At 42.0% G+C, this 142721-nt stretch overlaps 8 protein-coding genes across 14 annotated transcripts; 3 read left to right on the plus strand and 5 right to left on the minus strand.

The window, feature by feature from the left end:
• The first annotated feature begins 2292 nt into the window (after positions 1–2292).
• On the plus strand, positions 2293–60797 carry fbn1 (fibrillin 1). Its single transcript, XM_070902138.1, has 65 exons — positions 2293–2483; positions 4377–4459; positions 6060–6158; positions 7050–7145; positions 8006–8101; positions 13766–13963; positions 14832–14957; positions 16313–16438; positions 17627–17779; positions 17875–18126; positions 18905–19057; positions 19155–19274; positions 19367–19492; positions 20592–20714; positions 21724–21846; positions 22810–22962; positions 23511–23564; positions 23715–23840; positions 23934–24059; positions 24191–24310; positions 24881–25018; positions 25116–25166; positions 25274–25399; positions 25581–25808; positions 25895–26020; positions 26916–27044; positions 28323–28448; positions 30239–30364; positions 30466–30588; positions 31241–31366; positions 31956–32081; positions 35938–36060; positions 36892–37014; positions 37120–37245; positions 38837–38959; positions 39229–39351; positions 39486–39653; positions 40840–40908; positions 41035–41160; positions 42350–42472; positions 42570–42728; positions 42820–42891; positions 42980–43105; positions 43267–43389; positions 44698–44823; positions 44925–45041; positions 45136–45261; positions 45351–45470; positions 46208–46333; positions 50173–50325; positions 50468–50530; positions 50626–50745; positions 50840–50959; positions 51043–51165; positions 51721–51852; positions 52417–52542; positions 53287–53493; positions 54407–54532; positions 54778–54900; positions 55583–55699; positions 57028–57156; positions 57251–57370; positions 58087–58318; positions 58396–58579; positions 59139–60797. The coding sequence occupies exons 1-65, from the start codon at positions 2293–2295 to the stop codon at positions 59523–59525; spliced, it is 8730 nt and encodes a 2909-aa protein (XP_070758239.1). The 3' UTR covers positions 59526–60797.
• Positions 60798–61168: 371 nt separating this feature from the next.
• Positions 61169–64296, minus strand: dut (deoxyuridine triphosphatase). 4 transcript variants are annotated; one of them, XM_070905676.1, is made up of 7 exons: positions 64168–64296; positions 63321–63477; positions 62978–63069; positions 62765–62809; positions 62564–62638; positions 61797–61867; positions 61169–61301 (listed from the first exon to the last, which is right to left on the minus strand). In XM_070905676.1, exons 1-7 carry the CDS (start codon positions 64283–64285, stop codon positions 61245–61247), a joined length of 615 nt encoding a protein of 204 aa, XP_070761777.1. In that variant the 5' UTR covers positions 64286–64296; the 3' UTR covers positions 61169–61244. The 4 variants fall into 4 exon arrangements, with proteins under 4 accessions (XP_070761777.1, XP_070761785.1, XP_070761802.1 ...); XM_070905684.1 differs by having other exon boundaries at positions 63321–63468; positions 64168–64292; XM_070905701.1 differs by lacking the exon at positions 64168–64296 and adding an exon at positions 63988–64145.
• A 2355-nt stretch (positions 64297–66651) lies between these two features.
• On the minus strand, positions 66652–77869 carry slc12a1 (solute carrier family 12 member 1). 2 transcript variants are annotated; one of them, XM_070929885.1, is made up of 26 exons: positions 77612–77869; positions 76319–76459; positions 75844–75919; positions 74877–74972; positions 74376–74515; positions 74150–74260; positions 73925–74036; positions 73641–73768; positions 73262–73346; positions 72855–73012; positions 72660–72767; positions 72437–72560; positions 72174–72275; positions 71725–71880; positions 71532–71631; positions 71258–71369; positions 70773–70913; positions 70093–70199; positions 69903–69985; positions 69111–69236; positions 68294–68422; positions 67653–67764; positions 67360–67446; positions 67071–67206; positions 66877–66944; positions 66652–66787 (listed from the first exon to the last, which is right to left on the minus strand). In XM_070929885.1, exons 1-26 carry the CDS (start codon positions 77867–77869, stop codon positions 66652–66654), a joined length of 3132 nt encoding a protein of 1043 aa, XP_070785986.1. The 2 variants fall into 2 exon arrangements, with proteins under 2 accessions (XP_070785986.1, XP_070785919.1); XM_070929818.1 differs by having other exon boundaries at positions 77606–77869.
• Positions 77870–83603: 5734 nt separating this feature from the next.
• ctxn2 (cortexin 2) lies at positions 83604–83849 on the minus strand. Its single transcript, XM_070910042.1, has one exon. The coding sequence runs from the start codon at positions 83847–83849 to the stop codon at positions 83604–83606; it is 246 nt and encodes an 81-aa protein (XP_070766143.1).
• A 5737-nt stretch (positions 83850–89586) lies between these two features.
• On the plus strand, positions 89587–98223 carry myef2 (myelin expression factor 2). The gene is made up of 17 exons (XM_070902877.1): positions 89587–89704; positions 90740–90942; positions 91685–91737; positions 92712–92719; positions 92816–92909; positions 93400–93591; positions 93689–93842; positions 93941–93990; positions 94073–94133; positions 95209–95313; positions 95761–95805; positions 95901–95996; positions 96127–96222; positions 96420–96479; positions 97050–97234; positions 97715–97766; positions 97877–98223. Exons 1-17 carry the CDS (start codon positions 89595–89597, stop codon positions 98038–98040), a joined length of 1728 nt encoding a protein of 575 aa, XP_070758978.1. The 5' UTR covers positions 89587–89594; the 3' UTR covers positions 98041–98223.
• Positions 98224–99232: 1009 nt separating this feature from the next.
• Positions 99233–105057, minus strand: slc24a5 (solute carrier family 24 member 5). The gene is made up of 9 exons (XM_070923085.1): positions 104895–105057; positions 104376–104555; positions 103447–103530; positions 103081–103184; positions 102837–102937; positions 101628–101911; positions 101277–101483; positions 99917–100018; positions 99233–99555 (listed from the first exon to the last, which is right to left on the minus strand). Exons 1-9 carry the CDS (start codon positions 105055–105057, stop codon positions 99233–99235), a joined length of 1548 nt encoding a protein of 515 aa, XP_070779186.1.
• Positions 105058–108071: 3014 nt separating this feature from the next.
• On the plus strand, positions 108072–110866 carry LOC139300160 (E3 ubiquitin-protein ligase RNF128-like). Its single transcript, XM_070923204.1, has one exon. It carries the CDS (start codon positions 108366–108368, stop codon positions 109452–109454), a length of 1089 nt encoding a protein of 362 aa, XP_070779305.1. The 5' UTR covers positions 108072–108365; the 3' UTR covers positions 109455–110866.
• A 19161-nt stretch (positions 110867–130027) lies between these two features.
• sema6d (semaphorin 6D) lies at positions 130028–141161 on the minus strand. Of its 3 annotated transcripts, XM_070908599.1 has the most exons (19): positions 141021–141161; positions 140377–140488; positions 139194–139254; positions 138915–138977; positions 138682–138783; positions 138303–138393; positions 137956–138075; positions 137535–137623; positions 136508–136725; positions 136274–136405; positions 135489–135644; positions 134883–135056; positions 134385–134525; positions 134077–134154; positions 133889–133947; positions 133238–133294; positions 132509–132691; positions 131264–131505; positions 130028–131149 (listed from the first exon to the last, which is right to left on the minus strand). In XM_070908599.1, exons 1-19 carry the CDS (start codon positions 141142–141144, stop codon positions 130028–130030), a joined length of 3324 nt encoding a protein of 1107 aa, XP_070764700.1. In that variant the 5' UTR covers positions 141145–141161. The 3 variants fall into 3 exon arrangements, with proteins under 3 accessions (XP_070764700.1, XP_070764785.1, XP_070764871.1); XM_070908684.1 differs by lacking the exon at positions 132509–132691; XM_070908770.1 differs by lacking the exons at positions 132509–132691; positions 133238–133294.
• Between the last annotated feature and the right edge of the window lie 1560 nt (positions 141162–142721).

Genomic DNA, 142721 nt, shown 5'->3' on the forward strand with positions numbered 1-142721 from the left:
GTTCAAGAGTAAACGTGGTCTTGTCAGCAGTGATGGAGAGGCCTTGCAGAGGGCAGGACTTTCCAGGGGGAAAAAAGCAGCGCGGTATTGTTGAGACTAAGTTTGAGGTGGTGGGCAGACATCCAACTGGAGATGTCAGCAAGGCTAGCGGAGATGCGTGCCTCAACCTGAGTGTCAGAGGATGGAAAAGAAAAGTTGTGGAAGTTGAGTTAATGATATATACACTATCATGTACACCAGATGAAATACTACATAAGGCGAGACGCCTGTTGGAGCAGCTTCGGCAGGTCACCGCTGTTTTCTTTTTTTGTCTCAACCTTGCACACAAGACGATCTTTCACATAACTATTACCTTGACCAAAGTCTAATCTGCAAAATCAACACATAATCTATGAATAAGTGCAGGTTGAGGCTGTGTTCGGACACGTGTGAGAGGAGAATGTGGATAATAATGAAGAGAAGAAAGGCGGAAAAAAAGCTGATAGTGGAAACCAACGTAGTGGAATACACAGTGTCAGGAGGTTTCTCTTGGTTTTAGAGTGATAGCATACTTGAGAGAGGAGCCAGGCTGACTCTATATTTGCTGGGTGTGGCTGCAGGCATGAATCAGTATGTGTGTGAAAACTATCACTGCACTGGACAAAATTCCTCAAAACATAGTGTATGCACAGTGTAAATATGTATAGAACATAATTCAATACTACATGAAGAGGAATACAGCGGTTTTCATATTTCGTTCAATGGGACAAAATTGTGATTTTGTGTCTGTTTAGAAGCCACTGACTGAAAACTGGGACTCCTAACAAGCTGAGTGTAAATCAGCTATCTTTACTCTGTCATTACTCTCTGGCTTGGATCAAGGTTAACTGCTTTAAACTACATTTTGGTTACACTTTCTGCAGTAAGGGACCATTTAAAAAGTTTTATGAATTGTAAAAATAATGGTTTATAGATCAACAGCTTTTTGATTCTCAGATTATGAAGAATCCCTTTTGCAGTTGTTACTTCTCCTCCAGCAAGATGCAACATGCTTGCTTTGACTTTTTGTCTTTTTAGTTCATTAGGAAGACTACCTTCTGGAAAAGGGCAGCTGGGAATCTGGACCAAACTGATGTTTGCAGCTGCAGATTCAATGTCTTACTAAGATTTATACCTGCAGACTTGATGAATGATTAAAGTGAGAACCCCATGAGCATCTATTAAAGGGCTACCAACATTTATAATGATTGATATGAAATACAAAGAATAAATATCAGCCACAATTATTTAAGTTATTTTAGCATTTAGTAAGGGTTTGTAACAGAAAAACGTAATAAATTATTTACTAACATTAATAAAACCATTAGCAAGTTATTAACCATTTGCTGTATAAAGCGTGACCTGTTAGGAAGTGACACATGCCACATTTTACAGTAAAGCGTGAACAGGTGCATTGTTTAAAAATGATCTAATATCAGATCAAACTTTGACACAGATTGAAGAGTGTATTAGAAGCTCTGTCGTCTTCTTCCAAGCTTTTCTGGGTTGACTACAGTATTACTGTAACAGCTGAAAGTCCAAGCTGAAGGTCCAGAGCTTAACTTGTGCATTTTTCATGCACTCAAGCTTTTGTATCGCGAGAGCAGGGGAAGAAAGGAAAAAACTGTTTTGGGGAAAGTTGAGCAGAGCAGGGATGAGGAAAGAGCTCTGCTGTGAGGGAGAGACACAGTGAGTTTTACCATTCTCATCCTCTGGAATGCATCAGCTCCTCTAACTTATCTGTGCAAAGTCAACACACAACTGGATGCGCACGAGCAGACTCCAAAAGTTACGATGCGCATCTATTTATAGCAGCTCAGCGAAAGATTTGAGTGACTTTTCTTCTTCTCCGCAGTTTTCTTCCAAACGTTTATTCAGCAATACCTGCAAGTCAGAGTGAAGTAGTCCTCTGTCGGGTCTGAGGCGAATCTCCTGTTCGGGAGACAAGGTAAAGTACCGACTCGCTGCTGCGCAATTTTGCACATTATCATTTTCACACTGCATGCTTTTGCGACTCTGAGCTGGATGATTTTTTCTAACTTAATAGTGGCAGAAGTCATATTACACCAACAACTCCTCAGGGTGCAGCAGAGTTGTTTTTCTTTTGTGTGCAGCATCTTTTGCACACTCCTCTGCGTCTTTTTCTAATGTTTTTTTATTATTATTATTGTTTTGCAGCTTTGACTCCAGACTGCAGAGGTCGACGGGACTGGGAAACTAGTTTAGGAGACTTTTATTCTACCGAGAACTGGAGTTGTACACTTGAGAGTGGATATGCCGGACAGTAAGTGTAGAGGACGGCTGCTGCAGTTGGCCGTGGCTCTGGTTGCCTTGCTGTCGCTCTGCGCCGAGTTTGGAGACGCTGCAGAGGTGGTGGACACCGGGGACAGCGAGCTGATGACCAAGCAGACCGACTCCAGAGCCAGCAGGGCCAAGAGGAGGGGAGGGACGGACGTCCTCAGAGGGTAATGTGACCATGATAATCCTCATTAGTCCAATTTGGGAACAATTTCTTTTCTTTTCCTCCACTCTTCCTTTCTATGCCAGTCCCCCCCCCCCCCCCCCCCCTCTTTCATCTTTCTGTGAGTATGTTTTTGGGCTGAGAGCAGGTGTCTTTTCTTCTCACTATAACCTGTTGGTCATTCATGGTCATTGAAGGTCAGAAAACACTATGTGTGTGTGTGTGTGTGTGTGTGTGTTTTTTTAATAAGGCAGACTGAGAGGCATGAGTGACATTGTCTATGATGGGAAGTTTGGAGCAAAGTTTAGTAATTAAATACTGGCAAGAATATCACATTCCTGCTGACTGCAATAATAAATTACATCCAAACAAAGGAGGCCATTGGTCGTGTGTGGCTGTGGCAGAGAGAGAGAGAGAGAGAGAGAGAGAGAGAGAGAGACTAACAGCCTAATCCTCTTTCTGGCCAAAAACACCACACCCCAGTTGTGGATAAATCACATCTGCAGCTGTACACAGTGGGTCACTGCCGGAGAGGTTGTGTGTGTGTGTGTGTGTGTGTGCATGTGAATAAGAGAGAGAGAGAAAAAGAAAGACAGACAGAAGGAAAGCAAGAAAGAAAAGAAAAGAAAGTCTGTGTCCAGTGATGACAGCAAACAGCTGATGAAGGTCACACAGTAGACAGCTCAATGAGCGTTCTCCGCTGGCATTTTTATTTGACATGCTTTAAATTAATTTATCAGAACATCTGGGTTCAGAGGCAGGAAGTGCATACAGGCTGCACACTGTGTCATGCTGACTTACCACTATAAGAATGTTTCAGAGATCCAACAGGCTTCATTATTCACCTCGTGGATCTGTTTGGAGTTACACTGTATGGTTTGTACACTGACCCCTGGGTCAATACAAGCCCAGCAGGTGATTACAAATACATGTAGGCCTGTCACAGACCTGTAGGTGGCAGGATGGCCCAGGCGTTCACCTCCATGTCAGATGAAATGTTTTTCACAGGTGCCTCAAACACCTTGTGCAGCATAATATTTTCCTCACCAACAATATTTTGCATTGGGAAGTGCCAAACGCTGCATGCTAGGGTGCGCCCTGACAGTAGCAAGTAGCACACAGTGTAGCCCATAGTCCAGTGGTATGAGACCTCCACTCACAAGATGAATCTAAGGGGTCACTAGATAATAGATAGAGATAATTGCAGGGGTAAGAAATAATAACCTATATTTTGTCTTTAAACTTTTTTCTTGTGAAATGCTTTATATTTTGACCTATTCAGGACTAAACTGAACTGCTCACTTCTCATGACGCCCATGATGAGGGTTCATAAGTTGGCTTTGCTTCATAGTTTGGAGTCACAAGCAAAAAATGTTGGGAACCACTGGCATAGTCAGTGACAAATGTATACTGTATTGTAGTTGCACAAGATGATTTTAAAAATATGATGGACATTTTATGCTTTTCTGGGGGGCTGTGAAAACATAATGTCAGTATTTTGGGAGGGGCTGTGTGTTTGCTTATCCTAGGAACGTCACTGTAATTCTGACTGACGTGGAGGTGAACATGTGATGACTGAATTTTGATCCTTTGCCTGGACAACTGGGTCAGGCAGCACATTTTCATCCTGCTGAAGTGTCCTTGAGCAATGTGGCAATGTGGGTGTGTGAAGAAACGGGAGATTTGTTCCTGCTGTATGTGGATGAGTGATCACTGAGCTTCCATCAATAGAAAGATATAGAGCGTCTAGGACAGAATGTGTTTTATGTTGTACAGACCGTAAAGCAAAAAGACAGATCTGTGATTATGGTCTATATAAAAAAAATGGACTTGACTTGAGAGTGATCTGAACTGTGTGACATGAATTATTGACCTTCTGATGCTGCGTCTTCCACAGACCAAATGTGTGTGGCTCAAGGAACAACGCCTACTGCTGCCCAGGCTGGAAGACTCTGACGGGAGGAAACCAGTGCATTGTTCGTGAGTATCACCTCCATTATTCCACCACAGTTACCGTAAATTCAGGTCAGGTAGAACTTTGAGCTCCTCATCGCCATCCAGCACCTTGCTGTTTTTTATTGTTTATACAACTGGGGTACAACGTGAATGCATGTTACATTACCTGAAATGTTATACTTTATTGGAAAACCCCCCAACAGGAATGTAACTCCTGCAGACCAGGTTTGAATATTCGTTGATTTGCAGCACATGAGAAATTAATTCATCCTCTTTCTTGAACAGAATCTAATTGATGGCAGGAATAAAATGCACTGTTATTGTATGTAACTTAATTTACTTGATTTATTGCACTTGTTCAGTGAGTCTTTCATATGCAACCTATAGATCACACCAGCAAGGGAGTGTAGTTTTCACATAATGAAATGAACATTAATAATACTGACAGCCAACACTTTCAGAAGTTTTGTTGCTTTCAGATTGTTCAGAGTTTGCACAGGAGAAAAAGTAAGCTAACACTCACAGTATGGTCCCCTTGTTCAAAGATAGATTACAGCCTCAATATCAAAATTTCGATAACTCAAAAACCTCAGTACATACGCAAAATAAATAACACTATTTAATGAAAAATGTTAAAAATTGGTATAGATGCTTTCGAGATAGCTATAACAGATTTGTTTTTGATTTATGCAGGTCTTTTCTATACAGGTGTGCAAAAACAATTTTTTGATTTTGATGCCTGATATTTCTCTTTTTGCCCAACTAATGGGACTAATTTACTCAGGTGCAAACCAACATATTGCCATTTAACTGTATAAAAGTGTTTGATCACCCAGTAATTTTACATTAACAGTGGGTTAGTGTTGCTAATGGTGGTGATGAGCCGACCACATGACCTAAAACAAGTGGGAATTGGCCATTCATTTTGGTCCATCTACTCAGGTATTCTGGCAGTGGTTTCTTTTTCTGGTTTCTTTTCTCTTTCTTTGTATTTAGTCCCCACCTTTCCCTCCCTCTCCCCCTCAGTAGACAGGAAGGTCTGAGAGGCTGTAGAGCTGTGTGATTGCAGTCTGGCTGGTCGGCTGGCCGGATGCCTGTCGCGGCTCTAATGACATTGTTTAGCAGTGGGGTTCAGGGAGTAGGGGTCAGTGGCTGGACTCTACCTGATGGGAGCTGGGGCAGGGGACCATGCCAACAACAGTCTGTGGGAAAGAGAAAAAAATTAAACGAAAATCAGCCAGCACCAACTGAAAACACACACTGGTACACATTTACGGCAACAAAACTCAAAGAAGAAAATAGCTCGACGCTGTTGCCAAGCGGGCTTCAATAACTTAACCATGATGAAGGCTAAAAGGAAGATTTGGTCTGTTTGAGTTTTGAAATATTAAAGATGAGAGCCTCAATATGAGATTTAGATCATGGCCTAAGTTGCACCAAATGAAATTCTAACCTGAAACTCAAAACCTGCAGCAGACAGGCTGACAAGCAACAGATACATAACATGACTTTTCTGTGAAGCACAATCGAGACAAATCTTGGCGCCATTTGGTGAGCATTGGACTGTTGTGTTATCTTGCATGTTTTCTTGTTGTTTGACTGAGTGTCATGTTCCTCTTTGCAGCAATCTGCCGGAGTACATGTGGAGATGGTTTCTGCTCCAGACCCAACATGTGCACCTGCCCCAACGGCCAGATCGCCCCATCCTGTGGATCCAAGTCAGGTCGTTAAACAACACCTCTCCTTTCCCGAGGAGTGAACTCCTTTGGTGCTCGCTATCAGCTTGATGGGTTTTATTATACAGTGTGCATAGATGGGGGGGTTAACTGGTACTTGGCCAACAGATAAACATGTTAATGGTATGAGTTATAGGAGTGTATGTTGAAAACTTGAGTGTTTTTTGGAGCACGGCCCAGACCACACCCCTGTCTTTGCATTTTTTTAATAAAGAGCTGTAATCTTAAAAAACAAACATTTCACCACGCAGTAACAATAATGACAAGCTGTGACAGATGATAGATGACAGAAAATATGCAGCCTTGCATATTTTTTCCTCTGTAGGATATAAATGAAAGAGATTGTAATTGGCTCAGATCTTTTTGGAGTTTAGACCACACTGTGCCGTTTGCATCTTTTTTCTTAAGTTTTCTTCTCCTCATCATGAGTAATGAGCACTAACTAGCATGGCACAAAGAAAATATGAGATACTAAGCCAAAGAACCTCCTGAAAACATGAAACTGCCCCAAGCAATTGATATATGTTGCAATCACGGTCTTGCAAATAGCGGTCAATCTTGCGGGTTATGTGTGTGTGAGTCGAATGGGTGTGTGGGTGTTTTGGAAGAAGTCCACAGTCAACATCTCTTCCATGTTGCTCTCTTGCAGCTCACAGCGCTTCAACCCAATGCGCTCATCTGTTTGCACATCATAAATTTCGAGGAAATTATATCTGAGCGTGACTTTCAAGAAACATGGTTCAGAGTGCATTTTGTTGATGTTGTAAATCTAATCTGCAGTGTGTGTTTGTATACTCTGAATTTAACTCCATTGCTCTGTGTGTGTGTGTGTGTGTGTGTGTGTGTGTGTGTGTGTGTTTGTATTGTTCTGCCCACAGTCCAGCACTGTAATATTCGGTGTATGAACGGAGGATCATGTGCTGAGGACCACTGCCTGTGTCAGAAAGGCTACGTGGGAAACCACTGTGGTCAACGTAAGGATCATCCTGAAAATACCACAAGACCACTGTGACACACTTCAACAATAAATTTTAACTTAATTTAAGACAAAGATATGCTATATAACCTCTATTTCCCAACATTTATCCTTTTCAGCTTGTGTTTAGTGCTAATTAGCAAATGTTATTATTGTATTGAGTATTGTGTATGCCATGCTAGCGGTAGCATTTAGCTCAAAGCCCTGCTGTGCCCAAGTACTGTCTCACAAAGCCGCTAGCTTTTTGTAGTTTTGGCCATCCTTCTTATTGGTAATAATAACTCTGTCCTTAGCTAGTTGTGATCATGGCAACATTTCTAAAAAGAAGTGCGACGGTTATAGAAACATGAGCAGTCAGATGGTCAGATACCCCTTAATGCCAGAGGTTGGTCAAACTTATTTGGAAGAGAAAACAAAGGTGAAGTGGAAAAGTATTAATCAAACTCTTTTAAACATCTTTCACAGTGTACAGACTTCCTGGTACAACTTTGACCGTGCTTACTTACTATAGTTGTGTGTGTGCACTGTTTTCCCGTGTAATGGAGGATCTTTGCCAGCATTTCGGGTGTGCTCACTTTTGGTTTAACCTCCAAATAAAGTGGTTTAAAGATAATGTGGTTAAACTGTGAGCTTGTGTGTAGCTGGTCTGATCGATGGCTGCTCGTTTCTTGTCCCATCTGACTTCTTTTTTTAGCGATGTCACGCCAGTGTTTCCAGATCTCTGCAATGTTATCATAACCAATATAAACGGCGGCCAAACCTACAAACACAAGACCCAAGTTGTATAAACCAATATCCTTTGTTTTCTTTCTTTCAGAGTTGTGTCATTGTTTGTTTTTCCTCTCTGTTCGTCTGCAGCGGTTTGTGAAAATGGCTGTCTCAATGGAGGACGGTGTGTGGCTCCCAACAGATGTGTGTGTACCTACGGCTTCACCGGGGCTCAGTGCGAGAGAGGTAAAGTAATGAGCGCCACACTGCAATACTCAACATTTCTCCTCACTCATCTTACACCACGCTGTCTCTGTGCTCTACATTCGCTACTCACGTCTGCTGAGGTAGTTCTCAACGTGCTGCCTTTGTGACTCGATGTTGAATGGCGGTTGTTGAAGATGATTCCTGCTTAGTCATGCCTACGGCTCTAGGAATGCGGTTTGTTGTGGAACATTTGCATGTCAAGCTTGAGCTCAGAAATGACCATTATTTTCCACATCTGCTCTCAAACGACGCTCTGGGGAATGTAATTTCTTTCTAAATGTGCGCTGTTTGTTAACTGAAGACCTCCCAACCTCCTGTGGTTGCTCTCTGGCACATGTGAGCAAAGCCTCCAAAGTATACAAGCACACGCAAACCGAGGGCGACCTGCACTGTGTTTGTAAGTGAAACGTGTGCGTGTGCAGGTGTGTGTGTGTGTGCTGGGGGTCTTTGGCAGTGATGACCTGTAGAGGTCAAAGTGGTGACCTTGTAAAGCTAATATTTGGATTGGCAGCAGAGCCTCTAATTAGTAACGTCCCTTTTTAATGAGGCCATGCTGCAGAGGCCTATCAGTGAGTTCTGGCTTAGGATTTGTCCTTCGGTTTACTTTAGTGTTTACTTCAGCCCTGCAACTAATAAGACACTATCTGGTTGCCTGGTGGGTTAACGCCGGGCCTTATCTGCTGAAGCACACTTCTACATGTTGTAACTTTGGTTTCCACTCTTTCCTGTGGAAGCTTGGCCCAAATGGTTTGTGAGACTTTTCAGCACACAGTATCATCTAGATGTTCATACTTTTCAGGGAACAAAATGAGTCTCCGAAACTGTCTGTGCTGTCTCTAGTGTAATGATTTCTGATGTAGAAATAATGTACAGGTAAAGAATTTGACCACAACTGGTTTTAAAACTTGGATTTGTCATATAAGGTGACAAGCAGGCAAACTGGCCACTCACTGTCTGCTGCTTTATGAATGGTAGTTTCTTGTCTGCTATGAAACAGGCAGACTTTTTGTTGTGTGTGTGTTTGTGTTTGTCTGGGAACAGCTGCTTGGAGACCAACTTCCAACTTCAGTCATTCATCTTAACACAGTATATTGTGCTGAACTGAGGTGAGGTATCCATTTGTGTCATCGTGTGTTCAAGGAAAAATCCAACATTCAGATGTGCCTGAACTGGTGACTTAATCAAAATACAACAGATCAATCAAAAATGAAAGATATTCAGTATTTGCAGCCCTAAATGTATCAGTTATTTGGTCCTTCATCTTGCATGTGGTTACACCAAGAGAGGTAGAGAAAGTAGGCCAACGGATAAAGTGGCGTTTTGGGTTAAGTTACTTTCACTGGAATTTCCTTGGCTAGGATCCATCACCTCCCAAGGGAAAACCATTGTGCTCTCCCACAAACACAAGCACATGCATAAAGTACATGTGTACACACATCCATGCGCACATGCACAACCCCACACTGTTTTTAATGCAATTTACAGAACCGTGCCCCATTATGGCTTGATCTTATCACATTAGCAAGACCACGAGGTTTTTCCGCAAACACGTGACCTGACCAGGGGAGAAGTAGCTGCACTCAGGACTCAGAGGTTTTCTTGGATGTGGAAAGATCCTGGTGCTACAGGGCTCAACATGTACACATCACTACAGTAGAGCTGCTGTGTGACTTTGAGCGGTATGCTGCCAAAGTGACTGGTGATCTGCTGACCAGTGGTCCCACCACCAGGCACAGCTGACTGCAGTGAAAATGCAGCCTGGTACATCAACGTGTTCTTTGTTGGTTGCAAATGTGATTTAGGTTGGAATGTGGGATTGGTGAGATCCAGCCACACTGCTGCTGATCGCACGCAGGGCTCTTTGCTCCTGCTGCAGAGTCGTTTAGCTACGGAGCAATAAAGTCGAGCTTTCGGTGTGACGCCATTGAGTTCACTTGGGATGGTGGTGAAAGACTGGCCTGAACACGTGAGTCACACAGTCAACAAGTCAGCAGCCAGAGCACAACAGGGAAGTCGGTCAGTCAGCTGAGGGGCTCTCTTGTCTCTTAATGCCTCACTGACTTTCCCCTATCAGGCTCTGTTCTAGCCCAATGCAGACCTCAGTAGATAGATAACCAAGTGTGTGTGTCTCTGTGTGCGTGTGAGCGTGTGCTCGACTTGTTAGTCCTGGGAGGATGGAGAAATCTGCTGACGGGCCAATAGGGAAGACCCCACCCAGATATAAGACCCCGTAACACATGCATGGAAACACACACAAACATACGCATACACGGATGCAGGCGCACAAATTACACATGTGTTAAGGCATGTAGGGATGCTGTGAGCACCATCTGCAAGGGGCAGATTAAGGAAGGCTGAATGTGGAAAAGGTGGACAGGTTTTGTGTGTGTGTGTGTGTGTGTGTGTGTACAAACATTTTGGAGTTAATCCAGGAAACTCTTTTGACCCACTTCCCGGCGGGCTTCCCTCCTGTTCACACAGAGGCTGTTGTTGTGCATAAACTCACCGGTCATTGAGGAAGCCAACATTTCTATTGTGTTCCAAAAGTAACTGCACCTCTGCACTGACATGAAATGGCTTTCTAATGAGAGTCAAAACAAACTACCCGCTCCCATATTAAGATGCAAGTTTACTGAAGCAGCTTCGATAATTGCGGTGTTTCCAAAAGTAGAATAGTAACGCAAAAAGAAGAGCAACATTTTTCTAAGTTTTGGTCTGTTTTGAGATCATCTCTGGCTAGACTGCGGATGAGGGGTTGGGACATTGGCTGAGATTGTGTGTGTGTGTGAGTGTGTTTGAGTGCGTTTTGTGTGTGAACACGTGCGATTGCTCCCAGATGTACAGGACATGGGTGGATCCCCCAGCTGTATGCAGTTCACAGAGAGGCAGTAAGATGACAGATGAAATGACACCACTTTCACCCTACAGCTGTCCGCCTCTCCCTGTTTACCTCAGCTGACTGTTCAAGTGCTGCGCTTGTATTTGCTTTATTTTCATGCTCAGATCTTTGTGTTTTTAGTGCTTGCTCTCCTCCACTAACAGCTGTAATAAGCAGGTATTATGTCAGATGGATTACGTGTGGCAGCCCGACCGTAATAACACATAAACCTTAATCTGATGAAAAGAGAAACTTGACTTCTTTACAGTCTGCTGTACTCAGTTTATATGGGCGCCATGCAAAAAACTTTCCATTGCTCCTGTAATTGCTTTTCCTATATACGTTGTATTCCTTTGTTGTTGTAGGTAAGGCACATAATGTAGGCTTTAAGTAGATACAGCAGATACCTGCCCACCGGTTGGGTTCGTTGTCTCAAAGTTGTTGAGACAATTGTTGAAAGCAGGGGTAGAAGAATTATTCAGATCACTTACTTTATTAAAAGTAAAAATTACAGCAGTGTTCAAATATTCCACTCTCTCAATCCTGCATTGAAAAATTTAAAGTAGAAGTGCAGAAAAACCTTTGTGAAGTATCACAGGGCAAAGTGCATTTTGCAGAGGGTGTTACAAATGACCGATACATTGACAGTTTGACATTTTGGGAAATATAATCAATACGATTAGTTTTTTTGCAGAGAGTCAGTTAAGTAGAATGATACCACTCTCATATCTGTCCGTTAAATATGAAGCTGGAGCCAGAAGATGGTTAGCTTAGTTTAGCATATAGACCGGACACAGGGAGCTCGCTAGGCTCTGTCTGAAGGTAATAAAATCTGCCTACCTGCAAAGCTAAAGTTCATTAATTAGCTTAAGTTATATCTCGTTTGTTGAACTGAAGTGTAAAAACAGCAGGTTGTGGTTTTAGGGGGGGTTATGTGGGGGACCTAAATAGTCTGACCTTTAGACAGAGCCAGGCTAGCTGCATGCTAACCTCACCGGCTTCATTTACAGAGAGTGATATCAATCTTCTCATCTAACTCTGCGAATAAGCGCATTTCCCAAAATGTTAACTATTCTTAAATATTATTTTTTAGCTAGATATGTTACAATTGTTATATTATATGATCTGAGTTTAGCATCCAACTTTTTCTTCAAAGTAGTAAGTAGTAACTTTCTGGTAGTTCTCAAATTAATGTAGTGCATTAAGAAGTGCAACATTCCCCTCTAAAATATTGTGGTGTAGAAGTCGCCCAAAATAAATGGAAATACTCAAGTGAAGTACCTCAAAACTGTACTTGAGTAAATGTACTTAGTTATTTTAGAAGTAGACTAAGAATCAAAAGCATTTGGTCTCCAGTAGAGCCCGAGCAGGAGGGAGTGAGAAGGAGAAGGAGAGATGACCCAGTTCTGTTTCACACAGCGCTGGTGCCAGAGGCAGAGAGACCGTGGAGGCTGTGGTGCACGTGACGGGTCTGGGCTGGGCCCCGGTCCACACGGGAAACGCACAATGTCTCGTTTGTTTTAAACGACTGCGCTGTTGGAACTGGTCTCCCTCTTTCCTCTCGCTGTCTGTTGTCTGCCGTGAAATGTGGAAATGATTTTTGCCTTTGGATCTCGGCCAGATTCTTTTTGGGAGGGATGAGTTTCCCCCTCTCTCTTTCCCGCTGTCCCTATCTCTGTTTCGCCATCTTCCAGTCCTTCACCTGATAAGATTCAGTGATTTTGTTAAATCTGTGGGGAGTTTGCAACTAAGGAGTGGTGTTTGGAGGGAAGATGAGGTGAGGGGATAGATGCATGCAAGCAGCGGGATCAAGGAAATTAGGTTTAAACCAGTTTGAAGCGGAGGAGAGATGAAGAATCTCGATCGAGGGACTTTCTTCACACTCTTGAGCTCATATTTATTATAAGCTATTTAGTTTTAATTCTAGGCTGCTGTAGCTAGTGTGGAAATCACCTACTGTTCTCCATAGACACGCCCTGTCAGTCAGCCTTTGCCGGCCTTTGGGATGATGACCTATTCCCTAGATTGTGTAGTACTAGAAAAATAATAAAAAGCAGCTCACCACATGGTAAATGGGCCATTTTTGCCTTAAAAACACAATACAGGTAACTAAAGAACTGATGATCGCATAATATGTGCAGCAGACAGATTTTTCATTGTCTGGGTGTGCTTGCTTATTCTAGCTTGTGCCTATTACTCTCCACAGCCGCCCACACAACTTTAAAAGGTTTTCCAGACCTCTTCCATATCTCTGCTTTCCTCTATCACACACACACACACACACACACACACACACACACACACACACACACGCACGTACAATGCACCTGAGAGCCAGACCGATTAAAATGCCAGGAACAGACAATGCATTCTTTATGGAGTGTGTTACTGTCCGCTCTGCAGTACTTTCATCACATATAATGTGAGTGAGTTGTAGATGTCATGCAAAATTACATTCAGTTTGAGCGTTTCTCTTTGTGTATGCCAGACAGTTAATCACTCACAGAATCAAGTTCAGGTTCTAGGTTCTTCAGCATTGGCTTTAACTTCCTTTATCACAGTTTTAGTTGAAATGTTTCACTAATCAACTGTTTGGCATTTTTTAAATCTAACATTCTTCAACCAATAGAATTTTTGTCAAATTTCTCTCTCTGTTAACATGTTCGAGCTACCAATCCTTGCTGTTTTGCATTGGGTTTGTACTGAAAATAAAGAGACAAAGTAAACTTTTTCACAAAAGCGAATTCCTGCCTTTGCCTCTACAGACTACCGCACCGGGCCGTGCTTCGCCTCGGTGAATAACCAGATGTGTCAAGGCCAGCTCACAGGCATTGTGTGCACAAAGACTTTGTGCTGCGCCACAGTGGGACGGGCGTGGGGTCACCCGTGTGAGATGTGCCCAGCCCAGCCTCACCCCTGCCGAAGAGGGTTCATACCAAACCACCGCACCGGGGCGTGCCAAGGTAAAGTCTGTTCCTCAGCGTCTCTGTCTCTTTTTCTGTTTTTGTCTCTTTTTTTCTTCCCCCTCTGTCACCCTCCCTCCCCTCTCCTTCGAGTAAAGTGCTGCTTCTATTCTCTCTGCCCGTTTTAACTCCTTCTCCCTCCTTGTCTGCCTTCACCCCTCTCCCTCTGTCATCCCCTCATCTCTACCCATCATCCCCTCTCCAGAGGATTAATTCTAATTGGGTTAAATTGGGGTGGGTGGCAGTGCCTCCCACATGTGTATGGAATGCCCGCAGACACCCGCTGTGGCGGGACTGTCAGAGTCAGTAACACGGGTCAGTGGCGGTGCCACGTGGGAGAGCTCATTTCTGGTAAGAAGGCCCTCTGCCTGCCTGCTCCAGACCCAACAACATCAGAACCTCTGCAGGGGAGGCGGACCTGAGCCAGGACCCAGAGGAACATGGAGTACTCTGAGACTGCATCAGGTCACAGCCTCCTGGAGGTTTTCAGTCTGAGACCTACGTTTTAATCTGTCAAATTCATTAAATGAATTTAATTTAATCACCAATGTAACTCACAAAGTCACAGACTTCAACTATAACCTTGTGTTTGACTGTAGACCTGTCCTTTCATTTCTCCCCCTCTTTCTATCTCTTCCTTGGTCGGCTTGGCTTCAGTTTCTGTTCCTCCTGCAGGAGACATTCCTCTCTCTCTTTCTTTTTTCCCTTGTCACTCTGTTGATCGCAGGAAAGTCAGAGCCAGACTGTTAAAACAGACCCAATTTAAATCCATGCACATCCAGGCGTGTGCAGATTTATGTGTGTGTGTGTGTGTGTGTGTGTGTGTGTGTGTTAGGGTGTGTATTAATTGTACGCTTTCTATGTACAGATGTGGATGAGTGCCAGGCCATCCCTGGCATCTGTCAAGGAGGAAACTGTATCAACACAGTGGGATCCTTTGAATGTAAATGCCCCGCTGGGCACAAGTTCAACGAGGTCTCACAGAAATGTGAAGGTAAGAATCAAGCTAGCAGCCATCACATTAAAACTGTGAAATGTCTGACTTTTAGTGTTAGCTTGAATGACAGAGAAGGCTGAAAGAAATTATTTTAAAGGTTCCTAATTAACAATGTGAAAGTAGAGTCAAAAGCCACATCCGTCTAGTTGTGGTTAACTTCACCTCAGTCGTGGTATTCTGATTATTACTTTGTGGGGAGAGACCACACATACGCCACTTTGCCCTTCCTTTCAAATATGTTTAATTAAACCTTAGCAACACTCAGCTTTCTCTCAGTAATCCTGTTTAACACAACAAGAAGGTTTTTTCCCCCTAGACTTGCGTTAAAGTGAGACGATGTAAGTTTTAACGTTGAATTCAATTAACTGAGAGGTTTTGCTGCTACAACCTCACTTGGTCTGGTATGACCAGTAGCTTTTGGGGGCTAATCTTAGTAAATTCTGTGTAAATATTGAGTCACTTTGCTGACTTCTGACTCTTCTCCACTCGCAATACTGTTAGTTTAGAATTTTATCTAAATGCTAACTAGTAGTTTAGCATGTAGTATAACTGTCACTTGCAGCCACAGTGGCTGCTGTTCAGCAAAAGTTTGATAGTCTCGCTTTAAAACAGTTTCCAAAACCATGTTTGTCAATACTCAGTATGAGTAGTCAGTGAACATTATGTCCACATGTAGTTTTGAAAAGACATTTTTCTCTCGGCTGTTGATGCTAATTATCAACTTCTGGCTCACTGAATTGTTGGATCACAATCTTTTCGTGCTTTATAAATGTGGCCACTGAGAGAATATATTTTTTTTCTGGCTGAAAAATCTTGAATAAAATCCTTCTCTCTGCATCACTTCTGTTCTCCCGCAAATAAAGACCTACAGTTAGCCTGTGAAAAATATTGGCTCATTAAGACATGAATATGACAATTTCCAGACCAAGTTTAACTCTGGTGAAACAGACTGAGCAGAGTAAAATATGTGCTATTTTATGCCCAGAAATAATTGCCGGAAAACCTCTGGACTGTGTAAAAGACATTTCAAATGTGTCTAAGTTACAGCGTATTTCTTAACAGACTTTGTGCATGATGATGTGCACTTGGTGGTTAACGGTGCTAACAGAAGAGCAGCTACAGAGGCCCCTGGATCTAATATCCTGTGACAATGCCTTATTTCCATTGTCATTGCCAACATGTGCTTGAGTCAAAGACATTCACATTTCGAGTTACTTTTCAGTTCAATCGCTTTCATCGACAGTTATGATTACGATTCAGTTTTTAGCAACAAAGAACAAACAAAGGAAGTAATCTAAAAAGTTTTGAGACATGCTTGATAGTTTTTTTGTCCTCTCCTCTCCTCCCTGTAGATCTGGACGAGTGTTCAAACATCCAAGGTCTCTGTGGTTTGGGTGAATGCTCTAATACAGTTGGCAGCTACTTCTGCAAGTGTCCCCAGGGATATTACACCTCTGTGGACGGATCCAGGTGTATAGGTGAGTCCTCTGTCCTACTGGCTGTCGCCCCTCTTCAAAAGGACAATCGACTGCATTGCGTTTGCTTTGGTTCATTGTTACTCGGATAGATAAAATATGAGACAAAGCAGTTGAGCAAAAAAGGTGCTGCCTCATTCTCTTTCCTTTTTCCACCCCATTTTGCTTCTTCTCCCTTTATGCTTGGCTCTGGGAGCAGAAAGTACTGAAATCTGTCCAACGTTCCAGCTGGTAGAATTTAGGTCAGTAGTCACTTGCTTGTTTCTAGTTCCACAACAATGAGCTATATTCCCTTTAAACTGAGGAGGGGACGTGATGAGAGAAGTAAAGTGAACTCCTCTTGTGCTCAAGTGACTTTGTTTTTGTGACTTCATGGTTGGAAGAAGTGAAGCGTGCGTGTGTGTATGTGTGTGTCTGTCGGTCTGCATGAACAGTGAAGTCTGTGCGTGTGTGTCACTGAACAGTCCATATCCTGGGAGGATGATAACAGTGTGCATATTCACACACACACACAATCACCAGAAAAGACTGTAAAGCTCGCAAGTTCAGCTCAGTTTGACCCAAAACAGACTAGGGAGGAATTTGGGTCAGAATAGTACATTAGACGTACATGCACATACACACACACATGCATTCACACACAAACATACGCAAACACACACTCACATTACCCCCCCAGGAGAGGATGTTTGTGAGGAAGGAATGTCTGCGTCTTTTGCTCCAGAAAACTATTGCGCCAGACATTTGAGTCTGTTTCCCATGCAGCCACTCTCGAGCATTAACATCTACGCCGGCCCCTTAACGGCCCAACTGTATTTCCTCCAACCAACTATATGCTTGCCTGACATCTTGTCGAGCTTAACCAAGCAATCACTAGTGTAGCCTGTCAGTTTCTCCATGTGAATACGCTGGATGGGCTGGGTGTGAAACAAGACATGATATATTTATGTTAATAGGGAACCTGAGTGTTAGTCATGCTGGTGCACGGTGCCAGAAACTGCAGGATGTAGGAAAGGTTCTCATAAATAGGAAGTGATGACTATTGGAAGTGGCTTCCATCTTCCAAATGATGGAAAATCTGAAGCAACAACGACTTTTTGATTGTACTCCTGCCAACATGCAGACAACACATGCCATATTGCATACAGCACGGTTAGTTTAACTGACTTCATGCTGTGTTGTTTCCCACAGATGCTCGTGGTGGGTACTGCTACGCTAGCCTGCTGAGCGGGCGCTGCGCCAACCAAAACTCGCAGCTGTTGACCAAAGTGCAGTGCTGCTGTGATAGTGGACGCTGCTGGTCTGATGGGTCCACTCCTGAAATGTGCCCAATTCGTGGAACAGGTGGGGTTCACTCACCAACACGTGTCTTTAAATTCCTTGCTCTCGTCTATGTGCCTCAACACAGAGCTCACCTCCTGTTGTTTTGGTCATTTTAGAAGAGTACCAGAAACTGTGCATCCAGATACCTGATGGGAACGGTGGAGTGCTGATACCTGGTCATGTCCCGGGGAGCCCCGACCTACCCGGCATATACCCAGTTCCATATCCTGGTCAGGCTCCAGGGCAACCTCCTGGGTTGGTTCCTGGTCAAATTCCCATCCCTGGCCCAGGAACAGGTCTGATTCCAGGCCAAATCCCAGGACAATTTCCAGGACCATTTCCGCATCTACCTATACAGCCTGCACCAGGTATGGTCCTGCTCTCTGCTTGTGTTTGGTTCACGTTTACACTCTTCAAAGTTGACCAGCGCCATAATAGCTCATTATTAGTATTATAACTCATACTTTCTGGTGTGACTCAGTGGATGTGCAATGCTCGACTTCCCACTGGTCTTGTGTTGTCATGTTTAAAATCCCAGTTTTGAGCAATCACAACCCACACCCTCCAGCTAACAAGCAACATGTTAATGATGGAAAACTTCGACCAAGACTTGGCTGCTCATCTGGATATTGCTGTAAAGATGTCCAAAGTATATGTGAAGAAAATGTCCTATCTGAAAGAAAATGCCGCATGTTTGCAGACCAGACCATGTCAAGTGTTTAATTGGCCATTTGCAAAATCTTCCGCCATAACATTTCCTCTGGAACTATTTTGCAGGGGGAGCTTGGCAGAGTTTAAGTTTCTCTTGAGAAATTCAAACAACTCAGAGCATTTTTATGCTCTAATGAGAATGATAGTGAGTCCTGCCAGACCTCAGAACAGTGCAAATATAGTGTGTAGATAGGTCTGGCAATGCAAGACTACGTGCTCATGAAATGCCATTTTACTTTTGCAGGCAGTTGAGATGTTACATTGCTTTACTACTACATTTGATCATATGTACTTTTTCCGTTGACCAATATCTTACAAATTAAGATGACAGAAGAACAAAACAACAGAAAAGGAAACGAAGCAGATGCTGTGGATTTTTTTGTTATGGCATTTTATGATCCATAGATGATATGTTTGTGTGAATGTTCCTGTCAGGTCCTGTTATTATCCAAAGCCAGAATATCACCAACATGTGCCAGGCCTACCGCAACCTCTGCCTGAATGGCAGGTGTATCCCCATGCCAGGCATTGGATATCGCTGTGAGTGCAACATGGGCTTCAGGTTGGATGGAAGAGGAGAGTGCATTGGTAAGTTTCCGACAGAGTGAGGATCAAGTCTCTCGAGCACTGAACTGTAGGCACATGAAGGTGAAGAAGGTTCATGAGCTGTCTGTTTGTTCTCCAGATGCTGATGAATGTGAGAGAAACCCGTGTGCACACGGAGAGTGCGTGAACACCCCTGGGTCTTACATCTGTCAATGTCCTATTGGATTCCAGACTACTGCAACCAGGACAGAGTGCCGAGGTCACACATACACACATGAACTCAGACATGTACACACACTTTAAGAGGATGTGCTGTATGTGTTTACTGTGTCTTCTGTTTGGTTCTGCCAGATCTGGATGAATGTGTGGCCAACGGTCGTATCTGCAACAACGGCCGCTGTGTGAACACTGAGGGCAGCTTCCACTGTGTCTGCAACGCTGGATTTGAGATTTCAGCAGATGGCAAAAACTGTCAAGGTCTGTCAAGTTCTGACATCTGCATTCATGGAGTAGAAACATATTTAAAGGGTAGTTTTTTATGTAATAGCCGCAGTATGGGTAATGTTTGTGTTTAATGGACCGTGGATTTGTTGGAGGTGGTAATTTAATACCAATGCCTGTTGGAGGCCGTAATAGGCCCATTAACTACAAAATATGTGCATTTTATATTACTACCAACCTTTTTCAAAAGCACTCCATATTATTAATTCTTAATTCTTACCTTGCAGGCATCCATTTGTTTCCATTCATTTTAGTTTGCTATAAAGTCTTGCAAACTTGCTTTAGATAGGTAGTCCATTAAGGGCCCGTATACTCCATCAGAACTGTTTGTCTGACGGCCGAATAGCTTTTGTAACTTTCTGAAACTGACGAGTGGACATTCAAACCCACCTCACATAGTGATTGGCCAGGTGTGGGAAGGTGAGAAAGGACGATATTTCCCCTTTTTATGACGACCGGCATTTCACCCGCCTTCCAGAGTGGCCGTTCAGAACAGCTATAAACACTAGTTCTAAGCATGCTCTGGCCCTTTTATTTTCTCTTGTCAAATTATATTATTGACACATGGGTTTTAGGCATGGTTTATATTGAAAATATTGCCTGTTGTTCTGTTCAAGCATGCTCCAAGGTCCAAAATTGAAGATTTGGCTGCTCAAAAGCAACATCTTTAGTCCAAAATTTCCCATGTTTGCTTAGTGTTTGTCTTCTGGACTTGATTTTCTGACAGCATATGTATTTGGCAGTGAATTGTCAATCCTCCAGTGTGTGAGTGTCCTTGAGTGTACCAAGAAGGGTTTTGAAAATAGTCTTTGCTTGCCTCTGGATTGTTTAACAGTAACAATATAACTTTGGTTAAAGCAAGCAAGTTCTATGACAATCTGACTGTCAGAAGACCGAATGAAGTGAACTAAAACGTAGTTTAGCCAGTGGCAACACTGACGAGAGATAAATTACATTTTAGTTGTGTGTAAAGTATGTTGGACTAAACCATGGCAAACTGCCAGTTTGTGCTACTATATCTTCATACCTAAATGCACTGCTATCAACCTATTGATTTGTTTCTGTTCATCCACAGACCAGGACGAGTGTCTCATCAGGAACATGTGCCTCAATGGACTTTGTATCAACGAAGATGGCAGCTTCAAATGCATCTGTAAACCTGGATTCCTGCTGGACACCAGTGGACGCATGTGTGTAGGTGTGTTTGTCAGAGAGCCCGCAGATTGCCAGATTATTAAAGTCACATCTTTACATCACCTGAATATATTTTTGAGCCAATTGTTCTTTTGACCTGCATTTCCGGCCAGCTTGGAAGGTGGCTACCTCTCTGTCATGTTAGTAGTTCTATTATGTGAGTCTTAGCACACAAGCCAGAAATCCCCCTAAAAGCCTTGGAAAAATCCCCCAGCATCCTGGCAGGCCAGCTGGACATGTGGATAGTCGGGGCCCGCCTGTTTTGAGATTCTAGCAGACAGTCTTCCCTAAACTTGTTCAGTGCAAAGAGAAAAGAGATTTGGCCTTCTCCTGAAATTGACAAAACATGCCACAATAGAGACACAAACTTGTGAGTCACGTAGCAGTTGATCAACCATTTTGTGGTGTATGACACTGTCAGATGCTGTATGGAATCTTAGATGCATCAAGCAGAGTTTAAATTCATGTAATGTTTAAAACATACTTCCAACGGTCTTTACAGTGTCTAACCTGCCGCCATTTTGCTCCACGTGGCTTCAGATACAGACGTTTGATCTCAGCGACACTGACCTGGTTAAGTCATAGCAGAATAAATAAATAGGAGAGCAGGGTGTGGGTGAAGTGCGTTGATGTATGCGGTCATTAATGAAATGTGTAGTCTAAAGGGGCCCTGGGGCCTCATCATCTCCTCGATCTACAGTCTGTCTGTCCCCTGTCCAGACAGAGCACACACACATAAACACACACTTATCATTGTTTATGCTCATTATGATAATTATTGTAATACGCTGATGGGATCAAGGGGAAGGAAAAGAATGTTTTCTCCGTTGAGGTCATAAAACTGAAACTGTGCAGCAGTTTTGGCTGCATTTTTTAATGAATCAAGCACCTGAGGGCTTTAATAACCACAGCTTCAGCAGGAAATTGCTTTGTTTTAATAGATTCTAGCCTCTTACCATTCATTTTGTGAAGAGAAGTGTATGAATAAATTACTTTGCTGTATCTGTTTCTAGACATTGATGAATGTGAGACTCCAGGCATGTGTATGAACGGCCACTGCGTCAACACGGAGGGATCCTTCCGCTGTGAGTGTATGGCTGGGATGGCAGTGGGTCTGGATGGACGGGTCTGTGTCGGTGAGTAAATGTTTTGTTTCCAGGAATGGTTCAAGTGTTTATTTTGGATACCAAAACAGTAATCTCACACCAATCTCAGTTCAAAAGCAACAGCCTCTCAAGGTGAAGATAGCTGGATAGCCATGCATTCTTTGCTTCAGGAGTTACTGAAGGCAACACTTTTGGCATGTTTCCCCCTGTTTCTGTCTGGTTGCAACTTCTCTGAAAGTTCTCTGTTCATGCACAGAGAGGATAAAGTTAACTTTTTCAGTTTTAATTTTTACAATGTCGTTGTTCAAGAAGTTCATTGACTACTTTGGGAAAGAATTGGTTCTTCCAGTGGTTTCCTACGAGCAGATATGCTTGAGTTTCGGACAAATCTTTTGTCAAAATGTAGGTCGCAGTTTTCTAAGAACCTGAACGCTCAGAGTGAGCATGCTTTTAAGGATTAATCTCACATCTGTCTACACATTTTAACCAGAATAACCACAACACAAATATTTTCCAGTTCAGTGATAGAATACGCAAAACTATAGTCACGTCGAAATAAACTTTACCAACAGCTCATCCTGTTAACCTGTGGCAACCACATGCTCATCATTGTGTTGATCAGTACTGATTAATGTTTTCCTGCCTCCTTGTGCTCCAATCCCCTGGACTGGCACACGGCGAGCAGATCTGTTTATGCCTTTATTTTCAACATTCCTACATTCCCCCGAAAGACATTTCTTTGTGTATTGTGTGGGAAGTGTTGAAGTGCTGTTTTTCGGTCTGGGTGAGTTTTCGTCAGGATGATATCAGTGCAGGAGAATGCCTCAAATCCCTGGATATTATGGAGAGAGAACAACCGTTTGTTTTGCCAGTGTTGTTGTTTATTGGAGCTACGGACTCTCGCCTCTCTCTCTCTTTCGTCTCCAGCCTCTTTCCAGATCTCTTGCCTCATCCAATTTTCTCACACACTCTGTCTTGCTTTGTCCAAAACAGACACACATATGCGCAGTTCGTGTTATGGTGGCTACAAGCGAGGGCAGTGTGTTAGGCCTTTATTTGGAGCTGTGACCAAGTCGGAGTGCTGCTGTGCCAGCACAGAGTACGCCTACGGAGAGCCCTGCCAACCCTGCCCACCACAAAGCTCTGGTACGGATATTCAAATCACTCCACCCTTTACACATGAGGAGCCACCTCCTGCCGTCTGACACACACACACACACATACATAGACATACACACAGACAGCTTGTGTTTAATTCAAAACACACCTGTCAGTGTCAGGATGAGCGGATCAAATACTTTGTCTTCTCTAACATACCAGCTTGGGTTTCATAAATGACAGAATAGCGGTGATGAACTCGAGGCTAAGAAGTTTGACAGAGTCGCCCCACAGTTAGGAGACATTGACAGCCTCCACACACACACATGCACAAACACACACATCATCCAGTCACTTCTCATTAGTCCTGCCAATTAAAGTTTCTATATCAAAAGACGCCAGAGCTGCACCACATTAAGGAGACAGTTTTATATACATCTTGGCTAAATGAGAAAGCATGGAAATGGATAATGATATGGTATTAAATGTTTTGCTTTGAGATTTCTTGGATTTTGGCAAATGGGATATTTTCCCAAAAGCTGTTATTTCTTTTCTTTTTATCAACCAAACTGTGCTATTTGTATGTTTTGCTGCAGCGGAGTTCCTGGCTCTTTGCCCCAATGGCATTGGCATAACCGGCGATGGAAGAGGTAATGAACGCAAGCTCTTCGTAGCGTGTTTCATTGATAATAAAACAGAGAGTTTGCAGAAACCAAACGGAGCCATATAAATTATATGTTGTTGTTACTTAGAGTTTCTTCCTGCTGTGATGTTCAACATGTTTTTCTTTGCTTTCTCAGATATTAACGAGTGTGCCCTCGACCCTGACATCTGCCAGAATGGGGTGTGTGAGAATATGTTGAGGACATACAAATGCACCTGCAATGAAGGCTTTGAGGTCGACCTGACGGGCAAAAACTGTGTTGGTAGGTTAACTGCTCTGTAATTTCCTGTTCCTCGTTAAAGAACACAGCCCTCATCATGTCTGTGTGTGTGTGTGTGTGTGTGTTTTTCCTCAGATATTGACGAGTGTCTGATGAACAGGCTGCTGTGTGAAAACGGTCTGTGCAGGAACACACCTGGCAGTTTCACCTGTCAGTGTCCCAAAGGATACATCTTTGATCCTGAGACAGACGTCTGCGAGGGTCAGAGACTCATTCATTCTGTTGTACAGTGCGATGTCACTCCATCACTGCATGCACCATGTCTGCTATATCAGACTGACAAGAGATGGCCAATTTGAGAAAAAGAAATCCAGTGTTTTTGTCTCCCACAGACGTGGACGAGTGTCAGTCTAGCCCCTGTGTTAATGGAGAGTGTAAGAACAGCCAAGGGTCCTTTATATGTTTGTGTTCATTGGGCAGTTCGCTGGACAGCACTGGGCTGGAGTGTATAGGTAAGTGAGCATCGTGTTGTTTGAATTTAATATTACCGAAACAGTACATAAATTAGCAAGATGTTTATTTATTCAACATATAAATAACAGAGAAAAAACTGAAAGAAAACCACACTTAGTTCAATATGGTTTGAAAAAAGTGCATTTTTTTCTCATTTTTAACACAAAAAAGCTGTCTAGCCTCAAGTTTAACATTGCAGCTGCTCAGTAATTAAATACATTAAACAATGTGAGAAGAATGTGGTCCAAAATGCTGCATCTGACCCCATTAATGTTTTGGCAAAATATAAAGAAAACTTGCAACACATGAATGAAATGAGCGCTTACTTTGAAAGAACTGAGAGATGAAACTAGTGAAGCCTGGAGAAACTGGTTTTCCTGCCAAGGGAAAGTTGACTACTAGTAAGCCAGTTAGCACTTTAGAACAGCTATGGAGATCAATTAAATGTAAGATTTACTGATTAAATGCAGAATTTTGGCATCAAATAATACGTACCACCCGTGTTGACCCACATGTTCATTATGTTCAACTGAATGTCTAGTAAATATGAGGCTTGTTTCATAAAACAGAGACTACGAAGAGCACCTGCTGGCTGAAGATAGTCAATAATCGCTGTGAGGTCAACATCAACGGGGCTACACTGAAGTCCCACTGCTGCGCCACGCTGGGAGAGGCCTGGAACAGTCCGTGTGCCAAATGTGAAAAAGGTGAGATGATCAAACTGCACATTTTTGGGAAACCACATTCTAATTTTATCATATAACTGCATTAACTGACTTTGTATTGTGTGCCCTCCTTTTTAAGATCCAATCTGTGGTAAAGGCTTTGCTAGAGTCAGAGGAAACGTCTGTGAAGGTAAGGTCTGCTTTGATGCCGCCCTAGACCCGGAAATTCAGACTTGCATTTCATTCGAGCAAAGTGAAACACTGGACGTATTGTTTTTTTTCTCTGTCGACTGTCAGATGTGGATGAGTGTCAAGTGTTTCCCGGAGTGTGTATCAATGGCAAGTGCATCAACACACCAGGCTCCTTTTTCTGCCAGTGCCCTCCAGGAATGACTGTTGATGTCAGCGGCAGGACGTGCATTGGTGGGTACTGCATATGTGTGTCCACATGTGTGTAGCGGCGCTGATGTCGTCTTACTGTCGAAAATGACGTGTGTGCTGGTGTTTTATTCTTTCTGCCTGATTGGACTTGTGCATTAAATATTCATACCACTTTATATTCTTATATCAAACGCGTGTAAAATATTGTGTCTGTGACTTCCAGACCTGCGTACGGAGCAGTGTTACCTCACCCACGAGGATGAGCGCTGTGGGGCTCCCATCTCAGGGAAGCACCGGGTGGATGCCTGCTGCTGCTCCGTGGGTGTAGCCTGGGGCCCTGAATGTGACGAATGTCCGGAGAAGGGCACTCCAGAATATGCTCAGCTCTGTCCTCGTGGCCCAGGCTTCTCGCATAGGGGGGATTTCATCAACGGCAGACCCTTCCTCAAAGGTACTGTGCCGTGCACAGACTTCATAGACTGCCTTGTTTCATAAATGGTCTCTCACCTGTCTTCATCCCTCTGCTCTATACTTTAGATATCAATGAATGCAGGATGATAAACACCCTGTGCTCAAATGGAAGGTGCAGAAACACCATCGGCAGCTTCCGTTGTCGTTGTGATAATGGCTACGCTCTGGACTCTGATGAGAGGAATTGCACCGGTGAGTAGTACAGAAGAAATTAGCAATGGTTGCTTAAATGACTGGAAAGATTGCTCTCTTCAGGAATCAGCTGTCCACATTTTGCCAATAATGTAATAGCTGATGTACATGTAGCTGCTATCTTTCGGCAGGAATGTTTGCTCAGCATCAGCCATGACAATATCTCAGCTCCATTGTATCTTTACCATTCTTCATCAGTCCCCCCTTTCTGAATCCCTCTGCCAACACTAATTACAGTAAAGTGGTGTAAAGCCTTTGCCTACATTCAGCTCATTCAGTCTAATGGGAGTCTGGCTGCTTTGGACTTGTTGGAACTGGTCCCTGTAGTCTGGTTAGCTGCATTACTGCTCTGTTGAAATGTGCACACATCATTTTAGGTTTGAATGCCAGTGCCATGGCTTTATTCTGAAATAATTTATAGGCTCTGGGTAAGTAAATGATATCTGGGACCTTTTAACCCCATATGAGTTTGAACCCAGCCCAAAGTCTTTGCGTTAAGTGTTTCAAAATGTGGATTAAAGTCAAAGGGGATCAGGCCTTTAGCGTTTAGACTTTGGAAGATTGTGCTTGAAGAGATATGGCTGCCTAAATCATCCTTAAATTCACTCTCATTTTTATTGTCTATCTTTTATAACTTTTTTTAAGGCTTTGTTTGCCTTACGTGTATATATCACATACTACTATTTGTTTCTAATCCTGTGTTAAATCACTTTGTTGCTTAATTAAAAATCTGTACAAAAGCAAATGTTTTTATCATGTTTTTAAAATGTTATCATTCTATATTTATAATAAACACAGGGAGCTCTCCAAATGATTTGATGATCTACACCCATGAATGTTTAATTTTAAAGGGAAGTTCTACCTTGCTGATTTGTGTTGCATTCCTCTCCTGTAGACATCGACGAGTGCCGCATCTCTCCGGACCTGTGTGGACAGGGCAGCTGTCTCAACACACCAGGAGACTTTGAATGCGAGTGCTTCGAGGGTTATGAGAGTGGCTTCATGATGATGAAAAACTGCATGGGTGAGTGACGGATCCTCACACACGGACACCTGCGGACACTAAAAATACGCACATCGAATCACCTCTTCAGCTTGAGATGATTTGGCACAGTTACATGCAAAGACAGCACTCTTTCATATGAAATCATTTAGACCGTGAGGACATGAGCGAGGAACTTGATCTCCTTAGCAATTCTCGTGCACACCCTGTTATAGTGGCATCATCTGAGAGCAGAGAGCTTTGCCAACCTATAAAGGTCTCCAAGTATAAGAAAGGCCTGCCACACAACCCCAGTCCCAATCAAAACCCAGCCATCTCCTCCACGCTCCCTCTTGGGCCATAATCTCTGGATGAGGTGCTTTGGCTAAGATGCCAGACCTGGAACTCACTGTTTAGACGGCTGATGTAATCTGAAATTTGCAGGCTTTGCGCATTTGTGTATATGTGTGTGTGCGAGAGAGAGGGAGAATTAAACTTTATTTAAACCCCTGTGGGGTGTTGAACGGGTCTAGTCTGTGCAGTGTCGTCACAATGGCTTTGCAAAAACTGCTCCATAAAGTCCTAAAGATAATTGTTCTTTATTACATACTTGACCTGCATGCGAGGGACACACGATCAGCTGCCCAGTGAAATGATTTTTATACGCAGCTACACGTCCTAATGTTCTGCCATCTGTGAAAATACTTAATGCTCTATTTCTGTTCTGGTCTGCCTCTGACGCCGTTTGATTAAATTCTTGGGAGAAATCATACACACAAATTGGAGAATCTCAATACTTTTGTTGGCCTAAAGCCGTCATTAGACCAAAATTGGCGAGACATTTACTCGCACGCTGTGGCAAAAAACCCCAGCTGGGGCTGACTGACTGGGCTAGCAGGCTAACAAAAATAAATAACAAGTAAAACTTAAAAAAAAAAAAATTGTGTTACCGTCAATCTCGGTTCTTAACATCACTGCCAGCCACGGAGCTGCTGCTTGTATTCTGTCACCATGCAGTTACATAAACAAGGATATGAACAAAAACTAGTTCCTGAACGTCAGTCCCACAATCTCTAAATTAAATTCTCACTATTATGCAGGTCAAAGTTTAACAATTAATGTGAATTTTAAACTGCAAATGTGCCAGAGCCGACCTGAGCTAACAACTGGAAACACAACTTAGAATTCATCAGTCCGGTGGGCTTCATTGGAAATTGACAAGAGGCAAAACAAATATTTACAGAGACTGAACCCTAACACGAAATATCTCTACTTGTGTCTATGTGCACTGTACATGTGTGTGTGTTCTTCCACCGCCAGACATCGATGAGTGTGAGAGGAACCCTTTGCTGTGCCGTGGAGGTGATTGCGTCAACACGGAGGGCAGCTTCCAGTGTGTGTGCCCCGAGGGACACGAGATCGCGCCCGATGGCTCGGCCTGTCTAGGTGAGTGATGAGGTCCTCATCAGAGAGGCAAGCTCTTCTTCTCTGAACTCTTTCTCCGTCTTGCTTTTCTCCTTTCTTTGAGAAATCTGTGCGGTAGAATGTTTTTTTTCTACTCTATTTTTCTAAGAGAAGAAAGGAAGACGTAGAGGGTGAAAAGAAGACCAATAAGTGGAGATGTTGTCACAGAGCAGACAGTTTGAATGACAGAGGAGCTTTGGATCGTCCCCCTCCATCTGCCTGTTCCTGCCTCTGTGTGTGGGCTCACTGGGGCTCTTTGTGGGGAGGGAGCGTTTGAGTCAAGTCTGTGTATGTGTGGGATATGTATTCTTTGATAGATGGGCTGATATGAACTAAAGACGAGAGACAAAATCTAGAGAAATGAAAGCTATGTAGCAAAAGCGATCTTTTAAATGTTTGTGCTTTTAAATATTTATTCTGTATACTGTTTCTTTGAGTATATTTTGTGACTGTTTGTAGCTTTTACTGTTTATTTAACATTTTGTTACGTACTTTCATTCTGAAAGTTCTGTTTTTGGGATGCGGCATCCTTTAGAGGTGGGCCATTTATGCGCCAAGTTCTCATTGGATAATTGACAAAGCTTCAGCCATGTTGTTGTGTATATATATAGGCAGTTTTTTTGCCCAGTCTGTAAAAGGCCTCAATGAAGGCTCTGTGCTGAAACATGTTGGCTGAATAACAAGCAGACTCTTCCAGTAAGTCAGTTAGGGTTGTTAGTTTGTACTTTTTTTTCACAGTTTACTTACTAGTTGACTGGAGAAGTGGAGACAGCATACTCTTTCTACAAGAACAAGAGAAGAGCCTGACTTAACCCGTGCTTTTTATCATTTTGCAACTCCCATGTTTAGCTTATAGCATTGAGCTGATCATGCATTATTCACTGGGTGTCATTCTGATGACTTAATGCAGTGTGTGAAGGTTTCAGTCCAATACCTAATGCTCAATCACTGGCCGTCAAGCTCATTTATTTTCTTTACTACCACCCAAAGCAATAAAAACAATGAATGCATTACTATGAAACTGCCCACCTCATCCCTTCTGAGACGATGGTCTTCATTATATCTGGTGAAGTAACAAGCTGATGATAATGATAATAAACTTTAGTTATGTATACAACTTCATACAGATGGATGTAATACAGTGTGCGTAATGATGTCAGATTCCCTCTTGTCCAATTTATCACCATTAGATTCTAAATACATCATGAAACGTCACCATTTTTAATCGAACACTGATTAGTGGTCTCCAGTGTCATCCACTGGTCTCAGGCAGGTGCTCAGCTCAGTTAAATAGTTTATGCACACAGGTACACTTTAACGGTGCAATTAAGTGTTGATGCAGAGCTGAAACGAGAAGTCAATTGTTCAATTGACAGAGAATCAAAAGGCAACTATTCTGATAATTAATCTTTTAAGTCATTTTCACGTATTAAACTGGCTTTTGGACTGTTGTTCATTCAAAACAAGGAATTAGAACATGTCTTTTTTTTTTTTTTTTTTTTTTTTTTTTACTATTTTGTTCATTTTGTGGACCAAATGATTAATCATTGAATTGAGAAAATAATCAACCAGCCATAGGTGGGCACATTGCTCAGTGGCACCTTGGAAGGCAAGTGATTGACGTTGAGCATGTGACTTTCATTTCATGTCGAAGGATTTAAACTTGAAACTATCATGCAAACATGCTACTGGTGCCTTCAGCTTTAAACAAGCGGGCTCTCCCTTTAATAAATTGTGTGCAAGACTCTGATAATTGCTTTGTTCTTTCACAGATATCAATGAATGCGAGTTGAGCGACAGGCTGTGCAGGAACGGCCAGTGTGTCAATATGATCGGCCGCTACCAGTGTACCTGTGACACGGGATACAAATCTACTGAGGACAGACTGGACTGTGTTGGTGCGTATTGAACATATTACTGACTATTCCCTTTCAAAGATATCCCTTTTGTTTCTGTTGAATGGCTGCAGTATGTGACAGTGTGTTTGTCTGCCTCTCAGACATCGACGAGTGTACCATTGAGAACGGTGGCTGTGAGACTTTCTGCACCAACTCAGAGGGTAGCTATGAGTGCAGCTGCCACTCTGGATACGCCCTGATGCCTGACCTGAGAAGCTGCACTGGTGAGTAGCTTTGTATCTTGTCTCTGTGCCATAATGCATCTCTTACCCCTGTGTCTTATTCTGTGTTACCCAGCAGGCAGTTCTAATGTACCGCATTTGTCAAAATGTGGTAACTAAAGAAAACTGCCTTTCAGTGGTTTTACTGGTCAGAACATTTTCTATAAATTTCAATGTGGTAGTTCAGAAGTAATTCATAATTTGTATTTAGAGAGACCTGATTTAAGAGCAGAAACAAAGCAGAAAAACAGAAAACCTGGTTTATAGAGTCACTGTTGTGATATGTATATATTGATCTGCAGAGAAAAAGGTTGAGACTAAATCTGAAGGCTTTACTCAGCTTCAAAATTTTGCCAAATAATGATACATGGTGTTTATTGATTAATCTGGCAAAGTTTACTTTGCGTTTTAATTATTTAATTTTTACCACGACAGCAGGCTTCATGTGTTGTTCATAGAATGACTCCTGTAACTCATATTCCTTTAATTACCAGAGAGAGATATACAGACAGTCAAGGCAGCGCAAGTGTAATTTTAGTGTATTTTGTGCAAAAGAGTGTTGTAAATAGTACCTCAATAGTTTTTCATGTCCTCTACACTCTGTCTGCATTTCAGTTTTGATTTGCCTTTCTGCCTCTCTGCCTTCAATCTTCAGATATTGATGAGTGCGAGGAGAGCCCAGACATCTGTGATGGAGGCCAGTGTACCAACACCCCAGGGACGTACCAGTGTCTATGCTTCGACGGTTTCATGTCGTCCGAGGATATGAAGACCTGCCTGGGTAATGGATGCACATCATAATGCCCAAAATAAAACAATGCAGCTACTTCCTCTGCAGCTCTGCGCTTATTAGAACCAGTTCTCAAAGATTTACTGAAACAACGTAATGATCATCTTAAAGGTTATCCAAGATGTGAGTCATGAGAATTAAGACTTAATGACTCAGATCTATGAGTCTGTGTCTGAGAAGGCAGGGAGTAATGTTGTTGTTGATTTATAAGAGAGTGAACAGTGGGTTAGTTGGGTTGAGCGGGGAGGAATGTGCGACATTTAGACGGCTGGTTCCACTGAGTGAGAAAACAAAAACCTGACATCAATGATGTAAGGGCTTCTAAATGAGTCTGCACTAACACATACTCTATTGTTCCTGTATTTATTAAAAGTAAACACATTTTAAAGCCTTGATATAGTTCATGATGTAATTATTTTGTGACTCACTTACATATATCACAGCTTATGAAAACCTGTTTGGCAGACCAAATCAACAAAAGCTAATTCGGTTTTATTCGTCATCATAAACTTTTCCTTTATTGTAGTCGTGTTTAGCAAATTAACATTCTTGTTCTTTCTCTGTTTCACTCCCCGTCTAGATGTGGATGAGTGTGAGCTGAACCCAAACATCTGTCTGAGTGGGAACTGTGAGAACACTAAGGGATCCTTCATCTGTCACTGTGACCTGGGATACTCTGTGCGCAAGGGAACCACAGGCTGCACAGGTGAGCGAAACAAACACTCACATGAGCATTCCTACCCAAAACAAAACATCCTGTCAGTGGAAGAACGTGGATGGGAGTGAAAGGACGGTGAGTCAGTAAAGGGCTGCTGCTGATTAAGTGGTGAAGGAGATGTGTGTGTGTGTGTCTAAGTGGCTTTATTGAATGAGAGGAGTGAAAGCAAGTCGAAGAGAGAAGGTGAGAAATGAGAGGATGCAAGGAGAATGTCTGGCTAACCAGAAGCAGCTCTAACATTACTCACCCTCATTCAAGAGCTCCTGTCTGACTTGATGAGAAACACGCTTACAAACGCACAAAACACACATCACGAGCAGCAGCAGCAGCAGCAGCAGCAGCAGCAGTGAGATCACTATCTTCTATCAGATGTATGCATCACATTGCACCTTTGTTTATTCCCTTGTTGCTCTTTCATTAAGGTCAGTTAAACATTACGTGATGGTTGGAATAGTTCTGCAGCACGTAATCACCTGAAACATCTCCAGAACACATAAATACAAAGTCCATCCGGCTGGTAGAGTCCTTCGCTAGCTTGGACTCGCTCCTCGTCCAGCCAGAGTTAAGTCTGATTTATACGGCCACTTAAAAAGTTTGGGATTGAGGGCTAGTTGCGAGTTTGGCCAGTGATCTTATCTGGCCTCGCCTTGGTAATCGAAAAGAGTCAGACACACAGTCAGCAGCAGCACGTCTTCCTTCAGACACAAATAAACAGGTCTGTCTGAAGTATGATTCAAACTCACTCACACACACTCATTCTAATCCCATTAAAACATCCATACAGTATTTTCCTTGTTTTGAGAGAGCCGGAGTTGCAGTAAAGCAGCCAGTTCTGATTCACAGGTTTGGAATTTCAGCCCCAGAATACCAGGGAATCAAGACGCTAATTCCTCTCAGGCAGGCAGGATGTCTTGTTATAGACAAGTGAACAAAACCTGCTACTCTTTTTGGAACGGATCCCCTTCCTATATATTCAGCCGAAAAATGCATAAGAAATTGGTTGTCATTGTCAAATTGCCTTGTGTGACCACGTTGGTATGCGTGGATTAAATCCTCTTGCGTGTGTGTGAGTGTTAATGAGTGAGTGGTGCTCTCAAGCCCAGATCTGATCCAGCTGCTGATGAAGCTCTCACAAGAATTATTTCCCTTTTTTGTTCCACAACACTGAGAACTCAGGGGCAGGGTGTGTACTGTGTATTTGTATGTACACTTTAGCACATTTGTGTTTTTGCGTGTGTTTTGGAAAGTTAGGACCGGGTGGAAATGTACTGGTTTACAAGAATGGGAGTGTCTCTTAAGCGTGTTGACTTTATAATCTTAAACAACAAAACAGTCAAACGAGTTGAGATACAGCAGGACTATATAACTCTAAAAGAAAGAAATAACACAATCTTTTTCCTAAAAAAGGAAAAGTTAAATTCAAAAGCAATAAAACATGCCATGGTCAACTTAATAGACTCAGGCGTTTTGTTGCTACAGTCTTACTTGGTCTGGTATGACCAGATGCTTATGGTTGCTAATGTTAGCAAACTTTAGATAGATGAGTTAGACTGACTGCAAACTTGACTCCTCTCGACTTGCGCTGCTGTTACACTACATTTTAATATCCATCATTATCTTATTGACACTTGTGGCCACATAGTCCCACTTTAATTGATTCTGCTTGGTCTTGTATGACAAGTAGCTTGTTTTTGTTGTATAACAGACATTACTGAATCAACTTGGTATGTTAATGACTCCTTTCTACTTGTTACACTACATTTTAATATTATACTTGTGGCCACATAGTTCCACTTTAACTAATTCTGCTTGGTTTGGTATGACCAGTGGCTAATGTTGGGTAATGTTAGCAAACTTTAGATGCAAGTCAGCCTGCTAACTTAATGAGTCCTCTTGTGCTGCTGTTACACTGCAGAAGACGTCGCAGTTTATCAAAAATTAGATAGTCTTCGGATTCTGCTTGTGTCAAAACAGGCACATAGGGAAGATGTCAGCAAAACACTATTTACAAAAGCAGTGGAAAAGGGTTTGTCAGGGATAAAACGAAATATAGAGGGGAGCCTGCAAACACTTAATATGCTTAATTTGGCTTGGATCGGCAGATTTTCTTTTGTAGCATATAGCTATTACTGTAGGGCCACGTTGTCAGGAAGGCGGCCACTCTAGCGGACATGTAGACATATAGCGAGACAGGCAGGCAGACAGATAGACAGAAAGACAAACAGATAAACAGACTGGCAATCAGGCAGGCATACAAACTGTGAGGCAGCTAGACAGCCAGGTAGGCAGATGTGTAATTCTCTGCTATCCCTTTTTATCCTTTTTTGCCCTTCATCTGTCAAACATTAGCTCTAGTTAAATCAAGCCTCTTCTTTGACACCAGCTGTGACTGCCGACACGCTTCTCGCATGCAACAACCCCTGTTTGCATTACATTTCCACATGAGAATGTGTGTGTGTGTGTGTGTGTGTGTTTGTTGTGCTCGCTCTGTCATCAAAGGCTCGGGGGAAATGATCTTTAATTCCGTCTGTAATCCTGGGAGATTCGTTTGCTCACAGCCCTCATATTAACCCCGTCATCAAATGTAGTGTAAATATACCGTTCCCTCTCCTCAGGAAGACTGTAAACCAGCAGCACTAATCTCTAATTGACAGTGTTTTGAATTACTACCCTCACAAAGACAGACACACAGAGAGGAGTGGGTCTCACAACATCTTGATCGAGTTCATAGCATGGCTTCCCTTGATGTACAGGGACACACACACACACACACACACACACATGAACACACACTTGCACAATCCCTCCATCAAAGCTGTAGCACTCAGTTGTCAGGCTCATAGCCAGGTATTGTGTTGGTCAGTGTTTCACATGGTTGTTTTGGCTCATTTTTCCATCGTGCCATGTAGTTCATGTCAGAGCTGCCTGAGGAACAAGAGCTGCAGAGCCACAGCATCTTATCACCTCCAGCTGCTTCATGGAGATCCTTATTGGTTACACCCTACAGGATGTAAACAGCTTTATGGGCAGGGCAGATTTTTAATAGTAGCCAATTTAATTGTTCCCATTAATTGTTGTTGTTCATTTATTAGAATCCAGGGCCACATACAATAGGTTAGCACATATAGAGAGGTATTTTTACAATCCCATTATCTACCAAGTACCTCAATATTTCATCCATTGGCAGAGTCCAGATATGATTATAATGGTTTTGCCGTGAAGGAATGTCTATTTGTAGAGTTGGCACGTTACCACGTCACTTTTTGATAGAAATTATATTTGGGAAAGATTAAATTTCCAAACTTGACATCTGGGATGGTGAGAAAACCAAACATGAGCGTTAAAAGAGGGCTGTTACAAAAGCCTCGTATGAGAAGTGCAGCGTCTGTGGGTCTGTGGGTGAAGTGGGAAATCTTTGCCTAAAATAACCTCAGAAATGCTAGTTCAGACAGAGCAGACAGAACAAGGCCTCAGCATTAGGATATCGTTCTCCCTCTTGGACTTTTTTATAACTCTCTGGACACACTTGCACATTGGAAATCCAGAGACTGGGTCTGCTCATTAAACCTCTGCAGGAAGGCTATTAGTATCAGAGATCATGAGAATGTCTCTGTGCCTTCTGCTCTGAAATACAGCTCTCCATGGATGAAAACAGTGACCCAGAAAGACTTAGTTCTGTCGTCTCCTGCTGTTGTCTTTATACAATTCAAACCAAGCATCAACTCACTCAACAATGCCAAGAACCCCACTGGAATGAGAATGCAGACTCAAATCATCAGACCATCAGAGCAGTGTCAGTTTTCTTTACATGTTTGTCTTTACTCGTTTGTTTCCCCTTTGTCAGATATCAATGAATGTGAGATCGGCGCCCATAACTGTGACAGACATGCCACCTGCACCAACACAGCTGGCAGCTTCAAATGCAACTGTGCCCCAGGATGGATTGGCAACGGCCTCAAATGCACAGGTGAGGCTAATGTCCTTAAATGCACAAGTAAACGCTGACACTAAATGGATCCACTTAAATGGTATATATAATCTGCATATCATTATGCATCCAAATAGAAGGAATGGAAATGTCTGTAACTTTTTTTTAATATCCAAGAAAGTTATGGTGAGAAAATCTTGTTGGTTAAAGAAATGTCTGTGATTCGACATCCAAACAAAAGGATGAAATACTTTCCTTTTTTTCCTCAAACATGACAAGAAACGAACTTTTGCTTAATGTTGGTCTGAAAATACTTAAAACCAACAATGAGGTGATCCTGCTAACAAGTATTGCCCCTGTAGTCTAATATACAGTATCTTACAGTACACATCAATGAGCCACATCATTGCACTAACTGACATGTTCCTACATTACGATGTATGCAGGCACTGTAGTTTATTTTCAGTCAGTCCCACATACAGTGTCCTGGTGCTGCAAAAACTTGTGTATTAATCCACGGCTGAAAATAGTCCCCAACAAATGCACCATTTACCCCTGTCTGAGTAACCTTTGTTAAAAACCACAGTGCCCAGCCTTTTTTAGAAATTAAACTATATATTTTTGAGCCATTTTTTAAAAAGATTTATGTCTTCACTTGGAGTGAATGAGCTTGTGAGTGTCACAGACATGGTAGAGAAGTCACAAAGTTTTGAGAGATGGACCAAAGCATTTGTTTTTGGTCTTTTAATGGGTTCTGTTAACAATAAGGAAAATAGGGAATATCACCAGCCTTATCCTTTCCTCAACATTTGGATGAAGTAGTTTGAACCTGCATGAATGTAATTGCTTTTGGGCTTTGTTGTGTTTCAGACCTGGACGAGTGTTCCAATGGGACACACATGTGCAGCAACAACGCTGACTGTCTCAACACCATGGGCTCATATCGCTGTGCGTGCAAGGATGGATTCTCTGGAGATGGATTCTACTGCTCAGGTCACACATACAAAAACAATGTCCTAAACCACATTTTTGCTTTTTATGAATGCAGCGTGTGTTTACAGACTGTGTGTGTGTGTGTGTGTGTTTGTACCACTACAGACAGCGATGAGTGTGCAGAGAACAGCAACCTGTGTGAGAGTGGCCACTGTCTGAACCTGCCAGGAGGCTTCCGCTGTGAATGTGACATGGGCTTCATCCCCACGCCTGACGGCCAGGCCTGCGAGGGTAAGGCACTCATACAACACTGCTATTCCTGACTATCCTGGTTCCAGACCTCTGAATTGGTGCCCACAACCTAAATTATGTTGAGTGATTCAAAAAGGTCTGGTGTTTCTCTGGTGAATTGTTGTTTGTTTTCCTGTTTGGAGAAACAACCGATCCAAACAAATGCTGCCTTCAAGTGGAACTCGTGAGATAGTATTTTGCACATGGAAGTACACAATATGCGTAGCATCTTAGCAAGTTTTAGCTGTGAGAACATTGCTAAGGGACTGCCAACAACAATAGATCTTGCCTTGTTCCCTTTTCAAATGATTTGGTGTTTTTTTCAACATCATGTTTCGTAGTAAGAAATAGAATTTTATTTTATTTTTTTTCGTCGTCTGTTTTTCCTGTTTTTCCATCTATTTCCACTCATGTTGCCACAGTGTATAATTGAAAACACAAGCAACATAAGAAAATAGCAGACTTAAGATGGAAGCAGGACTAACGTTAGATAACAATAACGTTAGCTTGCAATTGTCATCCATCTAACTTAGCCAGTCTTCTAAGCACTGGGCACAAACTTTAATGTTGTCCTGGGTTAATTAAACATAACCTTTCTCTGCTACTGTCCATGCTACACAGTCAAGAGAGATTGAGAAGTTCTCTGAGTTTTCCAGCACCATGGAAATCCACACTCAATATTATTATGGCTTGCTTAGTGTGCACATTGTCATTGCATAAAATATTTATTGTCAATAGAGACTATGTAGACTCACAAAGACTTTGTAAGTACAGACTCTCAAAGGCTAACTTACAAAAGGGAGTGGTAATAAAGGGCCATATAGTCTGAATCTTAGGCGACTTCCTGACATCCTACTGGCTGAAATTATATATATACACTGGTCTAGAAAGTGTCTCCTTGTCTGAGACAAAGCTGCATGCACCTTTCAGACAAATCCCTGAATTCATAACGTTGATGATATGCTTGCATGCTCTCCAGGTTTGCCATATTTAGGTATCCAATAGACAGCAGATCATTTTAGGGATATTCCAATTGGGATGTAGAGTTTACATAAATAGAATAAAATATTAATCATTAATTGATAACTGAGGAGGGACCTTGTATGAAATCCCGAGCTGAGCTACTGTAGAGTCGACATATAAACACATTTATGACTGGTAGCAGACAAGTGTGATTCATGCGTCCAGTGATAAGGCATTGCTGGATTCAATTGAATGAGCAGACTGACCTCATTTTGCTGATGTGTCAAACATCCTGAAATAACCTGTTCAGTCCTCTCTGCCTCAACTCAGGCAGGACTGGACAGTAATGACTTGTGCAGAGTCTAATGATGTGGAAGAGCACAATTTCATAACCTTGGCTACTGCTCTGATAGTGTATGTGTGTGTCTGTCTGGATATGTCTGGGCATTTTTTGCCCCAGAACTGTCATTCTTTAGCAGAGGTGAGCGGCCTTCACTTCCTATTGCTGGCTGCCAATTTTCCACCATGATCCCATGATCCACTAATCCCTCACAGCTGGGCCTCTCTTTCTCTCTCCCCCTCTTTATCATTCTCTCTCTCTCTCTCTCTCTTGCTGTCTCTTTTACAGACATAGACGAATGTACCTTTGCTGACATCTGTGTCAATGGACGCTGCCAGAATATCCCAGGACTTTTTAGATGTGAATGTAGCATTGGTTATGAACTGGACAGGAGTGGAGGCAACTGCACAGGTAAGGCTAGTCAACACACCAGTCCAGCTGCCTGCCTCAATGATGCTCTGTTTATGCCCCAATGAGCTGAGGAAATTTGAAAGAGTGCAACAGCAATGAAGCAGTGAAGAGATGAACAGTTCTAATCTCCCCTGAGATACAGAGGAAAGGTCGGTCACTGTTCATCTCCTTGCTGTTGTGGCAAATAATGACTTATTTACAGAAAATGTCATGTGTTTTTGTGGAGATGAAGACATTTTATAGACTGTTGCTTTGTGTTTCTTTCTCAGATGTCAATGAATGTGCAGACCCGACCATCTGTATTAATGGAGTGTGTGTCAACATCCCTGGAAACTATCACTGTAACTGCCCACCAGACTTTGAACTCAACCCCACCCGGGTGGGCTGCGTAGGTGAGACTCTACAAGGTTTCACTGCACATTGTTGGTGTGTTATATTAGCTTATCATAGAACAAATTCTGAAGCAAAGGCCAGACACACCTGTATACCCGAACACCTGTGTGTGTGTATGTGTGTGTGTATACAGACACTCGCTCTGGAAGCTGCTACCTGGATGTTCGTTCCCGAGGAGATGCATCAGAGAGCTTGGACTGCTCCAATGAGATCGGCGTTGGTGTTTCCAAGGCATCCTGCTGCTGTTCCCAGGGCCTTGGCTGGGGAAATCCATGTGAATCATGCCCCTCTGTCAACTCAAGTGAGTCAACCCATCGTTATTTAGACTTTGTGTGCATAATGCATGTTTATTTTTATGTTCTACTTCAATAGCAAGGTTTGCGACCTATGACGGATATTCTAAATGTATGGCCCACAACGCACATCGTAAATTTCGTTTAGTGGGTATTGATATTTTCACTACACTGAAGGTGTTAATAGTTAGCTCACCATAGTATCTGGCCAACTCAGTGCAGCTGTGCACATGCTTTGCTCAGTGTTAAATGATAAGACATGAGAAGGTAGGAGTGGGGAGAAGTTGCATTTTAATGTTATCATTACTTACTTCAAGTTAGCGAAGTGATTCGTCACGTTTATTTAGAAACAAACCAACCAAACTTAGAGTTTCAGTCTCACACTCATAACACTGTCTGACTGACTGTCTTAAAAGTTGAGTGGGCAGGGGATTTCTGTTTTGAAAAGAGTCACTATCTGGTAAAGTAATTTAAGGGTCAACCCTAAGAAATCCCTCAATAAGTTGTTTTGTACTATGGGGCAGAGTCAGTCAGATTGGCACCTTTTGCCCTTCAGTCCCTTGAAGTTGTTTAAGGTTTTTTCTTACCACTTCAACTAGGCGTGACATGAAAAATCATGACCGAAACACCAATATATAAATACCACAATGTAAATGAGGCACGATAAGGTGTGAGTTAGCTGCACTGCCAACATACAGGCAAATACTGTCCGCTCTTGTCATGCGATGAGTGTGTGTTTGCTGTAATTGTTGTTGCTGGTAAAGATGAGACAGCTTTGTGCAACTTACTTGAAATTGCCAACAGATGGTTCAAAACATTACAGGGAATGACTCACTCTTTTCAGCTCAAGGAAATGCTTGCTTCTATGACAAGAACCAAAAACTTTTTCTCTTCGCTTTGTAATTCTGAGTAGCTGCAGTCATGTCCGGTCCACTGGGCTCTGTGGATAACTCTGTGATGGCTGATCAAAAAGCACAACAGACAGTGACAGGAAACAAGTTGTTCGACCAGAAATGTCTTTTTCAGGCACCTGACCAATTGGGCTTGTGACCTAACTCAACATCTCCCCACCAGCCAAGCATTACTGTCAAATCCTGCAATAAAACAACCTTGATTGTGGTTTGTGTGTTGTGTCATTGTTGCTGGTTGATGTGATTTGGCGCTGTGTTCTTTTTTTTAAATTTTTTATTACAGCCGAGTACAAGACGCTGTGTCCTGGAGGAGAAGGCTTCAAACCAAACCCCATCACTGTCATCTTGGAAGGTCAGACAGCAACATGCTAGCATGTGTTTGTGTGCGGTCGCTCTTGTGCACACTTACAGACACTCACACACACACACACACACCCACCCACAATGCCGCTGAGCGTTTCCTTTCTCCCTCTGGCAGACATCAATGAGTGCCAGGAGCTGCCAGGCTTGTGCCAGGGAGGACAGTGCATCAACACCTTTGGCAGCTTCCAGTGTGAATGTCCAAGAGGCTACGCCCTCAACACAGAAACCAGAGTCTGTGAAGGTATCAGACACACACAGACACATGAACACACAGGTGACCTATTCCTCTCTAGCTCTTGCCCTGGGATATTTCAGTGGGAAGGAAATTGAGTCCAGCCGTTCAGTGAGGACACATGGAGAGAGAGGAAAAAGCACTGAGAGCAAAAAGACAAAGAAATATTGGACCTTTTTTGTCCTGTAGACAACACTGCTCATTCTAGCTCAATATGTCTCTGCTCTGCTCTAGTTCCCGTCTGTTGCTAACCCAGCAAAGCTCAGTCAGGATGATGAGACAGCTGAGCGCCTAACTGTGTCCAGAGGAGCGAGGCTCTGATGTGGTCAGCCCTCTCCTCGGGAAAGTACACCGAGTCCCCTGTAGACAGGCCAGAGATGACGGAGGGAGGGAGAGACGGAGAAATGAAAGATTGGGGGGGGGGGGATACATGAGAAGGGTGTTTAGAAAAGAGAAACAGGAACAGAGAGGAGAGGAGGGGGCTGAGGGTTAGACAATGACATGTGGCTGGCGGCATTTTAATTAGCGTGTGTTTGTTGGCCAGGAGAACAAAAGAGGGTGCCTGCTCTATAAAGTCCAGGACTGCACATCCACTATTTCTCTAGTCAATCAACAGTTCAGCTGTTAGCTGGGCCAGAAGGAACGAGCGCTGTGTTTGCTATTTGGCAGGAGTTTTGGTAGAGAAAGTAATTTAGTATAGAAAGTATAGAAACAAGGACTATGAATAGAAGTGGTATTAAAAGCAAATTCCAGCCTGTGTCCTGCTGTAGTTGTGGCAGTGGTGGTCATTTCAGACTTCACATAAGATGATGATGAGAGCGGGGGTTATTGTACACTTGCCTAGAGACACAATGGGTAGAAATCGGTAGAAATATGCCCAGAGGATGAACAGCAAATAGATGTTAAATTTGTGACTCCAATAAAAAGCAATAAAGGTGAAGTGAAGGGCTGAAGAGGGATTTAAGTTCCTTGGTCATCAAGACCTGGATCATAATATTTTGCATACTTCTTCCACATAGGAAATCTGTATCATGATTTATCCATTATTACACTCGTTCTACCTTCCTTTAGATCACAGATAGTCTTTTAAGTTGTAAGTTTTAAATAAGCTAGATAAACTGTGCTGCACCTCCAACTAAAGGAATGCCGTGTTCATCAAAACAATGTACTATTTTCTGTCTGTCCTCTTTGTGTGCAGATATCAATGAGTGTGAACGACCAGGTATCTGTGGCCCAGGCCAGTGCTACAACACCATCGGGAACTACACCTGTATCTGCCCTTTGGACTACATGCAGGTCAATGGAGGGAACAACTGCATGGGTAGGTCTGCACGCTGCACTCTCATGACTCTATCAATCAGCGAAATGGTTTGAACTGTCATGCAGTGAACATTTTGCTTTCTCGTAAACACACTCAGACATGAGGAAAAGCTACTGCTACAGGAACTTCTACTCTGACAATGGGACATGTGATGGAGAGCTGAACTTCAACATGACCAAAAAGATGTGCTGTTGCTCGTACAACATTGGCCGCGCGTGGAATAAACCCTGCGAACAGTGTCCTGTGCCCAGCACTGGTGAGGTCTCACGCACTAATATGCTAGCACACATATGTGTACAAGGAATTAAACGTGAGCTTTGATAAACTTGTGTCTCATGTCCACTCAGATGAGTTTGCGATCCTGTGCGGCAGTGACAGACCAGGATATTATATCGACATCACCACTGGACGTGTCATTGGTAAGACTTTCCCATTCAAAGGTTAACGTGATGAAAAGGAAGGATTGTTTTGTTCTTATCTTCCCCTTGTCTCTTCTGCGTGCACTAGATATCGACGAATGCAGGGAAATCCCAGGAGTGTGTGAGAACGGAGTGTGCATCAACATGATTGGCAGCTTCAGGTGTGAGTGCCCCATTGGCTTCATCTACAACGACAAGCTGCTGATTTGCGAAGGTAAGAAAGTTCCACTGACGGTGATGCCAAAACGTAAAATGCTGTGAATTCCTGTGTTTTTAAACTAAGTCAGTTCATTCATTTTGTTCCAGTCAGTCTTTTTATATTCATACCCTCTTTATAAAAGTGTCACCAGTAGATGACTGTGTCCCTGTTGTTAGATATTGATGAGTGTCAGAATGGACCGGTGTGCCAGCAGAATGCAGCCTGTCTCAACATGCCGGGAAGCTACCGCTGCGACTGCAAACCTGGATATCGCTTCACTCCCACTGGACAGTGCCTAGGTAAGGCTGTGGTTGTGATCAGCTGTGGCCTTTAAAGAGGAAAAAGGTGTCCGCAGCACTCAGATCATACAGCACATTACTGGCGTGATGTGTGGTTGTCACTGTTCACTCAACCAACAGGGGTTTAGTCAACTCCTAATGGCCTCAGTGGAGATTATACAGAATTGGTGGAAACATGGAGCAGGATTAGAGAAAAGATTAGAGGAGGCAGCCAAAGAAACGCTGTCTTCCATGAGGATGATGCCGACTTTTCTGAGTCTTCCTGTAGCCTGATGCTGCCTCACCTCCTCAAGCTATTGTATCAAACTCAGTCATATGAAACTCTTTGAACTGCACAGTTATATGCCAAAGATAAAGCACCAGAGGCAGCACAGTGACAGTCAGGCTGAGGAGAAATTCTTCATGGTGGGCTTAAGGAAGAGCTTTTGCTTCCTGCTTTTCATGCGACTCCTAACAACAAAACATGGTCAGACTCCAGAGAGAGAAAACTGAAACTGTGGCTGGAGACAATGATGACTTCACATGTGAGAATTAAATACAGTGATTAATAATCCAGTGATTTACAGTGATTTGAAAAAATAATAATGTAAAGTGAAATGGTATCATGGAGTTAAAGGCTAGTTTCCTATCCAATGAAGTGATTGTTTGTGGCTACTGACAAATATCTAAATAGTCATATTATACTCAAGTAAAGTACGATTTTTCTTTTAATTATGTGAGTTATTTCACATGTATGGTAACACTAGTTATCAGTAAATGCAAAAAATGACTTTGACATTTACTTTATATAATTGGACATTTCAGGAGACTTTAACAATGTTTCCAGTCATTCAGTTTTCAAAATTGGCCCAAAGACAAGTGACTGCCTAGAGACTGGGTGTTCGTCCAGTCAGGAGTAGTTAGGTTTCACTTTGAAGTCTGAGTAAAGGAGAGAACTGTCAATCATCTATTCTCCAGATGGTTTAAAATGACATGTCTCAAGCAAGAGCCTTGCCAGATAAAAGTGGGAGAAGCAAAATTATGGGCTGGACATGCAAAGCGGTGAGTAGAGGGTCTGAAGCGTTTAAAAATCTGTGATGGCTTAATTTGGTAATTTTTTTATATTATGATGTAATCATTTAAGACCCCATACAATGGAAAACCCCTTTTTATATTACATTCTATGTAGAAAAAATATGTTCTATAATTCTGATAGCATGTTCAGTTATAACTAAAGTTGTGATTTCAGTGGGACCGTATATTTCACTGCTTTGCAGTAGTTTGACCAGAATTTCACACAGTGTGATAATTGTTTTCCTCCTTTTTCAGACCGTAATGAATGCATTGAGAACCCTGGTATATGCAATCCTGGCCAGTGCATTGACACGCTGGGGAGCTACCGCTGCATCTGCCCCAATGGCTTCAAAACAACGCGGGATCTGTCAATGTGTGTTGGTAAGATGCGTCGGTTCCTCTCAGTTCTCGCTCGTTTTTGACGTGTGGTCTCAGCGGGTGAGTACTGTGGGTGAAACTGTGATGATGCTCTCTGGTTTCAGACGTGGACGAGTGTGAGAGGCAACCCTGTGGCAACGGGACCTGTAAGAACACAGTGGGCTCCTACAACTGTCTCTGCTACCCCGGTTTTCAGAACTCACACAACAGCGACTGCATAGGTGCGTGCATCTGTGGATATGAGTTAGCAAAAGAGAAAAAGCAAAAGAGCTATAGCACTTATGTGATATATTGCGGTGTTTGTGTGTTGATCAGATGTCGATGAGTGTTCGACGCAGAGGGGATTGTGTCGAAACGGGCAGTGCGTGAACACCTTGGGCACCTTCCTCTGCGTGTGCCACGATGGCTATGAGCTCACTTTAGACGGCAGACTGTGTGCAGGTAAGAAACTGCCTTTTTTCTTTTTTCACATTTATCTGAATGCAATATGTGTGTTTGACAGTATATCCATTGTATATTTCTTTCCTCAGATATTAATGAATGTGCAGTGAATCCAGGCACATGTGGTGCAGGAACTTGTCTAAATCTGGATGGCTCTTACAGGTGTATCTGCCCACCTGGCTACTATCTCCATGAGGAAACCTGTGAAGGTACAGCGGCCTAAAGCCACTCCTTTCTGTGTCATGGTCAATAAACATGAGCCAAAACATGAAGAATAAAAACATACATTTCTGAAGTAATAAAATATCTGCATGCAGGGGTGAATCTCACCTCAGGTAATGCAGAGAACACCTGCTTACATGGAACACGCACACACACACACACACACACATACATGCACAAATCACAGCTTAGAGCAGCTCTGCTGAGGTGTACAAGAAGAGAATAAACTGCTTCTTCGCCTCCTCCCTCTCTTCAATTGCCTTGGTGCTACAGAGCACCCCTCTTCTCCCTTTCACACGTGGGAGTGGGCTCAAGCCAGAACACTTGGATTATTTATACAGTGGGGCTGATGAAGAGATATTCGGCAGACTTCAACACATTCCTGCTTTGTGCTCTGTTCCTGGAATCAGGGAGGAACAGCGCTGAATTCTCAGCATCAGTAACAGCAGCAGCTGGTCATTGTGATGAGCGAACACGTGACACGGAGGCTATTCCAGATAATACACCTTTTAACTATCCATTAGTGAGATTACATTCTGTTTTATCACATTTGGATAGACTGTGACGTACTGGTATGACTTCATCCCTGCAGCTATGACAGTAGTTCAATGTCAGTGAAGCGCTGCAGGGTGGACTTCTGATGGTACAAGTTAGGAATGGATTTTGATGGTTTTGATTTGAACATTTGATGAGGTGGTTGACGCCGTTCCTCTTTGTCTGTCAGATATTGATGAGTGCTCCCAGTCGCCTGAGCTCTGCACATTTGGAACCTGCTCCAACACTGAAGGAAGCTTCACCTGCTTGTGTCCCGAAGGCTTCCAGATCTCTGCCTCCGGACGCAGATGTTTAGGTAATTGTGTGTGTGTGTGGGTGTGTGAGAGAGAGGGGCTATGAAACTATCTTATGCATCAAATTTAAAGTGTAAATACTAGTATATCTGTATAGTCTGTCTCTGAGTGCTTGTGGAGACTAAGCAGCAGTCAGTGGTGTTAGACTTTCGTTATACACAGCGCACTGTGTTCCAGCTGGTTCTGCTGCTGCTGCCTCAACAAGGCCAAGGGTGGCTCTGAACAGATCACTTTTCCATTTCCTAACTTGTGTGTGTGTGTGTGTGTGTGTATGTGTGTGTTTATGTACATATGTGTGTTTTTGGGTTGGGTGGCGGCGCGCTGAGTCCTCTGTTAGGGAGTTCCCCTGCCAAACACTGAAGTGATGACATCATCAGTTCAGCGAGGCAGTTTGCAGTTTGTATTTCACTTTTCTCTCCAGTGTCAGGAGTGCTCGGGTTGGGGGATAAACAGGAGGAGCTGGGTGGAGAGTGAGCAACATGGGCAGTAAAAGAGATCAAGGTTTCTTGACAAGGACAAACCCTGTGTCCCTCTGAGGAAACCCTTGTCTTTGTTAAAAAAATATGATGATAGACATGAAGACAATGAAGAAAATCACGATGACAGCACTGATGAAAACTATTTGTGGGTCTTTGTGCACTCATACTATTAATATTTTTGATTTAATCTGTGGTATATTGTCTCTATCCCCTTAAAACCTATAATACCCATAGAGAGAAAGAAGACATTATAAATTGCTATTTTAGGTATTTCATGAAAACGAGCCATGGGCAGTGAACAGGACTGTAAGTACAGTAAGATGAAGTTTAAGCATTATATTCTTTATAGTTCTGCACATTAACACATTTTATTCTCCCCAAAAGCCTAGTAAACCAATTTATAAGCTCTAACCATTCCTCATACGTTGTTATGTCAGAATATCTTTTTTCGTTGTACATTAATGCTACATTAAAGCAAGATTATGTAGCTTTTGTTGAACATTTGCCACTGTGGCAACAAGTGACAATTACTGAATTCAGTAAACTGTAAACTGTCAGTTACACAGCAAAATCTATCTAAAGTTTGCTAACATTAGCCACCATAAACTTCTGGTCAGACCAAGTGATGCTGTATTGAATTGAGCCATGGTGTCTTTTATTGCTTATGAATTCAAGTTTTCATTTGTAAGAGTAAGAATACGTTATTTCCTCTTTAAAATGTTACATAGTCCTACTTTAATTTAACATTATTTGTGCTACACACCAGTATTTTATCAGGCATCTTCAAAATGATTCTCAAGTTAACATATAATAAAAGCAACTGAGGGGAAAATAAATGCAGCCGCACACAAACAATGACTACACATTTGCTTTGAAGAAAAAAGTAAAATGTTTAAGCTCCATAAAGCCGAGGGGAGCTGCAGAGTTGGGTGATAATTCTGTGTAGGTTCATCAATATGAGCGACTTTCACATTGTCAGATTGTTTTCACATTGTCACTTGATACATAGTCATAGCAAAACTATCAATTATAGCTGCTTTAATTAATGCACCACCACAAGTCTAGTGCCTGCCAGGAGGACATGTGCTCAGTTTGCCAGTAATGTATGAGTCACTGAAGTCATAAATGTTTTGTCAGACCATTTCCCACTGCAGTTTTAGTGTAAGATTATTGAAATTATGAAAGGAAACAAACAGTCAAATGTGCTATGACTTGATATATTGTATATTTGATGAGTATATTTAAAACAAAATTACTTAATGGCAGTGCACGTAGATAGATTCTGTCAAGATTAGGTTTGTGGATATGATATAGTGGGGAGATGGTCTATAATTTGTAATTCATTGGTGGAATAACAGTAACTGCTAATTATTGCATTGACTCATCAGGCCACTGTAATGGGTGAGAATCTCAATAATCATGCACACATCATTCGCGGTGTGATCGCATTCACTCGTTGTATTGTACAACAGTGTGGAAATGTCAACAACAGTGGAGACATTGCAGAACGCAACACAGATTCCAGTAACACCAGTACCTGCGCAGCAACACAGATAAAATGATGATAATGGTAATACCATTTCCCCAGTGCATGCTGGGAGGCCATCAGACTCGCCTGCTCCTCGTGCACTACGTGATGCTCTCTGACACACCTGCGTGGGGCGTCTCAGGTGTCAGGTGCTGTGACAGAACAAAAGACAACCCAGTTAATGTTTTTTTCTTAGCCTTTATTGATAGTAGATAGCAGAGAAACATGGGGACAGACAGAGGGGGGTGACATGCAACATCGGTCCCTGGCCTGAATCATACTTGGGATCTTGCGATAACAATATTTGGCATGTGTCTTAACCACTAGGCCACCAGGACTCCACAGATAATGATATGTTTTAAATTATAATGTCATAGTGGTTTTGCAAATTTCCATAATCATGACCTTTAAATATCTGTCACCACCATCAGATTTGCGTCACCACTGTCAGACCTCTTGTTGGCCATGTGTTTTTTAATTAAGTTGTTTTTGTCTTTTCTGTTATTTTTTTCAGTATTAGGTTCTGTCTCTGATTTAAAATAACACATAGCATTGACATTTTAGGTGACCAGAGTACAAACTACAAAATAAGAATGACATATGCACGTGCAGATGCACATGTGCGTGCACTCACACACACTTGCACAGCAGCTGTGCGCAGAGCGCCATAAATCTCTTTTTGCGGAAAGGCTGACAAATCAGTTTCATGGAGGAAAGCAACATGACACTCTTTGACATTCTCCTCACAGCACCAGGTGTTCATGTATGTGATCCTTGCCTCTGAGCCAGGTGTGTGTGCATGTGTGTGTGTGTGTGTGATCTATGGTGGTCAGAAAGCTTATTTGTGTTGAGTTCAGTGAAGGCCAGTGCTAGCAGGAGAGCGCGACCATATGCTTCTCATTACAAGTAAGTGCCTGCCTAGTCCAGGAGGAACAAGAGCCCTCAGAAGCACCCTCTATCCTCACTACAAATACTTCACCAAAAATTAGAAAATTAAAAACCTTCTTTTTGGTTTGTTTTGGCCAATTTACAGTACCTATAGGTGAGCATAACACTGTACTCACTGCTGTCATTGTCAACGTTGTGGGCATGAGCGCGATGCTGGACACAGAAACATAAACCAAACCGTTCATCATCTAGACCTTTTAAATAGTTGCCTTTGGTTTAAGATTGGACTTGTTTAAACCCCATCTAAATCTCTATGATGGTGGAAATTAAATATCATACTGACGAAATGAAAACATTGACTGTAAAAGTGTGACAGTAAGACCCAGATGCAAAAAGAAATCTGAATTTTTCTTCAGTTACTCACACCCTGCAATCTGGTATGCTTGGAGAAAATGTTTGATCTTGCATTACTTCACACATAGTTGAATGAAGTGGTAACAATATCTTCATATCAGATGTATAAGATACATATAGATATTATTTAATGACAGTTCAACGGTAATAAAATGTCCAAAAAAACAAAAAGCGAATCGTCACATGCTCACTATGTCAGACCTTGATTAAGTTAAGATCATTTTTTATTAAAAAGGCTGAACATTTCATTAGGGTCATTAACTTACATTCAATATATTTTCACCTGTATCAAGACAGAAATACCTGATTTAAGATTGGACAGAGCCAGGCTAACTGTTTTCTCCTGTTTGTAGTCTTTATGCTTTTTAAGATTTTTTAAGTTAAGGTAGCCAGATAAGAAAACAAATAAGCAAATTTTACCAAAATATCGAGCTATTCCTTTAAGACAAAGTAAAAGTTGTGGAATAAACGACAAAAACAGACATATCTCACTAATTTTTCACTTTTGTTTTCTGTGTGTGTTAACCCTTAGATATCCGTGTGAACTACTGCTATACCAAGTTTGAAAATGGGCGCTGCCTGGCTCCGAAGCCTCAGAACACCTCCAAGGAAGCGTGCTGCTGTACTGGAATGCCCGGTCAAGGTTGGGGAAACCCCTGTGAAATCTGCCCCAGCAAGGGAGAGGGTGCGTACACTTCCTATCATATAGACAAACACTCGTACAACACACACACATATATGCAGGGAAACACTCAAGTGCACGCAAGCTCATGCACAAAATTATGTGTATTGTTTAATGGTATTTATCACTTTTCACATGGTTCCAGATGCGTATCCTCTTCTCTGTCCCAATGAGGGATATCAACGGGGGCCAGATGACCACCCAAAAGGTTTGTGTGTCATTAACACCGAATCTTCACTGTCCTGCACGTCTGGTATACGTGTGGCATGTAATTCACTTGGTGTTGATGTTTATTATTTGCAGATATTGATGAATGTCTCAATGACCCTTGCATTAATGGCCAGTGCATCAACACAGACGGGTCTTTCCGCTGTGAATGTCCCATGGGATACCGTCTGGACATTAGTGGAGTCACATGTGAAGGCCAGTTCACCCATTGTTTCTCTGCTCCTCATCTTCCTCCTCTTGTTAATGTAATGCTAACGTACTTAATGGGGTTTATGTTTCTTCAATACAGACACTAATGAGTGTGACATTGGCAATCCCTGCGGCAACGGCACATGCACTAATGTCATCGGTGGCTTTGAGTGTACATGTGATGAGGGCTTTGAACCTGGGCCAATGATGACCTGTGAAGGTATGTGAAATTATGTCTCCATCATGCAGTCTTTGTCGTCCTGTACTCCTACTGTAACTTGTGTCCTTCTGTTCCTTGTCCAGACATCAATGAGTGCTCCCAGAATCCTCTACTGTGCGCCTTCCGCTGTGTTAACGCGGTGGGCTCGTACGAGTGTAAATGTCCCACAGGCTATGTGCTACGTGAGGACAGGAGGATGTGTAAAGGTACTACAGCAAAATGACTCACTCATACACTCAGCTTTCTAAGTCATGGTCCATTTAGTGGAAAGTGTTGGTAGAAAATAAACTAAGTAGCTCATAGAGGTATCCTGGAGACATCCTGGCCCCATCCATAAAGTTACATAACACACTATCTCTGATCCTCAAGGGTTCTTGGTCTCTGACGAACTTAAAACACTCTCTGGAAACTGTAACCGGCCGAGTCACTGTTTACACCTCCGCTCTCTGAGATAGCTCGGGCACCATAGCAACGGTTGTATTTGGAGGGAAGCGTCGAGACAGGAGGAACCTCTCAGTGTCTATAGCGTCACTGTTTACATTACAGCTCCAAACAGACCACCAACCCTCCCACTGCACGCCTGTTAGCACTACAGAGCTCGGTGTTGGATTGGGCAGTTACATTAAACTCTGCAGTGCTGCAGTGTGTATGAGTGTCTGTGTTACATCACTTGTGTAATTGCTGCACATGCATGCAAACAGTGTACACATTTCTTCATACTTGTGTGTCCTCTCACTCTCTGTATCCTATTTGTTTTCCAGATCAAAATGAGTGTGAAGATGGTATAGATGACTGTGCCAGCAGAGGCATGACCTGCAAGAACCTGATTGGTACATACATGTGCATCTGTTCCCCTGGATACACACGCCAGCCCGGCGGAGAGGGTTGCATGGGTAAGATTGTCATAGTGTCTTACTGTCGGAAATAATGATCCATCATTCTAGTTTATGGCCTCAAATCTTGGCTTTACTTTAAATAAAATACGTCTATTTTGATACTTTGATACTGAACAATGTACAAAGCTTGTTGTGTATTCTGGATTTAATTCTATCTTAGGAGTCGTGAACCCCTTCAGTCATAAATATCAGGGTTCACTCTTAAAAACCTATATTGGTGAATATTTACTTTGAAAAAGTATACACCTATATGTGTATAAATGCCAGAAGAAACCATCACAATTAAAAGGATTCATTATTTTGTATATGTAAGTATTCATAACACAGGACAATTTGGAATAAACCATGTCAGCATGTGAGTTTGGTTAGTGGCCTTTGGAAAAGTTGCAAACAAATGCTACAAGAATATGAAATTTGGCCGTAAGAGATACTGGGTGTGTGTGATGTGTGGACTTCCTGGTTGAACTTCCACCTTTGCTTAATTGAATTTGAAATAAATGTAATGTTTCCATTTTCTCTCCACACTGTTCATGTGCGTGTGTGTGTGTGTGTCTGTGATAGATCTGAATGAGTGTACAGCCAAACCAGGTATCTGTAAGAATGGCCGTTGTGAGAACACAGTAGGAAGCTACCGCTGCAGATGTGACCAAGGATTCATCGCTAACCCCACACAGACCGAATGTATTGGTACGTGTTTTGTTATCATTTTACTGTATGTTTTTTTGCCCCACGCTATGCTCTAACTTCACTTACTTGATTTCAGTGTCAGTTTTTATCAGGATCTGTTGTGACCTCTTTAATTTGGCTTACCCCCAGTTTGTTCAGAATGGGCTTCTTGTGTAAAGTCAGTCGAAAACGATGAGGTGTTTTCTTCTTAAACTCACAAGAAAAAAAAACACTCAAACACCCATATTACTTTAACTTTATCACAGTTTTGAAATATTGATAATATCAATAGTTGAAAACCTACAGACTTTATGGGCGTTATATTTAAATAGAAATGTTTTATGTAATTGAATCTTGGCTAAAATAGGTGAAAAAGTACTTTTTCAACTAAATGGGAATTTAACCATTACATGTCTCCACTGTCTCGTTAAAAACCATGTGTTTGTCTGTGTCAAGATAGAGGCAAGGAAATCCTTTCAAAGCCTTCCTCCCTAATCTAAATATATACTTCTGGATAGACATGATGTGCTGAAGTCTGTGAGAAAAACTCCGGGGAGATTTTGTAAGCTGTGTGTTTCTATGGTTATCTTACTCCTTACAGACAGCACTGATAGAGCAGTGTGGGTTATCTATTTACGTCTGGTTCTCTGGGGCCAAGTCCTGTCTGGGTGGTTTGGTCTGCTTTCCTCAAGCCAGGATTTTTTTTTTGTCCACCTGTCTGTTTGTCTCGCTCTCACGTTTCTGTCTCTGTCTCTCGCCCTCCAGATAACCGCGAAGGCTTCTGTTTCACTGAAGTCCTGACGACTCTGTGTCAGATGACTTCTAGTAACAGGAACCTGGTGACCAAGTCAGAGTGTTGCTGTGATGGAGGCAGAGGCTGGGGCACCAACTGTGAGCTCTGCCCCCTGCCGGGGACCACTCAGTACAAGAGGATGTGTCCTCTGGGACCTGGTTACACCACGGATGGCAGAGGTATCTTACTGCTGAGGAGAGTTTGAATTAAATATCAATGTGAAGAAGTGAGAATCAATCAACAATCAACTGCAGATTTTCTACAGTGTGGTTCTTTCTCTGACAGTATTTGGGGTTAAAAAGTGTTCTTAGACCTCCATCCTGCCAGGCAACCACTGGTTTCTATTAATTTCAGTTACTTGCAGTAGAAAGCTGGATTCATTTTGAAAACCTTTCTCTTTGTTTTTCACAGAGGCTACCGCATCCTTGATTTAAAACTAGCCTGCAGAAAAGCATTGCATTTATTAGCTAGGATATCAGCAGATCAAACCTAGAAGACAACAAGCATCTATTTTTACATTAAAATATCACTGATAGTGCCAGTCTGTGCCAACAGGCAGTGTTTTCAAAATGGCTCCTGCTCACAACTCTATTACAATTATAAGGTACCTTAGAAATAAAGCAGTGAATTGTTCAAGGTGATGGATTATCTCTTACTTGGGTTTCTGCAAGTCAATGTACTGAAATGATTGGAAACCATTGCGGCCTGAAAAGTAGGACATGATTTGTTATGCTTTGTAAATTTGTCAGCAGTAATTTGTACACATGAAACCGCTGATACGGTTTTGAAGTGGTGGATGTTAAATTAACAGATTCACAGATGCAAAGCATTGATTTTTACTTTGCCAGGTAAAATCAATACTTTTATTCTTGACACAACACTGATGCATAACTAAATGCGTAGGACAATATTCCCTTAAGGTTGTGCAGAATTGGGCCACTTTTATTCACTATTAAAATTCAGTTCTTGGCAGGTTGTTCTCTGACAGAAACCAAGATTTAGAGCATACACGGTTATTCCCACTCAGGCTACTGACTGGTAATTGAGTTGTGATAAGTTTATCTGGAGCTACCTTTTCTTGTGTCCATCCAGATATTGATGAGTGTCGTGTGATGGGGAACTTGTGCAAGAATGGTCAGTGTATCAACACTTTGGGCTCCTATAGCTGCACCTGCAAACCTGGCTACACTACTGACATCAGCAGCACACTGTGTGTGGGTAAGGCTTAATTTCACCTCCAGCACTTATACTTAATGGACTCTTTTCCTACCGTGCCTACCCCTCCGTTCTCATTCCTGCTGTCTAGTAAAGAGCTGAAACTACGTGGGTGGACTGCCCACACACTCCTCTGAAAAATGCAGCCTGAGTCTGTCCGTCTCATCATCTCCCCTTATGGAATTTCTGTCTCTCTCTCTCTCTCTGTCTCTCACTCTTTCTCTCTCACCCTCTCCCTCTCCCTCTAGATGTGGATGAGTGCATACAGGCACCAAAGCCTTGTAACTTCATCTGTAAGAACACAGAGGGAGGCTACCTCTGTTCCTGCCCACGCGGATACATCCTACAGGAAGATGGAAAGAGCTGCAGAGGTGACACACACACACACAGAAAAACAGAGCCTCTAAATATTCAACAGTAGCCCACATTAAGCCCAGTGCTACTCAGATCACTTGAGGGGTGTTACTCTTGTAACGGCCAGCAGCAGGTACTTGGCTGCCAGACAAATTTCCCCCTGAGGACAATAAAGTTTAAGTTGAAGTTCTTGCTTGACTTAGTTTCCAGGTTAGAGCCACTGTAGTGCTGAATAGGCCGGTGCAGTGTTCTGCTCACTGTCCCAAGACACTCCACTTGGACCGATGAGTCCATGTGCACATGTTTGTTCATGAACGTGTACCCTACATCCAGGGCCTGTGACACAGTGCATCTTGCAGTGTCTCTGTTTACCAGGCCTGTTTGTGAATCTAAACAAGTGTGCACATGGTGTTCAGTTTTTTAAGGGCCTCTTTCATCTTTATTTACCATAGCATTAGTTTCCCCCTCTACAGTCCCCCTTCGTGTTTCCGGTGTCTGGTTCATTTGCAGTTCATTTGTAGGTCAGTGACTGTAGAAGGACTGGAATTCGACTCACAGAAAAGAGCAGCCCCCATACAGTAGTACATGCAGTGATCTGACTCAGCTCCAACCACAGTATCTTGAATGCACTATATAAACTACTACTTTCTGTTGAATTTATAGCTGTTTTTATGTTGTACAACCTCTCCTCTTTTTCAGATCTGGATGAGTGTTCGACCAAACAGCATAACTGTCAGTTCTTATGTGTTAACACCATCGGTGGGTTCACCTGCAAATGTCCTCCTGGCTTCACCCAGCATCATACTGCCTGCATTGGTAAATAAACACATATTCCAAATATTTTGTAATTAGATACAACTGTCTGTGTATTCTCAAAAGGGGCTCGCTACATGGTGTCATAACACTCCAGTTTCACATCATACACAATTTGTTTTTTCACAGTGTAACTTCTTATAGTGTCATCCAGCCCAGCTCATAAAAGACCCCTGTAGCACCCTCTTGTCTAACCTTTGCTAACTCTTACTCAGAGTTAATGGACTGATATCACACTCATCTTATTAGGCTGGCCTGGTTTGGAGTCATGGCAGCTTAGCAATGCCTTGTTATGGAACTTTGCAGTGGATCGCCATGGCTACCACAAGCTTTTTTTTCTAGCACCAGCTTTTTTCCAGACCATAAAGCAGCTCCCATGACCTCACGTCAAATCAGAGACAGGGAACACTCAGTTTTGACTATAGGAATAACCCCAGACAAATGACATACAGTAGGTGTGGATGTGTTATTAATTTAGGAGTGAGGAGGTTGGAGAAACACGGGTGTGACATAAAACGCTTGTTGAAATCATACCTCAGTAACTACTGCTAGTGTGCTTAAGTGTAGGACACTGAACCCCAAACGCCTCCAGGGCAGGCCAAAAATAGTGTTATTGAACTGAACACTGTTCCAGACACATTGTAAATGCTGTATGTAAGACCTTCTCACTCCTTCCAACACATCTGCTCCTCCCAAGATGCTGCTGTAAAGAAGTATGTGTCCTGCTCCAGTATAATAGTGTTTGTCAGTCACACTGACTGACAATGCTTTATCCATATTTGGATTGCTAGGTAGTGCGTAGGGAAAGTAGACCTTCCCTCTATGCTTTTGAGCACTATGTCCCACATGTTGACTGTAGCTGGAAACACATTAGAAAACTTTTAAAATCTCAACGGACTGTGAAAAGACTTGATAGATTACAGCCTTCTCCGCTTTGATCTTAAATAGCTAAATAGCTTAAACTGCATGGCTGTGTGTAGTTTTGCAACAACAGTCAAAATAATCTTAACTCAAGCTTAACTCACTTTACTACCCTTTTTCTGAGAAAAGCTTGTAAATAGCCGTTGCGTTTAAACACTCATGACTCAAATGTTTGTGATTACCTCTTCTGGTCTGAGATTAAATCAGGTGAAAGATTTTATTGCTAAACTGCTGTAGACTGTGAGATCATTTGTACCAACAGTCCAAGGTGACATGCCCTATTTTTCAAGACCAATATCGACTCTCCATGAATTTTAAAAGGACTCAGCAGGTCTAAATCAGTTATAATCATCCTTTATATCATGTCTCCTGTTTTACCCTTGTCTGAACCTCCCCTCCTCTCTTTATAGACAACAATGAATGTTCAACAGACCCCAATCTGTGCGGCTCCAACGGTGTCTGCCAGAACACTCCAGGGAGCTTCAATTGCGAGTGCCAGCGGGGATTCTCATTAGATGCCAATGCACAAACCTGTGAAGGTCTGAAAACAATTGATACCAACCTCAGTACCAGCTGATTCATCACAGAAAACAGGGTCTTACAGTAGTTTTGTTGTGCGTTTGTCCCTGACAGATATGGATGAGTGTGATGGTATCCATAGGTGTCAGCATGGCTGTCAGAACTTAGTGGGTGGATACAGGTGCAGCTGTCCACAAGGCTACCTGCAGCACTACCAGTGGAACCAGTGTGTGGGTGAGGAATACCATTTCTTCTTTTTCATCAGCAAATTCTTTCCCTTTGGAGCATCCTGATGACTTGCCTTTGATGGTTGCCAAAGTGCATATCATGCAGCCCTGGTGTTGTGGGTGGAGTCCGGCCTGGAGCCTTTTTAAAACAAGTTATCCATCCTTCACCTTTGTCCTGCCACTCTTAAAATATAAACTTAAAATCCAAAATGTTTTTCCTTTGCTCTGGAAGTTCAACCCTTCCTTTACTGTAGTAAGGTCATGAGAAAAGCAAATGTTATATTAAAACTAAATGCTCAATATCCTACTTAAAACCCTTAAAACGACCTACAGTTAGTTTATTATATATGCACACTTAATTAATAAAAAGACAAAAAATGCAAACTATGAGGTTGACAAAAGAGACCCTGAGAGGCTTATGAAAATATCTCACTCTAAAAGGAAGGAGAGATTAAAAATGCAAAAGAGGAGGATGGTGCTACACCAAAATCTGGAAGTACATAAAACAATTAGAAATAGCTCAAGCATAGACAAAGTCATTGTGTGGTTCAGTGTGTGTGTATGACCCAAAATAACGAGCTTATGTTAGTTTAACCTCTATTTTTAGTTTAGTCTCTCCACATATCTACAACTCTTCATGGCAGACTTTCCCAGCATTGTTTGTGTTCTTTAACTGGAATGACCTCCTGTTTGTTTACTTCCCGTCAACTTCCTGTGACCCAGATGAGAACGAATGTCTGAACAGCCAGATCTGCGGGGGAGCGTCATGCCACAACACCCTGGGGAGCTTCCGCTGCCTCTGCCCTACTGGCTTCAACTACGAGCAGACGGGCGGAGGCTGCACAGATGTCAACGAGTGCTCCACCACCCAGAACCCCTGCAAGTTCGGCTGCTCAAACACAGACGGGGGCTACCTTTGTGGATGTCCACCAGGATACTTCCGCGCAGGACAAGGGTAAGTGAGTGAATGGCTGTGTGTTAAAGCCGTCTGTGGATGTTTCTAGTTGACTGATGGTTTTGTCTTTGTTTCAGGCACTGTGTCACAGGTCTGGGCTTTACTAATAGCGGCTCCAGCGTTGGACAGGGAGGCGAGGTGGATGATAATTCTCTGTCTCCTGAGGCCTGCTATGAATGTAAGATCAACGGCTACCCCAAGAAGGGACGCAAACGTCGCAGCACCAACTCAACACAGGAGGAACCTCTGGAAGACGCGCAGGTAATCTGTCTGTCTGTATGCAGCATGCAGGGCTGTAGTTGCCACTGAGGACGCCGAGGTCACGTCCTCTGTATTTTTTAGAGGAACTTGAAAGTTTTAGTGACCTGAGGGGACTTAACATTCAACAATTAAAAACACAAACAGGATAGGTGTTTTATAAGCTGATTGCTAAGTCATTTTTGACTCAATGTGTATAGATTTGACTACATTTGGGCCAATAAAATAATAAATAGATAAAGACTTCAGCATTTTTACCCCCTAGATTGTATTCCTGGCATTTAGAAATTCATGATGAGAAACCAGAAGTATGAAATATGAAAAATCCAAGTAATCAAAACACTCCTTTTGGTCCAAATTTTCTGAGGGTGGCAGGTGATTTGATTCATCAACTGAACTCAAGACCTCACTATTGCTAAAATCCTTGCAACAGCCCTGTTTGTATGTACTTTAATGACACCTTGTCCTTTTGCCTCTCTCGATTAATGACAGAAAACAAACTGTACTGTAGGTCACGTCTTATATCCACTAAATTCAGTTGGACCATGTTTTCTCTCTGCAGCTGACTGAAAAGGACACGATCAGTCTGGCCAGCGTGGACATCGAGGACACCCTGCAGTTCCACCTGAACATCAGGGACCTGAGCAACCGTGACCACATCCTGGAGTTCACCCCGGCCTTATCCACCCTCAGTGACCATGTGCGCTACAGCATCGACTACGGAAACGAGGAAGGCTACTTCAAGATCAACCAGAGAGAGGGTGTCAGCTACCTGCATCTGAGCAAGAAGAAGGCCCTCCCCCCAGGGGCGTACCAACTTCAGATCAGCAGCATGCCCCTCTACAGGAAGAAGGAGCTGGCTGAGCTGGAGGACCGGCACGATAAAGACTACCTCACAGGACAGCTGGGAGACATACTGAAGATGAGGGTGCAGATCATCCTCCATTAACCATCACAAGACTGAGACAGGCAGATGTTGCCGGCAGCTGCTAATCCAGTGTCAGGCTCACACTTCCTAAAAGGCCAAACATCTCTGACTCTGGATCAGTGCTTAGGGGAAACTTCTGCTTGCTCCGACAGGGAGAAGGGCTCGCCACCAAAGAGACAAGAAGGGGGTGGGGGGAGGGACTGCATCATTTGATTGCCAAAGATGATTCTACATATCATAGATACAATTTCAGTGGAAAATGCCAGCTGAATGAGGCAGTGTGAAAGGTTTCAGTCAAATGAAGAGCATATTGCCCCGACACACAACTTCAGCTGTGTGCGAATCACTATTGAGAGTGTGAATGGTCTTTAATTGTAGGGTTTAATGTTGTATGATATGTGGAATCAGGTGCCACTTTGAAGGGCATGTGGACTGCAGAAAGCTCTAAAGGGTGAGTTTTTTAGAACTCAGCTTAGGTGGAAGAAAAGGGTGAGTCCCAATAGTCTGCAAAAAAATTCATTTCCTCCCCTCAGGCAAATGACTGAACAAACCTGGATACATGCAAGTAAACATTTCTCCTTCCCCAGATATTAATTTAATGGAGTGAAGATGAAAAAAAAAAAAAAAAAAAAAAGATTATGAGAATGGTTTAGGAGAGGAAAGGAACCCACTATGGACTATTGAGATGTAGCCATGTCTGAGCTTGAATGACTCCTACTGCATATTTAAACTATGCTTTTCCATCTTTCCTACTGACTAGAATAATTCATATTTACTGGTGCTAGCAACACAACCACATAGACTTCTGAATGCACTGTACTACTATACAAAACTCTGTAGTCAACAAGATACAATCCCATCGGCCATTCTGAAGATTTCATGTCTTTGCAACAGTAACAACTAGCTTCATAGCCTGTCTGCTCTCCTCTATACTACATGTAAATTGTGTTTATACTGTAATAATCGATGCCACTTTTAATCTATGAAGCATTTGTAAACTAGAGGAAGCCCCTGGAATAGAGGGGTTTGTAATGGTGCTTATAATGACCAACTACTTCCTTTGTAAACTGTGTATACATACACACACCTGCACACACACACAACACACATTGATGATGCCAAACCTGGGCCTTCATGATTATGCACTGAGGTCTTCGTGGCCACACATTCTCTCACAAGTACAATCAGTGCTGCATTGCCACGGACCAGTCTGACACCAGTCTGTGTTCTCTGTTCACATCAGTGAGGGTTTAGTTGTAAATTCACAATAAAAACATTTTTGGTGTATATGTATTCACTGCTGTGTTTTCCCCTTCATCCAGTTTGAATTACTGATGTAACAAAGTTCAGCAGACGGCTGCTAGCTTCATGATAGATATCCCTCATCTTCAGCCATGTGTGAGCTTCGTTCGCAACATGATCTGCGTCTTAGCTAGTGAAACTCGCATTACCCCAATGGAATCAGTTATGGGGCAGAGTTTAAGGCCGAGATGTTAAGGTTTCCTCACTAGGCTGAAAATGCAATTCTTGTCCTGCACTGCCCCCATGTGGAGATCTGGAAGACTTAAAAAAAACAAAAAAACTTTATGGACGAGTTATCACAGAACTCAAAACTGTTACTGAGAACATGTGGGTGACAGTCCCAGTAAAGACACCAGACTCTCCAAAGTACAAAAAGATAACTTTATTAGCACCTAATCTATATACATCCATCACCACTCCTAATTACATCTGAAGCTTTCAGTTGCGTCCAGTTGATCCAAAACCTCCAGAACCACGCTCTGTCTCGTCAAGTGTCTGAAAGAACACAGCCATGCATTTTTTTTGAATGATTAAAATGAATCTGAAGACATACACATGAAATAAAACCTACTGCAGTAAAGCCACACATGCAATGGAAAATCTGACAGATGTTGTATATTAACAGGTAAAGTACACTCAAATTTATGGGGTACACCTATCTAAAACTAACGCAGTCTAATAATACAGTCCTGCAAAAAAATAACCCAAATAGTACCTTCATGAAGGTTATAATGTTCAGTTTTTGTTTTGTGTTTAAGGTGTTGGTTGAACTTCATGATCATTTTGAAGGCTGTAGTTTGTGGTGCTGTTGAACGGTTTTACATTATACAGAAAGGTGTTTCTGTTATTTAGCCTATCCTCATCGATATAAATGGAGGACTGTTGCATTAGACTGCATTACTTTCAGCTAGGTGTACCTAATAAACTGGCAACTGAGTGTATATATGCATGTGTACATAATGTGTTTGAGTTTCTCAACTTGCAATTCACCTTTTGCTCCTCCAGATCTGGGTAGCAGATCCTCTCACACACCAGCTGAGCAACTCTGTCGCCTTTTTTCACTGGCAAGAGGAACAGAAGGAGATGAGATAATCATTTGTACATTGCATATCTGTAACATAGACTGTTTATAAAGATCTTTATAATCTGTAATCTTTATATACAGTCTACAATTTGTACAAATTACTTTCATGACATCTGTACAGGATACAATAAGCTTGAAACAAATGTGGATAGCAAAATATTTAGACTTATTAATTCCTACTCAATAATTTAGGAGTAAAAAGAAACATTCAAACGTTATGTTATTTTCAGAATTTTAGCCAGTTTTGTGTTCTATAAAAGAGTGGAAAGAATGATTTACATAGTAGGCAGTTTGTAGTTGTAGTGTCAGATGCAATGACCTCATTCAGTCTATGCTATATGTACATGTCTGACTTTTTAGTGACATTTGCCAGCACACAGTTGAATCTGATAACAACCTACAAGGGCATGGGGCAGATTTAAACTGAACATGCTATGCTTACTGTGAATGACGCTTTCTCACTGTTGTTAAAGTGAATATGACTAAACTAGGGTGAGCATTTTCACTTCACTTTCAAATCGTCATGCTCCTCCAGAAAAGCTCAACAAGAAACATGAACATTATGGCTATACTGTGATGCCTCACACTCCGAAGAAAATCTGTGGGTCAAGTATCGCTGGTACCTTTGATTAAAAAAAAAAAAAGTATGCATTTCATTGATGACATGACTCACCTTCAAATGTGTCCTTGCTGAAGTTGAAGAGCACAACTCCCACATTTCCTCTATAGTCTTCATCTACAACTCCAGCTGAGGAGGATGCACAGAGACATTAGAGAAATTAAAATGGCTGACATGACCAGAGTTAAAACATTTCCTGCTTACATGGATTCTCATCATAAGTAAGTGCAGTAGTTCAGGTAGGTAAAGACTCACCACCAACATCAATGAAGTTTTTTGCTGCCAGTCCAGATCTTGGTGCTGAGAAGCAAAAAAAAGAAAGAGACACGTTTTGGCCTGTTTTGTAACTGTTGTTCTGGTGTAACATAATCCACCAAGACAATCCTAACTTGAATTTGTGTGCACAGAGCAAAACACAAGAGGAAAAACTTGTAATGCCAGAGTTGCATCAGCATGTCAAACACTCACCAACTCTCCCATAGCAGCCATGTGGAACTGCTATCTGGATGTCTGTCTTCACAATGGCCTTGTCCATAGGACCAATGGAGTAATCATATGCACTGTTTAAATTCAGAGAATTAAGGTTAGCTAATTAACATGGCACTATATTAATATGACAACGTTTAGTAAGTAGATTCAGCCTCTATAGGAACACACGCTGAATGTAAATGCACCTTTGAAGTTAAATTCAGAATTACAAAACACACAAAACTTCCATGAAGAGCATGTGTGGTCACAGTATTAAAAACTTACACAAACTGCACACATTAAGTCATTAGTGAACATAATATTAATTCAAAGTATAACCAACCTGTAGAGATCATATCCCGCTGCTTTAGCTGAGCCTCTGGTAGGTTTCGTGGCATGCTCAGAAAGTTTAGCAAATCTGAGGACAGGTCTTTCCTCTGCAGTCTTCGTTTCTGTCCTTGCCCTCTTTGATGGAGAAATTGCAGAGGCATCTGTATTGTCTAAGACGGGCATGTTGGCAAAGTTTTCACAGTTAAAGAAAGTACACTGAAAAAAATAAATCTATTTACTCCGCAGGAGACAGAACTACAGCCGACTACTGCAAGCTTAGACACCCCAAGCTTCTGCTCCAGTTTCTTGGCGGTCCCAGTTTTTAAAACGAATCTCCCGCTCTGGAGGTTGCGCCAAATTAGCTCCTCCCCAAAATCACGTAATTTCAAACAGATACTTTAGTTAACACCGCGAAACGTAGTCAACATAACTCATATAGCTTATATTAGATGCTACACAACTGTCATTAAATTACTTGGGAGAAAAACGTTTCAATAAACAGCGTTAAATCGGCAAAAAACGAATTATGCTCTATAACTATGGCAACCATTTCGTCATCACGTTCTATGAAAACAAGTTCTCGCGAGAGTTGTGGATAAACAACTGTAACCTCTGATGGAAAAATATGTAATAACTGCACAAGAAAATATTTGGAGAATATTAAGCCTCACTTTACTTACGCATTGCACCAGAATAGAGCAGACGTAGTGTTGGTTTTGTTTGCGCGTTCAGGACACGACAGACAAGTTATAATGCAGCATACTCCGTTACAAAATGCTAGGCAAGCTAGCAAAGCTAACGTCAATAAGCACTTGACATGTTGCTAATGGTAACGTTATCCATTCTAATTTCTTGCTTGCCTTTGTTTCGAGTGACCATCGGAATATGAAATTCCCTCCCTAATAAACGTGGAGCAGCATCAGAAACCGAAGAGCATTTTAGCTGAAGACCCCTTAGCCCGAGGAACACTCGTGTCATATTGTTTGCTAACGTCGTCCGCAAGCTAACTGCTAACTAGAGCGCTGACGTCCTCTTAGCTGAGCGCATTCCGCAGCACTGCAATTACTCCTCCCCCTGCCATGCGGCTCCTCACTCCTCAACAGACTGTGGCTGACTCCAAGGTTAAACAGAAACATTTATATGGATAGAAATATAGAAATGTATCTATTCTACGTCATATTGACTTGTAACCTAATCTATTTGGTAGGGTCTGAGTATTTTAAATTCAACTTTATTGTCATTGCAGAGCGGAGTAGTACTGTGTACTGTGAAGTACTGTGACAACGAAATGCTGTTTAGCATCTAACCAGAAGTGCAAAAAGCAGTAAAGTGCTGAGTAATGTACATATGTATTATATACAGAATAAACAGCTGGAGGTATGATATGAATACAGTGTATGCTGTACACTATAGATCAGATATAAATAGTATAGACAGTAATATGAATATGAATACACTCAGATACAGTATGTATGGGTATGTGAAAGCATACATGGTACAGGTAAGTGTACCGTAGTGTACAGTAGTGTGGCAGTTTGAATGGTTACTTTCACAGGGCATGCAGAATGTGTGTAGGTCTAGCTAAAACACAACTACATTTTGGCTTAGAGATCATGCTTGTATTAGTTCCTCATAAATTAGATGTGAGGTACTTAATTATTATTATTGTTACCATTATCTGATAATAGAACACAATCAATAACCAAAAGTCACTCAAAAACAATTTGCATGGCTCATTATGTAATTATATAGTCCAATCATGATATAAACTAATGGCCTGCAAAATCCATTTGAATGTGAAGAAAACTCATTGTTAATGACTTTCTACTCAATCTGTTATCATCCCCTGAGATGAAGTCCACTGCTGCCCTCCATTGGGAATAAATGGGCATTACTATTCAGGAACTATTAGGATTCACAGTCAGTGCTCATATTCAAGATGTGCATATATGACCTCTAACTCTAAAGACCTTTTATAAATCCTTTTGCATTAAATTAATATATATGTCTCCAATGAAGTGTCCAAATGACTCTATTTGACAATACCAGACTTACCCAGACCCCCAGGGAATTTATGAAGTATTTTCTAGTTGTTATAGCTCTGGTCTAAATATCTCACTGCTGTCTAGTTTAAACTTTTGAAGTGCATAGACTTTATACTTGTGTTTTGCACATAAAACCCTAGTGTGTTAAGTTGTAACAACATCCATTGTATAACTAGAAAAAATATAGAATTCAAAGTATAGTTTCACAATGTGCAAGTGCTTTCCCTGGACAAACGATATCTAACGTAATCTTAGGTAATCGCCTAATGAATGACAGAGACAAGAAAAACAGCTGAACCTTTTATGAATTCTTTATTTCAGGTAATCACACTTATATATTTAAATAGAAAGACAGAAAGATTTTCCTGAAACAAAAAGTGTAGTGTGATAGTAACATTAACAATATTTAAACAGTATAATGTGGAACAGGTAAACAGCTTTATAATAGCGGTGTATTTTACACTCAGTGAACATCAAAGCATCAAACCATTACTACCACAGTTTAAAAGAATGAAAAGAAGATGCTGTTAATCAGTCATGAAAGGGTTTTTTTGCTCAAAAAATATCCACTAGTGAATTCAGACGTCTACTATGTACATTTATTTTACAATCACAACAGCAGGCAACACAGTCACTCAGTGTAACAAAGCAGCTTTTGTTTTAATTCTATGCATATAATAATATCGGAGTATTCTTTCCATACTTGTCCATTGTTGCAAAGAGCTTAACTTTGCTCCCAAATTCACATTCAGACTGTCTGACATTTTCATATTCAATGTCAGAAATGCATTTTTCTTTATTTAGATTAGTCTTGTCCCTCGCTTACGGCATTCATAGAAAACTGAGTGCAGCACAGCAGTTAAAAGTTTACACTGTCTGGTACAGTGTAGTACAATGTGAGGTTCCCTTGCTGGCAACCTGGCTGCAACTTCACACAGTACAAGTAATAGCTTGCCAGATGACAACGTGCCGCAGGCTATCATGACGTACCGGACGAAGTGATAAAAACAGATGAATGGTTTAGCTGTGACTGAAAATGAGTTTTTATTATACCTTCATCAAATACACCAACTGACCACTTCTCTGTTTCGTTTTCGGTATTTCTTATATTTTCTTGTCTTAGCACTTGGAGTATGAATCCCCTCTTCAGGACTTACTTAAAAATGCTCGTGTTACATTGTGGTGTTGGTCTAGAGGACTGAATAACATTATCCAAGGTTCTGGTATGCTTTGTGAACATGTTCCATCATTATGGTACTTTTATTTCCTGTATAGCTACCTATATAGCCTGCAAGGCGCTCAGGAGTAGAAAGTAAGCACACTCTTGTGGTTGCCTCTAATGAGCAGGGTGGGTGGAAGGTCCTTTGTCAGAATGTCCAGCCAGGCCATGTAGAGGAAGTCAGAGACAGATTCCTTACGAGCAATGGGCATGCTCCTGCGGTGGGGGGGGTTACAGAGAGTATGTTAGCTGCTGGATTAAGCTTGACACTTCAATTTTATCAGGCAGCAGTTTGTTATACTTACACAATGATCAGATTGGCTGATTTTGAGTTTTCCTGAAGCAATTCATTCAGTCGCACCTGGAGGTTGGTCTGAAAAACAGCAGCAGTTACTTTTTGATGATGAATATTAAACTAATTTTGCTGTTTAATGCACCACCTGCAAACCAAACTAACACATAATTATGTCAGTGCTGTATACGAAGTCTTAACTTTTACCTTCTCCTCAAAGGTGCCCAGCTCGTCGTCCATGATTTTCCAGGGCTGCTCTCTCCGCATGGATTCAGCCTGAGCAGTGTCTTTAGACACCTCACGCAGACGGAAAGGCTCAATCATGTCCTCAAACTTGTTCAAGCTGGAGGAAAGCAGATAAGAACATGAGCTGAATGTGGAAAATATTCTTTTTTTTTTATCATGTAATATGCAGATACTATGAGGTGATTACATTTTACTATTACTGCACCATCTGGTCTGCTGTCACCATTATAACAAAGAAAAATACAATTACCTGTCAGAGCGGGGTGGGACATGGATGTCATCAATGACAATGATTTCGTCGCATTTAATTCTGAATTTCTGCAACAGAGACTTCATCCTGCAAGACAGATTATCACACACTGATTAATTTTCATATAAATGTTGGTAATTATTTTCACTTAATGCTAAATAACACGTCCTGTAAAGTGATGTTGTTGGCTCATGAATTTTCATATCTGGATTTTGCCAATTAATTTGCCCAAGCTAACTTCCACCCATCAAGCTATAATTGATATGGAAACATTAATTTGTTTTTTTACTCACTCCTTTTTATCCAGCTCACTGCGTCCAGGCTGCCCTGCGATGAAGATCCTTAATTTGCAGTCTTTCCACTTCTTCCTGGTGGTGAGGATGTAGGGGAGCAGCAGGGTAAGACCTGACAGAGGGGTAATGCATTTTCTTATTGTAAACACAATGAATCCAGTCGGTTTCATTATACAACATATGTATCTTTGTATTTCACAGTTGTCAAGGTGGTTATGTTACCTGTCTGTCACCGGGAGATATCAAAAACCAGGAAACAACTGATTAGATTTTGGTCGTGATCCAAATCTGCCTTTTCTGCTATTAGACTATTTGTATTGTCAAGTAACACATCAAGAGACTTGATTTCAAAAGTCATGATTATATTTTATAATACATGATTATCAAACAATAATTCATAAGAATGTTATCTCTGTGTGAGAAACTGTTTAGTGTTGATAACTTCTAGTTTACCATCTTTTTTCCTTTTGTTATGGCTTTAATTTATTGTTCAGGTGTTATTTATTTGACTGAGATTTCTTCAATCTGCACGTTGGCTGCATAAGTATCAAGGAGAATGTGATGTGTCTCTGTGCACGTATCTGTTACAACCTATAGGCGAAGTACACAAGAGAAGGTTGCCAAGGGGAACCAACACCTACCTCCGTCGTCAAACAGCCACCACACATCAATGGTGCCTTTAGGCTGTTTCGTCTTGAATTGAGCACTGGCCTCCAACAGCCTCTCATTCATCTTGGCAACCTGCGGGGGTGGAGGGCCGCAGACCGACACTGAGCAAGAGAGAAAAAAATATGAGAAATGGGAACTGGATGAGGGAGAGGGACAGTAGGAGGGAATGTAATTCATTGGCCGAGTGTGGAGAGTTAAGTTGGATGGGAAAACTGGCGCAAATCAACATTAAGCGCTGACTCTACATCAGCAGGAACAGCCATCTCTCAGGTTTAATGTTCCAATGAGTGGGATCCAGATTGCATACTAACGACCATCGCAGTCTTGCCAAGACGCAGCTCAGTGGTGTGTGTGTGTGTGTGTGTGTGTGTGTGTGTGATGTAGAGACAGAGACAGATCGAGTAAGAGGCTGCAAGCACCCTCTGCTGTCTGGGTTAAAGAGCTGTTCTTAAGAGACGCTCTTCAAACTGGAACGAATGGGACCATATTATTGGATTACACCCTCAAAGACATCTTTAGTGGGAGTGCTTGATTCAATTATGTCTCAATGGGAGTGTGGAGAAGTTTCCCAAAAAAAGATGTGTGTCATCGATTTCATTTTTAAATGTATGTTATCTCAGTTGAAGTATGAGTGTGTGTGGAGGGGAGTGAGATAAATACCTCCTTCTCCCACATATTTAAATCATACTCGTCTTTTGATGCAACCTTTGCTTTAAATAGCATAGATTGAAGCCTTTCTGAAATGTCAGGTAAGATGTTAACACAGAGAAATAACCTCTGGAGAGATACCTCTGGTCGTGAGCACTTGCTGAGAGGATTTCCTGGACTTCCTGAACAGTCCTCTTGCTTTCCCTCCGTTCGGCATCAGGTCATTGTCAATTGCCTGTTGCTCCCTTGCTGCCTTTAGCATCTCCTCTGAAAGACAGACAATATGTGTGACATTAGTGAGGATTCTCTTTGTTATTGTAAAGATGTCTACAGAGGCACCGCTGTAAACTGGTAGTTATTTTAACATCTTAACTGTTAGCTGTCTGACCTTTAAAGATACTTTGTAATCAACAGAACAACGTGCCCTGGCTTATCAGTGTTATTTTATCGTAGTCAGTTATTGTGGGTTGTTGTGAGAATAAAAGTTCACACAGTACAGCAGCACTGCGGTGTTTGACAGTTACTTTTGTTCTTTTGGTAGTTTAAAACAGTCAGAATGGATCTGAAGTCAGTTCAGGCTGACTATTACTCTCTCTGTATTTTAATATCTTAAAACACATTTACAAATGGCATTTTTTTTGTCCTTTTTTTCTTTCATAGTGAGTGTGGCCTTTCTTTGCACAGCTAATCTCTCTCTTATATGTATGTTTTATTCTCATATTATGAGAATACATCTTATATTATATATGTTTGCTGCTTTATTCATTTCATGCTGCTGTTGTAGGGTCCAATTATTTCCTGTCGTGTTTCATCCATCTACCTAACCTACCTGCAGCTTGCTTGAAAAGTAGTTCATAAGCATAATTGTTGTCATACTGAAGCAGATGTTCCGGTAGATTAAAGCACATAGCCTCAAGACGTTTTCATACAGACCTTCTGCCTCGACCATGTGCGACACATCAAGTCCCTGGTTCATCCTCAGCACCGCTGTCCCGTACTCAAAGTCAAACGCATCACTGTCAAAAAGGAAAAGAGAATGAGGACACCAGTTCAACACAAAGATCTCCTATCTATGTTTAATTGTTGGGTATATTATTGTCATGTGTGTTTATTTGTGACTTACTGCAGTATTCCCACGTAACTCTGCACTGCCTCTGTGCCCGCAGTCCTCCAGTTTCCCTTGAAGCCCATCATTAATATGTTGGGCTTCATACGGCCAAGACCAGAAGCCTGAAAGGAAAAGCACCACACTCATAGCATAAAGATAAAACCCAAAATCAGTTCACTGAAGCAACACAGACACCATGTTACCCTGCAGTTGTAAAACCTGGGGTCTTCATTAACTGAAGAAGAAAAAAAGTTTCAAAATGCCGTTTTACTGTCGGAAATTATGACCAGATCACTCAGCAGATCTCACTTTGTCTGCAGGGACTCATCCAATGCAGTGTTAATCAATTATAGCTTTTAATCTGCCCTGCTGTTTGAAGTAAGCAATCCTGACAATGAACCGAAGCCTTATCTCGAAAGTGCGATAGCCAGAGCCATAAGACTGTTCTCCTGCTCCTCATTAACTCTCCTCTTCTACCTCCTGCACTAATGTCCTGGCCAGATCCTCAAGACAAGTCCGGACCAGAGTCATAACACAGCAATAGATACTCAGTGTTGTGAGGAAGAAATGCGACAATAAAACCTGTTTAAATCTGCCGTCTCCCTCTGATCAAACCTGGCAGGTTACACTTTAATCAAATGGATTTTTTTCTTTTCAGTTGAAGAAATGTTTTTGTAAATCATGACCACACTGACCTGCAGCAGGCTCTCAGTCCCTTCCCTGAAGTCCTCACAGGCCACAGCGGCGTAAAATGCCTTGCGTTTGATCTTCCTAAGCCACAGCTGGTTCTTCTCCATGCCAGCGTTCATCTCTTCCAGGGCCTCTGACCTCGGGCCCTGAAAAGATCACAACATACGGCTGCATGTGAGTGTGAGTGTTTGTGTAAGAAAGAGATCCCACCTACACCTTTTTCATATTCAGAAAACACAAGTGAACCTAAACTTTAGTCTCGGGTATCCAGACAGTTGGCATTTCCCTCATCCCTGCTTGATATTCGCTTGAATATCCACTGCATGTGAAGTCTGCACTCTCTTTTAAATTTAAATTCGCTTGATGTGCAAATCTTGATTTGAATAAAAGGTTGATATTTAAATAAAGATTTGGGAAAGATGATATGTGCTGCCTTCGTAATATCCATTGTTTTGCATTTGCAACTGATGAGATAACAATATAACCTTACCACAAACACTTCACAGGTGAGACAGAGTCCATAGTTCTTAGAGAGGGAGTGAGCCAGATCTAGGAGAGCTGGTCTGGTCCGTGCTGAACCTGTCAGTGCTAAGATCTGAGGCCTGAGAAAGAAACAAGAATGTGTTGCAAGGTCAGTCTGTATTTTAAGATTCTGAAAATGTCTTTTGGTGTCAGTTTTTCATGTGTCACGCTATTAAGGAGTATTTTGTCAATCATTTTGAAATATATATTTGCACCCACGTTGATGCAATGCAGACTTTTACCTGAAGTTCTTGACATGATCCTCTACAGCAGACAGAGACAGAGCGTTACTGACTGCACTCACAAATGTCACCGCCTGAGTGGACGAGCCCCAGTTCACATCTGGAGAGAAAGTAAGAGTCCTGACAGGTTAGTTCACGCAGGCATGACATGTGAATGTACTTCCAAATATGCAAACATGTACACGCAGCTCACCCGGCTTCTTTACTGTGACATAAATGTAGAGGAGGATTTCAATGGCGTATGTGAGTAGAGCAGCCCACCAGTTGATAACAAACATAACAACACAGCAGAGCACTGCGCCCAGCAGGGATAGCCACATGTTGTAGTATTTATATGCTGGTCTCCAACCTGGGAAAAAGACAGAGGAAAGACCACATTTAGTAACTGCAGACCTTTGGACAAGTGATGGGAAACACACTGTACAGAAAAAAATCCATTAACAGTGACTTTGAATTTAAAACAAATCAAAATCTAATTATCTAATGAGTCAGTTTGTAGGAACCATCTTAAATCAGGTGCTTTTTGTGATAGTGCTTTGCTTTAATGTATTCACAGTCACTTACACACTAGCATACATAATTCCTGAAAAGCCTACTTGCAGAATTTTTCATTTATAAGCCACTTTGTCTGTAGAGACCCACCTGGAGACTTGGCGTAGGATGCATGGAAGCAGGAGAAATTGATGAGAGCATAAGATGCCAGAAAGAAGTTTGAGATGATAGGAGCGATGGTGTTGAGATTACCTACGCAGACAAAAAAGAATTGGAATTCAGTTTCTGCGAACTGGACAACAGTAAGCAGCTCATTAGCGTATTTGTTCATTTGAAAGTACATTTTAAGATAAAGTACGAGATTTTAGTTGTTTTAAAGATGGTAAGATGTTAAAACAGACAACTGAACTGACCAATGAGAATGAAGGCCACAGAAATAATGAATGTGAGGACATAGCCACGGATTGGCTCGTTGTTCTTGCCATGTCCCTTGGCAAAGATGTGCAGGATCTTATAGATGTTGTCTTTACACAGTGCCTGAGGAGAGACAGAGTTTAAGTTAGACATTCTTTTAAGAGCAATAATCTAGTTGTATCTCAGTGCAATGTCTTTAGAAAAGGGTGGTGAGTTACTGACCTGGAGGACTTTGGGAGCACTGACAAGGGAAGCCAGGGCTGATGAAAGGGTGGCTGAGAATGTTCCAGCAATGATGAGGGGACCGAACCCAGATACCATGGTCATCACCTGAACCAGAGGTGAGGAGAGGTGAGCATTAGAGATGGGAAAAAGGAGCTCTTCTTCTGTACGATTAGAGTTTGAAAGGCTGTGTACCTGATTGTTGTTAATCAAGCCAAAGTTGCATTTTTCTACTGCACAGGAAGAGAAATTATAGCCAAGCTCACAAGCAGCTGCTGCTGGACCAGTACACAGTGCTCCAGCAGTAATGTTGTCATTAATGTTTCCTGTGGCATCACGGACAACAGTGGCAGCTGATCAAGTAGAGAGAAGAACAGATCCATTGCTTAGGGATTTTTTAAAAGTCTAACAAACAATCTCACATTTCATATTAAATTCATCAAGGCAAATGCTAACTTGGGATGAACAGGCTACTGTATTTATGAATATGTCTAAATGTAACTGCATCTGCGAAAGGGTCATCAGTAGTGTTTGTATATGAAAAACACAAATGTAAAATTTGTAAAGTTTCTCATTGGAGCTTCATGGATTACTGAACTTACAGACACAGAGGGCCACGGCCAGGTAGGTGAGACCAGTTATGAGGATGGCCAGCAAGGTACCTTTAGGTATGGCTGCCTGGGGATCCTGTAAAACAACATCTGTGTTTGAAAATGTTGTATGTATTCCAGGGATAACAGGGACTACAAAGAAAACTGTTTCTGTATTAAAGATATATTCAAAAATGTAAATTATCAAATAAATGTAAGTAAAACAGCTTCTGATACTGTCCCAGGATTCATTCAGAGTATAAAAAATGTAGTGGTATATATTTTTTTATCACCTCCAGCCTTTTATTTAGAAACATATGTACCATAGCAGCTAATGATTCCTATGCATGGCACATGTCATATAAAATGATATCTATATGGAAAAAGTTACCCGCAAGTCGCCAGAGATGTTGGCTCCAGCCAGGATCCCGGTTGCAGCGGGGAAAAAGATGGCGAACACCGAAAAGAATGACTCATTATCTCGAAAATCTGGAGCAAAATTCTCCAAGAAGATTTTCGCTGTGAAAAACAAAGTGAGAGAGGGAAGAGAAATGGAGAGGGAGAAAGAAAATGAGATGAGCAGCGCTTTGTGAATGAGCCAAATCTTCACATTCTTGAGTTAAGTGGTTGTTTTTTGTAATGAAGATGTGCATTGGTTTGGAGAGGGAGTCTTACAGTTATAATTGAAGATGCCTTTGGATTTCTTATCAGTGGTTACAGGAATGAACGTTCCCACAAATACGTTCACTATGGCAACCAGCAAGACAATGAGTAGAACAATCTGTGCCTATGGGGACAAAATGATTAAACTGATTAAAGTTAAATAGTTAAAAATTAAAGTTATGGTTGGACGTTTTACCACAACAAGCCCAGAGACTAAGCATAATGTTCATCTCTCACCTTGGCCTCCCATTCCATTCCAGCAACTGATATGGCCAAAAGCAACACCACTGTAATACATCCAACAATTCTGATGTCGTTTATTTCATCCACCATGAGGGCAGCGTTCTCCTGAGTGCGACAGAAGGGACGGAAGAGGCACAGGTGAGTGTATAGTCAAATATCTTGGAATGAGTCATCTCCACAATTCCTCCGACAGTCACCTGCTCATTATAACATCACACACCTTGAGCAGCTCAACCACGGTCTCAGCAAATCCCACCACATACATGGCTACAGCCACCGCATTGGCAAAGGCAAAGATTAGACCAATCGACCCGCCAAACTCTGGTCCCAAACTGCGAGATATCAAGTAGTAGGCTCCTCCTGAAAATGGCAAAATGAAGCACACACACACATACATACAGTAGTGGATGATTAATCACCACATCACTGATTTATTGATTTAATGTCAGGACAAGTTAAGTAGGTTGTAAAACAGAGAAAAGGCTTCAAGAGGTGACATTCAGGTGCAGTTTTGAGCCTTGTGTCTTTATCTACACAAACCGTCCTCCTGGTCATTCTATTGTGTCAGTAAAAGATTTTATGTCAGGATGAGTGTGTGTTATCTCGGGCTACATACATCTATAAATAATGTTTAAACTGTCTGTGCCGGCTGAGTATCTGTTATGCCTGCCTGAGAGGTTGAATTCATAAAAGTTTCTGTGTATGACGTGTCTTGTCTTACCTCCTCTGACCACACCGTTAGTACAAATGGCCGACATGGAGAGGCCAGTGATGGTGGTGACCACACAGCTGAGAGCAATAACCACAATTCCCAGACCTGCAACACACATATATAACAGCTCAAAATAATTGTTTTTCAACTACAATGTTCTCAGGCATTATATTTAAGTGGTCAGTCATAAAAAAAATTGTGAAATGAAACCCTGCCTCCACACAATCACCTTTAAACACAGAGAGAGTTAAAGTCCCAGAGGGGCCTGGAGGCTATAAGTTACCGCCGTCTCCCGTACCTGCTCTGCCTACTGCCTGCGGCGTTTTCTGCTTCTCAAAACCATTTAGTTACGCCGCCTGAACAAAAGCTGCTGCCGATCGATAGGTTCTTAAGCAATGAACACACTCATGAAGCCATTCACACAATTTCCCCGTTCTCTCTGCCTCTCTCTCTCACTCTCACACTGGCTCTCAGAATAGACCTTCAGCAAGTTTCGATCATTATGGGACCTCAAAACGGCTACTTCAGTGGAAACTGCCCCAATTCAATCACTCCCTTCTAATGAGGGGAGGACTATATAATCCTTTAATTGTCTCTAGTTCCTGGAATCACTGGTAACACAGACATGTATGATCTGTCTGCTGTTACTCCAGCATTATCAACCTGAAAAGAACCCTGATTCAACTGGGGGGCTCATCTTTGGGTTCACTGATGAAGAGGGGCTGGACTAAAAGGTTGTCTCAATCAAGTCCAGTCAAGTTTTGTAGTAGTTTTGTATCACATTTTAAGGCCTACATTAGCAACAGCTCCCAACCTACCCTGAGCTGTGTAAGGAAAAAAGGAAAACCTCCCTCTAAAACTTGAGCACATGGTGGAAAATAGCTGTTACAAATAAAATGAACAGCACTATGTGCTTGGGGACTTTGTAACCGCGTGTGTCCCATCTGACCAACATGTCCATCCTTGTCTCACTCACCCCAGCCTGCCTGACCAAAGATCCAGGACAGACGGATGAACAGCATGACACCCCAGATGTTCAGCATGCATCTCACCTGTGGAAGAGGAGAACAATTTAAGTCTTCAGTGTGGGTCATGATTTATTATTATGTCAAGTGAGGGATAGAAACATGGTAATGTTAACGAGATGCATACTTGAACATGTAGATGTTATAACCATAGTTTCCATTTCAAGGACAAACTGAAACATCTGTATCTTGATTGAATGACTTTTTTAAAGTACTAAACGGCACTAAAAAACATTTTGGGGTCTTTTTATGATCCCTGTGTCACCAGCAGCTCTTGAGCAAATGCAAATCACTCCCAGACTCTGGTCTTGAAAGCCCCACTTGGCCCTGTTGTGTTATCGAGCCCCCTCTTGCCAGGTCACAGTTACGTGGGGGACCCTGCTTCTATAAAGCAGAGGGAGCCCGTCACGAATCAACATAACTCACCAGGACGCCCCTTATCCAGCCAAACTTTACTGCTCCTTTGTTGCCGTCAGTAGGAACACCAGACTCCAGGTCATCAGAAGGGGTCCCTTCACTCCCCTCACCATCATCCTCCACTGTGTCTGGCACAGAAATCGTGCCATTCTGTTGGGAAAATGTAGAAACAAATATAAGGGAAAGGAAACATGTAAAGTGTTTTCTGCCCTCTCATTAGATACAGACATGTTTGGGGAGAGGAAACCCTGGTGGTTTGATTTGGATGAAGATTGATAAAGTGTCTGCAGATACATTACACTGTTGTGTGTCTGTCCCTGTAAACTGAAGAGTATTAGACAAATCTAATTTTAACTTTCTATGTAGATGAATAGTGACTGTTAAATGATTCTCCTGCCTGACATCTGATTTAGTGAGACCTCTCAGATGTGTTCAATTTCCCTTTACTGGGAATTATTATTATTATTACTACTGAGTCATTAAAATCTTAGATTACTTGAAACGTGCATCTTTGTGTCGGGGTCATTCATTAATTCAAAGTGTAGCCAAATATTTCTACATTAAATGTACCAGACTCAAAGTATGAGTCAGCTGTATTTAGTCTTCCCTAATGCATTTGGAGATTCTCACATGAATCACTGGTTCCTGGGGAAATATTTTAAGATCTTTCTGTCAAGATGCCGCTGATTGGGTGATAGATGGCCTTGCACATTCACGCTATATCTTGCAATCTGTCTTAAACTGGAATGACACATAATTTTCTGCTGGGGAAGACTGCTGAAAGATGTGTCTTATTTTGGCACTTCAGACATGCTAATCTAGTTCAACCTATAAAACCCAAATGACCTATGACCCCCATTTCTTTTGCAACACAAGGCAGTATAACGGCCTAATAAAAAGCACTAAAAACTCAAGTGTGTCAAGTGTGTTGATTGCTGTTGTGTTCCAGAATTAACTTCACAGACCGAACTGTGGACACTGAAAGTGATGCTGTTTTCATCATTAAACAAGTGTAAAATATCTCATTTCACTCTGTTTTGAGTCTTTAACCTGAGTGAATGGACTGTGTCGTTCAGGAGCAGAACAAAGACTGCACTTTCAGAGTCAGTGACAAAAAAACAAAACAGGTCTAAGCTACTCTCCGCAGAAGGTTTGTTGAAGGACAAACATGCATAACAGAAGAGGAAAGGTGTGCAGACCACGTATTACAGGGAAAACAGAAAAACAAGAGGAGAACACAAGGGTAGAGGATCTGTATCATTCATATTTACCAGCTTCACTCACAGACATACATGCACTCACCTTCTGAAACACATCGTGGAGCTCCTGCAGGGATGGTCGCACAGCCCGGTGACCACTCACACTGCCTGCATTGCGATAGAAGTCAATGTTGGGCACTCGGTCCAAAGTGTCATGACCAAAGGCACTGACCACCGAGGGCCGGACCGTCCGGTGTTCCCCGTTAGACAAGTTGGTCTCCTCATAGACAGGAGGTTCGTCCAGCGTGGAATCATAAGCGGGGTTAACATGCTCCCCTCCGTTAGACTTGATCCTCTCCATCAGGAATGCTGAAGGAGATTCTCAGATTTAAACAGTCAAGGATAAAACAGCAGTGTAGTTCTTAAGTCTTAAGTCATCCAACAGTGTTTTAAAAAAAAGCAGAGCACTGCATCAACTGGTGCGGTTATCCTTGTTTATTGATGTATGGACTAGGCTAGGATTAGATTTGTAGAGATCTCTGCTGCTCTGAGATTTCTGTGCATAAGCTCGGTTTGTCTGAGATGACCTACCTTTATACCCTGCATCCCAGGGTCATACACTGGCTGCCAGCTATTGGCTAACTCTTTGGATCAACCCTCAGAAAACTGAACGAGGGGTGTCAGATATGTCCTTGCTCCATCCTAGGGGACACAAAGGCATTGCTTAACGATTAACCAAGTCATAAACACCAAACGAGAGATAAAGGCGCTCATTGCCTGAGTTCTGGAGAATTGATTACTAATATTATTGTCTGAAGTGCAGGGCAACAGCACATGTTGTTCTGTGGTTGCAGTTTATGGGGCTTTGGATAGTATTTCCTCAGACCTGCGGGCCCTTTGGATGAATCATCGGGAAACATCCACATGGAAGCTCATTTAACTAAGCAGGAAAAGTTTCAAGGTTAAAGACCCTTTACAATGTGTATGGCCGTGGCAGAGATTGATAAAGCTAATATGGCATGACAGAAAAATATACATTTCAAAGCAGATATATAAGCAACAGGATGTAATCAATAGAAGTAGCGCGATAACGAGAGGGAAATCAATGTTATAGTGACTAAGATATTGGGCCCATAAGCGTTATATATTTGATTAAATACATGTTATCAGGTGATCTTTGCCACAAAGTGTTAAGAGGGAAAGTTGCTGGGTTGGCTAGCACAGAAGAAATGGCAGAAATTCACGAGGAGAATGAAAGTTAATATGAGACCATGAATTACAGGAACTTGCTGGAGGCACTTCTCTATAGCCACATGACTTCTAAAGTGCCTTTAAAAGACCTCTTAACAGGTAAACTTCCTTATTACTGATACACCACAGTGATTTATGCACACAGCGAAAGGCAGGCTAATGACTCGAAAACTGACCTTGGCTGTGTTGCAGGCTGAGAAAAATACACCACCACGTGTTTTTATGTGCAGATTGAAAGGAAGCAATCAATTTCACAATGTTTTTCACATTCGGAACACAGTGGTTCAAAGTTGTTGGGATTTTCCACAAGAATGATACTGTCACACGTAATGTAATGACTACTGCAGTGCAACTCTTCCCTTCTGCCTCACGTCTCTGTCTTAATCAGACTGCAACATGTAATTTTAACTGGTAATGGAGATATTAATCCTCAGCTTTGTGTCGCATGTTAGTTGTCAGAGTTTATTTTCAGTCAGAGATCCTCAGGCCCTACTGACTCTCCCACAGTCTGGATGTGCGATTAAGGAGATTCCTTTTTTATTGGGAGGGCTGCTGGACTTTTGTCTGCTCTGCTTGAGTAAATTCAGAGTATACAGTGCTCCTCAGAGAACTGTTGAGCTTATATGAGTCCATGGCAGCAGGTGCATATGCTCCAATTTCTACAGAACAAGGGAATCTGCACTCTACTTCATGTCCAAAGAGGCAGAAAAAAATCCCTTTGCAGGATTTGTCAAACCTTGCTCTGCTCACTGCAATGTGAAACAAAGTGATTAAGTGCAAAAGTGCAGGCATGGACAGACAGGCTTCCTGATACTACATCTTAAATGGCTGCAATAAATAAAAGGTGTGTGGGTAAACCCTATAGCTCATCTCGGCTATATATACTCCAGTCAGCATAGGCCTGCTAGTGATATCAATCAGAGACTAAAAGAAAAATGTTCAATCAAACATAATATATTACATATGCTTTGTGATAGAGAAATGTATTAAATGTATCAGATATGGATGTTAAACTGAAATATTCATGGGATTCATTATTTCAAGTGATCTCATTAAGTTTCAAATGAGAGAGGTTAACGTTCAAAAAAGAGGGGCCTGACAAGAAGGATCTCTGGGTGGTGGGTTAATGGCTGCTCTGTGCTATAATCCTGCAGAGACCAAATGAGACCAAGTGATTCCAAAATAAAAAGAGTGTACGACTAATTGGTAAAATCTTACAGATATATTATACAGATCTTCAGGCTCTGCTAACTGTCCCACAGCCTGGACTCAAGACTAAAGTTATACCTCTTGTGAGAGTTGCTGGACTGTGGCTTGTTCTAAAAAATATTTTGCTATGGTTGATCCCACTTTGCTTGGAATTGTTCAATTTGCATGTTAAAATCAAATTTTCAATCGAAAAATGCAATATTTCTTATTTTATTTTTATTTGAAAGAAACATTAACCTGCAAATAACCAAGACAAGCATATCCAAGAACTGGTGTATTAGTAAAGTGCAGTTTTGAATCAATTAAAAGTAGATTATTAAACATAACTGCTTCATAATCATTAATAATTGTTATAAAATATTAATATATGTCATGGTATCTAATCATTAACCTGTTCATTCATACAGTCTTGTAGGTGTTCAATGTGATTAAGTCTAAAATTCAACACAGCCTTCATTTGACATGAGGGCTCTGATGTAAGATTTCAGTGCAGGCATTTGAGGTGGGGTAGTAAGTTCACCTTGGTCAATATGTCTGGCGTTAAACTGTATTTGTGTAGTGTGAATCAAAAATGAAGTTACATAAAGGCTTAAGCATGAAGTTGAGCCTTTTTAATAAAAGAAATGAAAACATATTGAGTGCAATATTCACTCTGTCACTGACCTGATTGTTATTTTTGGAAATTACTGTACTAAAAGTAACATTAATTGAATATTAGAGAGCTGTTTGGATGTCTTCGGTAATAAAGAGGCTATTGTATCTCCTGGTCTTATCACAACAAATCAAGGACGTAGCTTGTGAGGTCCGAAGACCAATAGCAATAAAACTGATGATTGATAATCAGCAAAAGCTAAGGTCCACTATTCAGCTGACTCATTGGTCCTATGATATGTAACAATGATTCTGTAAGCACTATTTGTCTTTTTTTCTGTAAATCCAGTAGCCAAAGGGTAATTACATTAGTGTCCTAATTACTTATGTGTCCTTAAAGGAAAACATTCAAACAAACAAAAGATGAATATTTCAAATCATTTTGATTATTCTATTTGCTGTTGCATGCAGGAGAGTGTAAGGGGATCACTTGAAATATGCACAGTATAACTGTAACTGTCGTCCCTGTTTGAATTTTTTCCTCATCATTCTTCCCAATATATGCAAAGATGAGGTTTGTTGTCTCTACCTTTGTTCCCGTCAAAGATGGGAAAGTGATTTACGGTATTTTAAATACCCTTCAGACAACATACGCCCTGACTGCACAATGAGATATTAAAATACAATGCAAAGCAGACACATTTGTTAAAATCTGATAGATTTATAACCCTTGTTACTAGTTGGGTTAGTTTTTCTTTTAAGGTTAGTGGGCTTGTAGGCTGAAGAGGAAAAGGGCACATAACATAGATTTCAGATAAGGATGCCACATATGTGACAGAGATAATGGCGCAACAATGATTGCATTCCTGACTGATGTGTGTTGAGGGAGGTGTGCAGGAGGTGACCCGGCCTCTGAGTGTCAGCTGGCCACAGGAGGAAAGGCCGGTAGGCTGTGCAGATCAAGACGTGCCTTACCACCACAAGACTGTCAATGGATGCCTGTGTGTATCCCTTTCTGCTGCTGCATTAGCCCCTTTCTGTCTCTAGACCCTGCACGTACTTTCACACACATCATAAGCTCCTGTATGAGAATCTACTCCTACCAGTGTTATTGTTCAAATCTTTGATCGGCTCTTTTTCTTCCAGCGTTGCTCTAATGCACCCTGTCGCTCCCTCTCTGTCTGTTGCTGCAGCGATGTTGGACAACCACTGCCAGAGTTTAAAGCAGGGAAGACATAAAGGCTTGACATTTTCATCAAAAGGAATTGTGAGCCTTTGTTACATCCTGTAACTAAGACTGTCAAGTATCATGCCAATTTATGATCTCAAAGTGATCTCACAAACATCATTTCATATTCAACATGCCCCACAGATTGCAATAAAAAACCCCAAAAGATTTGACCAACAATAGTTTAAAGTGAAGAAATTCTATTTATTTCACATAATTGAATCAAATCTATATCAATGAGAAATCTCTACCACCAGCTGAGCAAGCAACAGGTCAGGAGATGAAGATCTGTCATCATGATATGCCTCACACACGCTCACGCACACACACACACACACACACACACACACACACACACACACACACACACACACACACACACACACACACACACACACACACAACAGGTGCTCTAATGTTTCTAGATGAAGGCACATAAACCCATTGAAGGTCACAGTAAGGCAGATTCACAGCACTAAGGAGAAACCGTAGACCGTTAAAATTAGCAAAGGAACACTCAAGACTTTGACCAGTCTGCCGTATCACAGGATCTATGTCCAGGCCTGTCCTGTCTTCCTCTGTCTGGAAGGAACAGAGCAGGTGAGAAAGGGTGAGGATGGCTGAGGATAGGAGGAAAAAGATGTTCACGTGCAGTGCTGACAGACATCCCACCCCTGTTTTCCATGTGACCTTTTCCTCTGCAGACAGGTAGTGAGAGTTTATCCTTGTCATTAGAAAACTAGCAGCGCTGAGAGAAGGAGAGCGCTGAATCCTCATTTCGCATAAAAGTTCTTTGGCTTGATCGCATCAGCCAACCTTTAGACACTTGACAGACGGAACAATTGACAGTCCATAAATCAACATTGTCACATGTCTTTGCAGACACACTGTCAATAGTAAACACTTTTTTCTTTCACTCAGACATGTAATTGTGGCAACATACGGTATACCATCACTCAAAGACAGCAGCAGTTCAAACTCTGAGAGTTGTTTTTGCATCATTTATAAACAGTACCACCATAATGTAAATCACAGTTTGTTCAGTTGCCTTTCATTGCATGATTTCAAAAAACAAGACGCCACGGAAAGGACCAATCTGTACACACAGCAGCAGCAGCAGCAGCAGCAGCAGCGGCAGCATTCCTTTGGATCGCCAACAGACTGGATTTGATTAGTCCACAAAGCACTAATTTGACATAATACCCTGTATCCAACCATATACATTCTTGGGCAGAACAGCTCTGCTGTGCAGAGGTGCAACCACTCTGTTTCCCATTCTGAGTTCACATAAGGATTCTTGTCCCTGAGTCTTCAAACTACATCTGAATAATCCCACTGCATCCTAATTCCCCACCCTGTCCCACAAGCATCCACCTCTTACCACCTCTGATCATCTACAGACATTCAACTTGTAGGTTTGGGTTAAAGGGAGCTTCAGCTGTTTCCGTGTAAATCGATGAGCTGAAATGCACACCCCCTGGCAGCAGGGCAAAGAATATGACACAGCATCTGCCTCACACTCGCTCAGGCACACACAACAACGGACATGTAGTCACATACAGTAGAGAGACTCTACACTGGCTCTGAACTAACAGCGCACACACATTGAACAACATACACAGCTTCAGTCTCTTAGTTTGGTCCGTCACAGAGAGATGTCTTAATGGTGTGTCAGTGTCAGGTGCAATGGCTGTGCAGGGATGTGGCTTGTGTGTGTTTGCATGTGTGCAAGTATATTCGTGTCTGTGTGTATGCATGTGCGTGTCTATAGGCATTTCTGTTTGTGAGGATATCTGCGGATATGTTTGTCCCTGTGTTAAGTAAGGGCGTACTCAAATGTCCCTTTCTCCAGCCCCTCGATGCCATCAGCCCAGTTGGAGGAAGGCATACTGCTGTAGGGGTCCAGCAAGATCCTGAAACACCTTACTATCAGCAGCCCCAGGAACACCAGTAGCATCCCCACGAAGGCAAATGCTGTCTTCTGCTCCAGAGTCAGAGAGTGCGCCATCATGTCGTTTCCGCTCATGGCAGCAAGGGAGTGGTTGTAGTGGACGCTAAACATGGTAAACCAACATCTAGGTGTCTCATCTCTCCTCTGATGGGGTCAGGCGTTTAGAAGCCTGCATGTTACCTGGACAGAGATTACATGATGGCTTCAGATTAGTGCTGTTTTGTGCAGAAAGGATCCATTTAATCAACCTTTTTAAATATCACACTTAATGCATACACTGCGTAGGCTGTGGGAAACAAGGGTGCAGATATGGCAAAGAGAAAATACAGAAATTAAATGTTGTGAAATGAGTTGACCATGAACTAAGGAAGGATAACAGGTATCTATAAATAGCCTCTTTTGAATGTGGTATCAAACAGATGCCCAGAGACTTCGATCTCTCTCTCACTCTGCCCCTCTGGGAATTGTGCAGAAAATTACAAAAGGCAAACATGAAGAGAAGAGTGAGGGAGACTGCAGGAAAATGGGTTCAGGAATACAAGCCAATGCCACGGCTACATTCCTTTAAGTCGGGTTAGAATTACAGTGTCGCAGTGCATAGCTTGCTGTAAAACATAGGCGAAGCGGTAAGGTATCAATGAAAGCCTCACATCTCATGAAGATGTGACGTTATGTATGTTTGGTTTAGAAGAAAGGGCTCTCTACCTGTTGCGTGCAAGCAGATGCCTGCCAGACAGGGTAATTCCATTAGACAAGAAAGCGACGGTGATTGACCAAACATAATCACAAAATTGGCGTTGTCACACAAGTGCAAGTCTGCTTCTGTCATTCTTTTCCTCCCAAATCTTTCATATGAACACAAGCAGCAGGTGGCTCGAGTGAGAGGAAGGGAGGGGGGCTTAGATGAGAGAGGGAGGGCACATACAGACAGGGAGAGGAGAATGAACAGAGAGAATTGGGAAAGACAGACAGGGGGAGAAGGAAGTGGAATGATGAGGAGGACACTGCACAAGTATACATGGTGTGAGAGACAGAGAGGAGAGAGGGAGGGAGTGAGGTAAGGTGAAAGAGAGAGACTGCATTGACAGATTCTCTAGTGAGGCTGTCTAAGGAAGAAAAAGCAGGCATCTCACCGTCATTATCGTTCCATCCTTACAGACCTGTTGCTGCTGTTTCTTGCGAACTCCTCTTTCCCGGAGCCCTCAGACACATATCCATTAATCCATCCATTGCTGGCATACTGACTGTGCTAGGCTAACCTCTCATCTAAACAAGAAGCGAGAGATAAAGAGAGACACAGAGAAGCGAGGGAGAGGCTGGATCAAGCTATGATACGTGTCTCTTCTCAGAGATACAGCTCCTCTCCTCATGCTCCCTTACTTGCTGCCTCCTCCTCATTATCATTCTGTTTCTCTATCTCTCTCTCCAGAAGCACGCACGCTTGCTCCTGCTGCATGGCAACCACTTGTTAGTCTCACTCAGCTGCTCTGCTGTCTCAGTCATTCACAACACCCCCACCCCCCACCCCCCCTCCCTCAGCAACACCAGGACGGATGCAGCAGCATAAACAAGCAATCCGCCTCTTCTTTTTCTTCTCTCTTCAGTCTCCCCTCCCTGGTTTATTTGGCTTTTCTAAAAATGACTCCACCAAAATGTGACAGGAATATCATGGCTTAGCCAGCAGGAGAAATACTGCCTCTCACTGCTCCTGGCCAGTAAATGCTGCTGCAAAGGTATTTTTGGTACAGCACAGCATTATCCTCAAAGCCTGGTTTGATGATGTGTTTTTAATTGGTGCAGTTTGCTGTGGTCAAATCCGAATTAGCCCCTCTGCTTAAAGTCTTACGAATGCAAGCTTCTTGGACATGGTGAAGGAGAAGAGACGGAGTATTTAAATATTGTACAGGAAAACAGACATCGGGTCATCTGATTGCCCACTGTAACAGAATGCAGCAGTGAAGCATCTGCCCATCTGTTTTGTAGTTATGCAGTGCAAATTCATATCAGCAATGTAGTTGTAGTCTGTCACAGTGGTGCAGTGACTCGGATCTAAGGATAAGGCATGCCATGAGGGAGATGGTCATCACTGGTGTGCGATGCACAATAATTCATGGCTTAAAAGTGGTAAAGAGAGCTCCATTTTCACTTTTCTTTTTGGTTGAAAACAGCAGACAAACCCCCTGAGAGAATCTAAACTCAGAGGCGAATCACCTCCCTCACATTAACTTTCACTTCAAAGTTTTATGCCTCTGCAGTGTCTTTTGAACTGTCCTTGTTTTCTTGGGTCAGTAGCAATTTCTAGTACTTGGCTGTAATTGGGAAGAAATAGGTAATGTGGCACTGCTGCGATTGGTCGACAGAGTCAGTGACTCATCATCACATTTTTATTACACATTTATTTCAAGGACAGTTCTTGCTAATTAGATGAGGAGATGTCACGCTGTACAGACAATTAAATCGTTAGACACTGCCTCATTGCCCACATGTCAATTTAAAAGACAAGGTCAAAATGGAAAACTATTGGGTCGCAGCGCAGTAATGCGTGGTCATCAATGATGAGGTCAAGTTACAGGCAGCGTGAATTGTACTATATCATTATTATTAATCCATTACAGTGAATCTGCTGTAAGAGAGGATTTCAAGTCCATTTATGTGAACGTCCAATGACTTACACTGGGACACATCATCTGTCATCATATCTGTCAACAGTCAGAACGAGCAAATGTGCTTTTACTTGTGTGTCAATGTGTGCTGATGTGCTTTGGACTTTTTTGGCTCTGGAAGAGGAACTGCTGAGACAATCTAAACCTGTTGCATAAAGCATATTAGAATACTACCCGGTGTCCATAGGACATAAGGATAAAGATTGTTAGACTTTTATCTCATCAACAGGTCAGGAGCAAAACTGATATTGAGAACTATAAAACGATGATTCTGTGAACTTCCCTCTAATGTTAATGAACTCTACACCACACCCTCATGTGATAATACAATCTGTACAAGGAGGTACAAAGACAGATGCAGTGAAATTGCAAAGATTTTAAATACTTTATTAGGCCTCCCCATTAGCCTGACTGCAGCAATTACTGATTCTCCTGGGGCTCACAACTTAATTAAACTGACATGATCCATTGTAAGTCACATTTTCATTTAAAAAGGTTGGTGTGAGTTTTTAGAATAAATATAATAATCTACAATATTGTAATTAAAGATGTCAGAATCAGAATCAGAATCAGAAATACGTTATTGATCCTCGGGGGGGAAATTGTACAGTACTGGTGCTCCCATTCAAGAGTAGAAAGTAGCATAAATTTAGGACTAAAAGTAAGTACAAAATATAAAAATAAGAAATAGAAAATAAAAAATATACACATTTACATTATTTAAGTGAAAAATAGAAGTAAAAAATATACACAACAACAATGTATATGTATGTATATATATATATATGTATGTACTGTACTGTTGTGTATGACTATATATGTTTTGCACTGAAACGTTTAAAGAATAAATAATAGTGAGGTAGTATGTGTCGCAGCAGGTCCAGATTTCCAGTCTGTTTCTTCTGAGTGTTAGTGACACTCAGAGGGAGGAGTTGAACAGTCTGATGGCCACAGGCAGGAATGATTTCCTGTGTTGCTCTGTTGTACAGTTGGGAGGAATGAGTCTCCCACTGAAGGTGCCCTTGTGCCTGACCAGTACTTTATGGAGAGGATGTGAGACGTTGTCCAAGATGCCCCGCAGCTTTGACAGCATCCTCCTCTCTGACACCACCATCAGAGAGTCCAGCTCCACTGCCACAACATCACTGGCCTTGCGGTCTATTGAGTCTGTTGGAGTCCGCCACCCTCAGCCTGCTGCCCCAGCATGCAACAGCATAGAGGATAGCACTGGCCACCACAGACTCATAGAACATCCTCAGCATAGTCCGGCAGATGTTGAAGGACCTCAGCCGCCTCAGAAAGTAGAGACGGCTCTGGCCCTTCTTGTAGAGGGCATTAGTGTTCTTTACCCAGTCCAGTTTATTGTCAGTGTGAACTCCCAGGTACTTGTAATCCTCTACAATGTCCACACTGACCGCCTGTAATAAATATAAGCAATTATAATGTTGTTAATAGGTGTGGGTTTCCAGGTTGACTATATTGTTGCTTGAAGATAAAGTGTTCTGATTGTGTTTGTTTGCTTTTTGTTGAAAAGACGACTTGGTTTCTTCAAGTGGATAATATTTTAGTCTGGAGTGTTTCCAAGGAAGCCACTACAAAGAGGTACTTTTTAGTAACTACTGACTGTGAGAAATCACCTCCAAAGGCCTAATGTGGTTTCTACAAAACAATAAAAAGCTACAAATGTGGTGAGATACTCAGAAAGTCACATTCCAGCTTAAATGTTTGTGGGAAACTTCAACATTAACTAAATGATTTGTATACTAACTTAGGTTAACTGACTGTTCTAGTGTTGTGCCAGTGGGATGTATGCTATAAAAACAACTAGCCGCCAAGGAACTGCATTATCAGTTTATTGACCTCATCTTCATTTACAGAGTTAAACGTGTACTGTACTGTATGTTAAACGTTAACTTTTGTTGCAGGTCAACCTGATCCACGGTTGTGACTGAAAGTTGTTCAGTGCACCCGACTGATCAGTAGCATCCGTTCCTGGATTAAGTGAAAATGCATTTATTTTCAGGAGTGAGGTTGCACCAATTGTTGAGTTTGTGGCTATAGCAGGCAGAAACCTCAACAGCCGAAATCAAGTATCAAGAATCAGTATATGAATAGGACACTTTCACGTAACATAGCAAACATCTGGGTCAGAGAAGCTCACCTGTACATGTACTGAAGATTCTGACGGATCGGACTATGCACATGTAGTGTGAACTGGTTGTAAATGTGACAATATCCTCAAAAGTGGCTTTACAATGGCTTGGCTGCACGATTTCCTCTGAATATATGAAAAGATTCAAATGAAAAAAAATTGAGGTGAGACATTCTTTCCCCCATTATTATCAATGCACCCTTAAACATGACAATTTGGAGTTATTTGTTTCCTAACAAGTCTTGCTTTGAATGGCTGCTCAGATGTAAACATGTGTAGGTATCTAAATGATGAATGAATTCTTGTACAGCATAAATCTATTGTTTGAACGCCATTATTAAGGTCAAAATGCTGTTGTCCTCATATCTCAAAAAAAATATTCACAATTAGGAGCTGGGCAACGTTTTCTAAAGAAGTATAATCAACTTTATATGATATTGAAAAGTCAGATTTAGATTTTTTTGGGAGGTGGAATCTGCACAGACTTGCTGAGCAGAGTCTCTACAAATGTTAAAGCATATTGTACAAAGAAAATTAGATTATTCCTCTGGTAGAGTAAAAGTGCATCAATCAATAGTTTCAGGAATGATAAATTGGCTTGTCTCATTCTGCACTATAAAATTAGCATAACAACATTTGCAGAGTATTCAGGGACTTACTGGTTCTAGTACTTCAAATGTCCAGGCTTTGTCTTGTGCATGGATCAAACTGCTTTAGTGGGTTGCACAGGTCTTGATATGGGTTTCTGGGGTCTGGCTACAATTCAAAAACACATAACATGCATCCATTAAATGGTGTCACTTTCTGCTCTCACTTACTCTCAATACGCAAGTGTCTACTAACCTCAGAGTTACTTTCAAATGGTCCCATTTTATTTGTGCTTTTTCTCCAGCACCTGTTTTATTCTACTATTCAGTTCACCCAGGCTGCCCAGCAACATCTCCCAAATCTCGCGTTGGAGACTCAAATCTCCACTGCACATTTTGAACTGCGTAGCGACAGGGGCATATTGCGTTGTGTGGGGCTAAAAAAAACCTCAACATGGCAGATGTTGCAACTCTTGATGATGAGCCAAAGCAAGAGGAATCTACTGCATCCGTCAAGTCCGACACCGAGGAGACATCTGAAGAAACACCCAATGGCGTGAAAACGTGAGTGAAAATGATGTACCTTTCTGTCCCTCCCGTTTGTGCAGACGATAGCTAGCTTAGCTAAAATGGAGTCCTGTGATGCTAGCTATTGTTAGCCAAGAAGCCTCTTATCTCTGTTGTCAAACATTATAGCTGTTAACTGTTAAGTACCTGTGTGAAAGATGTTAGGGTGGTAGCTAACATGACGCCTTAAAAAAATGCTATATATTTTCTATCGGAGTCTCAGAATTGTGCGCTATTGCCATAACGTCAATCATTGTGTAATGGGTCAACCTTTAACGTTGCTAGTCACGGTTTGTGTTTGTGTGTTCTGAATTCTGAGATTCAACTCTTGTTAAATCAAGAAGTTAAACCTAGATTAACCCTTTAATCTTTAACGAGTTGGGTACATCAAATGGGCTATGCTTGATTTCAGATGGCATGAGCTGCTAGCGTTAGCATCCCCGTTAGCTAGCGTTAATCTTACGTTTCACTGTGCAAAGATAACAATAACGTGAGGTTAACGTTAGCTGCAAATGGCTCCGCGATGCTGTAATGTAACCTAAAACTAGGTATGTTACTTAGCTAATTAACTTAAGTAGCTATGCTAGCTAACGTAGTATTTTCTCTGGTTTCTTTGCCTCACCAGAAGGCTATTTTTACAGCATCCTTTTGATAATGTGTCTTAATAGTACAACATTTTAAAATTCTAAGCATTGGTTATGTAAAATGTGGACTCTTGAAGCCTAAATACAAAGGTGTCCTAGCATTTGTTCATACAAAGTTCTGTATAGAAATCTGTAGATTTTTTTTTATGCTACCTGATAACTTTATTCCCTCAAGGTACATAGTACTTATTTATGTAACATTTACAGAGCTGTACCATTCCTTCTGTATGGAAAGAGTGTTGTTCAAATGTTAACAATAGCACATTACCAGAGAAATGCAAAACACGCTACAGGACAGGCCTGTTAATATACAGACTACATTGTGTGATCTCTGAATGTGGTTTGGAGAGTGGCTGTTCTCTGACTTGCAGCTTTGTGCATTTTGCAGGGATGCTGAAGAAACTAAGCCCCCCAAAGAAAAGCACGATGCTAAAGAGAAGTCCTCCGGGAGCAGAAGAGGAAACCGCTACCATCCCTACAAAGACAAACATGGTGGAGAAAAGAAGGGTGCTCATAGGAACCGGGTGTTCATCAGCAATATCCCGTATGATATGAAGTGGCAGGCAATTAAAGACCTAATGCGTGAGAAAGGTAATGTCCCCAGTGATGGGGATGGTGTCTCCCCTTCTCTCTATCTCTTCAGCTGATTAGAAGTTCTTGACCCTTTTTCCTTTGTTTCCAGATGGAGCAGTAGTCAATTAGTTTGTAGCTTTCTCTGGATGTACAGATAGTAGGGAACCAACATAGTGTGACATTAGGTTATTGGAGTTTAATACATTTTTTTGGATGGACACCAATTTAGTTTGGGCTGATATGTATGTGAGAAAAGGAAGATGAACTTGTTACATTGTCACTTGTTTTATGGCATTGTCAGCTCCAAAATGTAACCTCAAACCAGTAGCAGAATTGATTGTTGAATGATTTTGTTGCATCTGTTGCAAGGTGAATCTTGATCATATGAATGACAATATTGTAATGTTTTACTTTCTGAATTATGGGGGTCTCAAGAAGCCTTTTGAAAGGTCAAAGGACAGCTTAAAACTTTCAACTGCCATGAATGGAATCTGTTGATAAACTGATCATGTTGAAGTCTTTTGAATTTCCCAGGTTTAATGTAGCTGTGTTTCTCTCTGGCCTTGGCCTTTGGGTGTCTCAGTCACTGCCCAGAAAGGCATGGTGTTGTCTGGTGGGATGTTGGTCTGGGCTGACTGTTGATCATTAATGGGACATTTCCATCTGTAGCGGCATTGCCAAGGCCAACGGCGACTTGAAGACTTGGTGACTTAAATTCCTTTGTTCTTTTGGTATTTTTCCTTTTGTATGTCTCATGTAGTTGGTGAGGTTACATACGTGGAGCTCTTTAAGGATGCAGAAGGAAAGTCAAGGGTAAGTGATGTGGCCAACTTGCTGCACGAGGTTTTAAATGCCCTCAGCAGGCTCTCATTAACTAAGTGCTCTTTTAGGTTCTGATCCTTTGGGTCTTACTAAGTTACTGAACTGGAGATACTGTAGGTTGTGTTTAGAGCCTGATAGATGGCTAATGATTTGATATTCATTTGAAAGGGAGATGTCCTGTTGATTTTGGAAAAGTAGCCTAATGAACTCATACATACATAGAGTACACTTTTGCTTTTGTTGTTGTCATTTCAATTGGTGTAAAAGTTTGTTTGTTTGGCCATTTTCCAAAGGGAAATGTGGGTTGTGTGATTTGTCTTATTGATTGACCCTCATGTCTCAAAATCTTATTTTACAATTCTGTTATATGGCACAGCTCTCTCTTCAAAGGAACAAACCAGTCTTGAAAGATGTAGTGTTTTTTTATTATGTTTTTATATTAAATGGCAAAAATGCATACTATAGATGTAAAGGTGGACCACACTATTTTTCTTTATTGCAGTGGTAAAACTGGTTAATCCTAAACAATGTACTTATTACATTTGTTAATGCATTTTCTACCTTGGTGTTTGTGTCCAGTTCAAAACTTCAAAATGTTTCAGGTAAATTACAATGTCTGTTAATGCTAAATGTTTTTACCAAAAACGTTATAAAATATAAATTATTATTGTTAATGTATTATTTAAAACGTGTTAATTGTCAACATTGCTTCAGATAATGATAAATAACATGCTCTTATTAGCCTTTTAATCTTGGTTGCAATAGACTTAAACACAACCAAAAACCTGCTGGCTCAAGCCAGTGGGCAAAATATGGCCAACATGCACAATAGAAAATACTAGAAGCATGTTGATACATTAGATTTATAATGTTCCAGTGCTTTGTTTTGATTCTAACTGTATTTTGTTCACTCCCTCGACCTTGGATATCTTTGCTACCTGGATCCAATGTTGCCCCCTTGCTAGGGTTGTGGGTAAGAAGCTACCTCACTTTCGCAAACATAGAACTTTTTTTTAAATCTTGCGCTTGCATTGACTCTTCTGATGCCTCTCTTTCCCTGATTCAACAGTGTGGTGGAGTTCAAAGATGAGGAGTTTGTGAAGAAGGCGATAGAAACTATGAATAAGCATGACCTGAGTGGAAGACCACTCAACATCAAGGAGGTGAGAACAAAGTATATATTGTTATCTTAATTATAACATAATTATAACACAACCACTTGTTTTGGCTTCAAGAAGTAAATTACATTTTTTTTGCGCTTTCTCCCTCTATTTTTCTGTCACTATTTTAAGAGTAGCAACAGAACACAAGTGTTTTTCTTAATTCTGGCCCAGATTTCATTAAGTAAATAATCCTAATGCAGACGTTTGCCATCATGTTACTGTAAACTTTTCTGTAGATTGCGTCCATACAATTTGAACGATTTGCAAGTAGTCACATATATTTGTAGCATTTATTACATCAGAGTAAATCTTGTAGTGGAACTGAAAATATAATAGACACTGAAATACCACCAGATAACATCTGGAAACGTGTGGAAATTGCATTGAACAATTGTCTATTATTCGTTGTACAACCTTTACCTGACTGATTCTTCATGATTATCTTGATTTGGCTTTTCAGAAGTAAATTGTAATGCATTTCTTATTGAAGGACCCTGATGGGGAACATGCTCGGCGTGTGCTCCAGCGCATGGGAGGAGGTCAACAGGGGGGTCGTGGGCAGGACATGGGCCCGGGTGGAATGAACATCCCACCCTCCATTGCCAACAACCCCAACATCCCTCCGGATGTCCTCCATGCACTGCAAGCCGGACGACTGGGCAACACGGTGTTTGTGGCCAATGTGAGGACATACTAATAAACAACTTCCAAATCTAGCTAGTGATGATTATTCATGTTGATTACATATAGTTGTGTCTTTTCTGTTGTTTTTTTTGCAGCTGGATTTCAAGGTGGGCTGGAAGAAGTTAAAGGAGGTGTTTGGCATGGCAGGTGTGGTGAAACGAGCTGATGTAAAGGAGGATAAAGATGGCAAGAGTCGCGGAATGGGAACAGTGACTTTTGAGCAGTCTCTGGAGGCTGTGCAGGCCATCTGTATCCTTCAGAATTGAACACTAAAATAGAAAAAGAAAAAGCACACAAAGCAATGCTTAACAATTTTACTGTGATCTTCTCCTTGACTCTGGACTCAGCCATGTTCAATGGACAGATGCTCTTTGACAGACAGATGCACGTTAAAATGGTATGTTATTTGTAGTTATTACATAACTAAAGTTGTACAGAGGATGTGAAAATATGTTTTTACATTTGTCATGCTTTTGTAGGATGAGAAATCTCTTCCGCCTGATGATTTCCATCAAGTAGAAAAAACACCTCAGTTACCACGTGAGTACACTGTTATCCCCCTGTCAGCGTTTGATATCAAACTCGTATCCATAGTAATAAGCTCAGTGAATTGTGTATAGCAATAACATTGTCAGTCTATGAGGTATGATACCCTCTGGGAACAAATGACACATGTTAATTTAATTGCAGACATATTTTACAGTGACATGAGAAATATGTTGCTGTAGCAGTATGCTAATGAAATGAAATACTATGTGGCTTGTGAGTTTTTTTTCCCCCTACCTGTAAGATCAAAGTCAATCACTACTGACACTGCAGTCAAATAGTTTAAAACTTACATGACAAGGAATTCCAAAGTATTTATTTAAAGGACCCGCTTTTTATTACATGAAAATAGTGTATTACACAAGCAGTAATTAGAAGTTTTTATTGATGGAAAATCTGCATTTTGAATTGTTTTTTTCTGTTCGTTAAATTCCAAAATGTGTGTTTGTTTTACTCTTGTTACAAACATTATTTTAGCAAAAAAAAACAAAGTTTCTTTTTAGATGTTGGAAAACATTAATTACTTAGAAGTAGTAGTAGTTGTTGTTTAGTGAAAGTCTTTGTATTCTGTAAGACCTGTCTGTTAATTTGAACTGTAGCATGTCATGGTATGCTTGTTTATTACGTATTACGTGGTATGGACAGGCCTGATGGTCTGATGTCTGCACTGAGACTAAAGACTCGCCTCACCAAAATAGGATGTGGAAATACTCAACAAATTGAACAATTTGGCACAAGGGTGAATAAATAATATCTGCTCTACCCAGCGGCAATGTCTGTACGCCTTTGATGTTAAGTATGCTCTGAGCAGTACATCTGCCATTCATGAGAGTTGGTGCATTGCAGATGCAGTAAAGGCTCATGTAAAGATACTGTTTGTATGGCACATTTCCTTTTTACTAAATTACTTTGTACTAAGTGCACAAACATTTATCGTAACACACAGTTACGATAAATGTTGGTAGCATCATTGATTACCGATTTAGCTTTTTATACGCTATGTTATCAACTCTGCTATTGGTGCTAGTCTATTACATAGTTCAAATATTCTTTTCTATTTTGTGTGTAGGGGGTCTAGGTGGTATTGGCATGGGACTGGGTCCAGGAGGGCAGCCTATAAATGCCAACCGTCTGAGTGGTGGTGGAGGAGGGATGGGCTCCATGGGGCCTGGAGGTCAGTCACATACGTACAGTACATCACGTACTGTGTTGCAAACCAGTCTGTCTCTATAGGCAAACGCTTATCTGAGAGAATCAGATGCATCTCCACGAGCTGATCAACACATTGGCACCACAAGGCAGCATTAATGAACAACTCTGAATATCATTCTGTAATAAAAATATCCCAGTAAATCAACATACACAGTTAATGTGTAAACCATGCAACCATCAAGTCTTTCATGGCTCATCTTTGAGCTTGATCTTATGACCCTTCAGCAGTCTAAATATGAGTTAAAGAGATATGACAAGCAGAACTCCTACCAGCTGAAACACAAGACTTTTACACTACTAGGTGACTGACATGAGGCCACACACACTACCTTACGATTCACACATACCCATTGGATGTAAATACATACAGTGTGCACTTTGGCCTGAGTAACATAGTTTTCTGCCGCAGGTATGGATGCTCCAGGTTGTGGTGGAATGAACAGACTTGGAGGAGGTAAGGTTTTTGCTACCTGAGTTTTCCCTGTGAAAGACCAACTTTGTGTGAAGGAAAAAGGGGAGTGTGATCAACCTTGGTGCTGCTTTTGACAGGAATGAGTGGTGGAGGGGGCTTCGGGGGCATGGATAGCATGGGCAACATGGGCGGCTTTGGAGGGAGAGACATGGCGCCAGTTGGCAGAATGGGAGGTACGTGAGCGTATTCACTCCTACTGGGCAGAGATGAGGTTCAGTTCACTAGGATGTTATACTGTAAACATTGAGGTGCACCTTTTGTGTTAACTTAAATCTAAGGTTACATTTTGTTTCCTGTGTTGAGATATGTACCGGTCAGGAATGGGCGGAATGGATCGGGACTTTGGCCATAGTGACATGCCAATGAATCGAGGATTTGGGGATTCCTTTGGAGGAATTGGTAAGTGATGCTGCTGTCATACTTCAACACCAGACACAGTAGAGGTTATGTTCCTCCATGTAGTTTGATTTTGAGGTATGATGGGGTTTGGGGATTGCTTTTTGTTATGTGGGCTGTTCTGGTTATAGACTGTTTCTGTGTTTGCTGTTTGCTGTGTTTTTTTCTAATCTACACCAATTTGCATTGTCTACTTTTAGGTGGAGGTTTTGGAGGAGGCATGGGCAGTGGTGGCATGGGGCACATGGGCACTGGATTAGGTACACGAGATATTCCATCCACAGTTTTCACAATGTGTTATATATAAATTCTTGTGCAATAGATACACATTGGCTTTGGAGGTTGTAAGATACAGTTAGTTCTCCAGAAGAACCACATGCCTCTTTATTACTGTTGACATTTGAAAATGATTAGCCCATATCATTTTATAGTCTTGACAGTTTATAGACCCAATCATGTTAAAGGACGGATGAGTATTGGCGTACCATGATGTTGAAAGTCATCAAGTTTCATACTTTGCTTAATAGGTGATGGATAACAAGGAGGCCCACTAGTTGCAAAGAATGTCCTTCAATCAGCCTCAGTATAAGCATTGGCTCATAACCCCCCCCCCCCCCCCCCCCCAAATAAATAAATAAAACATCCCTGCTATGCATTGATGTATGAATTAATGAGTCTTGCTGTATCTGCTGTCCACAGCTGCTTTATTTTGTATGAAAGCCATCTGAAGTTCAGCAGGGCAGCCTCTGATTTGAGAAGTGCAGTGCCATTATGCACGGCCATCCACTGTGTTAACCTTGATGTAAATCACGTGTGTGTGTTAATTGCAGGTGGTGGAATGGGCAATATGTCAATGGACCGGATGGGCTCCAGCTTTGACCGTATGGGCATGTCAGGAATGGACATGAACCGTGGCTTTGGTGGCTATGGAGGTGGGGGACCGGGACACATGAGTGGAGGCATGTCTGACAGAGGCTCTGGGTCCAAAGCAGGCTGTCAGATCTTTGTGCGAAATGTAAGTGTTGGTTAGATATGTGAGAGCTTTGCTAGTGTGTGTGGATATATAGAGAATTAGACGTCCGTTAAATAGGATCAGAGTTACAGAGCCATCTCTTAAGACCTCTCCAATGATTTAATGACTCTTTCATTGATAAATACATTTTCTCGATGCGTTGATGCCCTACTATTGACTGAGGTTTTAATGGGACACAACCCATGCTTGTTGTGCATTAATACAAATGGTAATGATGCTGTAAATGAGTAGTTTATGAATGGGTTGCGTAGATGAATTAACTTGTGCTGTACTTTACAGTAGGGCTTTGACTTTCAGTATATATATATATATATATATATATATATATATATAAGTCCAACTCTTCATGATGTATTTGTACAATATGCTTTATTGATGCACTCATCTTTCTGCATCTTGTACTGGTTTCATCTAGCCTCAAATATGTTAATATTAACACATTTATACATATCTGTGTTGCAGCTGTCCTATGATCTGACATGGCAAAAGCTGAAAGAGAAGTTCAGTCACTGCGGTATGTCTTTTGCTCAGTATGAAGTAAATCTTTATTGCTTAATTTACAAATCACTCAACGACTTCTCTCTGACAGTTCATCATGAATGCCCAAATCTTTGTCTACTGCAGGCCAGGTAATGTTTGCAGAAATCAAGATGGAGAATGGAAAGTCAAAGGGCTGTGGAACAGTGAGATTTGACTCTCCAGAGAGTGCTGACAAGGCCTGCAGGATGATGAATGGAACCAAGATCAACGGCCGAGAGGTGGACGTCCGTATCGATCGCAACGCCTAGAGCTTTTGTAGAAGTCATGCTAACACACTTCCACATTCAGCCCTCTTGCCAATGATCTTTTGTTTTGTTTTAAAAACACAATTACTTCATATCTCCATGTGTCCACGGTTTCATTTTTTTTTTGGTTTATATATATATATACTACATAGCTCTTTTATCTTTGTTTTGTAAACCCTTTTTAATTTGTCAGGTGGTTTATTTGAACAAATAAACTTTTTAATTTTTAAACCTGGTGGTTGTAAAATCTTGTGAGATCAAAGTCTCGAAGTTCAGATTGTGTAAACTGACCCTGAGGTGTCTACTGTTGCTCAACACTGCCGTACAGTGGCCTCTTGAAAGTGGGGAAATTCCACATCAATCACAAAGGCAGCAGTTGGAATAAAACAAGAACAGAAAGGACATGGATTTTATCAGGCATGGTCTCCAACACTAATCACAGGAAGCTATTTATATTCCCATATCTTTGAGACTGGTGTTAGCTTTTGTTTCAGTAGGATAGTATAGTCACTTCTGATGAGACTGGGATTGTTACAAATCTAAGAATAGATCAGTGTCTGAAGTCTTTGCAGTTAGACAACTGATAAAAACGTAAATCTTTCCATTGTTACTTTTGAGGAAATAGAAGACGAGTGGAGAGTTCTGTTTTTTACTATTTATGGTTCTTTCCACCTCCTAGCAGGCAATAAGGACTTGCTCATAAACACTTATCAGAGTTGTGTAGATGGTGTCTTTTTTTTGTCTTAACTCAACAACCCACTTAAAAAGAAGGACAGGGCCAAATGAGTTCAGTTGACACCTTTTATTACTTGACTCTTGACTTGTCAGTTCTGGATTTTTTTTAACTCTGCAGTCACTCTTGTGACAGCACATTTTCTGTTTATGGGCCTTGAGTAAGACAGAAGACATCTCAGAACTTGATAACGGGTCTTCATTGTACGATAAGTCTGGTCTGGATCTGATGCAAAAGAATGACCTTCAGCACATTTCCACCTTCGGTAAAATATATATTAGAGATCATCCTCTTCATGAGATGTGACCAGCACACGTCTTCCATGGTGCAAAATCTTTAAAAGTATGCGAGTGCTTCCTTGTCTTGACATTTGGTGATTTATGGGCTTAACAATTTTGCTGTGTTTTCGGACTGTTGTTAGAGTCTCAGAGAATATGGCTTCAGTCCTGGGGAGGTCAGACCTCAGTCACTGCACAGTCTTATAGGATTATTCCCAATAATCCCCAGCTCATACAGGATGGACAGAGTGGCAAAGAGGATGTAGCAGGAAAGCGAAACGATTCCCAATTTCCAATCCAACTTCCAACCGTTGATATGAACGGCTACAAAAAGGAAGACTATGGAAAGGAGCAGTGTGGAGGAAATGAAGACCAGTCCAGTGCTGTTGACCTCTACAGGGTTGTTGGTGTCCACAAAGGCAGTCTTAATGAACCAAGGCAGGCCCAGGCACAGCATGTCGAAGACATTAGAGCCCACTATGTTGGACATGGCCATGTCGGCTTTCCCTGGTGAACAGAAAACATGTTTACATATCGGAATAAGTCTCTGTCAACACAGAATTTAAGTATTTAAGTGAATTTCATGTCCTTTCTAAAATAGCTGATGGGAAAATGAGTCAGCAAAGTGAATAATCGATAATCACTAAGGAAGAGAGCTCAGTGCTTAAGGATTGGTAGAGGACTAATGCTTTGGGCAGCGACCACATTTGGGTGTTATTTAAGAAATGAATCAGTGGTGTTGCTCATGAAGAAGAAACTCGCCAAATTACTATTGATTTTAGAATTGATAGTTTTGTTATGGCTGGCCTCAAACTATATTCAGGACTGTTGAGAATTGCAACGGATAAAATGTGACACTAATGTGTACCTTCTCTGGCCACCATCACACTGGCCACGGTGTCAGGTATACTGGTGCCAGCAGCAAGCAGAGTGAGTCCCATAACTGTGTCAGGGATGCCAAGGGTCTCACCTGTGTAAACACAACACAGATCCAAAATCAGTCACCCTTCTCCCAACAACATCAAGCTAGAGAGAAAACAGCAGCTGATCTGGAATGTGGTTATATAGGGTTAATACATTATCGCTGGAGGCAGGGCTGTAGCCAGGATTTGAGAAATACTGAGGTCATAAGACCAAATTCCCCATCCAGCAGAATCCCACCCACCAAAGAACATTTCACTTGCCATTAACTTACCTAAACATTTTTGAACATAAAAAAAGGGATTATGTTATATTCATTATTTAACTGTTGATCAATTATATGTACTTAATTCCTTTTACTTAGTCGTTTTATCTAAAAAATGTCAAATTCAGTTTAAAAATATGAGAATGAGCCTTACAATACCCAACAGGTGTAATATGTGTAATCCTATAATGTTAAGTCCTTTTCATGTAACAATACAACCCCCACATTTCCAGAAATACAACAGAGGACATGACCTTGTGTTCTCAATGGTGGCTACGACTGATTGGAGGCCGATGTGGGAAAACACATTTTCAGTTAAGCTCTACTAGTACCCAAATATTAACCACATATTTTGAACGCTTCCCTTGAATCCATCCTGCCTGTGTATTGCAGCCTTTCATGTGCTCTATGACACTGCTAAGTTGCTAACAGAGCAGAGCCACGGGGAAACATTCCCAATCACATACTGTGTGTTTGAGTTGTACCTGCTCGGTCCCATGCCTGCCCTTTCATAAGACTAAACTCTCCCTCCATGTGAGTATATCTGACGACTACGGGATAATAATCTCATTATACTTCAGTAGACCTACTACCGTCACATGATGAAGCGGACCTTTTAGCCTGATCCTAGGTCAGTTTTACAGTTTACATCTCTGTTGTAGATAAGGGGAGTAAAGCTGTTCTTGGGCCCATGCCTGTGGGTAGTTCTGTATATACACACATGCAGAGCTCACATGACTGTGTTTCCTGAAGGGTGAAGCAGGCTGTAATCCTGCTGTGGCTGGGCAGGCACATGGCCCACTGCAGCTACAATAACAGCTCTCTTAACTTTCCAGGACAATGGCATCCCAGGAATTAGCCAGCAGACCGACATGTGATTCTACTCTGCAAATCAGACATTTTTCTCACAAGTTTCAAACACTTGTGATCCACAAAGGCTCTGTAACCCGTTGCCGATTTACACCTGCAACCGACCTGAAAAGACTAACGACACGTACAGATTTCACACAAGCTCATCCCAGAAAGCAAAGTTAAAACTTACCGATAACAGTGACCATCCACACCATCATGTATGTGAAACCTGAGATCCAGACGGCCGACATGAGGAAGGTTATCATGAACCACTGCTTCCAGAACCTTCTCCTGCAGTCAGGGATGGTCAGGAAAAGCAGAGTGATGATGGGCAGAGACAGAACCCAGAGGATCCGTTTCAGGTCGCTCTCCGGCACGGCAAACACATTTTTATGCTCTGCTGGGACGCAAGCAGACAAATGTGTTTAAGAGTAGATTTGTATCCCATCATCAGAGGTCATAAAGGTGAAACAAGTGAATAACATCATGTTGAAAACACTGGAAAACAGGGAACTTGTGCCACTAGGAAGTGTGTTTTTACCTTCAGGAATCTCATTGAGGCCATGCAGGCTGAGGGACAGGTGAGAGTATCCCGAGTCGTCCTGGAAGATCCCACTGTCTGTTCTGGAGCGACTGTGGACTCGCAGACTGGTGTCGTCGTTCCAGCCCATCAGAGCCTGTGTCTCGGTCTTCTCACCAGATCCTTTACCCAGACAGGTGCAGCAAGGGCTCAGCTTCCTCAGGACAAACTCACTGATGCGGAGGTCAAAGCACAGAACCACGATGTAGACGACGTAGACCAGCAGCAGACAGGCAGCGTCATACCTGTAAACATGCATGAAGATCCATTCTTGACCTTGGGGACAGATATAAGTCGTAAACTGTCTAAATGCGAGGTCCACTTACTTAGCTATTCCTGGAGCTTTCTACCAAAATCCCATGGCCTACTTCAGAGAATGGACCTTGCTCAGGTGTCATCACGTGACCTATGTACAGGACCTTGGTCATGTGAGGAGGGCTGTGGAATACGGTCGAAAGCTCTGGCAATATATACTCAAATGGGCCTTGCGGGGCCTCGCTTTCAGAAGATTTACCACAAAACACATACAGTGTATAAATGACCTCAAAAAGTATTTTGTGTTTAATCAGTAGATAAAGGAGATTTATTGTCTTCATCTGAAATGTGGCTGTTGTTCTTGTCCCCTGCTTCAAGTAGTTTCTGTTTCACACCAACAAGTTGTTTATAGCCATGTTTTGGCTACTTTTCATTACAGTTTGGTTTCTTTTTTTTATTTTCCAACAAAGAAAATGTAGTTCAGCTTTTGCGAAACTCTATATCCTGATCATAATAAAGCTGTGCTCTTTGTCAGCCAATACTGTCACCAAAAGTAAATAATTCCAGTACGTGTGGAAATCTTTCAGAAACGCTGAATGCTACTGTAATTGTTGTGTTTATGATCTGATATTGTGTGTCTTTAGGGACATTTATTGCTCTGCACTCAAAGGCTCTGAGGAGTCTCTGTACTGTACTACACTGTACTTGTTTTGTGATCTAATTTCATTTGTTGTTCTCAGTGTCACAAGATGCCATAAACAGCTCTATCTGACTTTGTCTTTTACAACATCCTTACATGTAGGTGTAAGGTCTGAAGATCATGTAATCATATCCCGCTGTTGAGTCAATGCACACAAATACACACACACACACACACACACACACACACACACACACACACACACACACACTCACCAGTACACCTTGTTATCAGAAATGATGGCAATAACAGCAGCAACACTGATGCCATATGCCAGGCAGTCCCTGAACAGTGGCCAACAGGTGAGACGCCCGGCCTGATTGAGGAAACAAAAAATAAATGGTTTACAGCTTACACAACAATGAATCCTCCGCTTTGACCCAGTGAAGGTGCCGCTCTTATGTACAAGTAGTTAACAGGTGGGTAGCCTTTGTCTGAATAACGTGAGTCAGAATGTACCATAGGAGCCAAGATTCCACATGCAGCACAGATTCCTAGCAGGTTGTAGACGGCTGATCCCACGATGGTGCTGACCCCAATGTCTCCCTTCGTCACAAACACACCTAACACACAACACACAACACACACACAGAGCACAGCTTAGCTTCGAGGACATGGACAATGTGGAAGCATCGATGAAACGGAAGAGGTTACGTCTGGAGAGCAAATAAAGTGCTGAGAGGAAAAATGTCCTAATCAAAGGCCTCAGTCCCTTTCTGTTCCCATATGGTGGTGAAGTCACAGTTCATCGAGCTGGGAGGGGACACACTGATGATGCTGGTGTCATCGTGAACGTTGCTGGCTGTTATACTAATGCATGTTTACCCAGAAAGGCTGTGACCAGTTCAGGTGCAGAACTCCCGGCTGCCATAAATGTGGCTCCTGCTACGTCCTGAGACAGTCCCAGACCTGAGAGAGACACAAGCAACACCCAGAAGACACTTTACATGGTGTGTACAAAATAATAGAAACACCTGATCGTACAATACCACAAACCCCAACCTAAAAAAATGACTGAAGCTTCAAATAGGTGATTTTTATTGCCGGGCTATGTCTAATGTATGGGATTGCATTATATTGTACAGGTAAGTCTATTAGTTAAGTTTACAGCTAATCAACAATTTAATTATTTGAATATGTCTGAATATATTTGGGGTTTGGACTGTTGTTGTTGTTGTTGTCAAAACTAGACATTTGAAGACGTCACCTTGAAGCACTGGTTATGTTAAGTATTCTTGATGATCAAGGTATACACATCCTCATCCAAAGCAGAAGTAGAAACACCACAACCACACCCTGGTAAATGTTATTTCCATTCATTAAAATCCAGCTAAAAAAAAACCTGTGCAATCAGTTAGAGATACCACATATCGTATTATATGTATGGACGTGTACATTTACACAATCTGACCACACAGTCCTACAGTATCTGTACAGCCCAGACTATAACGTCTGTGGCTGTTGGTTTCAAAATCTTTTATTCCAAAAATGTACCCCCAAAATAAAACCACTACAGTTGCAAATGAAGCTGCAAATGAACTTTTACCTTGAATTTACCACATTAAAAACAGCTAGGCTACTATGATAGTTATGTTTTATAAATATATTATAAAACTAGTGAGAATCTAAGCTTATAAATCCTCTTTATTCACATAATCACACTATTACAGTTCATGTAATGATGCAATGACCCCATCCAGCCCTTCAAAACACACAGATGTTGAACATTTTGTATATATTTCACTGTTACTTACGTTCACTGATCACTTCTAAGGATGGCAGAAAGTAATCATCGCAGACTATTGAGACAGCCAAAAGCATGTAGAAAATAAGCATAAAATAAATGACGAGCCCTCCGTCCTTCCTCTCCTGCACCGTGAAGAAGCCATCCGGGAACTCGGAGGACTGTGGTGAGATGCACTCTGTCTCATTCTCTGAAACAGCAGATCACACAGGCCAAAAATCACCGACAAAACCTTAAACAGCCAGCCTGTTGCTGAAGTACACTGCACCGAGATTGTGTCTTCTCTTAATGGCAGTTACACGGTGCTTCATGCCTGTGAGACACGAGGATTAGTGGCGCAAACACTGTCACAGCTGCTGAGCCACAATTGATTCCTCACACAATGAGCCGTGACATTTGTAATGACACATTAAACAGATTAGAATAATACAGGCAAACAGTTCTAGGACTGTTGTGGGAGATAAAAACAACAACAACAACAACAACAACAACAATGAAGTAAACAAAAACACACATATGATTTTCTTACCAAGAGCCCGACGCACCCTGACAGAGTGAGTTTCCTGAGCTGTTTTTGATGTGAATGACACAAGGTGGACCGTGCAATACAGAAATATTACAAATCCTAGAAAGTAAGGTATAAAGTCTTTTCTCTTCTTTTTCTGCAGAGCTGCAACCTTAGTCATGGCCATTTGGGTCAATAAAGTGAAATTAGCAATTATTCCAAGGAGTCATATGTTTCTTTACTCTAACAAGCTGGCGATTAAGATTAAATGTGGGCTGCAGCTATAAACGCTGCATCTAACACTACACTACGACTACAAGCTGCAAAGAGAGGGATTATTGGGGGGAGAAAGCATCTTTTAAGGTCTGGCGCTACCAAGAATGGGGGATCACGAGTTGCGAGTCATTCCAGTCGAGTTGAACACACTCCAGCCTGAGGGGCATCAGGGGTGTGATTCAACATAAAGCCACTTTAACACACTTCTGTTACATCTTTAGATGTTGAAAATGTGTTCTTTCTTTTCTGGTAATGGAAACATAACACATATTTACATGCCTGTTAACATTAAGTTTGTAAACATTATTTGCAAATAAGGCCTGCAGCTCTGCAGGTTAGAAAGCTTCACTTTCACAATAATGCTTTGATGCTTGATCTAATCACCAGCTGGAGAGATGACTCATAATTTACCTTCATGTGCATTAGTGGCCAAGAAGGAGGCGTAAGCTATACTGAAATGTTTATACAAAGCCATTATTTGTAGTCACAGGCCTATAAAATTAACAAGAAATATAACAATACATATAACATATGAATGTGACAAAGTAATCTCAATTTAAAGGTCCGCTTACTTGATATTTCGGTGCTTTCATCCAGCACCTCACAGTCTCCATCCGCAAACCCATATCAATATAAACAGATGAAGCATATCTTTATTTATATTGGTATAATATCATGTATAACAATATAGATGTGACCGTATGGATATTTATTTATCTTTAGGCTATGACTCACTCACATATAAGACACCTAACAAATGGACCCGTGTGACAGAAAAAGGGGTGTGTGCGCGCGGAGTGGCGGGGTGTCGGGCTTGTGTGGACATGCCCAACTTTTCCCAACTTTTCCCCAAATCCACAGAGCAGCGAACATCAAGACGCCGACACCCTCCGGAGACATTAAACTGATGGACAGTTTGTCGTCTCTGCAGAGACAGACCTGCACAACAAGTGGTGAGTCGCTTTGCTTATTTATTTTCCAGTGGCCCCGCAGTAAACAGCGAAGCTCACGTGTGCAGGTTATATGAAAGCAAAAACACTGAGCATTATTATTATTTTATTTTTTGAAGATTTCCAAATAATGAATTCCTAAAAAGCATTTTGATTTCATAAGGAGACCCAGCACGTCAGCCAAATGAGGCTGCACGTGCGTCTCTTATTGTGATGGATGATGCATTAAGTCAAAACAATGTTTTTTTTTTTGCTGACACCAGTGAGTAAATGGCGCCCCCGTGTGGTATATATATATATATATATATATATATATATATATATATATATATATATATATATATATATATTTGATTGGTCTTGTAGTTTGACTACTTTTTGACTTCAAATGAAATGTGTAGCTGTGCGTGACACAGTGTTTAATATTAAATAAAAAAATCTGAAACATTTTTAAAGCTCAAATTCATGAAATGCTCTTTCATCCTGCTTCTTTTCACAATAACAGAGTTTATTGCAGGTCATGTTTATTTAATCCCAACAGTTTTTATGTCAAATTTTGTGGCTATGATATATAATACTTGTCTGTATTTATTTAAAAGCCTTTTCATTTCTTATTTATTCATTTAATAGTGAACCCTGTGGGTCTGCATAGAATGTGACTTCAGTTTTATCTCATGGTATTTTTATATGTGGGCATTATATCATCACCAGACTGGCTGATATAGTTGTGGTGTTTCCACTCTGTGTTTCTACTTCTGCTTCGGATGAGGACGTGTTTAACTTTATCATCAAGTATGCTAACATTAAAATTAACCAGTGCTTCAAGGTGATGTCTTCAAATACAAAATATATCTTTGGATAAAATCATCTGTATTCATGACACACACATACATCAGACGTTATATCAGCTATTGTTATTCACAGTGTTTAGGCCTGGATTTCTGAGTGACTCAGGCAGCCCTGACTTGGTGCAGCAGTTTGTTGTCTTTGACCAAAACCTAATCCAACCAGCAGATGTCAGCATTGGAGCAGAAAGTCTTTGAGGATATCTTGAAAATGTTTATGATAGATTGTTTATGGTGCAACAAAGAAATTCTCAGTGCAGTGAATTTGTGGGTTTCACATCGTGCTTTACCTTCTGCTGTGTCACTGTGTGTAGGTAATAATTCCAGTTTCAGGAATTTAAGGGTCAAAGCAGCACCATTGTTCCTGTTATCAAGAACTGTGAGCTGCAGCAGTACTAAGAATAAATACCAGGCTTTCTTTTATTTACAGATTTTTGTCCCATTGAGATAAATTATTTAATAGCACATTCTGCAGAGGCCAGTGTACTGCGGTTTGTGTGCATGTGTGTGTGTGTTGGAGAAGTAAGGTAAAATAGCAGCTTGGCAAGAAACCTCTCCATCTCATTTGTCACTGGAAGCCTCTCTGTCTCTCTCATTGTGTGTGTGTGTGTGTGTGCGTGCTTTCACTTGTGTGTAAGAAGATACAATGGAAACTTGACAATGCCTTGTTCCATCTCAGTTGTCATTGGTATGCTAGCTCTGTGGAATAAAGCTCTTTAAGTGCCTCTAGGTATCCAAACACAGGGAAAGCCTTTGTATTATTTAATTGTGTGCAAAACCTGTGTGATTTGAAAGACACATTTATAATTTGTATATGTGTGTTTGTTAAATGTGTGGTAGAAGCAGACTGTAACTGTCTTTTAGAGTGAATTACCACAGGGAGTAATAACTGTCAGTTTGCTTTTCACTACGGCAATTGTTGGTCGCAAATAGGGGAAGGAAGCCAGCCAAACCAGATAAACTGGTGGAGTTGCTTTAATCATCATTACACAAGGAAAAGTCATCAGCTTTTATTAGTTTCACAAGATCGCTCTGTGTTACTGACCTATGTTCAGGAAATGATCCTTATCATTTTGCTTATCGCGCCTTGCCTTCTCGTATGCTGTTCCTTGGCTCTTGAAACAGCACAGGTCTGTGTGTTTTGTGTTCTTCAACTTGTTGAATACCAGCACCCTGCCCTCTGCGTGGAGTGCTCAGTGTTCAAGGTTCAGGAAGATAACGAGAGGTGAGTGGCTGACGCAGAGCTCGTGTTATGTTACCAAAGGCTCATATCAGATTACTGTAGACAGCAGGTTGGGTGAAACCGTAGCTGTAGACAGATCGCTGTGGCTCGAACAAACCAGGAACTGGGACTAACAAAGGAGTTTTAAAGCAGCTAAAGAAGCTAACCGAGGGCTTCCTGTTGTTTTCAGAAGAGTGTTACCATGGGTAAGAAGACACAACACTGTCTGCTGCTTTTGCTGTGTTTGTCCGGGCTTGTTCACTATTCAGCTGCCTTGGTGTTTTGGACAGCAGTGGTGGAAATAAGCTATGTTAACAGCAACAATGTGACTATGGACAAATATTGTGAGTGCGGGGTGTATGGTCGTAGCTCTCCCGTGGAGAAAGCCTCCGGCATTGTTGCGCTTCCCAAGGGAGACCCCAGAGGCTGTGGCTCAGATCCCGTCTACAACCGCAATTCCAGCTCACCGCCTTGGATAGCCCTGGTTAAAAGGGGCAACTGCACCTTCAGCGAGAAGATCAATGCTGCCAAACGTCAAGGAGCAGCTGGCGTGGTGGTGTATAATGTGGATGGCAGTGGCAACAGCACCACTCACATGGCACACTCAGAGGCAACTGGTATTGTGGCTATCATGGTTGGCAACACTCAGGGCATGGAGGTTGTCAAGTTGGTGAAGAATGGGACAGACGTTCAGATGATCATTAATGTAGGCAGCCCTCATGGACCCTGGATGGACACCTACTGGCTTTACTTCCTGTCCATTGCCTTCTTCATTGTGACGGCAGCCTCGATCGCCTACTTTGTGTTTATCTCAGCAAATCGTCTCTACAGTCTGAATATGCATAGGCGCACTGAGAGGAAGCTGAAGTCTGAGGCTAAGAAGGCGATTCGGCGTCTACAAGTACGCACCCTCAAGAGAGGGGATGAGGAAACTACTTCTGACTCCCATGTGTGTGCTGTGTGTATTGAACCCTACAAGGCAGGCGAAGTGGTGACAGTGCTAACATGTGACCACATCTTCCATAAAGCCTGCATCGAGCCCTGGCTGCTGGAGAGGAGGACCTGCCCCATGTGTAAGTGCGACATCCTGAAGGCCCTGGGAGTTGAGGAGGAGACAAAAGAGAGCATTTCCGTTGAATCGCCACCAGATGTCACTGTGATCACAGTGACAGGAGGAGAACCCTTGTACGAAGTCCCACTGACTGACCCAGCGAGCCCCGACCCAGAGAGACATCAGCATCTCTATGACAACAGGGCCTTCCAGGGAGACTCAGAGGCTGTGAGAGGTTGAACAACAGCAACATAAACAAAACAGCAACAAACCACAGTCAAATCCCCTGTTTGAAATAGGTATTTTTCCAGGATTCACTGAACCAGCACAATGGAATCAAACTATAATGTTCTAACAAGGAGAAACCATGTTCATCTTGTATTGCAGGCATGCTAAAATAGATTTTCAACAAAAATTCCAAGGATTTAAAATGTTAATGGACCTTGTGTAATTAGCTTGGATGTCACTGCATTTTCTTTGTGTCTGTCTTGGTGCAAGTGTGTAATTATTGGGTGTGTTTATAAGCTACCTTTCAATGGTTAGAATAGATTCTGAATCAAACAGAGTAGTCGTGGAGTGATGCCAGTGTCACATTTCTGTTTTGCATAGTGAACACATCAGCTGAACACTGGTTAGGGAGGAGGTGCGGCAGAGCATTTGAATATCTATTTGAAATCGGGGCCAAATTTACTTCCACAAAAAGCTTGTCAGCTTCCCTCACAATGGACCATTTGTCTTTCAAATTCAGAGCAGAATTCGTTTTTTCTCAATTCAGTTAATTTAAACAACAACTATTTCTGCTCTTCTTAAATTGAAGTATGTTTTTCCAGTTTAATTAATAGGTTGTCAGGCTGCATTTACAAACACACCCTTATGAACACACCCTTAACTGGAAATGCAGCATGACACGCATTGCACTACGATGAGTGAATAACAGCACCTGAGGGGCTGGGACTCTGTACAAACATGGCCAGTAGATGTAGTTTACCACACATGAAATTTCAAGCCCTTTATCATTTGTTGGCTGGTCTGTAGCTACTTTTGAGAAATGGAAAGTCCCGCAGCATTATGGCAATAAATGTCATAGGAACTGTGGATGATGCATCTAAAGAATGTTATCTTGACTGTTGGATAGAAGGAAATGATCTTTATGTGTACTGGTTTTTGAAATTATATATATTGAGGTAGATTTATCAATCATGAAGTTCTATCTGTTAATATGAAGGTAATACATAAAATATGTATCGTCCTTCTCTAAACGGCTGATTTTCATGTACAAGCACTAATAGTTGTTCTTGGACAGGTCTTCCAGGTTCTTCCCTTGAAATATTTGGAGTTTATTCAGTCCTTGTGGTCTACCTCTGAACTCTTACATGGGTACATTTTGGAACATGTTTAAGATTCTTGCAATTCCAAGAAAAAGTGTGTCCCTCCATAAATGATAAAGTTAAAGAATTGTTTCATTTCTTTGTTTGCTGGTGGGGATATGCTGATTATGGTACTTAATATATTTTTCTATATTGAATCATTTTCACTACTGTTTTACAGATTCCAGGAGTCTTAAATCGTTCTGTTAAAAATGAATATTACTTGCTGTATTAAATCACATTGATGCTTATTAGAATGCAATAAATCCCTCAAAATGAGGCCAACTTTATGAGCATATGTGTAATGTAAGAATGGTGTTTCTGTATGTGTGTGTGGAGGGGGAATATATGAGTGTGAGTGTGCAGGTGTGGTGTGGTTAAGTAGTGTCTCACTTTCAGAGTTATGGTCTTGTTCCCAATGACTGTTGGAGAAGAGTGAAACTGTAATTACCTCTGCACAGGTGGGAGCTGGTCTGCACACACCTTGAGCTTGAGCTGGATAATCATTATATCACATAAGTAGAGGGGCCTGACCGAGCAGGCAGAGATATGCAGCTGGATGGCAATGGAATGGAAATATAATTTTTTTTTATTATCCTTCCATTGTGTTTTAAAAGTGCATCCACAGTAAAGTCTGTCATAAAATCGCGAGACTTCTTTTGAAATTCTGTGAGGCTATTGAACACATTTTCTGAGTCAGTCAGGACTTTGGGCTTGTGGGATTATAAACAGGCGATACACTGTAAAATGAGCTTCTTCTCTACAGTAGTGGTTCCCCACCTTTTTGGCTTGTGACCTCTTAGAATAAAGTAATGCCATCTTTTGACCCTTCAGACCACATTAAGACTTTAGTGTGGACATGAGTTGAGTGAGCAGTTCAACATTTAAGCATTTAAAGGATTTTTAGAGGCCTGAAGAGGTGAAAGTATCCAATGTTTCACAAGAAAAAAATGCAAAATCAAAAAAAGATATACATTCATTTGTGTAATAAACATATTTCACAATACTAGATTTTTCCTCTGTGGCTATATGGGCCTTCAATTGATGAGTCTGAGGCCTCTACAGTCAGATTCACTAGGCACTGCCATGCTTGGTACTCCATCCTTGCTCTGATGGCTCTTTAATGTTTTTGTTAATAATAATCATTTTGACATCCTGCTGTATGATATATCTCAAAAGTTGGCCATGGACTGAATGATTTATCACAGCACCGTGTGAGCAAGTTTGTGTGTGTGTGTGTGAGTGGGGTTAAGTTATGTTAGGTGTCATGGTGAGGGGGGATAGGGTGAAAAGTGTAGGGGCTGAAGCAGGTAGACCAACAGGGCAGAGGTTTTTAATCAAAGCACTACAGTCCAGAGCCCACAGGGGGAGCTGAGTCCCTACTCTCATGGCGTTTCCTCTCCCCTTCGAGGGCAGTGTGCACTGGATTTCAGGCCAGTGCTGTGAGCTCAGTATTCATAGGTTGGATGGTTATAGTGGTATCACAGCGAGACAGAGAATCAATACTGAACTAACTGGCCGGGCAGGGAACAACTGGCAAGCCCTGGGTTAGAGGCACGATCTGCTCAGCGGTGGCGCTCCTCTGATTTATTGTAGTTGTTAAAGAGAAAATTGAGTCAGAAGGTTTTCATTTAATGGCATACTAGTCTGTGGCTGTACTCTAATACCACACTTGACCTTCAGTTCCAGATAGGAATCAAACAGTGGAATTAACTACTGTAGTGGCCTGAGAGCTTATCTGCTCCCGTACAGTCTAATCGCAGTAAATATCCCTTTTTTATCTATGGCGACGAATAAACCTGGAGGCTTTAGACTTAATAAAGAAAACAAGAAGCGGGGCTATCTTTAAATAAACAAAAAGTCATTGCTTTATTGTCAGGCTTTACGCCCGTGCTCCTTGCTGCGTCTCAGTCTGTCCCTGTGACTGGTTATGACAGCCCTGCATCACCACCTGGTGGAGAAAATCCCTACTCGCAATGAGTTTGAATTCAACCCCAGAAAAGCTAAAAATCTATCTATCGATCTATCTATCTATCTATCTATCTATCTATCTATCTATCTATCTATCTATCTATCGATCTATCTATCGCCCCCCCCCCTCTGCCTTGCAGCCTCAGCAAAGTAAAGTCTTTCTAATTAAATTACAGTAGTTGGTCTTGTCTCAGACTCTGTTGTCCCAGACTGTCTGAGTAATTATCTTAATGAAGGAAGGAGATTTGATTACAAAAGTGCAGTGAGAAACAAATGAATCAATTTAGTCAGTAAGTACAACATAAAACATTTCTTTCTTCTGCTTACATAGACTGTTTAGATCAAACGCTCTGGCAGATATATGTAATCCCCCACCCCACATCCTTAGTGTTTCATTGGCTCAGTGATGAAGTACAAATATTGAGTATACTAGTCACAGCTCCTTTTCCGCCCAGCAGGGTTTATGTCTTTTGGCCAATCAGTTTAGGTTCACATTATATCTTCTCTCAAAAACATTAGTTGATATTTTACCCATGGTTCATGAGGTTCATATCTGGCTCAGCCGTTTCATCGCTGGAATGTTTGTTGCCAGCGTTATCTAATCAGGAAAAGTCTACTTCACATGTTCTGCATATATTCTAATGTAATATTTCCACCACTGCAGTGTTGTGTTTCAGGTTTGTCCAGGTGAGAGTCTTGGTTTGATGTTGTCAACCCTTCCTCCCTCTTGTTCTCCCTCTGGCAGATCAGATAGCGCTGAGTTCACCGGACAAAACAACTCTCATCCTGTGTCATTGTCGTTACTGCCCCGTCCCGTCCTGTCCTTTGACATGTTGGCCAGCTCACCCTCCATTGCTCTCTTTTTTCCTGCTGACAGACAGCAAAAGGGCAGGCGGGCCGTCATGTGAGGTTAAAGGAAAAGAGAGGATGTCCCAGGAAGAAACACCCCTTCCCCTCTGAATCAATGGCATGGGAAGGAAGTGATGTCACATGGTTATCTGTGTCCCACACAATACTTCAATAGGCCGTAACATGGGTGAAACAACTTTTAAAGTTTTAAATTATCATTAATTTTACATGCTGAATCTGGTTTGGTTTAGCCGCCAAATGGGCTGCAAAGATTAAAAGTCTGCCATCTGCTGGAGAACTATTAATATAGCATTATGTTGACTAGCTGAGAAATCAAGGAAAACCTCTTCAGTCATGATATTCTGGAGAAGTTTGACGGCCTGTGATCTCGTCTGTGTGTCTTAATGCAAGTGTGTATATTTTTGTGTATTTGGTGGAGGAGGGGTCATTAGTCGGTTATAATTTGTCTACTAGTCAGTGAATCAATTTGTCGATTATTTTGATAATAGATTAATTGAGTGTTTAAAAAAAAAAAATGAATATATATATAATTAGTAGTTGCAGCCCTACTTAGCTTTAATCATAGATAATAAATTGTAATAATAGTGGTTGCCTCCAATTTTTGCACTTCCTGCTGTGTGGTGCGAGACACATTTTGTATTCTCTTCTGCCGGGATAGATTCCAAACATTCCCAACATTTGTGCATGTACCTCAGTCCCACCCCAATCAATCTACCGTCAATCATCACACACAAACATCAGAGGGAGAGAGAGAGCCAGAGAAAGATAAAAAGAAATGCTCAGTGTGCCTCAAGAGAAACCCACCTTTAAAGCAGAAAAGGTCTGAGAAACATGTCTGCATTCACAATCAGCCTCTGTCTCAACAGCCAAAGTGATGTCTCAGCACTGAGCCTGCACCTGTCTTATCAAACCAATTTGCTAGGTATAAATCCAGCCTATACGAATCCTGTGTGGTTTCCCCCGCCAATAGCCCTATTTGTATATACTTCATGACAATGATTTGTCAGCAGTCTTCGGTCTCAACGATCGGGCTGTGTATCGTCACACGCTGGAAAAATATCCTCTTGTCTCACTCTGAATGTTGATGGCCCGAGGCAAGGTTTCAACCAAAGTTTCCTCCTAGAAGAAACTGCCACTCAGCACAGTTTGATAACATGAATCAATGATCAAGCTACTTTTCATCAACTCCTGCCATTTTCTGTAATTCTATTCATGCACGTCTTACTGGAGGCTCACTTTTCAGAAATGTCAATAGTTTGTGAAAGTGTGTGTGTGTGTGTGTGTATGTGTGAGAATGTGTATGTGTGTTTGTGTGTCATGCTCTTTCCCAGCAGTCCATCCATCCAGTCTGATTAACTCCTCGTGTGTCCTGTTGCCTGCGGCGATTAATTAATGACCCATTTGCTTAATTGCAAAGAGCTAACAGGACAAAGAAAAAAGCAAAAGAGGCATTACAGGGGGAGTGGAGGGGGGGGGGATGTTTGTGTTAGGATTTTGACGTAAGGGAGAGAGAGCCGGTAAGATAGAGTTGGAAAAAACTAAAATTAGTATTAGCTGAAGAATGTTGTGTGCGTGAGTCCCAGGATGTTAGCGGCAAATAGGCTACAGGCTGTTGTGTTCCTGCTTATCTTTTCTTGCTGCCGTGGTATTTTTCTGTGTGTGTCTCCATCCATTGTGAGTGTGTGAGCTTATATGTGTTTAAAGTGACACAACAGAAGCTTCAGGTTCCTCTCTCGTCTCTTTTCTGTGTCATTGTGCTGAATCTGCTTTCCTGAACGCAGCACACATTGTCAACAGTCACCCGTTCACTCTGACCATCTGTCACAGGCCTGCCTGGGCTTCCCTACTGCCATTTGGTTTACCAATAAAAGTCACTCCAAGGTTTGTCCTCATTTTTGTACACCGAGGGTCAGCGCTGGGACACGGCTCAACAACGGTTACATTTTAAAAGAAATAGTCGCTAGATTTGACGCAGATAAAGAGTGACTCATCCTTTAGTATGAACAGAGAGATCTGTCAGTATTTAGATTTATCATTGCATCTATGTAATATTGTTATTTGTACATTATGTATTTTATACTAAAATATAAAGAGAACAAAAAAAGAATATTATTATTAGAGTTTGATACGAAGAAATTAGTCAAACTTTTCATTATTTACATTCTGATTCTGATGTAAGCTACTTGGCAGAATTGAAGTGTTTGTACCAGGCGGATTATTGCAACTGGACTATGGACTAGTTAAGGTTTTGTAATGAAGTAATGAGCACAATGTTCAGGGTAAAACAGTGAGCTGTTATGCTTAGTTTCTTTTCTATTTTGAGCCTTCACTTTATCTCCGCCTTGTCTAATGAACGATATAGTACAGTATGTGTCAGTGCGACATCCTACAGAATCTCTGACTTTATAAGCACCTCTACTACTAAACTAGGCACTGGTGTGAAACAACTCCTCAGTCTGTTTTTTTAGTTCATCCGTTCGCCTCCTATCTGTGTATTCTGTGTCTGCCATGTGTTTCCTTCAGCAATACCAGGTTCCTCCTCTATTTATGTCGATGCCAAGTCACCGTGCCAGGTTGGGTTATGTCTGCTGGCTTAAGCTGGTGTATACAGCAGATGCTTTCACATTGTGAAATGATATAGAAAGTGGAAGGGAAAGGGAAAGAGAAGGCAATGATGATACGGTAATAGGGGAGGTCAGCACAGAAGGACGATTTAGATGCTAAGAGGACTGATATCAAACATTTTCTATAAAAGGACTGTCTCCATTGTAGAGGGTATTAGGGTGAAGCACATATATAGGATCCTCATACAGATAGCTATCTATTTACACAAAAATCTTTATTTTTATTTTCATTTTCTACACAACAGGGTATGTTTAATTGTCATGAACTAGTTGGTGTGCATAAAAATTTGAATCAATATGACCTGTTACCTCTTCTGATCTTCTATTATAGAAAACCTGCGAATTCATAACCCACATTTCTGTTTTATTTTAATAGTACACACAGTTTTTTGGTCTTGGCTGGAATCTGTTCATTTAATCTGCTCATGTTTTTTTTTTTTATTCTCTTATGTGCTTCGCCCCACCTCCATGTCTTGTTTATGGATAGAACATCCATGTAGTTCAATACCATTTTCTGGGCTGACCAGAGGGGCCTTGTTCAAGTATCTTTCGCTCCCCTCTGATCAGCCGTTCTGGACAGTTGCATGTACATACACCAACCCTTACAAATGAAATTTAGCATGTAACTAATGAGTTGTTGTTCCATACCTCATATTCATTATGTATTGTCTTTAACTAAATGTTCAGGCTGTTTGTAACTCTTTTAGTTTTTGCTGGCAAATGCTCGCAGTGTATTTTCTTTTGTAAGATAAGACAAAAGGTGTTGTTGTTGCCAGAGGAGAATAGAAGGCTTTGTTCTGACTTTCTATATGTGCAGGCATGAGTTACATCGCAGTGAAGCTTCCTTTGTCCAAGCAATGGGATAGCTGGTCTGTGGCTGAGCTGAGGGCTGAGCAAGGGGAGGGATGTGGAGCTATAGCAGGGAAACAGATATGAGTCCCTGGCTTCAGGTAGGGTCATGTAGAACACCATGTGACGTTACGTAAACAAAGAGGATCTTGGCCTCAGGCTGGAGGAGGATTGTTACGCCGATGAGGGAGAAAGAGGGAATCACTTGACAAAGTTTGTTTGTGTTCACCTTCTCCAAACTGCAGCCGGGGCTCTTTGTGAGAGTTTCCCGTGTGGTCTAGACTCAACTGGGATTTGTGGTTTAGGTGAGGTTAGGATGCCACCCGGGGAATATCAATTGTGTCATAAGTAGTGGCCCCATTTTTTCAATAAGGAACTCTTTATAAATGGTTCATATGCTGTAACTAATGCATTTATTAATGGTTAATGAATAATGGTCTTAAAATTCATCAGGAAGACTGATCACTTACTTTCTGGAAAGTGCAGGAGAGCATCTGGACCACAATCCATTTATTAACAACTAATTAACATTTACAACTGCAGACTTGATGAATTGTGGCCAAAAAAACCTTTATTCATGACTTATTAACATATATAACTGCAGACATAATGGCTTTTTAGATAATGAGAAACCAGAAAACTGTCCACGCGTCTCCAGTTGTTAATGTCAATAGGTTCTTAAACAATGGATTTTGATCCAGATGCTCTGCAGCTCTTTTCCAGAAGCTAGTGGTCCAACAGTTAATCGGAGGACTCTTTCTGATGAATGAATGGTTTTGCGGGAAAATCTGGGAAATGTGCTTGTTTGCTTTATTTGAGTTTCAGTTGGACAGAGCCAGGCTAGCTGTTTGTCCCTGTCTCCGGTCTTCATGCTAAGCTAAGCTAAACGGCCGCTTGCTCCAGCTACATATTTATCCTATAGACACGAAAGTGGTATCAATCTCCTCATATAACTCTCAAATAATTTCCCAAAATGTCAAAATATTCCTTTAAGGTGATACCAGACGAAGCAAGTGTCATGAGGAGGATAAACAGCCAAAGGTTTTTACAACCTGGCAACCACAAAGTTGTTCCATTAACGACTTATAACATTTATTTATTTAAGTATTTATCAACAATGCCAAACAAAACAATTAGTTTCAACTGTTATACAGGGTTATAAATAAATAAAAAATATATATATTAGAAAGCGTTACCAACTTGGTTTGGACACACACAGATAAAACACCCATACATTTTCCTCCCTCTCTTGATCCTCCTTGTAAATAAGTGTAATTTACAGCTGCTGAGCAGAACGGTCCCTCAGAGTTCAGGCACGACAAGCTCAAGTAAATCAAGTGCAACAACAACAACAAGCAGTTTGGTTATCGAGGAACTGCTCAGAATACAGGATCAATGAGAGGGGGAGCAACAGAGAGAAAGAGATAGAAAGAGAGATGGCTTAACAGAGGGGGAGGGATACACTCCCTTCACCTACATGCATGAATACACACACACACACACATACACACACTATGCTGACTCTTATCTGCTGCCTGAGGGAGTCAGTCAGAGTCAGAGACGTCCCCCGCACAGAAATAGTCGCCATGGCTCTCCACGCCTCTTGATTACTACTTTAGATCTCAGCAGGTGAAGGACAATATTGTTCAGGCATTGTATGGGAAACCTAGCTTCCACCCCACAGTCGTAACTCACATTTGCATTCTTTTCTTGCCTCCTGAGTTCATACCTCTCTAGTTCTCTGCACTGAAATCCCCTAGGAGAATATACGTGGGTTCATTATGCATATTTTGGTGTGGAAACCTTCTCCTGAGGGATTTATATACGTTGATTGGCTTTAATTATGTGTGTGTGTGTGTATGCGCCTCACATTAAATGAGCCAGTTTTTGCAACTGGCGAGTGGTGATGTGTGACACTGGTAACTGCAGGCTATAATGGGATATTTTCCTTGTGAGTGACTGGGCCAACACGTCATTCTCTTCAGGCTTTTGTTTTCTTGCCCTTCAAGTCAGACTGTCTGTGTGTGTGATGTATCATGTGTGTTTGTACGAGTGTGCTTGACTTCCTTTTTGTGTGTGTTTGTGGGGAGGGTTAAGAAATGGGCCTGTCAGAAGTGAATGATCAGACTAATCAGGTGGAACACAGCAGACAGCGGGATTAAGACACACTGGAGAGAGAAAGCCCAAATATAGTCAGGGTCAACACACACCTCATGCTAGGGTGTGTATATGTGTGTGTGTGTGTGTACTGTAGACACAGTCTTGTGATGCCCCATGATAGGCCTTTCTTTCCATTTAATTGCTTTACGGTGTTATGACATGGGAGTCTCAGAAAATCCATCATCAACATCACTAAACCTTTTTTTCTTTGTGAGGAGTCTTGTGGGAGGTGGGAGTTTAAAGGCAAACACACCTTCACATCTACAACAGCATTTACACTGACATCCAGTATTATCTGACAGCCCGTTTGATCACCCTGCCACTTAACAAACAAGCCGCTCTTTTTTCCGAAGGCGAACCCGTTTACCAGCACGCCTTAATGGCATTAACTGTTAAGCAAAATGAGTTGTTCTGGAATAAAGCTTGACACTTTGTTTACCCCCCCATAACAATCAACCCATTTAACATAAATGAACCTTACAAGCCTAAACGGATAGATCATCAGCAGAGGAGACAACAGCCTGTGTTTATCTCCTCCATCTATCCATTCACTTATCCAGTCACTGATAAATGTACATTCTCGCACTCATTTGCTCTGACAAATATTGATGTTGCTTTGGTTTGTAATGCGTTGGAATAAAAACAATCATCAATATTAATGGCCACTCTATTTGGAGATAATGCTCACATTCATTATCATCCATTAATGTTTGTTTACCTAATTTGATTGGACTATACCCTCCACAAAGGCATATCGTGCACTCCTCATTGTTTATGTGAGGAATCCTGAAAGGGGGGAAGCTAATTGAACTGAAAGTCAAATACACCCTGTGAAAGTTAGTCATCCATCTGTCCGTTATCTATAACCGCTTATCCTTAGAGGGTCGCGGGGGGGCTTGAGTCGATCCCATCTGACAAGTTAGTCACATTAGCTGCTATTTCCAATCAGTGGCATGCTACAGAGATTCTTAGGACACCACCAGAGCTAACCTTTTGTCATATTTCACATCATGTTGTTATCATTTACCTCATTACACTTCCAATCAGACTTGCACAGCATTGTCAAACGGTGTGAATCCAATTTTTCTTTCTCTTTTTCCCCCTTTCTGGCCTTCATCCCTCGTGTTCCTCCCTCTCTTCTTCTTCGCTCTCGACTGTCTCTCTAGAGCTGCTCTAATTAAACACGGGGTCGGTGGTGGTACGGAGTCTTCCAGCCGAGCAGAGGAGAAAGGCTCTAATTCCAGCTCTCAGGATGGAACTCTGACACACAATGGCCCTGCCATCCTCTCTGCCCCCCATAGATTCCCAACTGAAAGCCCTCTCCTCAGGCAGCTTTTTAATAGGCCTCCCCCCACCCAGCACACACACCCACACACACATATAAACGCTCATGCATAAGCACACGCAAACACACGTGCACCAATGCAGCAACACACATGTACACACACACGCACAAGCCATTCGCCCCCTGTGTGTGTGTGTCACTTGTGCTGCAGCTCACACTGCTTTGGGCTTTTTGAAGTGCTCCTGAGGCCAGACGACAGCCTTTTTACTTTCCACATCATGCAGAGGCACAAACGCTAAGCTAAGGCTACTACTCTGACTAGCCAGTATTGTAAGAGCAGCGCTCAAGGGCCGACTGTCGGGGACTAAAGGTTCTTGGCTATTTTCTCCACATGACGGAGATTTTAAAAGCACTTGATGCATGAAGATGTAACGTGAAAAAGTATTCTGAAAGCAGGTGGTTAGAAAAATCTCACAAAAAGAAGATAAAGCAACCATAAATGCATCTTACTAACCAATATTGCTTGTGTAGCCAGAGCCAGATATATCTTGTTCCTCTGTGCCGCAGACCTCCATTGTTGTTAAAAACACATAAATGAGCTTTGCAATTCCAGTGTCACGGCCCAGGCTCAGTGAGCTAGACAAAGAGGGAGACCAGACAAGATTTCAAGTAATTTAAATGTTAAATGTTTTAATTGAAACTACGACAAAGGCAAAAGTAATAAATGAATCTTTAGTCTGCTAGTAGGCAAAACCAAGGGATAAACCAAAGCAAATGGTGTTTCTTCATTACCATGAATATAGGCACTTATTTTGAGTCAATCCTGGCTGTAAATACACACTAGTACAGCAAAAATGTATTAATCCGCATCTGAAAATAGTCCCAGACAAATGGCCTACTTACTCCTTTGAGTCTGATTAATGTTTCCTAAAAATTAGTGCCCAGCTTTTTAAGGAAATTACTGAGCCTTGTTGAAACTATATGTTTGTGACAACATTTAAAGATTTACATCTTCAGTTGGAAAAAATGGGCTTTGTGCAACATGCAGGGTAAGGAAGTTTTAAGTATTGAGAGATGGACTTTTCATGGGATTTATTCACATTAAGAAAAACACAGAATAACTTCTTATCCTTGAAGGGTTACTATTATTTCTATAGGTATGTTATGAAATAAAATGTTTCTTAGCTATATTTAGAGAGGTGAAAATGGCTGAAAGCTTCTTTTAGGTTATGTGTGGGTATGTGCTGTTGGGGATGGGGGTGATGCTAAGCTGTATCCTGTGAGTCCAGGGTATTGGATCGTTGTTGATGTGTTTTTGCCCTGAATGATAATTCTGCCTGTTGGAAAGACTAGGGGTTGTTGTGCAACATCTTGGCACTCAGCTCTTCCCTCCTTTTCGTGCCATCTTCTCCCCTCCGTCACTCTCTGTCCTCCTTCAATCTTTCGCTCTCTCTGAGACTGGAGATGCGCCTTAACAACACAAAGAGACAGTGTTCAATCAGGCTGGGAAGAGTCAGAGAGAGCGCCTCTGCTCAGTGTGACGCCCATTACGTATTGATCTGGACCCTGTGTCGGGCTGCAAGGGCACGTTTATGTTTGTGCCTATATAGATGAAAAAGAGGGAAACAACAGGGGAAAGTTGTTGGCTCTGTGTGTTGATCTGATTTCTCAATAATAAACAAGGTTGGTTGGGGGATAGCTGTGGAGGAGAGGCAGAAAATTAGGCAGCTGATACTGCAGCCTGCTTGTGAAATCTCTCTTTGCTGATGTGTATAGACTATAAGCCCATTGATCTGTAGAGAGAATGAATTTGCTCTGGCACTAATGCAGGAGGGAGCTAACTTCAAGTTGTTAGCCATCATCAGATCCGAGCTATGTTCAATTAAACCCGTAACAAAGGCAGAGTGCTGCATTTACAACTACCCCACATAATCTGATCCATGGGACACTAGTATTTTTGTGATTCACATGCTTTCTGTGCAGGTGTGCTGTGATCAGTAATTTATGTCTGATTTTATAATTCTGATCTGGCCAGCAGTTAAAATGGCTCTTTGTTATATGAAGAAATATATTGCTGCACATGGCGTAAGATTTCTATCACAATTACAGCATCATGCTCATTAAGTCACAGTATTTGCCTCAGGGTAGGTCTACACTACAGGCTGTTTATGTGTGTTTGTATGCATTTGTGCATCAGGGGCTTTTCCCGGGCTCAGGGTTTTGCAGGTGATGAGGGGCCCCATCGGCTGTGACGTGTATGTTATCGTCACCCTCTGGGGGAGGGCGTGTGTGTCGGGGTGTGTCTCAGGGTGAGTGTCTGGGAAGATGTGATTTCCCAATGACAAAGCACCGTAATAGCAGGCTAGGCTTTAGTCATAAAGCAATTGGGATAATCCACTGGTTTACCAACAAAGCTCATAGAACACCCACACGGCAAATGGCTTGAGTCAGGCACCGGGGGGTGGGGGGGGGCGGATAAAGAGAGCCGAAAGACACAGAAAAGAAGAAAGAAAGAAATAAAGTTGTTCATTTCCACCTAGACAAAGCCGGTTGAGGGTTATGCTGCTATCAGATGGACACTTTGCTGTGATAATCCCTAACCTCTGAACATGTGATACCCTCGCAGCAAGAGTTAGACTCTGTCAGCTGTTTACAGTCTCAGTAAGTGAATGCTCGCCTGATAGTCTTGTTGCAACTTGCACCACTCACCCACCCCTTCTCCAAGAGACACTTTTTACTCACACACACACACACGCACACGGCCTGGTGAGCCGATGAAATCTGACAGATAAGCACCTTTACTTGCAGGTTCTGGAGCAGGGTCTGTGCATCTTAAAGAACCACATTGGACAGATATTCATCTAACTCTTTCCTCTTGCTCTTAACACTGTTCTCTATCTGTCTCTTGGCTCTTTCTCTCAGACTGGCCCGTATCGCCGGGTTAATGCTATGCATGGTAATACCGAATGACATAAATCTAGATTCAATACCTTGTCACTATAATTTCCAGGCTTATTAACAAGTCAAACATGGCACTAGCCCCTCTGCAACCACAGCACTCCAAGCGCTACTCCATTTGGTCACGTACTGCTGCCTATACCAAGTTTAGGGGAAAAGCTTGTAGGTTTATTTTCCGACATTGGTATTTTCAAAGGTATCCGATCTGATGTCACAGATGTGTGCAGGCTGCAAGGAATGATAAGATGTTTGCCTGTGCAAAACAAAGTTTAAGCCATTTTCCCCCCAGTAACGTTCAACAACTACAAACTTCTGTTCTCTTCTGTACATTACGCCCACTGCCAGAATAGGGCAGCAGGCATATTGTACATCAAGCGAAAGTAATGAGAAATGTTCTCCCCTAAGGTTGGCATAGGCAATGCTATGTGACTGAATCACGCACTAACATACTGTACACTTGCTAACATGTCAACATTTCACAGCTGGCTAGCTTAACAACAGTATGCTCATGTTTACAGGCAGATCTTAAATTGGACAGTCATGTGACCAGGATATAGTCATTAACAGTGATAGCTTTTGTCTCTTTATTATTTTTTTATTATCTATCTAGTTACATTCATTCAGCAGAGTGATACTTTCATATTAATGATATATTATTGTCATGTATTACTGCTGATCATTTTACAGACCATACCAGATTTTTTTTAGGATTCTGAACGCTTTTCTTGCCTCTTCAGTGTCGTGTGTGAATAAGACTTAATAAGACTAAACTTAAAAGACATGGCCCTTGTGATGATAACCATCACAGCGAATATAAAACTTGATTACATTATCCAGGTGTGATTTACTTGAAAGAAAATCATGTTCAAGTGCTGGTGAGAAACTGTGCAAAAAAGATTTCATTATTCTAACAATTTGTTAACTTGAAGCTACAGAGCTACTGTGTTTGAACTGCGAGAAAACAGAGAAAAACAACAACTGATGAGTAATACTGCCTATGTTCTATTTTCTGTTCAAGTAATTTCTGGACTTCATTGCATTATATAATGCATTGCCTTTGTGGACTCAGCATAATTATTTCCATATGTGTCCCATTCCATATTCCTCCTCACTAATAATGTCTCATGATAAAACACAGGTGGCGGTGCAGATGCAGGCATAAAAAGAGGTTGTCATGTCATTTCTGGAGGTTATCAGGGAACACAGCAGCCATTCACAGCAGGGAAATCTTAGCAGCCATTATATAATATACCCATGAATTTAAATCTCTGCTGCCTAGCTCTCTCCCTGTCTCTGTCTGTGGTGTCAGTGCTGTTGATTGTAGAGCTTGGCTAAAACCCAGTAAGGGAGAACTTGGAAAAGTCCCTGTATGTGTTTTATTCTCTCATTTAACTGTTGTTTATAGTTTATCCACGATACAAATGTCTGTATCCACTCACAAAAGCATAGGAAATACTGGTCCCTTCCTGTCTGCACTTCCATTCCTCATATTTCAACAATCCCTTTCTCTTCTTTGCTTTTGCTTGCCTGCCTTTTAAGTCACTTTTCAAAGCAATGTGTGCCATTAACCAACTGTCAATGTAAGGGTGCTTGGCACATGGATTAGACTTTGATGGCTTTTCCCGACTGTAGAGGCTGCTCTGCAAAAGCGTCAAAACTTTTTTCCAATCCAACTCAGAGAAATTTCGCCGTCTTCCCTGTCATTTAGTTCCACTTTCAAATGAAGCATTACCCGGACACTGTCAGATTTTAATGCATCGGAGAGAGAGCACATGTACTTGCTAAAGCCCACAAAGAAACCCTCTAAGCACCTTTCCATGACTGAGGCTTGTAAATGTAATTGCTGGTTTCACCTCCGGGCTCTTAAGAAAAGAGGACAGGAAGGAGTACAGATGGACGATTTTCAGTCTAATCACCATCCTTAAATTTGTAAAGAGATGCTGCAGAGAGAGCCAGACGGCAGAGAAATGGACCAGATCACTCTCTTTGTGTTAATATATATTATGTGGTGTGTTTGTGTGTGTGTTTCTGTGTGCACATTTTAACCTGTATTTTAAATTTAAGCAATTTACTTTCATCCTCCTGCTTATAGTTGAGTGACCTTGCTGTGTTTCACTTACACTTAACTAAGAGATGTTTTTTTTTTTTTTTAGCATCTGCTTCCTCTGTCCCTTGTGAAGTAGAATAAACACACACACACACACACACACACACACACACATGCACAGACACACACAGACACGTCTGCATGACAACAAAAGCATGCTTTTTGTTCGGGAACAGTCGGCGCTAGTAATGAGACTAAGTGTGGCCAGGCGGACGGACAAGTGAATGAAACAGCTACAGAATCACTGGCTGTGTTTGATTTGCCTCCACTAATTCAAAGAGACCATCTGATAAATTGAGAGGATGGGATGTACATCAGAATAGCAAGAGGCGCCTCTTTGTTGTTCCCCATTCCCAACCAAATCACACCCCAACCCCCGTTAGAACACCCAGAGGGGAGAATGTTTCCCTTGTGTGTGTGTGTGTGTGTGTGTGTGTGTGTGAGAGAGAGAGAGAGAGAGAGAGCTGGGTTGCTAGGAGGTGTGAGTTTTCAGGAGGTCCTGCTGAAAGCAAATGAAGGAGCACTTGTGTCAACAGTCTGACGGCAGCGATGAGCCACTAAAGCTGCGTTTCCACCAAGCACTTCAGTTCAGTTCATTACACATTAGAACGGTTATTTTTGCGTTTCCGTTGACACAAGTTGTGGATGGTACCAAAAGAACCACTCCGTTCCATCCCGTTTTTTCGTTACCCCTTGAGGTACCTAGTATTCTGACCCTGGACTTAAAGGTGGAGCTCCACTGCAGTCTGTTTATTGGTCAATAGAATCGTCACTTCTTGAGCGACAAAGGACTCAATGCACAAACCCGCCATTTTTTACATATGCCATTGATTGTGACTATAAACACTCCACGTAGACTTTCCACGGTTGTTGATTATTGGTTGGTTATTTGTGATACTTTTTAAGATGATGTTTTGGACATTTTTGTTTTATTTGATAATAAACAGTGAAGGGGATACAGGAAATGTGGGGAAGAAAGCGGGGGGGGACAAAGGTCCCCAGCTGTTGTGATGTGGGATGAGTTTTTAGACCACTAAGCCACTAGAATATACCATGTTTGTGTTTTTTAACAACTTGGACTGATGCATCTGCATTCCTGTTGTCATGTTCTAACACTGAATCCTGTTATTTTTCTGTGTTTGTGTGAACATCCCAAGTATATATCAGAAGTTCAGTTCATGAAGCACATGTCAATTATTTTCCATTCTTCAAATCGGAAACACATAAAAGTGATTAGCGTTCATCCAACCATCACTCCTTTATTCTTTGTTGTTGACAGCCAATCTCATCACAGGCCTATCTGTGCGTAACATCATGCATTGGATGTTTATGCTGCACGCATCTAAATGTGTGTGTGCACATTGCGCCACAGCTCATTGGTGGCTAAGATCTTATGCCTTGAGCAGTAGTTAGTCCAGATGTTTGTTGTCTCTGGGAACATGTTACTTTGGAAAGTTTCCCACATGCTATCTGGTGTGGTTGACTCTGCGCTGGCCCCAAACTTCAAAACAACCCAGCTCTAAAAATAGTCTGAAGCTCTTAATCATTCTGCAGACTCTTAATGTCTCTGATAGTCAGCTCACAGAGCTCAGCTAGGACACATACAGTATTACCCCCACCAAAGTCTTGCTGTAAGTAACGAATACATCTCATGGCTCTTAGGCTGGATTCACAAGACACTAAGTATCTGATTTTTAACTCTTTGCAGCTCCCCGTCATGCTCTCTCACACCAGAAACACATGACATAACATTAGGAGCCGACTTACGAAACCCAACCAGGCTACATGCCAAGTCCGTTGACATGAAAAACGCCCCAAGGCCACTCTTTCTGTGCAGTAATGTTTTATTTCAACTATACATGCCGTGTTAAAAAAATCAACAAAAAATATCATGAAACAAAGACCATCATTATTATTTACACATTCACAGTACAACTTTACAACATATCTACACGCTCAAATACTCTGGAGATCATATATACAGCTGGCCTTGCATCGCCATGTTGCACAGTATTTAAATCAAAATTACATGACAAAATTCGGTTCATCTGCACGTACACCGAGCTCAGAGTGAAATATAAAGGCTTCAATTTAGATTGCAACAGAAAGACCCAGTTCATATTGCAATGTACAAGGCAGTTGAGCAGTGTATGTTGAGTGTATGTTTGTGATGTCAGTGTGCATGTGTCGAGTAGAAAAGAGAGCCCAAACACTGGTTAGATGACAGGCAGAAAGTCTTTACATACAATCATCACTTGTAAACAAAATGTGGCTTTGGGCTAAACAGGCAACTGACACTCGGATGGGATTGCAGATGTCACCCAAATAATGTACCCATTGCTAAGAGAAATGATCCCTCAGTCGTCCCCACTGGCCAATAGAAACAATTGCTGTCACTGCAATCCAGGGGAATTACAGATTCTGCGTGTCCGCCGCCCATGCCAACAGACGGCTTTCACGTGAACACTGTTAATACATTGGCTGTGGGCAGGATGTGCTGCGTTGAGCCGACTGCTCCACAGTACAAAGTCTAACCACCCTACATCCCACCGTCAAGAAAATACATTCACCGCATGGCACCTCGATGTGGTGGATTAACACCATTCTTTTCAACACCGGCAGTAAAGGAGAGAAATTGATTTATGCCCCATGTTTAAACCCAATGTTTTTTGACTGTTCTCTTGTACAACTAGCATTCACAAGTGGAATGTTTGTCAGTCAGTTTGTTTTCCACATGACTTCGGTTTGGATTAGGTAGTGATTTTCCAACACATCCTGCTGATTTTTAAATTGCTTTTATAAAAATTGTTTATATAGAATATGACAATAACATACAGAGGACCAATTGACATTGCCAATATTATATACTGTAGTAGTTCATTTTGTGAATAAGGCACACAATGCACAGATTCAGGTTCACTTGCCTAAAAATATTTATACTCCTTATTTATAGTATTTAAGTATATACAGGATCTTGTCATTCCCAGCATGACTCATTTGGACACATTGGTAAATGTTGTGTTGATTGTACACTGGCCACTCGCAGGGAAGCTGCACAGGGAACACGGGCTACAGAACCAGCACGGCAGATGACAGAGGTGTTACATCCATGTATTGTTCTAGGGTCAGTTTAATATACCTTTAATAGGATTAATGTAGGAGGAAAATCCTAGTGTTCTTCTATTAGGGGACACACAAGTTTAAAAGAACAGAAGTGCCCTGAAATGTTGAATTCATATACATGGGCTAAACCATTGGTGTTGCTTTAGTTTCATATGGTAAATTCTTTAAATAACACAGTAAAACATTATAAAGGCAAATCATTTTGTTCAAAATTCATTTATAGTATGAGATGAGAAATGTATGTTTTTTCCTTAATACCATTGCTACATAAAGAAAGAAGTCTCTTGAACCATCAGTATAATTCCTACGAAGGGGCAGTGGAGGTTTGAGGAGGTTTCAGTCCTGGGGAGAAGTATTTTACCCCCATTAATGTGTTTTAACAGTGCGTTTGGTTGCTGAAAACTGTACTTCTTGGCGTCTGTCTGCGATATAACACACTCACACTCACACACACACACACACACACACACACACACAAGCAGATGTGCACACGCATATCAAAGGGGAGAAAAGAAATCAAAGACAAACACCTATGTCTAAAACCAATAGCAGCAAAGGTAAAAGTAATATTTCCAAGTGAGTTACAGAGTCCCTGTCCCAGTATACGGACCAACTTCACCTCAGCCTAACCTAATCAGAAACACTACAGAGCGACACAAAAATATGGTTTAGGCTTCGTTCAGATGGGTTCAAACTACACCAAAGACGAGATTATATTGTTGAAATGAGAGACAGTGACTTAGGTCTTAGACAGGTCTTAAGGTGCATCCTCCGGCATGTGGCGCCACTCTTGATAATCAAGTGTGAAGGCCTAACATGTGTACTGCCTTTACACAAACCTGCTTTCCAATCAAACAACACACACTCACACATTCATTCGCACTCTTTTTCTCTGTTTGCTTGCTGCTTGATTCAGCTGTTTCGCGGTCATATGTATCTAAAGCAACACGCACACTAGGATTTTTGAGTTTCCTCTCCTCTGCCCCCAGCCATCTTACTAACAAAGGCATGGCCTACCTCTCCTCTTTGTTCAGTTCGTTCACATTAGTGGGAAGACAGTGCTCAAGGGCAGTGACAAATGAGACCCATTCTTCAAGTATTCCACTGTTTTTAACCTGGTACCACACTCACAGATGCCGTAGCGGCCCCAGATAGTGTCCTAAACCTCGTACCTAATATGGGAACGGGCGACACCCAGATACAATGGGGAGCAGCAGATTCACCACTGTCCACTGTTCATATCCTGTGGCTACCGTGAAAAGGGAGGGAGATGGAGATGTAGGGATCGAAAAAGCCCCAAGGAGTATCTTTGGCCACATGTGTGATTTTCCCTTTTTAGTATGAGTGAATGTGCATATCATTTAAAGGGGGAACACACCTCAAGTCAATACACAAACACACTAGGCCCTACCCCATCCGTAGCCCCCCCCCCCTCAAGCCCTCAGGGCTCAAAGCTCTACAGTCAAGCCAAGAGCTCACTCAGTAGTGTCCATGCTCTTTTAATAACTGTACTTATTGACCACTCGCATCTGTGGAGTCTGTGGTGGAAACCCATTGGGTTTTGGGGGCACATCTGGCTTTAGCGATGGGGTCCGTTTAAGCCCCGTGCGAGGGAGTGAGCAATGCCCACTGTAGCTGCTCTGTCGGGATACAGAGGATGGGTGGGCTGAGTGCATTCCTGCCCCCATCACTCCGCCATGGGAGTCAAGTCTGGAGGGGGGTGTTGGGGGCATGTAACCCCCTCTGTTCATACTGTGTTGGCGAGACACAGACACCCCCATGGTTACCCCATTTGGTGAGGTGGATAGGGACTGCCTGTGAGAGGCACTCCGGTGGAGTTGATACCCCCCTCTTTGCCTTTCCAGGGTGCCCCCCATGCTCAGACTGCCCGTTGGTGTGGTGGGAGTGGTGGGCATGGGCACATCAACCCTCTTGGTGGGGCTGTGCCTTGGCAGGGAGGAAGAGGGAGAGTACAGGGAAGCCTCACGGCTGGGCACCCTGGGGGGTACTTCAGTCAGTTCCTCCATGGGCTCCAGTGTGAGCTGTTGCCTTGGGCGGGGCCCTGATCCCTCTTGAAGAATGGCCTTGGGGTTGGCCACAGAGTCATTGAGGTGTTTTAAAAGGTCATTTAGGGTATTTCTGGCATCCACAGACCTCTTCTGGTCTTTCCTACTTCCCTTGGAATCTGGCTTCTTTTCAGATGAATGTGGCAGGGTATCATCTCCATTGTCATGGTCAGGGTGGTCATGTGTGGCATTGGGCAGGACGACCGCACTAGGGATGTGGGAGTGTCCCAGGGCGAGGTGAGTGTGGTGGGAGTTGGAGTTAGGAGGAGCAGGAGAAGAAGGAAGGAACTGAGGACTCTTAGCTGATGAGTTGGACTCCTTACGGGGCCCACTGGCCTTCCCCTGAGCCCTCTCCCACTGGTTTTTGATAGGCTGCAGGCCTTTCTGCTGCAGCACAGGGGTGGACTCGGGTGTAGGCAAGGCAGCCAGCTCAGGGGGCTGACAGCCATCCCGCAGGATCATGGTCTTGGTGTCACCGTTGGGTGTATTCAGGTCTTTGCTGTTGCTCAGCAGATTGGTGTACAGCTTGGGAGAATCAATGTTGGTTTGGTACTCCTAAGAATGTGACAATAAAATCAAAAGAGATTAGACACAGTTTCACAGCTTGTTCAATCACTCCTCTCCACAAAAGACTTTGATTTGGCATTGAAGCTGTTTTTATGGCTGTACCTTTACAGGGCTGTCAAAGAGGCCGTTGAGCTTGACAAAGCTTCCAGTGGAGTCGGAGCAGGACGGCGCTGACTCTGCATCCTTGTGGACATGTCTTGGCTTACGGAGGAATGAGTCTCGGTAGCAGAAAACAATCAGACCAGCCAGGAGAGCACCCATGAGAAAAGCAGCAAACACGCAGGTGATGAGGATGTTCATGTGAACCATCTGGTTGGTCTCACCTGCTTGGATATCCCACACACCTACAAAACATTGAGGCATTGGTTAACCCCCTGGTGAAAAGAGGCCAGGTGCTCAGTGAAGCGTCCCTCCCCATTCAACAGCAGAAATGTGCATATTTGTGTGTGAGCACAATCATGCATGAGTTTCTGCTTTTACACCTCCCACTATACAAGGAAGCCAGTCAACCACAACCGAACTCCATAAATATTGACACATTCCTATTCATCTAAACCCAGATGAAGAAGAAATATGGTGAAATTGGCAGAAGCTGTTAGGTACCCACATCCATTTCACCATCTATAAGAAGCAGTGCTATGTTAGTTCAGAAGGGAAGAAAGTGTTGCCTTGATCCACGTTCCACTAGAGGCTTTTTGTCATGCGTTTAACCGGTACCAAAGGGTTAGGAGTGCACTCCTATCTGAGATAGAGAGCCAAATCAATCTTTTCGCAAGTTCAGAGGGAAGAGAAGCAGAGCTTGCCTCCCAGGTGTTGAGATAGCTGCTGCTCTACTGGAAGTTTGTTAGTAACCACAGACATTGAAAGAGTTAGTCATCCACCGTGCAGCCACAATAGTGATGTGGCAGAGCAGGCCCAGTCAATGATCTACCAGCCAGGGTAAACTGTTACTAGAGCTAGAGTTAAAAAATCTATACTGGCAGAGACAGAAGCTAAATCAAAACAAAAGGTTTTAAGGAAACAGTATGGGAAAAGTTTAATGATTAGAAAACTAAATAATTTGAAAGAAAGAAAGAACATGAGAAAATTACAATTTGAAGGAAAGAAAACAATGGTAACATGAAAATGTAATATGTATAACAACATAAATTATGTATGAAAATGTCTAGGAAGAAACTAAATTAAATTCTACCATGTTATCTAATGGAAACCCTAAATAGCTGCCATTGTGTGCACGTGTGTGTTTGCATATGTGTGGATTCACATTTGTGTGGCTTAGTGTGAGTTGTTGGCAGCTATCAGATCAGACTGAATGCAGCATGCTGGCTGCCTCCCTGCGGGCCTTACCCTCTTGGCCCCCTGGGATAGAGTTTAAAGAATGGGAGGTGGCTGGGTCATCCTGCAGCACAAAGCCTGAGCCGTAGAGCTCTGGACCAGGCCCAGAGCTGGGGCTCTGAGTGGGTATGAGTACTGGGGGGTGTATGGGACCACTGGGGTGGACAGTGACTGGCGCTGATGAAAACTCCATGTCTGTGGTGACAAACAAATTGTTAACAAACTGTGCAGACGTGGGTAAAGCATACTGTTATCATCCCGGTTAGTAGGCATGAGCAAGGGGTCATTTTTAAGGTTAGTGGCTGAAAGAATTGTGAATAAACCATATCACAGTTAACCTTTAACAAAATGTTGTGTTTTCACTTTCACAGACCAATGAAAGAACACAATTGTTTTTTTATTTAGGCAATTTGGAAGGGGAAAAAAGAGAGGACACTGAGGTTCGAAGAGGAGTTGGTACACAACAGTAAGGATGCCAAAGGATGGTGGGTGGGCATGCAAAATGGAGGAGGGATCGGAACAGGAAGTGATGACTGAAAAGGAGGAAGTGAATCTGTGCTGAGACAGAGCACCGATGTTGCCTGGTGAATTTGTTGTTTGTGACGATGAAAATGAAGCAGGTGACATTAGCATTCAGGAGATGTTTGGTAGAAAAAGATGAATGGTAGCAGTGGTGGAAAGACAGGGTTGGAGATGCTAAACTCAAGGAAAGAAACCATTTGAGTAAAAGATCAAACTAACCAGAGGTAGGGTCGCCAAATGATTTGTAATCTGGCGCTGATGTAGTGCCCAAAAACGCTAAAAGAATTAAAAAAGGACAAGAAATCAGTATAACGGAATTCAGAAGTAAAAACTAAAATCCCTTAGAGACACTAAGAGTGCAGTTTAGTTGCTTTGACAATAGAGATAAAAAGCACTCGCTAGCAGTGTCTTTTTCTCAGTGGAGTCACTAGAGGCCCTCTGGTTCTGATCAATACTGAGGTTCAGCCTGGGTCATGTTTAGTTGGTACAAATGAAGGGACAGACATTTTAAAGTAAAATCAGTAAAGGCCCGTTTTCTGGCCATCAGATATCTTGAGACCTCTACCGTTTGCACCAGCTGAACATGGCCCTAAATTGTACATGTCCATGTTTCTGCCTCACAGGTGGCATAACTTACAAGTGGCCATGTACTGTATGCGGATGTGTGTGTTAATACTGCACATAGACTTATGTAGGGGCAAGTTACTGGAGTGGTTACTGGTGTGAGTGTGCAGGCTCATGGTGTGTGTGGAGATGAGTTTGTGTTTCATTTGCGTAAATGTGTGCATGTGTTGAGTCAGTGTATGCGTATCTGTGCGTGTTTGTATGTGTCTCAGGATAGACGGCATGGCATGGAGATGAGATTCGTACCGTGACAGTCTCCCAGGTGGGCGGTGTTTCCAAATTCAACATCCTGCTCATATCCAGTCCTGAAAAGAGAGAAAAGAAGATATAGATAAGACAGAGAGATTAATCAAAGCGTTGTAAAAATGTCTTGTTATCTCAGTTTTTCATTTATAATATTTGCACTTTATATTGTAGCTGAGGCTTGAACTCACAAAGCACCAGGCTGTATCCTCTCACAGGCTCCATGAGGCTTCCAGCCACAGTAAGGATCCCTTGATGCAATGCAGGACCTGGTGTCACACAAACACACACACCATCAGAACACTGGGTTTAATCATTCTTAGAAGTGCACTATAACCATTTGTGTCTGACTAAACATTAACTACAAGGCATAAGGTGAAGCTGTTATCGCTCCTTTATGACATTATCTGAAAAAAACAAAACAATAAAGTCACAAACCTATGACCGACCGTACGATGCACATTTAAACCCCCTACGTGTGCATTAGCACGACACTTACTTGTGGCAGGAGGAATGCCTTTCACAGCGGCTCAGGGGAATACGGATGACACAGCTTGAAAAGGCGACATACAGGCTGTGTGCGTCTTTGTCCACGTGCAGCGAGAGGACACGCTTGTCATCCTCGTGGTTAGACAGGCACCTGGGAAGGGAAACGAGAAACCTGATCAGAGGTTCATCAGATAAGTCTGTCTACTGTTTCAGTCTCAGTAGACTTAATCACTTGTTAGGTGGAAAAGTCACATACAGCTTTTTCTCACAGTTTAACAAGATTTTAACCTCCGACACGCAGCAGCATGAGTGTTCACATCCACAAATAAGCACATAAAAAATATATTAGACACGTACTGTGCATGCACAGAAAGCAGACAGAGACTGCCATCTGTGCCAGGAAGCTTCACTTTAAGAGTTGCTGACTCCTCTGCCAGAAGACAGAAGGGGAAGAGAAACAGAGAACAGAAGCAGACAGAGAGAGGGTGAAAAGTGCGTGCATCCCTACTTGGCCCTGTTGAAGACATCTATCTCCTCCAGAAGCAGGCTGTCATTCAGGGACACGGAGGAGGTCTTGGCCAAAACCTTGAGGACAACCCCTGACTCTGCCCCGATGAACACCACTGTGTAGTTCTTGTGAGGTCCTGCTTCATTGTCCACAGCCAGCGCTGTCAGTCTGTACCTTCACACACACAGCGGAGAAGCATGTGTTACCCACAGTAGGGGTTTTCTCATTCAAAACAGGAGAGGCCATTTTGAATACATAACTTCTTGAGTCACTAAAGGTCAAACTGTTTTTTTTTTTCTTCTTCATTGCTTTGTGCAAGTTTGCATCATATGTTTGGTCAGATTATTCAGTCTTGTTTACTTACTTTACTTTACTTGACTCTTTGACCATATCTTAATTTAACTTTGTCAATTTTACTATCTTATTTAGGCAAAGTTCTTGGAGAGCTGCTTGTGATAAGACAACATTAAACACTGGTGCAATGAGAGAGGTTTAGCATATTTGGTTAAACTTAAAAATAAGTTTGTTTTAAAAACAAAGGTATCAGTACTGAAACTGGGGTATTGCAATGGCCCGAACCCATCCCTAATGTGCTTCTGCGTTTACCTGACGCGGGTCTTGGTGAACCAAGGCTCATCCCCAATAGAAGGCACAGCTGTGTCCATGAGGGGGTGGGACTTGATGAACTGCAGGGTGTCGTCCGGGAACTCGATGGAGCTCTTCAAGGACGCAGCTGGACCATGACCTGCACAGCACCCGGGTCTAGGATGGAGGGGGTACACGCACGGAGGGCAAAAGGTCAAAGATCGGCCCATACGATCACACACCAGGGAGTAATAATAACGTTCATTGAAATGGATGAAAAGTGCAACGAGAGGGTGGGGGAGAGGAGCAGGTGCTTATTAGGATCACAAAAAAGGCCTCAGCTGGAAACATAAAATATACATAAGCATGGTTATCCTCCATCAATGATTTACTGGGGTAATGAGGTGCTTTGTGGACTTTGTGTTTTGGACACAGGGCAGAGCTACAAATATACGTGCTGATTGTAAACAGGTTAAATATGCAACGCGTCTAATTATGCCAAATTAATTATTTAATCATCAGCAGATGGTGAATGTGTGTGCTATGTCAAAGCTAATAAATTGGTCCCTTACTAGTGAAAAAGATTTGATTTCATTGGGTTTAACCTGGACAAAGAAGGGTTACGAAAAGGAGAAAAAAACGGTGGTAACAGGTGGTAAACAGCTGCTGAGTTAAGTGCCATCTACTCAAAGGAAAGCCATGTTTAAAATCTGAAATTCTATTTTGAACATTACTTTTTGGTTTTGCCTTCTTGGCTCTGTATGCTTTTGGAAAATGAAGGAGGAAGAGAGGAGTTCAATCCTTACCGAGGTTTGGGCAGCTTCTCCTCTGGAAATGGAGTCCACACAGAGTCAGGAGTCTTCTGCTCTTTGAACCGGCCCCAGAATACTTTCTCTATGTCGGCCATGGAGAAGGCACACACTGCTGATCCCGGGATACTGTGGAGAAAGAAATACATCAATGTAACATCCATGTTTGACTTCTAAATTTCTTAATTCTGTCCTCTGTGTTGGCAGTAACTAACGGCAGCCTTGACTCACCTGTTCATCTGTGTGGTGAACACGCCCACCACCGAGGGAACTCCGTTGATGTCGATGATGTCAGTGATGGACTGAAGCACATCGAAGTAGAAGAAGGACTCCCCGGGCACGGAGCAATTCAGCCTTGCCTTCACAAAAGACGTCCAGTGCTTCTCCAGCACCCGCTGTGACCCACCGACGTCATTCTTACAGATCCGGGCCACACGAGAATACACAACCTGCGAGGAGCAGGGGTTTAAGAGAGGACAGAGGAGGGCAGCTGAGTGAACGCCACTAAAAACACTTCAACATGCTGAATAATGCATCTCTCCATCCTGTAGCAACTCGGCACTGACGACTTAACAAACACACACTCTCATCTTTAACTTTGTGTGTGGAGATTGTTCACCCTGACTGGAGCAAACATTTAGAAGACATCCAATGGCCTTGACTGGCCTAATGCAGCACCATGTGAATGTGTGTTTGATTGCACATATTACCAAGGCTTAGAGTATAAATGAAGTGTGTGGAGCAGCTTTGACAGTTTTAATTATTTATCAGTGCAAACTCCCATCAGAGGCCAGGTGTCACCCAAGCATTAGTAGGGTTGAAATATTTATTGGCTGGTGGCTGATGGAGGATGCTGGCTTCCTGTGGCTTGGCCAGACCAGCTCAGGATGAGGCATGGTCAAATCTGAAGTTGGCCTCAAACATAGAACATCCTAATGCCCTTTGCATGTGTCTGTGTGTGTGTCGTGGGGAGAGGCAGAGACAGAGCGCGCAATCTCCGGGAGACAAATCCTCTCACTGTGTAATGGTTTTACATTAGTAGAACATTCCCAGCAAACACTGGCTGTTGAAATGTCTCGCGGATTTCTAATGCGATGTACTGTCATCGCCTGAACGGGCCCCATTACCACTGGGGCCATTTGTGGCAGAAACGCATGTTCATGGAGGGAGGTGTAAGCCTTTTTTTGGGATAAAGGCCCACATACTGTATCTGTGTGGAATATGTAATGCATTATAAACGGCAGGTGCACTGTCTTACCTTGCCCAGATTGCTGTGCTCCACTGCAATCTCCCGGTAGAAAAAGTACACATAATTCCCATACTCTGCTGCATGCAGGAAATGAGGTTCTGAGGGAGAGACAGAGACAGAGAGATGAAGTGTATTTCTGCACCGTCACCACCACTGTGCATGTTGAATATTTCAGGGATTTGTACAAGGCTGTATATGACTGGGGGTGACCTAGATTGCCTGGGAGAGAACAGGCCATATCCCCATGGAGCTTGGCGAGGCAGGAGAGCTCTCTATCACTCCAAAAACAGCTCTGACAGCCACGTACATACATACACCATGCAAAGGCACCATGGGCATTTAGCGAGCTGGCAGGTAGACACGGGCATCTCCAGGAAAGCAAGGGGAGAGAGAAATAAAGACTGAGAGTGATGAAGTGGCATTCGCCTACCTTTCAGCCATTTGGAGTCATATTTGATGGTCCTCAAGGCTGATCCATCACCCATACTGCGATAGATGACAGAATCACTGGCCTGGAAGTCAGCTACAGTTGCAGAATACAGCTTCCCTTCTAAAAAACAAAACAACAAGGAGCACAGTCACCAAAAACTAGGGTACACTGCTCTTTGTTGTTTCCCTTCGTTTATAAGACTTAATTGGCCGAGTTGTTATCGCTGCAGGCACAGCTTTACTGTGGCAAAGACACAGAGGTGATAATGAGAGCATAAGTAGGAACACATTAGTTCTTCTTCAGCAAGACTAACTATGTGTGTAGGTGGGTGTGCGTTTGACCCTTACCAGCAAAAAGGGCAACGTTGGTTTGCTTGGAGTCAAATGGGCATCGTGCCAGTCCATTGATCTCCTCCCCATCAAACTCTAGGTTATCCAGCTGAAGGGAACACAACAATCACCCACACATTAATGGAGTTTTGTCAAAGGACACAATGAAAACGAACACCCATAGAAACACTAGCACGCACATGAATCAGTCAAACGAGTCTAGTCAAATTTATTTGAAAGGAAATTAAAATAAAGGGTGTGTTACCCAAATTACTTTGCGGGCATTTCCACAATACTAGTCCAGATTTTATGTGTGTGGTTTGCCGTTGTGCACATCTGAGCATGCAAACTTTGACTTGTGAAAGTGCCATGGCAGGTCCAGGCACTGGATACTGACCCTGTAGTATCTGCACATGGGGTTGAAGCCGTTGGTACCACAGATGAACACCAGGTCATCGTTTCTGGGAACCAGCACTTTGATGAAGTTGTGGCACTCGTCCTGTAAACACAAGACACACACACAACATAGAGCGGCGTTTTAAAAGGCAGCCAGCTTCTCTGCTCACAGTCTCTGTCCGTGTGGTGGAATACAAAACAAAAGGTGCGAGGTGAACGATTATTAATACGCACTCTGCGTTTTCCCTTGACGGCACACATCTCTCTGTCGGCTTGGCCGGATCGCCATGTAAGCTTCTGTAAAAACCAACATGGAGCATTAGACACATGCACGGCACACTAAATACACGAATGCACTCGCACACTCTCACTCATGCACACGCACACACAGTCCTCCCTTTTCCACTCTCTCATTTTACAACCTGTCCAGTTTGTGATGAATGGCTCTGTATTTTCTATGGAGCCCTTTTAGTGTTTGTGGATTGAGAGAGCCGCTTGTGGCGAGAATCTTACCCGGTAAGGAATGATCTCATTTCTGTAGGATTCTCTCAGACTGACTAGGTACACCTGATCTCTGTGGACAGACAGCAACAAAACACACAGCTCAGTGACACAGCACAACCAGGAATACGTTGTATATAAATAATCAGGGCTCATCATTTTCAATTTTTCTGGGACTTTATCAGTCTTCATTTTTAATATTAATAAAAGGGTAACACTTTGATTAAAAATGAATTCAGGTTCTAATTTAAAAATACCATTTTCAACACAGCCGCTGTGTGGTTTAGCCATTTCTTGTTTTTCACATTCTTAGAGGGACTCTGGTGTATAATCAGCAGCTCATTTGCATTGTTTTCCCATTATTTTTTATTTATTTGCAATTAGGAGAATATTTCCTGAACTGTACTTGTCATTAGAGGACCTCATTTACTGTGAACTATGCTTTCAGCCTCTTTTAGCAGGAGGGAAACACACAACTTTGGCTTGTGGTAATATAACATCCGAGGGAAATGGGTTCAAACCAATCGTCCCCTTTTCAAAACCTGTAAAAACTGAAAATGATGAGATTGAAACATAGTTCATTCTGTGTTATGTGAACAACAAACAGTGTGTTGAAATGAAAACCTGAATATACTCTCTGCCATACCATTTTACATGACAACCACTTATTGTTTTGATTATACATCAGTTATTTAAAAAAAATTTAATAAAACCACTGAGGATCAAATTTTATTAACCCACAGAAACCAACATTTTGTTTCACTTTTAGTAAAAACGTGAATATCCCAAACTGGCAATAGGAGGATCCACCTGTCAGCAGTGATACATGTGGTGGTGATTACAGGGGCTCCAGAGGTGGGAGTTTTATACTGTAGATGTCGAGGTGATTTCCTGCTACAATATTAGTGCTGGCGGTCAGATTAATCCCAGTGCCCATAAATACCAAAAAGACATGTAAAGATGCCAAGAAATCCCTGACAGAGCATCACGCTGGCATGATAGACGTCTTTCCTGGATCAATACTGGCCATATACATCAGATGCAGGCCTAGAAGCCACAGATCCAATAACACTAAGAGCTTTTTTTCCCCCTCTTACGCCACTGTTTACCTGCCAAGGAGTGACTGAGTATATTGGTGTGGGGGATGTGTGAAAGAGAAAGAGAGAGAGAGATGGTATGTGTGTGTTGAGTTTACCTGCCAGCGATGAACAGTGTGTCCTGTATCTTGGTCATCAGCTGAAAGTCAAGGCGATGCTGTGACTCGTTGCCAGAGGGCCTGCCTCTGAACACAGGGTACCTCCGTGAAACTGTAAAGACATCCCACATGCACACACGCTGTTAAACTCATGGCAGAGGAAGACACTCTCACACGGATAAACCACACTCACCTCTTGCTACATTTAACCCGACTATACTGATTAAAATAAATATGCTGTGCATGTGCTCAAAAATGCAATTAAGGTAATGTTACAGTACAAATGCCTACTGCATATTCTGTTTAATTATATCTGTGTGTCACTGTGTTGTGTTTGTGCGTTAGACAATGGCTGCCTATGTCAGCACATCTCTCTGTTCTTCCAGTACATCACGGAGATGAAAATGAAATCCACTTAATGCTGGAACTGACCATATAGCAGATTGATTTTATTACTATGGATACAGCATGCTAGTGTCTGAACTGCTGACACGAGGTTGCCGGTATTTCTTTATTCCATGTGTGACTGGAGTGAGCAAAGCGTGTATATTAAGCACAGTTGTTTTGAGTTTTCCGGTGACGTTGCAGTAATTGTAATCTCTACCCCTCGTCTCCGCTGAGTTCATTTGCGCACATGTACTCACAGTGTGCGTCAACGACATCAAGGGGTACGCTGTCCTCCGGGAAGCTGACTGCGAGGAGAGTGCGTGAGGCTGTCATCAGCAGCAGCAGCAGCTCACTGAGCAGAAGCGCAGCTCTCTGGCCCATGGCTGCTCACAGACGACACTTCCTGTTTCACACGAGTGGAGATGTTACCTGGGAACATACACAAAAAGGCATGCTTTTGTTGCTTAACGTGTAATAGGTTTCGTGTTATATTTAACTCACTGCTTTTTAACTGTAGTCTTATAAGCCAAATCCTATCCCGTCGTTAAACTCAGAACAATGAAGTTTTCCTTTTGTTAGTAAAATACAAACATACGGCACACCTACTGCCCTCTCTGGCTTATTGATGACTGAGCTCTCAGTGGCAGTGCTTGGCGTTTCCCCTCTACCTCTCCCTACATCTGCTGTCTAAGGGAAGGTCAGCCAACTGACCGGTGGGGTGTCTCCGTGTGTGTTGGATGCAGCGGAAGTCCACTCTGTTAGAAACGTGGCAGGCCTGCTGTCTCTGTACATCTGTGCTCTGATTGGTTTGTCCCGGGCCAGGCTCAACACTAATCAGCACATTGCAAGTTCATCACCATCACTAGTGTAGCCTCTGCTCTGACCTTAGCTGACTTCTATTAGCGCTCTGTTGGCTGTTATTTCTCCGGCCCATCCGTAGGGCTGGTGTGCTGTATTGCAGTGCAGTGATTTACTCATCATTGTGTTATGAGGATCTAGTCATGTACAGTTGTTATAGACATAGTAATCATTTTTGTGTATAGTAGTTTGTACAGCATTTGATTGTAGACATGATACACCAGCAACTACATTGGTAATAATTTATTGTGGGAGTGGCAGGGGTTTAGTGTTTATGTTAGTGCGTGGAGGAGTGCTTTAGAGACAGACTGTGTCTGTGCATATTAATGATCGGTGTACATTCAAATATTTATAAGGCAAACAAATTATTCATGCAGGCAAAGCCTGAACGGATATAAACAATTTACCGGGAGACGTCACACAGGCAGAGGGATGGATTAGCTTGGAGCTCACTGGGATACACACACGCACGCGCACACACACACACACACACGGTTGCACATACATAATCACTCTTTCAAATGGTGTAATGCAAAGACTGACGCATTGTGCGTGCACACGAACACACACAGTATTGACTCATTTTTCAATTAGCCCCAAAGCACACCTGCTCCAGTGCTGTCTGTGAGCCCTGTCTGCCAAGCCATTAGTGCTTTGATTGATCCACAAAGGAAGCATGGCAGATCAGCAGCCAGCAAAGGCAATCTATGGACTTTACCATATCACAGTAGCCAGAACTTTGTACCTCACAATCTGGTCACTTTTTTAAGAACGTTTTTTTTTTTTTAAATCTTTCTAAACACTTCATTTAAAATACTAAATGAACCATAATACACATCCCTGTCAAGTAAATGAACTACAACACATGTGGTCATCAAGTAGAAAATTAGGCGGCATGAGGAGTTTACCTGACAGCAGCAACGTACATCAGCATGTCAGCGTTTAGTCAGGGGATGTGGATTACATAACATACAAATTAGCTGCACTGCCTTGAAGCCTACATGTTGATATGATTTTCCAGGCACTAATAATAATGATAATGATGATACAACGTGGTCTGATGATGTGTCACTAAAAAGAATGGAAGCTGGGAAGAGGGA

Source organism: Enoplosus armatus, chromosome 1, assembly GCF_043641665.1.
Source record: "Enoplosus armatus isolate fEnoArm2 chromosome 1, fEnoArm2.hap1, whole genome shotgun sequence".
Lineage (NCBI taxonomy): Eukaryota > Metazoa > Chordata > Actinopteri > Centrarchiformes > Enoplosidae > Enoplosus > Enoplosus armatus.

Excerpts from the sequence above, each read along its gene's own strand:
- fbn1 (XM_070902138.1), top strand. The coding sequence starts at position 2,293 with ATGCCGGACAGTAAGTGTAGAGGACGGCTGCTGCAGTTGGCCGTGGCT. Across the intron at positions 6,159-7,049 it reads ATCCTGTGGATCCAAGTCAG|TCCAGCACTGTAATATTCGG; the intron begins GTCGTTAAACAA and ends TTCTGCCCACAG. Across the intron at positions 23,565-23,714 it reads CATAACCGGCGATGGAAGAG|ATATTAACGAGTGTGCCCTC; the intron begins GTAATGAACGCA and ends TTGCTTTCTCAG.
- dut (XM_070905676.1), bottom strand. The coding sequence starts at position 64,285 with ATGACACGAGTGTTCCTCGGGCTAAGGGGTCTTCAGCTAAAATGCTCT. Across the intron at positions 61,868-62,563 it reads CAGCAAGGACACATTTGAAG|TGAAAAAAGGCGACAGAGTT; the intron begins GTGAGTCATGTC and ends TCCTCTTGCCAG. Across the intron at positions 61,302-61,796 it reads CAGATCTGGAGGAGCAAAAG|ACACTTGACGAGACAGAGCG; the intron begins GTGAATTGCAAG and ends GTGTTCTTTCAG.
- slc12a1 (XM_070929818.1), bottom strand. The coding sequence starts at position 77,869 with ATGGAGAGGATCAAGTCTAACGGAGGGGAGCATGTTAACCCCGCTTAT. Across the intron at positions 70,200-70,772 it reads GGACTGAGAGCCTGCTGCAG|GCTTCTGGTCTTGGCCGTAT; the intron begins GTCAGTGTGGTC and ends TTTTCCTTTCAG. Across the intron at positions 66,788-66,876 it reads TCAGCCAATCTGATCATTGT|GAGCATGCCCATTGCTCGTA; the intron begins GTAAGTATAACA and ends CCCCCACCGCAG.
- ctxn2 (XM_070910042.1), bottom strand. The coding sequence starts at position 83,849 with ATGTTTAGCGTCCACTACAACCACTCCCTTGCTGCCATGAGCGGAAAC.
- myef2 (XM_070902877.1), top strand. The coding sequence starts at position 89,595 with ATGGCAGATGTTGCAACTCTTGATGATGAGCCAAAGCAAGAGGAATCT. Across the intron at positions 95,806-95,900 it reads AATGAACAGACTTGGAGGAG|GAATGAGTGGTGGAGGGGGC; the intron begins GTAAGGTTTTTG and ends TGCTTTTGACAG. Across the intron at positions 96,480-97,049 it reads GCACATGGGCACTGGATTAG|GTGGTGGAATGGGCAATATG; the intron begins GTACACGAGATA and ends TGTTAATTGCAG.
- slc24a5 (XM_070923085.1), bottom strand. The coding sequence starts at position 105,057 with ATGGCCATGACTAAGGTTGCAGCTCTGCAGAAAAAGAAGAGAAAAGAC. Across the intron at positions 103,531-104,375 it reads CTTAGAAGTGATCAGTGAAC|GTCTGGGACTGTCTCAGGAC; the intron begins GTAAGTAACAGT and ends TGTCTCTCTCAG. Across the intron at positions 103,185-103,446 it reads ACTGGTCACAGCCTTTCTGG|GTGTGTTTGTGACGAAGGGA; the intron begins GTAAACATGCAT and ends GTTGTGTGTTAG.
- LOC139300160 (XM_070923204.1), top strand. The coding sequence starts at position 108,366 with ATGGGTAAGAAGACACAACACTGTCTGCTGCTTTTGCTGTGTTTGTCC.
- sema6d (XM_070908599.1), bottom strand. The coding sequence starts at position 141,144 with ATGGGCCAGAGAGCTGCGCTTCTGCTCAGTGAGCTGCTGCTGCTGCTG. Across the intron at positions 135,645-136,273 it reads GAGAAGCTGCCCAAACCTCG|ACCCGGGTGCTGTGCAGGTC; the intron begins GTAAGGATTGAA and ends CCTCCATCCTAG. Across the intron at positions 133,295-133,888 it reads CCACCTGGGAGACTGTCACG|CGTTTTTGGGCACTACATCA; the intron begins GTACGAATCTCA and ends TAATTCTTTTAG.